Below are 103,963 nucleotides of genomic sequence, written 5' to 3' on the forward strand. Positions count from 1 at the left end.
ACAGTTCTTAGGGAAGTAAGTAAGCAGTCATTAGGTAATACGTTCGTTAAATAATTTACCCTTTCTTTTAGGTCTGTGTAATCGCTAATTTAATCTAATACGCATCTCTACCCTTCAATAAATCCTCGAAGCCTAATTTTTGATTAGGTTGTTCGTTTCTAGCTTTTTATCCACTTTTTTTCACGCCTCTGGAATCACTTGCATTTCATGAGTTATTAATGACCCATACATCCAGTGCAATTCCTTTATTGTTGGAAAAATATAGTTATTTTAACTTTTAGATCCTTTCGGTTTTTCCACTTCCTTTTCCTCCTTTTTCAACTTATTTTCTTGGGCAAGAATGTGACAAGTACAACGTGTTTTCGTTCTTAGCACATTCTGCTGACATTTGACCTCGTGATTTTCAGTGTCATATCTGCACTTTCCCTTGCTTAGCGCGAGTATAACAAGTAGATATTCATCACGAGTGGACACAGCAAATGCAGACTGTCATCTGGAAAATAAATATAACAAAGAAATTGTCGTCATTCAAAGTTAACGACGACGGGTAGTTACCGTCTCACTTCCTACACTCAATCTCGTAAAACATTGCTTGTTTAATGAGGAAAATACTAAGCATTTTGCGATTTTACCATGTTCACTCGATCTTCTACTTTATCCTGCTACGTTAAATACGTCGTATATTCTGTTGATCAAAATGTGCGTTGGCTTTCTGCATTTGAATAGTCGCAACATTACACTGCACAAGTACTCATCATAATTGTCTCCAATTACCTGTACAGTGTCTCTACAGTGAACTACCTTTGCTTTCCACACTTACATTCGAAACTTACATAAATAAGAGCAACAAAACGGAAATCACGAAAGAATGTGTTCATAAACGTTTCCTTGAAATTCAGTTTGTGTCACCGAGTTTACGACATGTCCACCGCCTGCTGCAATATAAGTTTTCAGTCGCTGGTGCAGGGACGTCTCCACAGATTGATGATACTTCTTCGATATCTTTGCACATGCTGCAGCAATATAGTGATCTGGACATCGAATAGACATTGAATTATCTTTCCTTTGCTATTCTTTTCCCAAGTCACGTACAAGACATAGATACATTCTTGACAAGTTATTCAGTGTTAACGTATGTTACACGTAAGTCCATGAAATAGGTCACGAGATTCATATTAGAAGACACAATAAGCTAGTACTGGTAAAAGCAAGGACAGCCGCTACTGTCGTCTACACGATACAATTACGGAGTCTTCTGTTCTCCGGTATAGGCGAACATTCCAGATCTATGTGACAGACACCGCATTTACGTAAGAATCACACTATGACATCTACCATTAAACACCAGCTGTTTACATTCGCGTTCCTAGGAAGATATTTTCCGTTACGTCGTTGTCCCGTAGCTGCTGTGTCATCAGAAGCAAAGCGAACGAGAGTTGCGTGTGGTGGCTGAACGTGGTTGCCCCATTTCCAACACCTGTTCGCTCTCTCTTGAGCGTCACGCTATAGTACGGCGTAATGTTGTCCCGAACACCATTTACCATTCTGAGACGAAGTACAAGGTCCGAGACAATATAGCAAAAACTTTTATCGATCATCTTGCAAGCCGTAATCCTACTTTATTCATCACAAACAAGTGAACCTGTTTGCGTCATTCTGAGATGAAGGACAAATACAAAATTTGAAGAACAAGTGGTCTGTGACACTAGAGGGAAGACTATTGTTGATCTTCCTGCAAGCCATAGTCCTAGTCTTTCTACTTACTCCATTTTCTTTCATAACACAAAAAACTTAACCCGGTTGCATCATATCGGCACTGTTGTATTTAGGCTAAACTGTCGTACACCAATGACAAACAATCTGGCGCGCAGAACAAAAAGTGAAGTCCTGGAAGCAACACTGAAGTAAAATTAAGACAGTGTTTGGGTGCTACATAGTCGGACCAGAGGCATGAGCAACACGTAACGTGACAGAAATGATGAAGAAACGCCGTTAGACAAAAAAGAGGTGATCATTGAGACAGGAGCTGCAGGAGAGAAAGAGAGAAGTTTCGTGGTGAGGGACACACTGCGTCATGCTAAGCCAGTGAAGGACTTAGGACATATTTTGAGACCATATACGGACGAGCTGCCTACCCTCTCCATTTAGTCACTAAAGAGTACCTGAGAAACAACGCACCAGGACAATCGATAAGGCTATGAGGACCTCTTCGGCATTACGTCATGTCAGGGGCAAGAGGTGTCGAAGAGGGAACGCAGACAAAACTCTAGGACTGACAGTCCAGAGTCTGCTAGTTACAAGAGAAGAAGTCCTTCAGACGTTGGGGTCAGTGAGAAGAAGTCACGGACGGACGCGGCCAGAATTACAGACTAGAGTCGCCGGGAAGAAGTCAGTCAGCTGAAGGGTTCTGCTGGTCTTACATTTCATTAAACAGACAGAACGTAGACATGTCTCTGTGAAACGACTTGTCTATAGTGTGTATACCTCTTTTAGAGAAGTCACTTCTGTAACTGAGATTCGGAAAAAAGTCAGAAATTAACTGTATCTTCTGAGATGATTACCCTTATCGTCATACTAAGGTCCTCTTCATCTGCCTCAGGGAATTTCATTCTGACAAGCAAGTCTCCCTCTCACTTTTCGGTCAACCGGCTGAATTCCCTTTAGCCCAAACCTCTGTCGGTCTTGTAAAACCCATCCTCACGAAGCGACACCCTTTCCTCTCCTCTTCTTCCGTCTTTTACTGTTTTCCTGTCACTCTTCATTGGTCTTCACCGCTATTCATTCTGAGCCAGTTTTACATAATTCACTGCTTTTTTCCTTTCTGTTTTTATCTTGCACTGTTTTGTTATTTATATTTCTTTGGAGAACGGTTGCAATTGGTGTCCATAACAAGTAGGTTATTTTTATTTCTGTCAAGTTATCAAAGCTTCGTAGGAAGGAAAGGGATGGCAAGGAGAAAATTTGTATGTAGCTATACATAACCCACAGTAAGATTCTTGAGTGATCAGGAATAGCAGAATTCCTGCTAATCCATATACAGAGTGTCCAATATGTGAACCTGACATTGTAACTTGTTGTCATACAAAGGGCGTTCAAAAAGTTTTTCGCAGCCGATTCTAATTTTTTTAATTGTTTGCAGGAGGAGAATGAAATTGTTTGTGAACATACTTGGAACATTTAGCTATAAGTTGGTATATAAACGTATTTTCTTTTATTTACAGTTGAGCCATAATGGATCGTGAGGTAGACGTCAGGTTGCGACAACGGTCGATGATGGAGTTCCTCTTCAAGACCGGCGATGACTCTGCCACATCGATTCACAGGAAGTTGCTCCTTGTTTGTGGGGAGGACACAGTGGATCGCAGCAGTATCCAGTGGTGGTTGCACGGGTTTAAAGAAGATGATTTCTCTCTACTGCACAATCCGCGATGCGGTAGACCATCGATAGCACTGAGTGATGTGAATAAGGAGATCATTGATAAAATCATCCAAAATGACAGATGTGTGACGACACGACAGCTTGCTGAAATGGCTAGTTTGTCATTGGGTGGCGTGGTATCGCCGGTACAGTCACTAGGGTGCAGAAAAATCTGTGCACATTGGGTGTCTAGTTTGCTGACAACAGAAATGAAAACGATGAGGAAGAATGTGAGTGAGGGTCTCATGAAGACCTTTACTGAAGACTGGAAACACTATTTTGACGGCATCATAACCAAGGTGAAACATGGTTGTTTTTGTCCGAACCTGAGAACAAAACCCAATCCATGGAGTAGCGTCATCCGGGCTCCCCTCGGAATAAGAAACCAAGACTTTCACGAACAGCAAGCCGAAAGGTGATGGCCTCCTTCTTCTGGGATCAGCGTGGTGTCATTTTCATTGAGTGTTTGGAACCTGGCTCCACAATTAACCGGGACCATTACTGTTTGTCACTGTACAAGCTGCGACGTGCCATCAAGACCCACAAACCACAACTTCAGGGTCAGTTCATCAGACTACACCACGACAATGCCAAAGCCCATACAGCCCTTATGACGCAGGAGAACTTCAGGAAAATGGTTTGGGAAATTGTTCCTAATCTTCCCTACAGTGCGGACTTAGCTCAGTCTGATTTTTACCTCTTAGGTGTCTGAAGGCCCACCTGTTCGGTAAAACATTTGATAGTGAGAAATACCTTATTTCCTGTGTCAAGCGATGGTGTAAAAGTCAATCCCTAGAATTTAACCAAAGTGCATTTACATCATGAAAAGTACGTTGGGCCAGATACGTCACAGCTGATGGAGGCTAAATTGAGTAGGCTCAATGTATAGCTAAATGTTCCAAGTATGTTCACAAAAAATGTCATTCTCCTCCAGCAAAAATTAAAAAAAAAGAGAGACCACTGTGCAACAGTTTTTGAACGCCCTTTGTGTAAAAAGCGGCAAAACAAGGTGGTGATCGTAACTAAAAGAGTAGTGTGTCATCATATCAGCATCAAAGATAAATTTAATACTGCTCGACCACATACCCAGATACCAAACCAAAATGATAAAGATTGCATTGCCCAACGTACTGAGACAGTTGAACTTAGAAACGGCATAGAACGAGACTTACAAGCGTTATAGCCAACTTACAGCTATTGGAAAATTTCATAATAATTTACGCAGTGAACATAATATCAGTGCTGTGTACCTTAATTGAAGACACAATGCTGTCATGTGCATCAGCTGCAGTTACACTAAGGTACAAAAGTTAACCATAATGAAATGGGACAATATTTCCAATACAATGCGTGAAGTTTAACCACAATGCTTATATCATTGAAACACATATAAAATACGTAACTGGAACACTTCATACAGCAAGGAAACATTTCTGATGCTAAGTAATAAAATTTGCACAACAACAAAACAGTTAACAGCAAAGATTGATTATTTCTCCGCAAAACCAGTATAGCAAACTACACAGGAGAGCTTCTATGTAGTTATTTTAGAAACTAGGAGAGACCTACTAACAACATTGTTAGATGAAAGTTTGGCTCTTGAATCGTCCGTAGATGTCCCAGTTGGTAACAGCTTTGGCTGCCAAAGGCAAGGTCCCGAGTTCTATTCCTGAGACAGGTTTGTTCATCTATCAAGAAGTTTAAAACAAGCTCACAAGATTCGTCCTGGAGTAGTGTCTGTAATGTCTGGTGGTGACTGGTTGGCTGTGTTTGATCTCTCCAGTACATACCAGACGTGCCTACAAGTTTGAGGTTCGGAGGCATCGCTAGACAGACCATTCGGTGGGTATCGTCTCGTATGGGAAACTCGGCAGTTATTATGCCGACGGATGCTTTTGTCCTTGAACAAGAAGTTTGGTCTTGAAAAATCCTTTGAAAAATCGAACACGTGTTTGCAGAACCCGAAAGCTGTCCCTCCTGCTGTTAACAGTGTTCATTCAGTCACCAACATAATGCTCCTCCCCAATGCTGTCTCCTTCGAATGTATGTGATTATGTTGGTTATTACTTTCTTTCAGACAAATGTGCGACGAGAATCATTGTTCATACTGAGATGGGATTCATTGGTAAAGAGCTTAGCTCTCTATTAATTCACGATACAGTCTTTGAGCTGTCACTCCGTAATAATAAATCACTCTCTCCGTAGCCGGAAGCGATATACACAACGTCAGGCATCCGACTGAAACACTAACTGCTCTGATAGACCGTTTATTGGGAAAGGGCAGTTTCTGAAACAGGTGCGAACGCTAAGACAGTTCTGTTGCAACTAAAACGGTGGGTGACTTAACTACTTGTGATACAACAAAGGAAACCGTAATCAAATCTTAGATAGCACATCACAGTATTAGTCTTCTTCTCACTATGACACTAGAAACTAAAATCAAACTATCTTTATGCAAAACGGCGAGTTCCGCAAAACCGTGCCCCAGTTAAGGCCAACGAATCATTAAACACTGTTATGTTGGAAGACAAAGGGAAGAGCAAAGCCGTGGCAACTTTCTAACTTTATTAAAGCCAGGATTTGTGAACGGCCGGCCGGGGTGGGCGAGCGGTTAAAGGCGGTACAGTCTGGAACCGCGCGACCGCTACGGTCGCAGGTTCGAATCCTGCCTCGGGCATGGATGTTAGTGATGTCCTTAGGTTAGTTAGGTTTAAGTAGTTCTAAGTTCTAGGGGACTTATGACCACAGCAGTTGAGTCCCATAGTGCTCAGAGCCATTTGAACCATTTGTGAACGAGTTACGCCACATACGAAGTTGCGAGCCAAATTATCCATAGACGAAAACCAAGATTACTGTGAAGAAAATGCTGATATCGAAATTCCAAAACCAAGCAAAGATTTCAGCACAAAATATCAATGGCAGGAGACGGGTTGTTTTGCAACTGCTGTTGGACGAGCTATTTGTTCTTAAAGTGGTAGAAGCTCCACAGGGCATTATGACAACCTGTCTCCGGACAGTACTATAAATATTTATAACTTATGAAATGTGTTGTGATGGCAGTCATAGAGTGCTGTATTACACTTAGAAAAATTGTTTCCCTGAGGTGGTTACCGCAGCTACAAATAACGTTATTAGTAAAAGTCATCAAGCCACCAAGGCACAATGTGTACAGTTCGAGTCGTATGAGGAGACTGGACAAGGCACACACTTACAAGCCGAGTCTAAACTGGATAATTAATACATTCCTCAGTCAAAGATCTACGTAGGCTATCCGGCCCGTTAGGCATAGTGCAGTGTGTAAATACACATAAACAAGAATAGAAATCTGTCAGTGCGCTCGAAGCTTAGTTAACGACCACTGTCAGGCAAACCGTGGACAATCGCTTCTAGAACTTGGAGGTAGCTGCTGATAACTTCACTTCACTGGACTCGGAGTGCAGCTGGAACCGCAACCGGAATTTGCTGGCCTGGAGTCGTGTGGCCCCTCTAAATACAAGCCGAGCTGTATGTTTCTTGTCCTCGTTGTCTTTTCATACAAGTGGCCGGCGGCAGGGAAGTAATGCGACGACTCTGGCGATGCCTGTGGTACCGATGGCACAACCTGTCCGAGTAGCACTTCTCACAAGCCTGACACTAAACAAGTTGTTACTATCCTGTTGACAACTGCCAAAGAGGAAACCTGGCAGGTCGGGCTGTACTGCAGGAGAGCATAAGCCCCAGGATACAGAAAAATGTGTGTTACTGAACATACAAGCGTTGGAAAAGTATGGAAACACCACGACAAATGCGTACTTGAACACAAATGCAGGTGCTAGCCAGACATGCAGTTATTGACCACTAGCAGCGCCTTGCAGTGTCCTCAATAAGTTGCATCTGTCAGACGTGGTCAGATCAGTTTTCTGAGCAGCTGGCAGTGCCATATATCGGAGCTAATTGGATTCTAATGTGGAAAAATGGTTCAAATGGCTCTGAGCACTATGGGACTTAACATCTGAGGTCATCAGTCCCCTAGAACTTAGGACTACCTAAACCTAACTAATCTAAGGACATCACACACACCCATGCCCGATGCAGGATTCGAGCCTGCGACCGCAGCGGTCGCGCGGTTCCAGACTGAAGGGCCTAGAACCGCTCGGTCAGACTGGCCGACTAATGTGGACAAATTATTGCTGTTCGTATGGTGGGTGGGTCTGTAACCTCTTAGCAACTAATAATGCTGAGCTAATAACAAGCATAAAAATGGATACATGGATTAGTCAACATAGGGTTTTCAAAGCCAGAACGAATATTATGATTTCCAAACCCACCAAAAATAAAAGAAAAAAAAATGTGTACAAAAAAAAGATAAGAAGTCGCTTGATGCCTTCCAGAGAGACAATCTCCACTCGTTACAGATTGACAATGTAAGTGTTTTCCAGATGTGGCTTGAATACAGAGAAATAGTATCGACAGCAATTGGGAGATTTATACCAAATAAATTAACAAACGACGGAACTTATCCCCCATGGCGCACAAAACAGGCCAGAACACTGTTGCAGAAACAACGGAAAAGCATGCTAAACTCAAGTGAACACAAAATCCCCAAGACTGGCGATCTTTTACAGCAGCTGGAAATTTAGCGTGGACTCCAGTGTGGGATGCTTATAATAATTTTCACCACGGAGCTTTTTCTTGAAACCGGAAAAAATCCAAAGACATTCTGGTCGTATGTAAAGCATGCTAGGGGCAGGACGCAATCAATGCCTTCTCTGCGCAATAGCAATGGAAATATTATCGACGGCAGTGCTACTAAATAAGAGCACAGTTACTAAAGACATCTTTCCCAAAGTTCTTCACTAAAGAAGACGAAGTAAATATTTCAAAATTCGGAACAAGAACAACTGGCGACATGAGTAACTTTGAAGTAGATAACCTCGGAGAAGGGAAGCAACTTAAATCCTTAATAAAAGCAAGTCTCCCGGTACAGACTGCATACCAATTAGGTTCCTTTCACAGTATGCTGATGCAATGGCTCCATACTTAACAATCACGTACAACCGTTCGCTCGACGAAAGACGCGCACCAAAAGACCGGAATGCTGAACATGTCACACCAATATTCAAGAAAGGTAATAGTAATAATCCACTAAGTTACGGGCCCTTATCATTAACGTCGGTGTGCAGCAGGGTTTTGGAAGATATATTTCGTTCGAATATTATGAATTACCGCGAAGAGGACGTTTGTTGACCCACAGTCAAAAAAGATTTAGTAAACATCGTTCTTGTGAAAGACAACCAGCTCTTTCCTCACACGAAGTGTTAGGTGTTATGTGCTATTGACAACAGATTTAAAATCGATTCTGTATTTCCAGATTTCCAGAAGGCTTTTGACACTGTACCTCACAAGCGGCTTATAATCAAATTGCATGTTTATGCAATATCGTCTCACTTATGCGACTGGATTCGTGATTTCCCGTCAAAGAGAACACAGTTCGTAGTGATTGCTGCAGAGTGAAAATCTCATTCTGTAACCGACGGAAAGCCATCGAGTAAAACAGAAGTGATTCCTGGCGTTCCCAAAGGTGGTGTTAGAGGCACTTTGCTGTTGCTTATCTATATAAGCGATTTAGGAGACAATCTGAGTATCCGTCTTAATTTGTTTGCATATGATATCGTTTATCATCTGGTAAAGTCATCAGACGATCAAAAACAACTGCAAAACGATTTAGATAAGATACCTGTATGGTGCGAAAATCGTCAATTGGCTCTAAATAATGAAACGTGTGACGCCATCCAAACGGATGCTATAACGAATCCGTTAAACTTACGTTATACAATAAATTAAGCAAATCTAAAGGGCGTAAATTCAACTAAATACCTAGGAATTACAATTACGAGCAAATTAAACTGGAAAGAAGACACAAAATGTTGTGGAGAGCGCGAACCAAAGACTGCGTTCTATTGGCAGAAAACCTACAAGATGCAACGGACCCACTAAAGAGACTGCTTACACAAGCCTTGTCCACACTCTTCTGGAATATAAGACTAACGGAGGACAACTTTTGGAGTACTGCTGCGTTCAGACAAGGGCATCATGTTATGTGTTATCGAGAAATAGGAGAAAGAGTGTCGCGGACATGATACAGGATTCGGGATGGACATCATAAAAACAAAGACGTTTCTCGTTGCGACGGGATCTTTTCACGAAATTTCAGTCACCAGCTTTCTCCTCCGAATGCGAAAATACGCATATCAAAAAAGTATTGCATCACCTCGGTTCCGAGAGTTCCGGAAACTGTACAAATGGTTAATATGGCTCTGAGCACTATGGGACTTAACTTCTGAGGTCATCAGTCCTCAGCCGGCCGCGGTGGTCTAGCGGTTCTAGGCGCGCAGTCCGGAACCGCGCGACCGCTACGGTCGCAGGTTCGAATCCTGCCTCGGGCATGGATGTGTGTGATGTCCTTAGGTTAATTAGGTTTAAGTAGTTCTAAGTTCTAGGGGACTGATGACCATAGATGTTAAGTCCCATAGTGCTCAGAGCCATTTGAACCATTTTTTTTTTCATCAGTCTTCTAGAACTTAGAACTACTTAAATCTAACTAACCTAAGGACATCACGCACATCCATGACCGAGGTAGGATTCGAACCTACGACCGTAGCGGTCGCGCGGTTCCAGACTGTAGCGCCTAGAACCGCTCGGCCACTCCGGCTGGCAAAGGGACTGTGTCTGTGATACAATATCCACAGTCAACGTCTATCTTTAGGAGTTCTGGAAACCAGGGTGATGAAAAACCTTTTTTGATGTGTGTATTTTACTTATGCCGACCTATATAATGAGAAACAATCATTATAATAAAACAAGGGAAGTCGGAGCTCGCACTGAAATATGTAGGTGGTCAGTTTTTCGGCACGCCGTTCGACCGTGTGAAGGTGGTTCCATGAAACCTTTGCCAGGCATGTAAGTGTGATTTGCAGACCAGCCACATAGATGTAGATGTAGATGTAGAATGTAGCTGAAGTGTTTGATGGTTCCAGAGGCACCGTATCTAAGATTTATAACGCTTATTGGGAAAGCGGAAAAACATAATCGGCCAAGTCACAACGCGGACGAAGGAGCGTGTTGAGCGACCGTTACAGACGGTCACTCAAGAAAGTTGTAACGACATAATAAGAAAACGACAGTCGCAAAAGTCGCTGCGGCACTGAGTGTCGCCCTCGTGAACCGTATCAGCAACAAAACAACGCCAAGTGAGACCCACAAGCAGTAAATTGCAGATAGAGCTGGAATTCCAAAACCATTCACCATTTATGCATATGTACTTAACAGGGAAACGTGTTGCCGAAATCATAAAATCTGGACTGTGGAGTAATTGGAGAAAGTCATTTGGTGGGATGATTCTTGTGGCAGATTTTTCTCAACTTCTGGCCGAGTTTAAGTCCTAAGAGTGAAACAAGACGAACGTTCGTTGATGATTTGGTCAACCATATCGTGGTATTCCTTGTGCCTCACACTGTGAGGTCACATTACTGCCGTGGATTATGCGACAATTTTGGTTAATTACGTCCATTCAGTTGTAGGATGTTTGTTCCCCAATGGTGATCTGTTTGACGACGACCAGGCACCTCTTCGCACTGCTCACATCGTTCAGGGTTGGTTTTCGGAGCGCTAGTATCAATTTTCGCATCTCCCATGACCATGACAGGCAACAGCTCACATTATTTAGATTTTGTGGTTTACCTTGGATAAAAGGGTGTTTGATCGTTGTCCATCTCCATTATCGTTACTTGTGTTTGCACTGTTCTGCAGGAAAAATGGTATACGATTCCCTTGAAAACCATACAGGACCTTATTTTTCAATTCCAAGGCGACTGGAAGCCGTTTTTGAATTCCAATAGGTTTCTTACATAGTATTGGGCACAGTAATGTGCTTTTGGTGTTTCCATATTTTTTTCCAGTGCCTGTATTTGTATATCGTTACATATGCATTTGTCCTTGTAGTGTTGCGTTTGCCTCACGTTGCATCTTTTATGAAGAGAATTTCAGGATTTTGTCCTAATGAATGTATGCGACTGTAACGAAAATTTGTTTTGACGTAAAATGTAATAGGTTTTTGGTGAACGTTGTGGTACTTGCCTTGAGTGCTTCCTTAAATGTGTTCTGATAGAATGGCGAGGAGCGTTGGTGAGAACTCGAAATAGTTTTTTATAGAGGAGTGTGGACACGTTTTCAATTACAGTCAGACTCCACTGACCACACTTCCAAATCATAAAGGACGATCGGGCGTATCATCATACTCGACGGTCATTTCTAAGCCTACCGAGGGTCTATCACTTTTCAAGAGCGGCTCCAGTTCATAAAATATGCCCTAGTCCTTGTGACCTGACTGATTATGTGCAACCTCCACGTCAATGTGTCATTTAGGTTGACAAATGTATGCATTTGACTGAGTCGCACCAACTCCAGTTCAAATATGGCTCTGAGCACTATGGGACTTAACAGCTGAGGTCATCAGTCCCCTAGATCTTAGAACTACTTAAACCTAACTAACCTAAGGACATCACACACATCCATTCCCGAGGCAGGATTCTAACCTGCGACCGTAGCGGTCGCGCGGTTCCAGACGGAAGCGCCTCGAACCTCTCGGCCACACCGGCCAGCAACTCCAGTTCGTGTTGCCAGTTGTGAATTCGCCGTTTGGGTGCTTCAGCTTAAAAGTGAACAGAATTTCTTGGCTTACTTTAGCATTTATTTTCACATTCCAAATTTATTTTCAGATTCTGATTTTGTCCAAACGTCTCAGGCCTTACAATAACGTTTTCATATACGGCTATTTCCCCTTCCACCTACTTCGGCTTGGCGTTGGTGTATGTCGAATATAGCACAGGTCCCATAACCGAAACCTACGATAGTTCAGTCGGAACTGATTTTATGCTGCCGCAATGTTTGTCATTCCTATCAAAGAATCGCCTGAATGAATGCATTATTTTGAACGTGTGTCCTGTAAGTTCCATTGTATCCAATTCAAATACCAAGCTATCATGGGAGACGCTATCTAAATTGTCTTTGTATGAAGAGGCATAGTGGCAGCGCCCTCTCCTTGTTTCTTTGCTGCGTAAAAGTGCTCTGCCAAACTCAAGGGTGCTATACCGTGGAACGCTCGACGCGGAATGGAAACTGTTCTGGGACTAGTGTTGTCCACAGCACTGTCGACTTAACATACACTCGTCCATCAGAGGAACTCCTCACGACGGCTACACTATGTAATGAAAAGTATCCAAGCACCTGGCTGAAAATGACTAACTGGTTCGTGTCTCCCTCCATAGGTAATGCTGGAATTCAATATGGTGTTGGCCCACCCTTAGCCTTGATAACAGCTTCCACTCTCGGATGCATACGTTCAATCAGGTGCTGGAAGATTTCTTGGAGAACGGCAGCGCATTCTTCACGGAGTGCTGCAGTGAGGAATGGTATCGATTTCGGCCGGTGAGGCCTGGCACGAAGTCGGCGTTCCAAAACATCCCAAAGGTGTTCTATGGGATTCAGTTCAGGCCAGTCCATAACAGGGATATTACTGTCCTGTAACCACTCCGCATTATGAAGAGGTGCTCCATCGTATTGAAAGATCCAGTCGCCATCCCCGAATTGCTCTTCAACAGGGGGAAGCAAGAAGGTGCTTAAAATGTCAGTGTAGGCTTATGCTGTGATAGTGGCACGCAAAACAACAAGAGATGCAAGCCCTCTCTATGAAAAACACGACCACACCATAACACCACAGCCTCCGAATTTTACTGCTGCTACTACACACGCTGGCGGATGACGTTCACCAGAATTCGCCATACCCACACCTTGCCATCGGATCGCCACACTGGGTACCGTGATTCGTCACTCCATACAACGTTTTCCTACTTTTAAATGGTCCAATGTTAACGATCCTTGCACCAAGCGAGGCGTCGTTTGGCATTTACCGGCGCGATGTGTGGCTTATGAGCAGCCGTTCGACCATGAAATCCAAGTTTTCTCACCTCCCGCCTAACTGTCGTAGTACTTGCAGCGGATACTGATGCAGTGTGGAATCCCTGTGTGATGGTCTGGATAGTTGTACCTACTGAACATTACAACCCTCTTCAACTGTCGGCGGTCTCTGTCAGTCAACAGAAAAGGTCGACCTGTGCGCTTTGTGCTGTACGTGCACCTTCACTTTTCCACTTCACTATAACATCGGAAACAGTGGAGCTAGGCACGTTTAGGAGAGTAGAAGTCTCGCGTGCAGACGTATGACACAAGTGACGCCCAATCACCTGACCACGTTCGAAGTCCGTGTGTTGCGCGGAGCGCCCCATTCTGCTCTCTGATGATGTCTAATGTCTCATTAGGTTGCTGATAAGGAGTACCTGGCAGTAGGTGTTAGCACAAGGCACGTAATATGAAAAACGTATGTTTTTGGGGATGTCCGGATACTTTTGACCAAATAGTGTAGTTATAGTGGCGACCTCTGCTGACGTGGAACCCTTTAAAACAACGTAGTCTACAGGCTATTTCCATATCACTGTCCGACAGGCGTTGGAGGTCACTGACGAGCAGCGATGCGTAAGCGGTCATTCGAAGACCCCTTACTCTACTACTGAGAGTACTGGAGGACTACAAACAACTGCTATAGCGCATAGTTTTTAAACACCCAATGTAAACGTACTGTACATATGCGGGTGTGCTGAAAAGTAATGCCTCCGAATTTTTTATGTGAAACTGCTAAGGCTTTTTAAGTAAAACAAATGTTGTTAACATTCTACATCTTTGTTCTTCATGTCTACATATTTATTTCTCAACATATTCATCCTGACCACGAATACATTTCTCCCAACAAGAGACCAGTTTGTTGATACCGTCGTCGTAGAATTTTTTACTTTGATGACGGAGTCATAACCTCATCTCTGCTTGAACCAGTTCAATACCGCCAAAGTAAAGTCTTCGGAGGTGTTCCTTAAGTTTTGGAAACAGACGCTCTCCTGTTTTCGAGGTGAAAATGGTGAACCCGGCTCATCACTTGACACAATTCTGTTGAGAATCCCATCACCCTCACGCTCAAAACGCAAAAGAAATGGTTGACAGATATCCAGTCTCCTCTGTTTCATGTCAGGAGTGAGCATTCGAGGTACACACAGCATTCGAGGCATTTCTGTATCGCAGTTCTGTAACGATAACATGTACACCTTATCGTGATATGCCATACTTACCTGAGAGTTGTGTCTGTGTTATCCAACGATTTTCTCTGATGAGTTCAACAACTCGATTCTTATGAGTCTTGTTGGTTGCCGTACATGGACGTTCCCTTCGTTACGAACACGAACTACCCAGCAACAACGCCCATTACTGATGTCGATGCAATCATTATCGTGCACTGATTTGATTTTTCGATGGATTTCAATTAGAGGCACGTTTTCTGCGGCTATAAACTCGATTACAGGAAGCTGTTTTCTCAAGCTCCGATATAGTTATGTTACGCATAGCCATGTAACACACAACAATTCGAAGCCCTCTTGCGACAGATTGTTGAAACTTGGCGTCAACGAAGAGGGAAAGCCGATCGCGTAATGTTGATGACATTTTAATACCTCAACCAACACTGAGACCAGAATAAAAAATTCGGACGCATTACTTTTCAGCACGCACTCGTATTTGTAAAGAGAACACATCAAATATAAATGTAAATAAACTGGTAACTTTTTGAGTTTGTGTTTAACATACAAGAACAGAGCCACTTGCAATTTGTCTGGACCTAACGTGTGAGTCATGAGCAACAAATGGAGAAAAACATTTTGCCTCGTCGCTTTGCTCCGTAATGTTTCAGCGCCCTTAGACTAACAATATTTTGCACATTCGCTGCACTGTCATTCTTGTTGGACATCATCTGTAGGGATATCTTTGTGCGTACAACGCTACTATCCTCTTCGTAATCCTTCTGCGTTCCCCGTAAGAAAGGAAAATATCTAGTTTCCATTGCAAGGAAACATCACTAATCTGAGTTCATATTTTGAGGAGAAAAAAAGCGCACTTGCAAGATATCAGCCCCAGTAATAAACCCCAGGCGATAATTTGGAGCTTAATTGTGGAAGTATGTTGTTATGACTTTCTCAATGCACAGGTTATAAATTTCACGGGCTGCTACCTAATGCTTGTGCGCCAATTACTGCACAGCGGAATGACAACCAGAGCCCTGCTATTCGCGAGATGTTGAAGGCGAGGGAAGAGGGGGAGGGGTCACATCTGCCCAACGTTTCTGGCAATCTTGTTAGAGAACTTACGTTATTCTACAGGAATAGCGTTCGTAATATGTCAGCTTCATGAGGACTTATATTCAGTATTATTTTAACAGTATTCTCGTATTGGTATTCTACAGTCGCCTCATATATATATGCAGGAGTTGAGGTAGTCTTCAGCTTGATCGACATTTTTAAATAGTAAATATAAAATCATTCATTTGATAATAATTCTTCATCTGGATTTATAACCATTGTGAAATGAAGCTAATGATTTTCGATTTACAAATTAACCATCGTTCAACAGCGTCAGCTTTACACTCCAATGAAAATAACTCACAACGGTGTTTTAATTAATAATTAAATAGTGCTATGGTATTTCTCTAATGACATACTCATTCATTTATGATGCATTTGTGAATAGCTATATGTAAAAAAGTTCAAAGCAAACAGGTCTCTGCCACCAACTTCACATTAGAAACCTCTCACTGTGACACAATTAACAAAGCACGTTACTAATATCATTAAAATATTTCACTGGATATTCTTTGGTATGACAGATTTCCCTCCTTCCACTTCCCGAAAGGTGATAGTTTGTGTCATATACCCCTCTGTTACAGTGGAAAACTGGTATCCGATTATATTACGTCTTCACAGCAGGCATCATTATAACTTACTTCCCCGTGTCTACATCCCTGCCCCGTTGTATCAAAGAAGCTGTTCAATGAACGTGACTGTGGTGAAACGGCAGCCACATTATCTATATCGTCATCGTCATCGTCACGTGAAGAAGCGTCGAATCTCAATCCACTATTTTGCTTTATATCTAACACTTCGTGATTAGTCTGATTCGTGCAGTTGCCTATGATTGCTGCAACGAAACTGAAAGAAATAAATAACAGACCAAAGAAAGCCCCGAACACTTTCGTTTGCCATGTACAAAATTTAGTCAAATAGCCGCGTATAATAATGCCTAACAGTGACAGTGCTCAGGATCTCTCTTTCTTTGAGATTTAAACGATGCAGTGTGACCTTCATTCTGTACCCTCCTGCATGTGCCGCACCCTGGCTTGTTGGTTCACCGACATCATGAAAGAAAGGCTCTTACACACGCCAGTGCACAGTACTTCGGTCTGGTGCATTAAGCGCCTATACTGGGACGGAGCGACTGACAAACAACCGGTGAGCGCGAAGTTTGCAAGCTGTACATTCAGGTCACAGCTGCGTGCTATCACACTTATGGAACAAATTATCACATGAGATCGATTGCTGGGGCTGATATCTTGCAAGTGTACTGTTTTCACCTTAAAATATGATGTTACGTTGGTGATGTTACCCTGTTAGTTTGTAAAGGACATTCATTTTTTACAACTTACCAGCACTCGATACATGTGAAAGATACAGGCAAAATGAAAGCTATGTTTCCTCTGTGCCACGTTGTACCAGTATCGCGGCGGTGGAACACAGTGTTTCCTCATTACCTGGCGTGACGTATTTTTTAGTTGGGTATGAAATCATGGAACTCACTACAAGACAACAATAGGTTTCATTCTCAAATCACATGATTCCTATGTTCTAAATACTGTAATTTCTCCGAAACTACGGGTTAGATTCTGAAACACGATACTGGCAACAGAAATTACTACAGGTCTATTTCAAAAATCTAAGCTGATACCGAAATCTCTGTGGCTGATATAGCTATGGAAAAGACTATAAGTCATTTAGTGACGACTTTCCCACAACTCGTGTAAGTGAAAACCGAATTACGACATCTCAAATAGTTCAGTAAATGTTTGAGATGAACAGCGTAGCTGAATTACCGTGTATGTGGATCGGATGCAGTTTCATTTAGCACAGAATTTTCTGGAACAGTGCAATGAAAATCCTAACGGATCCAAAATATCCATGCTGTCCACAGTAAAGGGAGATGGAAAAATAAACCAAAGCGTGCTTTGAAAATACTGTTAAGCCGTGGGCTATTCACATCTGATTTACGTTGTTTCGCCCACGTGTCACCACCGACGCTCTTTCTGGTGCCTCGGCTGCTTCGTTTCCTGTTAGACGATCAGCACTGTAGAAGTTTCTTATTCGATTTCATAACTATCATTGCGTTTATTGAAAGTCATGCTTGACTGTAATACATCTTCACACAACATTATTACATTCAGAACCTAGGTTAGCTTTGTTTCATGACGTGGTATGTGAGAGTATAGAAACACGGAATTAGCCACGATTTTTCTTACCCATAAATGCAGCCAAAGTCAGAAAATCGTGATGATGTGGTGAGGCTGTATCAACAGGTAAACTAGTACAGTACTCGCCCATGGAAGGAACTGTGAGCGGCATCTTTTTGGGTTACTTGGGACAAGATATGGTGGGGACAGTTCCTGATTGCCATATTTTACAACAATGTCTTCGCTCCTGAATTTCTGCGTAGTCTAATCGAATGACAACTGAGGAGGCTGCTTCCGATTCTCTGTACGTCAAACAGGAGACCTATGGTCTGGAGCCTTCTGACAGGGGTAAACGAAGTGCTGCAAGCTAATTTCATCCTCGCCATCCTTTTCTTTCCGTACCCATCCACATAAACGCAAGGAAAATAATGCTATGTCCAATAACACGTAAATTTGATCCACATCCTAGCAACATCCATAGGTTGTAGTAAGACGTCAGCACCAACTGTTTATCAGGAATCCAAAGAAATTTCCAGTTTGTCGCTGATCTCGTGAATGAACCTGGTACTTCCCACATTTGCTTAATAATTTGACAGTGATCTGGTTCAGAAATATAGCAAGTACTGTCATACAAACGGCCCTTTACTGAGAATGACGATCTTCCATCGCCACTAGGTGCTGTTCCCACATCTCTCTCTCCTATTTCTGTAACTGCTAAACCATTGCCCACTGTAGCATCACTCAGCCTTCCCTTCCCTCAAATGATACCATGGCGAACCCTGGATCAAAGGAAACGGGCAGACTCCATATTCCTAGATTTCTGGAATGCATTTAATACGGTGCCCGCCTGCAAACTGTTAACGATGGTACAGGTATACGGAATAGATTCCTGGATATGTGAGTGGCTCGAAGACCTCTTAAATAATAGAAGCCAGTACGTTATCCACGACGCGAGTACTCATCAGAGACAAGTGTATCTTCAGGAGTGCCACAAACGTTTATAACCAAAATGATCTGATGGAGAGGGTGAGCAGCGATCAGCGGCTGTTTGCTGATGATGCTGTAGTGTACGAAAGGGTCGCCGTTATATAACTGTACGAGGATAGAAGATGACTTAGGCAAAATTTCTAGTTGCTGTGATAGTTGGCAGTTAGCTCTAAATGAGAAAAAGTGTAAGTTAATGCAGAAGAGCAACAGAAACAGTCCCGTTAATGTTAGAATACAGCATTTGTAGGGTTACACTATACTGCAGCGCCTGTATTTTTACTAAGTACTGTGCAACGTCCTTCAGACATGAATGCATGTCTGAAAGAACAGACACTTCTGCGGTCGACAGCTGAATGAATTACAAGAAATGTATTTGCAATTGCGGATTGTGGCAAACTCCAGCGGCACGATGTATTGGTGACAACGAAAATTTGTATGTCACTGGGACTAGAACCGGATTTTCCACTTTAGGTGAGCGATTGGGGAATATATTTCTTTCATTTGTAGTGTACTGCATAACACAGTCTAATCAATTAAATATCTAGATGTAACTTTATATGGCGGTGTGAAATGGAAGGGGAATAGTCGACTTCGTGTTATTGCGAGAATTTTAGGAATGTGTGGTTCGTCTGTGAAAGAGATCACGTATAGAGCACTTGTTTCGCGTTCGCACCAGATCGAATTAAAGGAGGATATGGAATTCAAAGACGGGCTGCTAAACTCGTTACCAGTAGCTTAGAGCAACACGCGAGTATTACGGAGATGTTCCGTGTACACAAGTGGGAATTCCTGGAGAAGACAATGTTCTTTCATCGAAAAGTATTGAGAAAATTTAGAAAACAAGCATTTGCAGCTGACTGCACAAATATTCTGCTGCCGCCAACGTACATTTCTTGTAAGGACCACGAATATAAGAGAAATTAGGGCGCCTACGAAGGCTATAGGGAGAGAAGTGTCATATACAATATGTACAACAGCAAAGAGGAAATAATAAGAGTGGGCGACCAAGAACGAAGTGCTCGTATTAAAAAGAGTGTAAGACAAGGATATCCTTTCGCCCCTACTGTTCAATCTGTACATCGGGGAAGCAATGATGGAAATATAATAAAGGTTCAGCACTGGAATTAAAATTCAAGGTGAAACGACATCAGTGATACGTTTTGCTATCCTGAGTGAAAGTGAAGGAGAATTACATGATCTGCTGAACGGAATGAACAGTCTAATGAGTACCGTGTATAGATAGAGAGCAAATCGAAGAAAGATCAATTTAATGAGAAGTAGTAGAAACGAGAACAGCGAGAAACTTTAGATCAGGATTGATGGTCACGAAGTAGGAAATTTTGAAGTAGTAGAAACGAGAACAGCGAGAAACTTTAGATCAGGATTGATGGTCACGAAGTAGGAATTCTGCTACCTAGGTAGTAAAATAACCAATGACTGACGGAGCAAGGAGGACATCAAAACCAGACTAGCAATGGCAAAAAGGGCGTTCCTGGCCAAGAGAAGTCTACTAATGTCAAATATCGGCCTTAATTTAAGGAAAAAATTTCTGAGAATTTACGTCTGGAGTACAGCATTGTATGGTAGTGAAACGTGGACTGTGGGAAAACCGAAACAGAAGAGAATCGAAGCATTTGAGATGTGGTGCTACAGACGAATGTTGAAAATTAGTTGGGCTGATAAGGTAAAGAATGAGGATGTTCTGCGCAGAGTCGGAGAGGAAAGGAATATGTGCAGAACACTGACCAGGAAAGGGGACATGATGATAGGACATCTGTTAAGACAAGAGGGAATGACTTCCATGGTACTAGACGGAGCTGTAGAGCTCAAAAACTGTAGAGAAAGACAGAGATTGGAATACATCCAGCAAATGATTGGATGGCGTAGGTTGTAAGTGCTACACCACGTTCTATAAAGCGATTTACGGAGCATGTATCTACATGCAGATACAATACGGACAGTTATGTCGGAAATTTATTCCATTGAATTAACTCTCGTGCTTATGGACTTCCTGGCAGATTAAAATTATGTTCGGGACCGGAGCTCGAAGCCGGTAGCTTGCCGTTAACAGGCGGAGCTCTCATCAACTGAGCTACCAGACAAGACTAATAAGGCGCCCTCACATCTCTACGTATTCCAGTACATCGCAACTATTTTTCTAACTTCATAGACGCTCTCCTGCTTTTACTGATGTTGCTACTATCTTCCCTTAAAACATCAAAGTAGGAAACACGTAATGAGCTACAATATTTACGATGGTAAAATCACGGTGTTCGAACAACTAGCTTTGTCTAGTTTCAAAAAAACAATAGTGCACCTCAAAAAAGAAGGAGAAACATGGTGAACAGTATGAAAAAGTTCGGAATACTAAATTGTGCTGATGCTTCCCAAATAAAGGGTTAGTGCGACCTTCAGACCAGATGAGAGACAACGCAAATGACAGCAAACTATCCCACTGAAGATGCCTTAGAGCAGGAAAAAGGCGAAAAGTGTCTGGGAAAAATAAATTAAATCGCAGCAAGAAAGGGCGATTTTGTTTACAAAACTAGTGTATCTTCCCTTATTTTCTGCCAGTTCCTGTTTTTTACCACAATGGACATCCATATGCTACGTATAAGAGTCTGATTTGTCTCTTACGGTACGGCAACTAACGCTAGTACTACTACATTTTCACTTCGATTCTGACGTACTTAAACATTTCTCGTTACTGGACACTGTCATGTCTTCAGAAGGCATTCTGTGTTTTTATCGAGTCTACGCATTATCAGGACTCTATATGTCAGTGGGAACACCGTTGTATAATTCTCTCGCTACGTATTTGCTGTTTCTTGTGTAAATAATATCAAGAGAACGTACTAGTAGTTTTTAAAAACAATATCAACTCAGGTTTCCACTGCAGTGCCAACTATTCGGCGGGAAATTTATAGGTCTGTAATTACTTCAGACCCAAGGTGACCTTAAGAACTTTTTTCCTTTTTGTGGGACGGCAATTGTCTAACATGTCACTGTTAAGCACTGAGATATCTTGTGAATTTATTTATTTATTTTTTTATTTACACATCAAGTTCCGTAGGCTCAAATTGAGGAGCAAATCTCCAAGGCCATGGAACGTGTCAGTACATGAAATTACAACATAAAAGTAATAACAGCTAAAAATAAATGTTCATAAACTCGAAAAAAGTCAGCCCATAAGTGTAAGTAAACGCAGTCATACAACAAGAATCAGCTTAATTTTTCAAGGAACTCCTCGACAGAATAGAAGAAGTGACCCATGAGGAAACTCTTCAGTTTCGATTTGAAAGCGCGTGTATTACTGCTAAGATTTTTGAATTCGAGTGATAGCTTATTGAAAATGGATGTAGCAGTATACTGCACACCTTTCTGCACAAGACTTAAGGAAGTTCGATCCAAATGCAGGTTTGATTTCTGCGGAGTATTAATTGAGTGAAAGCTGCTTGTTTTAAGGAATAAGATAATATTGTTAACAAGAAAAGTAACAAATATATGTATTGAGAGGCCAACGACAAAATACCCAGACTCGTGAACAGGGGTCGACAACAGGTTCGTGAACTTCCACTATTTATTGCCCGAACCACACGTTTCTGAGCCAAAAATATCTTTTTAGAATAGGAAGTGTTACCCCAAAATATAATACCATACGACATAAGCGAACGAAAATAAGCAAAGTGGACTAATTTTCGTGTCGAACGATCACTCACTTCAGGTACCGTTCGAATAGTAAAGATGGCAGCATTAACTCTTTGAACAAGATACTGAACGTGGGCTTTCCACGACAGCTTACTACCTATCTGAACACCTACAATATTGAACTGCTCAGTTTCACTAATCGTATGCCCACTGCGTGAAATTAAAACGTCAGATTTTGTTGAATTGTGTGTTAGAAACTGTAAAAACTGAGTCTTGCTGTGATTTAGCGTTAGTTTATTTTCTTCAAGCCATAAAATGAGGTCATGAACTGCACTATTTGAAACCGAGCCAATGTTGTACACAACATCCTCTATTACCAAGCTAGTGCCATCAGCAAACAGAAATATTTTAGAGTTACCCGTAATACTAGGGGGCACATCATTTATATAAATAAGGAACAGGAGTGGCCCTGGGGCACCCCCCACTTGACCGTACCCCACTCAGACTCCACATCACAGCCATTCTCAACGTGAATAAACACCTTTTGCTGTCTGTTGCTAAAGTAAGAGGTGAACCAATTGTGAACTACTCCCCGTATTCCATAATGGTCCACCTTCTGGAGCAATGTTTTGCGATCAACACAATAAAATGCCTTGGTTAAACCAAAAAATACGCTTAGCGTTGGAAATATTTTGCTTAAACCATCCAGTACCTCACAGAGAAAAGAAAATATAGCCTTTTCAGTTGTTAAACTACTTCTCAAGCCGACCTGTACATTTGATAGCAAATCGTGTGATATAAAATTATCCTTACATATAAAGTCTTTTCAATAACTTTAGCAAATACTGATGGCATGGAAATAGGTCTGAAATCATCTACATTATCCCTTTATCCCTTTTCATAAAGCGTCTTTACTACTGAGTACTTAAATCGTTCAGGAAACTGACCATTCAAAAAGGAAAAATTACAAATATGGCTAAATACGGGGCTAACATGTGCAGCACAGTACTTAAATACTCTGCTAGGCACTCCATCACAACCAAGAGAGTCCTTAGTCTTCAGTGATTTAATTATTGACTCAATCTCCCTGTTGTCTGTATCACAGTGGAGTATTTCAGACATCAATCTCGGAAAAGCATTTGCTAAGAAAGCTATATGATTCCCTGCAGAAACTAAATTTTTATTTAATTCACCAGAACTGCTCAGAAAATGATTGATAAATACTGTACATGTATCTGATTTATCAGTAACAGAAGTATTTTTACTGCGAACTGACTTTATATCGTCGACCATGTGCTGGTGACAAAACAGTTCCTTCACAACTGACCATATGGTTTTAATTTTGCCCTGTGAATTAGCTATTCTATTTGCATACCACATACGCTTTGCTTTTCTAATAATATTTCTAAGCACCTTACAATACTGTTTGTAATGTTCTACTGTAGCTTGATTGTGACCTTCTAATTCCCGCTTTGTTCCACATGATATCCTTATCCCACTAGTCACCGACCCGGGCTGCCTATTACTGCTAGTACCCTTTCAGAACGTTCTACTGGAAAGCAACTCGCAAAGACAATGTCTTAAGGAAAGCATTATATTTATCATATATATTATCGGCACAATAAACATCCTGCCATTCTTGTTCCTTGACAAGGTTTAAAAAACTCTCTATTGCTGTTGGATTAACTCTTCTACACAGTTTGTAATTAAATGCGGCATTTGTTTGAGTACTAAACCCTTTTAGTGTTAAAACTTGAGCATCATGGTCTGAAAGGCCATTCACCCTCTTACTAACAGAATGCCCGTCTAGTAATGAAGAATGAATAAAATATTATCTATGGCTGTGCTACTGTGCCTCTGAAAACACTGGTTATAAAAAAACAGTCTGCATCAGATCAAATGAATTTCTGAGCTCTACCAACATCCTTCTTCTTGCACCATCATATACAAAATTTGTATTGATGTCACCACATATAACTAATTTCTGGTACTTCCTACAAAGTGGATCAAGAACCCTCTCTAGCTTTATCAGAAATGCTCTGAAGTCAGAGTTAGGGCACCTATAAACAACGACAATTAGAAGTTTAGTTTCACTAATTTCAACTGCCCCTACACAACATTCAAATATCTGTTCAGTGCACTGCCGTGATACGTCTATGGACTCAAATGGAATACTGTTTTTACTGTTTCCACTCCGCAAGGAACTCTTTGAAAAACAGCCAGCTAATCTGTATTCTGGTAAAGGAAGCCTCTTAATTGTCAAATTATTTAAGTGATGCTCCAATATACCAATGATTTCAGAATCAACATCTACAAACAGTTCACTAACTTTATCTCTAATACCTCTTATATTCTGATGAAATATGGTAATTCCTTCTCTACTTGGAAGCATTGCATCCTGTGAAGGTGAGCCCTTAGTTTCAGGAACTTCATTTAAGCACGTATACCTATAAGCTGATTTCAATCTAAAAAAGGTGCTGCTCTAACACCAACTACTACAGTTGCAGTTATTGCAACTACTCCACTTCATACGAAAATTTGAGAGGAATTTCGCCTTATGGAAGACAGCTTTATAGTTTTGTTTTCACACACACACACACACACACACACACACACACACACACATTAAGTAAGCATCACAAACGTCAGCAACACATCAAATCCGTGCGCCACATCCCAAGCATACATGTCACGAAACAAATGAACATTAAACAACGACAATAACACGAAATGGCGCCGCAACTTTGTGGTTGACGAATGAAACGTAGAAAATGCATGTGTGACGACGAAAGCGAAATAAATAAGTCTGTTATTTCGACAAAAATAAAAAAAACACTCAACATAAGAAACAGTAACTAAGACGTTAAACAGCACGATACCTAGTGATTCTCAGTTGAATATGCATAACAAAAAACAAAATAAAACTTTGCTGTTTGCAGACGACAAGCTGCAGATTGTGTATTAAGCCTAAAGCAACTGGCATAAAATCCAAAACCTTTATTTGAAGTACGCAAACAAATGCACATATCCACTTTATTTCCAAAGTAGGCCTACTAACAAACTAGAAGCTTTAGACATAACGTAAATAAACAGCACAGGATGCCTCAAGTCAGCGATACATGTCTCAAGTCTGTACAATATGCAAATCAATGTAAAATAGTTGACAATAATCGCTCATATTACAAGTGTAAGTATTTTGTAAAACAAGTACCTGTAAAGACTTGCCTGTAACAGTAAGGACAATAAACAAACAAACCCACCGAAGATTGCAAGAAAAGTGCTGAAACATGTCTGGGTGAAAACTGCAAACGTGTCTTGCATAAGGCGGAAATCCTCTACAAACCTAATATATACAAATTGACAAGTTATTTGTTTCTTTTTAAAACATGACAGTGACGTTACATTTGATGATACGATAATGTTGTACGATTGCTTTATGACGTATGTGGGAAAGGATGTGTGGGTTTCTGATAACTATAGGACAGGAATTTTGATGCAGAGACAATAAGATCCAGCGGAAAATATATGTTCTCTCTATTCACAGTTGCTTAGTTGGAGAGAAACAGCAAGCAGCCAGTTACAAAACAATTTTCGTGTACCAAGGTTTATCCTGCATCCTTTGTGTGAAGAGGTGTCTATTGTCAGACGCACTCGCTCGGCAGAATTCATAGACATGCAACAGCTGTGCATGGTAGTTCGACACTGCCAGACGACATCATTTCCGGAGAGTAATGCTGTCTCGCGGTTCCCACGGCCATGCGCCCACGCCGCTACAACAGACTGACTAATAGCAGGAATTCCGGAGTTGCGTTTACGTATTATTTACATTCTAGGTGCTGCATCACGTTGACAATGTACTTTATACAAGCAAAATGCGGAGTTAACATTACGAGAGTTGAAACGGGCAAGTTGTTTCGTAATGTTTATCAGTTAATCTCTTTCCGTACTTCGGTTTTTTCGCTTGTACAAGATCTGTTCACTCAGGTGCCCAATAACCTTGATACCGACGAATAGCTTCTAGTTCAAGCCACGTGCGTTGCCAAGTATCCCTTTCACATATCAAGATGCTACATGGTGAAGATTTTACATTATAACACACTGCCGTATATTTTAGACTATTTCTTGGTAATCACAATATCTTCATCCCAATATGTATTTTCTTGGCAACTCACCTATTTATTTGCAAACATAAAGCTACGTTATATTTTACACATATTAGGATATCCGCGATCAGTTTTTTTACTTTCATTGCTCTATTGTCTATGACGTATATGATCTCTTCGTAAGACGATTACAAATATTTCAAAGCTGTTTCACCTTCGTGCTGCTTTCCATTTTTCGAGAAGAAATACGAAGATAACGATAACTCTAAATGTTATTTATCGTTTAATTTTTTACAACACTTGGTTGTAATAGCCAAGTAACTAGCTAATATGTGAATGATGGATTTAATGAAAGCAGATGTAAGTATTAAACCTGTAAATATTAGAAGTTTAATTTTAATTCATGTACATAATTTTACTGTTTATTGACTGAGGATCATTAAAATTAATGAAACTCAAGTTTTTCGAATTACATTTTTGTAATGTGTTTATCTGATATTTTGCACACCCAGGAGGATCCCCACTTTTGTGGGTCTATGGAATGAATAATTAATCTAATCTAATCTAACCAGATGGAAGAGTTTTGTGATGGCTGGCTCTCCGAAGGCTATCAGTAGTTCCAACAGAATGATGTCTACCCCCGGGGCCTTGTTTTGACTTAAGTCCTTCAGTGATTTATCGAATTCTTCAAGCAGTATTATATGTCCCTTCTCAACTTCGTCTACATTCGCTTCCATTTCCATAATGTTGCCCTGAAGTACTTCTCCCTTGTAAAGACTCTCTGTATGATACTTCCGCCTTCCAGCTTTCCCTTCTTTGTTTAGGACTGGTTTTCCATCTGAGCTCTTGATATTTATACAGGTGGTTCTCTTTTCGCCAAAGATCTCTTTAATTTTCCCGTAGGCAGCATCTATCTTACCCCTAGTGATATATGCTTCTACATCCTTATATTTGTCCGTTAGCCATTCGCGATTCGCGCTTAGCCATTTTACACTTCCTGTCGATCTCATGTTTTAGACGTTTCTATTCCCTTTCGGCTGCTTCATTTATTGTACTTTTATATATTATCGTTTCAACCGTTAAATTCAATATCTCTTGTGTTCCCAATTATTTCCACTAGCCCTCGTCTTTTTAAGTACTTGGTCTAATGCTGCCTACACTATTTCATCTCTCAAAGATACCTATTCTTCTTCTGCCGTATTCCTTTCCTCTGTTCTTGTCAGTCGTTCCCTAATGCTCCCTCTAAAAGTCTCTAGAACCTCTGATTCTTTCATTTCATCCAAGGCCCATCTTCTTAAATTCCTACCTTTTTGCAGTTTTTTCAGTTTTAATCTGCAGGGCATAACCATAAATTATGGTCAGAGTCCGCATGTGCCCCTAAATATCATACAATTTAAAACCTTGTTCCGAAATCTCTATCTTACAATAATATAATCAGACTGAAACCTTCCGGTGTCTCCAAGTCTCTTCCAAGAATACAACCTTCGTTCATGATTCGTAAACCAAGTGTTAGCTATAATTAAATTATGCTCTGTGCAAAATTCTACCAGGAAGCTTCCTATTTCTTTCCTTTCTCCTAGTCCATATTCACCTACTACTTTTCCTTATCTTCCTTTTTCTACTATCGAATTCCAGTCCCACATGACTACACATTTTCGGCTCCCTTAACTATTTCAATAATTTATTTTATCTCATCGTACATTTCCTGTATCTCATCCTCATCTGCAGCGCTAGTTGGCATTTAAGCGTGTACTGCTGTGGTGAGTGTGGCCTTAGTGTCTATCTCGGCTACAATAGTGCGTTCACTACGCTGTTCATAGCAGCTTATCCGCGTTCCTACTTTTTTATTCAGTATTAAACCTACTCCTGCATTACTCCTATTTCATTTTGCATTGATGACACTATTCACCTTACCAGAAGTACAATTCCTCCTGCCACCGAACTTCACTAAGTCCCACAATATCTAGCTTTAATGTACGCATTATCTTTTTTAAATTTTCTAACCTACCAACCATATTAAGAATTCTGACAATCTACGCTAGGATCCGTAAGACGCCAGTTTCGCTTCTCCTGATAACGACGTCCTCTTGAATAATCCCCGCCTGGAGATCCAAATGGGGGATTATTTTACCCAAGAGGATGTCATCATCCTTTAACCATACAGTAGAGCTGCATGCACTTGGGAAAAATTAAAATTACGGCTATAGTTTCCCCTTGCTTTCAGCCCCTCGTAGTACCAGCACAGCAGGACCGTTTTGGTTGACGTTACAAGGCCAGATCATTCAATAATCCAGTCTGTTGCCCCTGCAACTACTGAAAATTCTGCTGCCCCTCTTCAGGAACGACACGTTTGTCTGGCCTCTCAACAAATAGCCCTCCATTCTGGTTGCACCTGTGGTACGATTATGTGTATCGCTGAGGCATGCGAGCCTCCTGCACCGACGGCAAGGTCCATGGTTCATGGGGGGCCAGAGTCGATGTACACTTAGTAATTACCTGTGATATAAATTATCCTACAATAGAAAATCAGCATTCCTCGAATACACATTCATATACACATTAAAATTACAGGCAAGCAATCAGAATGTGATGTTCAAATAATCCAGTTTCTGTGGTATATATTTAAGAAAATTATATGTGAGTATGTACACAATATCTTCTTATACAGTATAAGTGACTTGAGCTCCAGTCAGTGTAAGTTAGTAAAGAATGTCGTTTCTTATGACCGCATATTCAGTTTAGTTCTCATGACTTACTACACATTCGATAATTGAGTAATGGGTCTGTGATTATCGCAATTACTTACTTATTATTACAACATAATCATTTCATTTTTTTAAAATATAGTAATGTTTACATGATGTTCCTCGAATAGAAAATATTGAGTAGTATCACAACGTCAATATCGCCAGATATTAGATGTCAATTTGTCTGTGTGTGGAGTAAGAAATACAATGGGTCAAAATCGAATGGAGTCTTAATTTGAAGGACTCAAAATCGTATGGCCCAAACACAGATCATCACACAACAGCAAAATAAATACAATGTATCTTATAAAGCAACTAATAATGACATAACTTACTCTAAGACGCAACACAATAAGATTCATCCTCGAACTGTTCAGTAGTAGCTGAAAGATGAAGCATATAACTTCTCTTGAGCTCAGTATTATTTAATGACAAGAGAAAAAAATCATCATCTCACAATCATTAACTTAAGGTGATAGAATCGGCACTGCATCACTGCTGTAGCAGAATCATAAGAGAAAGTCTGAAATAAAATTGTTTAAACAGAAAGACGCTTAAGTACTGAAGTTGAAAGTATCTAACCAAAATTGTTTCCTTTTTAATTAGTGAAACCATCAATGATAAGATTGTTCCAAATAAATTATTCAACAAACCTGCATCTGACTGCGTCTGCGAACTTGTTTCTTGCACTCCTCCATTTTGCCAGTAATGAAACATGTATTTGACTCAGCAATCAAGTTTAAGAGAATAATACCGTTTGTGCAATTGCATTAAGATGGTACTGAAATATTAACTTTTGGCCCTGGTGTTTACTTAATGAAATCTTGCCTTGAATAATGCCAGTTGTGCAATGGCATAAAATTTGCTTTGATCACACACCCTGTTAAGAACCATGCCCCCGCCTTTTCGTATGTCCAGGAGACAATCATAAACCGTAGTGATTTCAGTTTAATTATTGTATTTGAGTAGAAGTGTCATTTCCTTTCTTCTCATTGCGTATTTCTTTCTGTTATCTTCTTAACTATCTTGTGGCATATCTATCTGAGTATGGCTCTAGTTTCGTCAAGCTATTCTACTTGGGAATGACGCATCATACGGAAGTTCCTTTTTTTTAAGTTCTGCACACTAGTCTATAAGGAAACCTTATGTATGGGACTGAAACATCAAATGTAAAAGATTTAAAGGGTACAGAAAACGGAAGACAATAAAGAAAACTTTTTAGGGCCAATGGAAAAAATTTCGTACAAAGTTATCTCTCTTTTGATCAGTTTCTGTTTTTCCCTCCATAGACATATTTGACGCGATCCAACTTTTATTTCTATCGTGTTTTCTATTTTCCATAACTGCATATTAAAACCACTTTTGCCCTACTTCTATGTCTTCATTCGTTCACACATACATCGTGTTCTGCGCAACCCACGAGGAACGAATACTTCTAAAGATGTAGAACAAGTCCGTACAGACTGTAGGAAAGTGCAAAGATGGTTATAAACTGAATGCGAGTACGGGCGAAATTTCTGCGTATAATATTATCTTATACTTGTCCTGACACATACCGTGTATCTCGCCCGATTTTCTTCCATATGAACTCGACAGGACAAAGGTCATGCGACATGGGGAACTGCAGAAGGATGCTCACATCTCTGGAGTAGTTTTGAAACCATTCTGATGAGTTTAATACGATGTTGTGGAGAACCTACCTGCTCACGGTACATGTGATGCCTTACACTGATGAGGCACAACATTGTGACCACCGCCTACAGAAAGAATAAATGCTGCCTGATAACGTTAGGCCACGTGACGCGGTAAGGAATGCATACACTGAAGAGCCGAAGAAACTGGTGCACCTGCCTAATATCGAGTAGGGCCCCCGCGAGCACGCAGAAGTGCCCCAACACGACGTGGCGCGGTCTCGACTAATGTCTCACGTAGTTCTGGAGGGAACTGACGCCACTAATCCTGCAGGACTGTCCATAAATCCGTAAAAGTTCAAGCGGGTAGATATTTCTTCTGAACAGCACGTTGAAAGGCACTCCACATATACTCAATAATGTTCATGTCTTCGAAGTTGACTGGCGAGCGGAAGTGTTTAAACTCATAAGAGTGATCCTGGAGCCACTCTGTAGCAGTTCTGAACGTGTCGCATTGTCCTCTTGGAATCGCTAACGTCCGTCGGAACGCACAATGGACATGAATGGATGCAGGTGATCAAACAGGATCCTTTCATACTTGTCACCTGGCAGAGTCGTATCCACACATATCGGAGGTCCCACATCACTCCAACTACATACGCATCACACCATTAAAGAGCCTCCACCACCAAGAACAGTCCCCTGCTGACGCGCAGGATCCATGGATTCATGTGGCTGTCTCCATACCCGTACGTGTCCATCCGCTCGAAAAAATTTGAAACGAGACTCGTTCGACTAGGAAACATGTTTCCAGTTATCAACAGTCTAATATCGGTGTTGACGGACCCAGGCAACGCGTAAAGCTTTGGGTTGTGAAGTCATCAAGGTTACACGAATATCGATGATGTTACGATGAATATTTCGCATGCTGACATTTGTTGATGACCCAGCACTGAAATATGCAGCAATTTTCGAAAGGGTTGCACTTTTGTCACGTTGAACGATTTTCTTCAGTCGTCGTTGATCCTATTCTTGCAAGATTTTTCTCCCCACCGTAGCAGTGTCGGAGATTTGATGTTTTTCCGGATTCCTAATATTCACCGTGCACTTGTGAATTTGTCGTAAGTGAAAATCCCCACTTTATCGAAACCTCGGAGACGCTGTGTCCCATCGCTTGTGGCCGGCCTCTGTGGCCGAGCGTTTCTAGGCGCTTCAGTCTGGAACCGCGCGACCGCTACGGTCGCAGGTTCGACTCCTGCCTCGGGCGTGGATGTGTGTGACGTCCTTAGGTTAGTTAGGTTTAAGTAGTTATAAGTTCTAGGGGACAGATGAGCTCACATATTAAGTCTCATAGTGCACAGAGCCATTTGAACCATCTTATATAGGGGCTGCCGACCGCAGCGCCGTATTCCAAATGTTTGCATATATCTGTATTTGAATGCGCATGCCTATACCAGTGTCTTTGGCGCTTCGGTGTACAAGCGGAGTAGAGACGAGTGGGGAATTATTCTAGCCACGATGTGGGTCACAAATGGCAAATTCACTGATATTAACGACTTTGACAAAGGATAGATGATACGGCGCAGCGCCTGGCATTGGGTATTTCGGAACCGGGAAAGCTGGTCAGTTGTTCACGAGCTACTGTCGTGAGCATCTATGGAAAGTGTTTGAAGGCTGGTGAAACCACGTATAGGCGACAACGTATGGCACGTCAACGTCTCGCTACAGAACATCGATGTCGGAGGCTAGCCCACTCTGTGGCAGACTTGACGACAGGATATAATGCTGGCGCAGGAGCAAGTGTTTCGGAGCACACCGTACAGCGCACGTTATTGATCCTATTGAACTCTGTCATGAGATCCGCTACAGATAGCTGCTTAGCCTGCGTTACAGTGCAGGCAAGCCTCCAACCTGGACGTTCTGTGTTGAGTGACGGGGCTTGAACGTCCAGTACCTTGACGCCTGCCGTCCTTTGCCCACTTTCCATAGTCACTCAGGACAGTAGCACGCTGGAACTACCGATCAGCTACGTCATCTCCGAGACGCTCGTTGCTCGGCGTCTGGCCATGTTAATCTGTCTCTTGTCAGCGTCTCATTTGTCACTGGATTTCCTCATTTGCGGCCCGTATCGTCGCTAGAATGTCTCCATTTCCGTCTTGGACCCACATATATAGTTCTTTTATTCAGTCTCGCAGTGTACAACAGTCATAATATTTGACCTCATTGGTGTAGTCTCAGCTGGTGTTTTTGGAACGATATTTTATATTCGTTGATTGCTCCATATTCACACTCACGACATTTATTTGGCTACAGGAGACAAATCTGTTACAGTTTTGTGTGTCCGATACTTTACGCCTCTCCTCGATCTTTGTCTCGGCACACGTTTCTAGCGCTCGTTGCCACTCAGGTAACGATCAATTTAACGAACTGTTTATCGGTACCTTGTAGAATAAGAACTGAAGGACAGAATATCTCTATTGGGAAGACTGTAAAGTGAGTCAACCAGCAGAGCGCCCGTTTAGGCGATGCGACGGGTCCATTTTGGTTGAGGCGGCCCCCGCACGTGGTGAGTGTAGCCGTAATCACCTGTGGCGAGCTGCGGCTGGGCGGCGTCGGCGGAAGCGGCGGGGATCCGCGTGCGTCACACACGCCCTCGCCTCCCCACATAAAAGCCGCCGCCGCCTAGCACGGCACCCACTGCCTCGCTGACATCTGACAGCACGCGGGTCAGCTGCCGCGCGGGTGGTAAGCGCTCTCCACTCTTAGTCTCTACTCGAATCAACAGCATTTCCACTTCTAACGTTCCACCTGTCCCCTTCCCCCCTCCGTTCTTGCCAACTAGGGACAGTGTTACCATTTCAGCTACTTCTCCTTCGATATTTTTAGTTTTTTCTCAAACATTGTTTCATCTTCTCACCATGTCACTTCTTTTCTCTGCTCCGACCACTTCACACCTTTTCTCTTAATGCTCCTCTCTCGGAACCCTTCTAAAAGTAGCATCTTTCTTCTGAAAATAGCTCCTTCTGTTATTTCTTTTGCTTTTGTATTCTGTATTTCTAAACCTTACTTATCTTCTCGCTTCCTTCTTGTAGTTTATCTTGCCACAGACACTTGAAGATTTGTTTTGTAGCCTGTACAAATGACCAAGAACTATAAACCTTCTAATTCTTATTGTTTATCTGATTTTCCTGAAGAGTTTTATGTTTTGCAACGTTCCTTCATATTTTCCAGGCCTCTCCCCTTCTTATTGGAACTAAATTTTTCTATAATTTTTCTTCTCTTAAATAATTCTAGTTACTGTAATTTATAATTATCCGTTAAGTGTTTACTTGTATAGAGGAATTCTGGTTTCACTATGATGTAATTTTTTATTTGTGTATTTCGTGATACTTAATTTTATTTTCCTCTGACCGGAACAAATATCTCACGAAATAAGCGTCAAACGAAAAAACTACAAAGAACGAAACTTGTCCAGCTTGAAGGGGGAAACCAGATGGTGCTTTGGTTGGCCCGCTAGATGGCGCTGCCATAGGTCAAACAGATATCAACTGAGTTTTTTTAAAAATAGGAACCCCCATTTTTTATTAATGTTCATGTAGTACGAAAAGAAATATGAATGTTTTAGTTGGACCACTTTTTTCACTTCATGATAGATGGCGCTGTAATAGTCACAAAAATATGGCCCACAATTTTAGACAAACAGTTGGTAACAGGTAGTTTTTCTTAAATTAAAGTACGGAAGGTAGGTAAGTTTGAACATTTTATTTCGGTTGTTCCAATGTGATACATGTACCTTAGTGAACTTATCATTTCTGAGAACGCCTGCTGTTACACCGTGATTACCTGTAAATACCACATTAATGCAATAAATACTCAAAATGATATTCGTCAACCTCAATGCATTTGGCAATACGTGTAACGACATTCCTCTCAACAGCGAGTAGTTCGCATTCCATAATGTTCGCACATGCATTGACAATGCGCTGACGTATGTCGTCAGGCTTTGTCATTGGATCATGATAGCAAATGTCCTTCAACTTTCCCCACAGAAAGAAATCCGGGGACGTTAGATCTGGTGAACGTGCGGTCCATGGTATGGTGCTTCGACGACCAATCCACCTGTCATGAAATATGCTATTCAATACCGGTTCAACCGTATGTGAGCTATGTGCCGGACATCCATCAAGTTGGAAGTACATCGCCATTCTGTCATGCAGTGAAACATCTTGTAGTAATATCAGTAGAACATTACGTAGGAAATCAGCTTACATTGTACCATTTAGATCACCATCGATAAAATGTGTAAGATGGCAAGAACTGTGCCCCTTACATGAAGTCATTAAAGATCACCGAACTCACGTTGAGCGAACAGTAGGGCTGAACAAAAATGATTGACAAGGCACAATGCATCCTGTAGAGGGTATAGTATGGACGTATTGGAATAATTAATGTTGGGTGATGGTTTTAAAGTAATTCACGCGACATGAAAACTTTGTGGAAACGCGTCGATTTACTGGAGGCTAGTTCATCCCAGGGAAGTATTCACAGTTGACATTGGCGCGCACGTGGGGCGCATGAAGGGAAGCGACAATAGGTGGCTTAGGGCGGCTCAAACTCTGAGGAAGCGGTAACGGGGCGCGGCCTCCACTGCCTGTTAGGAGAGTCATGAAGGTTGGGAGTTAAATAAATTTGTGCTAGTCGACTGCATCTGTTTTCAATCAAGTAGTTCAAATTTCAAGTCACTTTCTTAATTAATTTTATGTTCAACATTTGCATCTGGTGTTCAATAGCTGAATATGAAATCAATGTGCACCCCTTTTTAATTAAAAGTGATCAATTCTGAATCAATTAATGTCAACACTGCCACCGCATTTCAATCAGGAGTCACAGGGCCTTATTACTTTCTTTGCGAAATCCGATATTGCAGCAGTTTTGCACTCTTTGTTGATATGTTAGTCAATTAGCTGGCCGGCCGGAGTGGCCGAGCGGTTAAAGGCGCTACAGTCTGGAACCGCACGACCGCTACGGTCGCAGGTTCGAATCCTGCCTCGGGCATGGATGTGTGTGATGTCCTTAGGTTAGTTAGGTTTAAGTAGTTCTAAGTTCTAGGGGACTAATGACCTCAGCAGTTGAGTCCCATAGTGCTCAGAGCCATTTCAATTAGCTGGGGTGAACACACGCCAAATCCAGATAAGTGACGGGTGGGGTGTTACAGATGGGGGCTAATTATCCTTCCTCCCATAATACCGCACTACACATTAACCCACCAAGGTCGCTGATGTTCCACTTGTCGCAACCATCGTGGATTTTCCGTTGCCCACTAGTGAATATTACGCCGGTTTACGTTACCGCTGTTGGCGAATGACGCTTCGTCGCTAAATAGAACGCGTGCAAAAAATCTGTCATGGTCCCGTAATTTCTCTTGTACCCAGTGGCAGAACTGTGCACGACGTTCAAAATCGTCGCCATGCAATTCCTGGTGCATAGAAATATGGTACGGGTGCAATCTATGTTGATGTAGCATTCTCAAGACCGACGTTTTTGAGATTCCCGATTCTCGAGCAGTTTGTCTGCTACTGATGTGCGGATTAGCCACGACAGCATCTAAAACACCTACTTGGGCATCATCACTTGTTGCAGGTCATGGTTGGCGTTTCACATGTGGCTGAACACTTCCTTAAATAACATAACTATCCGGCGAACGGTCCGGACATTTGGATGATGTCGTCCAGGATACCGAGCAGCATACATAGCACACGCCCGTTGGGCATTTTGATCACAATAGCCATACATCAACACGATATCGACCTTTTCCGCAATGTAAATTTTAAGACGCGTAATGTATCACGAAGCAAATATCGTCGGCACTGGCGGAATGTTACGTGATACCACGTAACTATACGTTTGTGACTATTACAGCGCCATCTGTCACAAAGCAAAAAAAGTGGTCCAACTAAATCATTCATATTTATTTACGTACTACAGAATATATGTAATAAAAAATGGGGGTTCTTATTTTAAAAAACGCAATTGATATCCGTTTGACCTAGGGCAGTGCCATCTAGCGGGCCAACCTTAGCGCCATCTGGTTTCCCCCTTCAAGCTAGACGAGTTTTGTTCTTTGTAGTTTTTTCGTGTGATGCTTATTTCGTGAGATATTTGGCCTGGTCACTATCAATGGACCACCCTGTATATATTTCAATTATATTCAATTGAAAGAAGATACTGAATAGGCCATAAAATATCAACAAATTTTTAGAAGAAAAAAATAACTTAGTGATGTAAGGTTGAAATTGGATATTCTGGAATAAAAGTACCAATACTACTACTGATAATAATAATTTACTTCATGCATATCTTAAAATACACAAGAACTGGGAGAGTGTCAGCCACTGCTTACTACTATAAATATCGTGACATTTACTTGGAATGATTTAGGGAACAACGGAGAATGCAAATCAGGATGGCTTGATTTCGCAAGCACGTCTGTGTTCCCCATACATGACCAAATGCTATACTCTTCATTTTGCCGATCATCTAAGACCGGAACACTCACTTTACTTTTATGAAATTTGGCGACGATGTTAATCCTTCTCTGCATGTTCATCGGTTAATGCTACACATTTTTGACAACAGTGGATGACTGGTGGAGATCTTGGTTGTAGGCTGGGTCAATTTTGGCTATTCCGCAAAATGTTCCTCATCGAAAATCCATTCGTCGTCATTCTAAACACGTGTTCCACCAACAATTTCTCCTTCTGAGGAAAGAGGAACAAGTCAATGGGTGCCATATCACGAGAACGCGGAGAGTTGTGGGGAGAAAGGGGGGGGGGGGGGGGGTAGAAAGCATGAATGAGGAATTCGTTCTCGTGGAGATAAACCCCTGCCGAAAGCTTTGTCTTTACAGCCTCCCGCATCGGCCTCAGGAGATTCCGACAGTATGGTCCTGTGACGGGTGCCCCTTATGACCGGAATCTGTTGGCACGGCAATGAGACAATCACAAAAACTACTCTAAACCAACTTTTCAAATCATAGTTGGGTCTTCACCCTATTCGAGTGTGATGGATTTACAAGTTTCCACTGTTTGATTTGCTACTTTGTCTCTGGGTCATAGTAATACGTGTAATACTCGTTCATAGTGACTGGGTAGCTAAAAAATATCATCTAGATGGGCCTGACACAGCTGCCACGTTTCCACTGCTACCTAGGTTCGAAGGGCGTTTTTCAGTAGGTGTGAGCAGTGGAGAGTTCAGCAGGTGGTGAGTTTTGTCATCCTCTAAAAGTCGTGCAAGGTAACTGTTTTCTCTTTTTCCATTGTCGTCTGGAATGTGATACGCCCCCCTTCGAGCACCAGGGCCTCACTTCCGTTGCTAATCACGGCTCTTCACAGAGAGGTGCTCCGCTATTCGGATCTTCGTCATTCACATTTTTTACTTGACTACACTGGTTGCTCCAAGTAACAGTGAGTCATATGGTAACGCATTGTTGCCGCACACATCTACCGACTCATCATTGAGTGTTATGTCGTCGTTTCTGTTCAAATGCAGAAAACTAATTACCTAGAACTCAGTGCTCAAATTTACCAATGAGGGTGCACCGTTCCGTATTGACCTCTCTAGTGACACGCTTCGGTACTGTGGCACGTGGATTTCATTGCTAAACAGGCCTGCGCATATAGACACGAAAGTAAATAAATAATAATAATATCGTAACTTATTCGAGGTGACAATTAAAACCATACGTGTGCTGCTAGTCCTTGTATTTACAAATTTCGGAAGAGTTTCGCAGACTTATTTCGTCTCTTACTAATAACTAAAATTAAGCTTTTGCTTACCCTGAGGTGACATAAATCATGGGATGCCTCCTAATATTGTATCGGACCACCTTTCACCCGGCAGCAGTTCGACGTGCCATAGACTCAGCAAGTCGTTGGAAGTCACCTGCAGAAATACTGAGCCATGCTGGCTCCGCAGCCGTCCAAAAATTGCGAAAGTGTTGCCGGTGCAGGATGTTGTGCACGAACTGTTCTCTGGACGTCCAATAAGAGTTCAGCGATTCGAGTGGATCGCTCGAACTGTCCAGAATGTTCTTGAAACCGATTGCGAACACCTGTGCCCACTGACGCGGCATCGTTGTTCGGGAGCATGAAGTCAACGAATGGCTGCAAAAGATCTCCATATGCACGAACATAACCATTTCCCGTCAATGGTCGGCTCAATTGGGTAAGAGGACCCAGTGCATTTCATGTAAACACAACCCACGTCATCATGGAGCCAGCACCAGCTTGCACAATGCCTTATTGACAAGTTGGGATCTGCGCCACGCCCGCACCGTCTACTCTTACGAAATGAAATCGGAACTCATCTGACCAGGACACGGTTTTCCAGTCGACTAGGGACCAATCGAGATTGTCACGAGCCTAGGAGAGGCGCTCCATTCGATTTAGTGCTGCTAGCAAAGGCACCCGCGTCGGTCGTCTGCTGCCACAGCACATTAATATGACAAATTTAACCTCACTGTCCTACCGGGTAAGTCCTTCGTATGTCTGGATATTTCACGCAGCGTTGTTATCTGTTAGCACTGACAACTGTACACAAACACGGCTGCTCTCGGTCGTTAAGTGAAGGCCGTCGGTCACTGTGTTGTCCGTGGTGAGAGGTAATGCCTGAAATTTCGCACTCTCGGCACACTCTTGTCACTGTGCATATCGGAAAATCAAATATCCTAACGATTTCCGAAGTGGAATATCCCATGCGTCTAGCTCCAACAACCATTCCCAACAACCGTTGTGCGGCCGTAATCGCGCCTGAAACCTTTTCACATGAATCACATGAGTATAAATGACAGCTCCGCCAATGCACTGCCCTTTCATACCTTGTGAATGCGATACTACCGAGATCTATATACGTGCATATCGTTATCCCATGACTTGCGTCACCTCTGTGTGCGTTGATACTTCATGGCAGATTAAGACTGTGGGTTGGATCGGACATCGAAGCCGGGACCTTGTGGAAGTAATGTTGCGAGGACGTGTCGTCAGTCTTGTTTGGCTGGTTCACTTCGTAATACATTTGCCAGGGAAATATGAAAGTCACAGGTTCGAGTCCTGGTCTGGTACACAGTTTTAATCTGTCAGCAAGCTTCATATCAGTACACAGTCGGCAGCAGAGCGAAAAGTCCATCCTGAGTTTGCTAATGATACTCCTCTTAGACGTACATGCTTGGCTACTCTGACTGAATGCCCTTCATTTACCTGCTGATTCATTTGCGAACTTTAAAATTCCAGCCGAGAGTGATATACGAGACACTTCGCTTCGCTTCGAACGGGAAGAAATGGCTGCAGCTGCGATGTACCACGTAGCCGTCCTGGCTCTGGCTTTGCTGGCGGCACCTTCGCTGTCTCAGAGAGCTGGCCTGGGCCCTTGTCCGGAGGTCGACGTCATGCCCAATTTCAACGTGTCTGCCGTGAGTATCCCAGCTGTGTCAAATAGTACCGCAGAGCTAGCGCCGCAAGCTCTAGTACATTTCGCCCGATTTCAGTATACACTTAATCACTCGGTCGTTTCAACTACAGATGCAGAAAATATGTAAAATACTTCACTAATTTCGCTCGTTCCATTGCAGATTAAGTATTTCATAGAATTTTTAATGTACGTCTCGCTTCACGAAACTACATGCATTGCCACATTCTTTGAGGTTTCTGGTCTAGTTAGCATCGTATGTATGTATTGAGATCTGGTGCATATGATTGTTTAATAATTCTTTTGATCGACTCACAACCAACAATGAAAGGTGTATGTTCCTGACCTCGAGTTCTGACGAGAGTTAAGAACAAGTACTCACCAGTCTAAAGAATAACTCGAGACTCGTTTCCACTGCAGGATAGCTCAAAATGTGTTTCTAGACTCGTTAGCATAGCGTTAGAACGGAATATCGATATGACGCAGAAAAAAATTCGAGATTACTGAAGCAATATTTTTCCCTTACTGTTCAATACGTGTATCGAAGAAGCAACAAAGGAAAGAAATACAGGTTTCGGAGTGGGATTAAAATTCAAGATGAAACAATATCAATGATAAGATTCGCTGATGACGTTGCTAGTGTCTGTGAAAGTGGGGAAGAAGTACTGGACATATTATATGAAATGAATACAGTACTGAAAACGGGGTATGAAATGAGAGTAAATCGAAGAAAGACGAGGATTATCAAAAGTGATATTAGTAATAAATTTAACATCAAAAGTGGGGACAACAATATGGACAAAGTGATGAAGTTCTACTACGTTGGGAGCAGAGTAATATATGACGGAAGTAGCAGGGAGGATGTAAAAAAAAGACTAGCACAGTCAAGGAAAGCATTCTGATCAAAATAAAATCAGTTTTAACATGAAGAAGAAATTTCTGATAATGTACGTTTGGAGCGCAACATTTTAAAGTAGTGAATCATGGAGTCTGAGTTACCGGAAAACAATCAGAGCGTTTTAGATGTGGTGTTCTTGAGGGATGTTGAAAGTTAGATGAACTGATAAGATAAGAAATGATCAGGTTCTCCACAGACTCGGCGGGGAAAGAAAAATATGGAAAACACTGACAAGGAGAATATTCGGAGTGATACGGCATATAATGAGACATCAGGAAATATCTTCCATAGCACTGGAGGGAGCTGCAGCGGTTAGAAAGTGCAGGAGGAGACTGAGACTGAATAATATCCAAGAAATTATTGAGGATGAAGAGGTTGGTACAGGAGAGAAAGTTATGTTGGGCATTATGGAACCAATGATAAGACAAACAAAAAATAGATAATAAAATAATAATTCGTTCCCTCTAGTTGTAACATGTGGGAATTTTTTCGTGTGCTAATCAAAGAAGCGACCGTTTACAGTGCTAGAGGAACTGAAAATACTTCCTTTCCACCAAACAGTTTCGCTAAGATCATCATCGCTCTCCTACCACGTATTTAACATTACTTAAGAAAACTACAAGAGGCGGTCAAGATTATCCGATAATAACATTTACATTAGTTTTGGATACAGCAGATAAAGAAAGTTTGCCTCAGTCCACTCAAAGATCTGTATTCTAATTAAGATTTCAGTTAACACAAAGTTTAAGTCTGAAAATTTTGCGTTAGGCAAATCACTCGGGATGCTTTTCCTCCATCAGTACCTTAGAAACATTTCTTAAACCACCCATAACATGCAGAAGCCGTAGTGCAAACTACATTTTAGTACAGTTACGAATTGTAATATGCAGGTGCACTCTTGGCTCATAAATCGTTTGTCATTTACTTGTCAGTTTAACACAATCTGTCTATAAATTTCAACTTTTTTTTGTTTTACGAACTCTGTAGTAGGTTCCTCAATAGGGCGACGTGGCGTAACGCTTCAGAGCATCCAACCATCCTGATCCAAGTTGCCCGTGGCCTGCCTTTCTCTCCGCACTGATTTCTTGAATAATTCCTAAAGCAAACACATAGGCGACTACAATGCCCATCTCCTATATATTGCTGCGTCGCTTCACTCAGCCATCTACGAGGCGTTAATTTCTAATCTTCCTAGATATCAATGTGGCTAAGATTACGTGAAACAAGTAAGTAAATGTTATAAAGAACTTCTCGAAATTTGTGTTTCAACAGTCTTGGATGGACGTCAATGGACAATTCCTAAATGCTATCAAAGAAAAATCATTACACTAGAGCATAATAATAATTACGTCTTGAAAGTCTGTAGATGAGCCACCTATTTAATAAGTCGTGGTTCCAAGATACTGAAACGAATTATTTACAGAATTTATAGCGAACATCTGTATGGGCTCCGGGGAAAAATAGGAACACACGAGGCAGTACTGACCTTACGACTTATCATGCAGAATATACTGAAAGAAGGTGAAACTACATTTATGGCATTTCTAAATTTAGAGACAGTTTTCCACAGTGTTGAGTGGAATACACTCTACGAATTTCTCAAGGTATCACATATAAAATGCGAAGATCTATGGATTATTTCCACAACTCGTACAGTAAGTACACAGCGAGGTGCAGGACTTTAAAGGTGGGCAGTGGCGGCAGACAGGTCTGCAGTCTAGTCCCGATGTTATTCAGATTGTTCCTTGAGCAAGCTATGAAGTAAACCAAGGAGAACGTTGTAAAAGAAATAAAATTTCAGGCAGGAGAAATAAAAATCATTGTTTTCCCGACGACATTGTCGGAAAAATCAAAAACCTATGAAGATCAGTTGAACAGAATGGACGGCGTCTTGAAAATAGAGTAAAAGATGAACATCATCAAAAGTAAATTATTTATTGAAATAATCAGTAACCAGGTGCGCAAAAGAAATTTACTTTTCTTAACCGGCTTCAGGCAGTACCCTTCTTCAGAAGATTATAATTATTGCATTGATAGTGGAAAATAATGTGATATTTAAAATCTTCTGGAAAAGTGCTTGAAAGAAATTTCACTTTCTTAACCGGCTTTAGGCATTTAGTGCCCTTCTTCAGAAGGTTATAACTATCGCACTGACACTCGCAAATCATGCGATAATTAAAACCTTCTGGAGACAAGCCCGAAACCGGTTAAGAAAATAAAATTCTTTTGTGCAACTGGTTGTTGATTATTTCAATAAATACAAAAACAGTTGCTGAAGATGGATAAAACACTAATAAGTAAATTAAGCGTAATGCCATGCAAACAAATTAAATAAGGCGATGGTGTTAGGAAATGAGACAATAAAAGTGTTAGATGAGTTTTGCTATTTGGGTAGTAAAACGGTTGTCGAAATAGACAGAGAGACGAAAGGATATTAGCCAAGACTTTGTTGAAGGAATTAATCCAACATTTCCCTGAAACGATTTACGGTCCCAGTGGAAAAAAGAAATCAGCATCATCAGAGGAGAGTTCTAATCAGTTTCCTAGAAACCACTGAAATGTCTCAGACCCAGCACGATTCTCACGTAAAAGTCAAGAATTTTCCACGAAGTCTGCGTTTTAAAATTTATTTTTTAGCAACACAAATGGAATCTTTCTTAAGGCATATGTCTACAGATACCTAATGAAATGGTCTGTTAAGATAAGAAATGAAGAGTTTATCCCCAAAAGCGGCAATGAAAGGAAGGTGTGGAAAACTGTAGCTGGAGTACTGGACAGGATGATATGGCGGGTTAAAACATCAAGGAATGGGTTCCATGTTTCTGGATGAAGTTGTACAGTACAGAATTATAGCATACAGAGACTAGAAAATGTATAGCAAGTTAACGAGGACGCTGTTTGAACGTGCTACTGTGGGAAAGTGAGATTATATGCTTGATTCCAGTTGTAGATGGTTAATCCCATAATCAAAAATAATGGTAGTATTTGTGTTTGCTGAAAAGCATTATCTGAAAAGAAAGATAATAATTTTTTCACCATCTCTAAAGGAAAAAGATCTCATTTCAGGAAGGATGGGGAACAAAATCGGTAACAGCTTGTTCGAAGTGACAATACCAGCCGAGTACAAACCTGAAGAGACTTCAGGATGTTTATGAAGGCTTAATCTGGATCACTTATGGCCTAGCATACATCTATCTCCCCGGACATGATTCCATGTTATCTTAATCTCTACACCATCTCACTCAGTACCAACGTTTCCGCCCATCTGCCAGATTTACACCAGTCTCCTTTTTCGGTACTTGTGTAGCCTATACAGAGTAACATAATTGTAGCAATCACACATTACATCGCTGCACAACAGACACCAGGCGTTCCGTGATAACTCTAGAAATCTATGTACTACAAAATTCGGAAATAAGACCGTTGTGTTTGCCTGCTACGAAGTAGCCTCAGATGCAAATGGGGTACTTCGGTAAAAACCAAGGGGAAGGCGGAAAAACTTACTTCCTACAAAAACTACAAATGATACAAATATCATGACCTTCACTGAAGCGCCAAAGAAACTGGTATACGCATGCGTATCCAAACACAGAGACATGTAAACACGCAAAATACGGCGCTCCGGACGGCAACGTCTATATATGACAACGAGTGCCTGGCGCAGTGTCGGTTACTGCTGCTACAATGGCAGGTTATCAAGATTTAAGTGAGTCTGAACGTGGTGTTATAGTCGGCGCACGTGCGTTGAGACACGGCATCTCCGAGGTGGCGATAAAATGGGGATTTTCCCATACGACCATTTCACGAGTGTATCGTGAATATAAGGAATCCGATAAAACATCAAATCTCGGACATTGCTGGCGGCCGGAAAAAGATCTTGCAAGAACGGGACCAACGACGACTGAAGAGAATCGCTCAACGTGATAGAAGTGCAGCGTTTCCGAAAATCAGTGTAGATTTCAGTGCTGCACCATCAACAAGGGTCAGCGTGCGAACCATTCAACGAAAAATCATCGATGTGGGCTTTCGGAGCGGAACGCCCACTCGTGTACCCTTGATGACTTCACGACACAGAGCTTTACGCCTCCGCTGGGCCCGTCAGCACCGACACCGATGACTGGAAACATGTTGCCTGGTCGGACGAGTCTAGTTTCAAATTGTATCGAGTGGATGGACGTATACGGGTATGGAGACAACCTCATGTCCGTGGACCCTGCACGTCAGCAGAGGACACTTCAAGTTGCTGTAGGCTCTGTTGTGGCGTGGGGCGTGTGCAGTTGGAGTGCTATGGGACCCCTGATACGTCGAGATACGACTGTGTGAGATGTCAAGTACGCACGCATCCTGTCTGATCACATGCGTCCATTCATGTCCATTGTGCATTCCCCCGGACTCCAGCAGGACAATGCGACCAACCACACGTCCAGAGTGGCTGCAGGAACACTCTTCTGAGTTTAAACACTTCCGCTGGCCACCAGACTTCCCAACATGAACATCATTGAGCATATATGGCATGCTTTGCAACGTGCTGTCCAGAAGAGATGTTCTCCGCTGCGTACTCTTACGGATTTATGGACAGCCCCGCAGGATTCATGATGGCAGTTCCCTACAGCGCTACATCAGACATTAGTCGAGTACGTGCCACGTCGTGCTGCGTCCCTTCTGCGTGCTCGCGGGGGGTCCTGTAGATATCAGGCAGGTGTACCAGTTTCTTTGGCTCTTCTGTGTAGAAGCTCTGGCGAGAGTAGCAGCGTGATCATAGAGACACACGTACGTAATATCTGTGTGGCATTTATATCGCTGCTTAAGTTCTCTCAAGGTCGAATTAGCTTTTAAAGAACGAACTTCCTGTTTCACGTATGATGAGTGCGTGTTACGTGACCTACAGCCACAATCTGCCTGTCATTAACAGACAGAGTCACGAAGGAACCGTCGACATGGAACGCATTATACCTAAGTCATAACATGCACTGCCATCAGAGTAACAGAATGCGGCTCGTGTTACTGAAACTGAAAATTTATTGTTTTTCTATGGCGACCGTAACTTACTCAAATGTAACTATATACTCTGAGCCCTATGCGTAGCACCTGAAGTTTTGAAACAAATAGGCTTTATATGCCAAAATCATGAATTTGATGATGATGGTTTTTAAATATACTAGGTAATTAATGGTCATAATTGTACTATTAATGTGTTTTAGTCGAAAGTTAAGCATAGTATGGATTTAGTTTCCAAACGAAATTACGAACATTGTATTATAGCAACATGCAACATGAAAAACTTAGTGAAAGTGGAATGAAAAACTCTATGTGCCACAGTTTAGTACTCGGCAAAAAGGTAGTAAAAGTTCATTCTACAGCATGGAACAAAGCAAAAGGTGCAAATTTCAATTTTAAATATTTGATGAATAGTTTCGAGTCGGTATCCATCTTCAAATCATCCTACAGGACAGAAAATAAAAATTACAATCAAGGACAATACAGGTGTTACCAAATGATTAACCGCACGTCAAAAATGCAGAACTTATCGTTTCAAGATATACGGACCTGGCAGTCAACATGGCATTTCCTAAAATATAAGAAACATATGAAGATAAACATATGCGAGTAACAAAGTGCAAATATACAGTTGCAGAGCATACAGACAACTGGCAATTTACTCCTCCAGCTGCGTAAGGAAACCTCGGGAAGGGAGTGCCATAACAGGATTTAGGAAATACCTTTCGTATTTATTACAGTTTTGTCCAGTCGCCAAATCACGACATAATAACAGTACAAGTCAACAATAAAATTAACATTTTTAAAGTCTGTTCCAAAAACAGTAAAATACTTAAATTCAGCGCAAAGCAAAGCACAGCAGCGGTACATACGGCACATAAGACAAAGATGTAATCCAGCATGGTACGTAAAAATCATTAAATGTATGTGGTCATTATTTGTCACGTCATGCATCATTTCAAGCAAATATTGCTTCTTTTTTTCATAGATGTGGCTTGTAATTTTCGTGGCAGGTAGTAGCATTTTCTTGTTGTCCTCTTCTCCTGCTCTTAACTACATTACGGCTATTTCTGTCTAACCACAACGACTGTGCTTTTGATGTGTTTATATTTGCTGTGTTTATATTACAAACTGCTGCTTTCTCGAAATCTAAGAAGTCAGATGCATTCATATTACTGACGATAAACAGCTTAAATTGCCTTGATTCCCGTATCAGGTCCTTTACATCTTGTGGAACAACATATTTGGTAACTCAAGAACAACCATTTTGCCCAGATTTGGTGTAGTTTAGTGATCAGTAATGAGACTTATCTCCTGTGCTGGACGAGCTTTTGCGGGAGTAAATTTATTACTTGAACTTAATGCATTCATTCCCTCCATTTTTCAACTTTTTCCTTCCTGCTGCTACGGTACCTTCTCTTTTAATATAACGTTTTTACCGCTCAAACTGTTACAAACATTTGCAGCCTTCGCCATTTTGTCTAACACTGAGGAGTAAGCGCACGGAACGTACACTGAAGGGCTAAAGAAGCTGGTACACTTGTCTAATGTCGTGTAGGGCCCCGCGAGCACGCAGAAGTGCCGCAACACGTTGTGGAATGGACTCGACTAATGTCTGAAGTAGTGCTGGAGCGAACTAACACCATGAATCCTGCAGGGCTATACATAAATCCGTAAGAGTGCGAAGGGTTGGAGATGTCTTATGAACAGCACGGTGCAAGGCATCCCAGATATGCTCAATAACGTTCATGTCTGGGGAGTTTGGAGACGAGAGGAAGTCATATACTATGATAAAAGCCTGTTCGATTTTATATAATTGGTAATGCCTGTTTCTGGTTTAGCGACGGTTAGGGGAGTAGCTCTGAAAAAAAGAAACTATTTCTTTATTTTTAACCTAGAGCTGCTAGTCTGAATTTGGTGAACCCTAATGCAATGAGCAGTTTTAAGAAAAGTTGACTATACCTGGTGATGCAGAAGTATACAGCATGATTCAGGTTATCTGTTCACCTGAAATACTACGTGAAGCCTCACATTTCTAAATTCTGTTTTCACCCGGATTAACTGCGTAAAGTCCTCACTAAATGACGTGTAGTCCCTTTTCATATTACATAGATATCGCTATCAGCTTCACTTTTTCAGATAGAACTTTAGTAATTTCTGCTGCTAGTATTGTAGTTCCAAAACAGACGAATTCAACGGCTTTCACTCTTCCAAATCCGATTAGTAGTTTCGAAGAAATTACAATATCTAGAACTTTGTATTAACATGTTTCCAACATGAATGCGATTGCTGTCTTATGCGAAAATTTCTTATTCTTCAGTAGGACTGTCGTGCCAGATTGATGGGTTGCTCCCGACTGACGCACTAACAGAATCTATTTACAGAAGCGGAATAGTGGAGAAAAGTTTAATTTAAAGCCGACATTAATCACACCTGGCTGTATGTGGTTGGACCTACACTCTATATGGAAGACAAAGGATTGATGTCTAATGACGATTCGCAAGTTAACTGCAAATTTCTGTTCTAGTATCTGCCGCAAACTTGAATGAAATGTGATCTGTACACTAAAATTCGAATAGGTTTGCAAAACAGGAACTGAGGTGCAAACATTGTTAAAGAGTAACATAGCGGATGAGTTTAATGTCAAAGATACACAATTAGATTTGAAAATGAAATCAGCAGTACCGGCAACGGAAAGGAAATCGTAAAAGAATGTCATGAACTCTTGCTTGAAACGTTCAAGACTGCTCTCTCTCGATTGTATGGATGTCTTGGGGATCATCTAAGAAATTTAGAGAATTACAAAATAGCCAAGCATCTTAGAGCCACACATCTAGCATCATTTTAAAATCCCATACCTTATAGATTGGAAAATATGCTTGTTTATGTGGTGTCACCGCCAGACACCACACTTGCTAGGTGGTAGCTTAAATCGGCCGCGGTCCGTTTAGTACATGTCGGACCCGCGTGTCGCCACTGTGTAATCGCAGACCGAGCGCCACCACAAGGCAGGTCTCGAGATACGGACTAGCACTCGCCCCAGTTGTACGACGACTTTGCTAGCGACTACACTTACGAAGCCTTTCTCTCAATTGCCGAGAGACTGTTAGAATAGCCTTCAGCTAAGTCCATGGCTACGACCTAGCAAGGCGCCATTAGCCTTACATAGTTTGATAGCTATCGTATGAAATGTCTCATCAAGAATGCTGTATTCACATCAAAGAATAAAAAATAAGTATTCGAGGAGCTGTATACTTTTCTTATTAGAATTCACTACTTATCATGTTCCAGAATTCACGCCCGTCTGCGTTAGATAGCGTGCCTTTCGGCCTCCTTTATCTACAAGGTGTTGGCACATTTACCAACACATCAGTTTACGTATTTGTATATTGACAGTATTTGTGTATTAGTTCGTGCTGGGTCATTTCAGGGTGCTCGCGGGGGCCCTTCACAATATTAGCCAAGTGTACCATTTGTTTGACTCTGTAGTGTGTATTTGCTTGGTGAAATCCTTGTCCAAGATAAAACCATAAACAGTGGACATTAGGAAAACGTGGAAGCATAGTTTTCTTGGTCAGTTCACTGTTCTGCTTGCGAATGGATAGTAGCTTTGAAGCTCATTGACGTGGTTGCACCAGCCCTGTTCATTTTATAATTTATGATAATGTTTCGCTTTATCTTTGTCATAATACCACCTTACCAGCGTACAGAAACCTCCTAATATTTTGTGGAGAGGCAATCCGCAACACGTTTATTTTTCCATTTGAGCGCTAGAACCGATGCCTCCCTAAAGAAAATATCATGCTGCTTGAGCGTCCTTGTTTAGAAAATTGTAAATTGATTCCTGCTGCATCTTGAGGTCAAAATATCAACTTCTACGGCTATCCTTCAGCCGGCAGCCGTGTAGCACAGGGAAAAATGATTCGGGCAATGGAAAACCAGCGCCCGTACGGTACGCGGCCGCTGTCCATACGGCCGATCCATGTGCGCCCATATGGCATACTAGCATAGTGCTGTATGTGTTAAAATTTCATTTATGACACCTAGTTTTGGAAATGTGCTCCGTGTAGTTCAATACACGTTTGCAATCGCAAGTGTTACGGACCTCTGGTCAAACTGAGGAGAATCCTATGTTATCATTGCCGCTACTGCAACAGTGTGATGTTTTAAATACCCTCGGATCGTTGGTACCTGTGGATAAATTTCATATTAAGTTTACCCCATATAGCAGTGTCTAGGAGTCTCAAATCAGACGAACTTGCAGGCCAACTGATAACGCCTTTACGTCCTATCCAAAAATCAGAAGAAAACTAAGTGAGCGCATTTTGCTGGCCACAAGTAAATAGTGAGCCGGGCACCCATCATGTTGCTACCAAATACATATTTAAAGTGATGGCGAACTGGTTAGACCATTGGACTCGCATTCTCAAGGATGACGTTTTCAGTCTGGGTACAATCATCCAGATTTGGGTTTTCAGTGTGCCCCCTAAATCGCTCCAGGCAAATTCCTGGATGGTTGCTTTGAAAGGGCACAACCGATAGCCTTCCCCTTTCTGAAGCTTCCAGAGCTTGTCCTCTATTTTCAATGAACTCGATGTCGACAGGATGTTAAACCCTAATCCTCCTTTCTTTTAGGAGAGCCAGTAGCATTTCGGTAAGAGATTGTGCGCATATTTTACCTGTTAAGATTCCTTCAATGAAGTAAGAAGCAACAACTTAGTCGGCAATAATGCTGTACCAAATATTCACATTCCACTGCCTCTGATATTCCACCTGTGTCAGCCAGTACGTGTTATCAGCGTCCAACAGTGGACATTTCGTACATTCAGCTTTCCATGATTTACAGTGTTCCCTTCCTCAAAGTCAACTGCTTCCGGCAGCTTTCAAAACCAACTCTCCCAACGCCGATAACTTTCGTTATTTTGGGTCGCCAGCCTCACTATGAAAGGTTCACCGTCTGAGACTAGGTGAATTATTCTAAACAGAAATCAGTGGCCCATCTGACAATCACGAAGACCCCGCGTCTGTTCTAAGGATTGTCAAAACGTATGGAAACCAATGCTGAAATACAGACAAAATACAAAAACCTAGTCTATCGTCATACAAAGACTATGGTGGACGCTGAAGATGAAATAACAGCACATAGGCCATTTAGCACTTACGAGTGAAGAGACTAACTGTTTAAAGGATATGGCAGTATAAATTAAACGCGAAAGTTTTTCTAATCACATCCTTTAATATCCGTTTCCATCATTTTACCCTTTCACAAGTAATATTTCCTCTAGTCTCTGTATTTATACGACGCAATAAACGCTCCTTCTTTACACTATGACAAATAAGATATAATATAGCATTTGTTACACCCATAGATACTTCCAATCCTTGCTGACAGCAAGTAGAATCCACAAATTACCCGTCCTCCAATCTTGACCGATCAGAGTAACCTGTTCCCACTCGTAATTAAGACTACAGTAAGTTTACTTGGCGCTTTACCTTCGGCAGTGAGTGCTGCGCCTCTCTGATCTCCACCGGTCCTTGCTGAAGTGTCCTCACGTCCTCTGGGTTGCCTCCAGTTCTTCACGCCGCTGTCACCACTTCACAATTACACTGCCGGCCCGAACTCCAGACCAAAACTCACTGCCTTCACTACTCTTTCCCCACTTGTACTCCACTACATCACTCTTGGCATCCGCCCTCTTATGATTGGCTATCTCATAAACAACCTCAATGACGAGCTGCCACTGGTCACTCTGTTCCATGTTATCCCACTGCCTCTCTTGCTTCTTCCACATGAATTTCCCTGTATAAAGGTGGACTGGCAACAACAGCTATTAGTGTTCAAGGGAAAGCAACATTTGGTATCCGCCACAAAAATTCCATTCCGGTTTACAAAACAGCCTCAGTGTCCTCACAGCCGCCATGGTTCTACAGCGACTCCAGGGGTTGGAAGGTATCGTGACAAACACTTCCGAGAACGGCCAAACCTGGCCATGTCCAGCATTTGGCAGCTTCCGAAAGAACTCAGTTCTACGTTTGCAAACCAGCCCCGGAGTTCCCAGAGCCGACATGGTTCCACAGCAACTCTAGGGGTTGCAAGGCGTCTCGATAAGCATTTCCGAGAACGGGACGAATTGTCTGTGTCCGGTGTTCTCAGGATTCTCGTCACTGAATGTGAGTGGGCGGACGGTCATCCTCTCCGTCGCCAGAAACTACCATCCAGCCAGCCACTCTCCTCGAAAGCAGCAGGCTTTCCATCCGCTCCCTTTGATTAAGGCGTGAGCAATAGCGAGATTAATCTTATCTCCAGACTGTAGTCCCAGTAAATGAGCGAAATTCTCCTGATGCTGCATCAGAACCGAGCGATAGAATCCCATGTATCTCCTTCAATACCACTGGTTAATCTGCTGGTGAAGTGACAATGGTTGGATGGAAGCTGATTGAGAATAACACTGGGCTTACTTATTCCAGAGGCACTCCTACGTGCTGTGCAGCAAACTTCAGGATTAACAGCAACATCTCCAGACCATCCATTTCGTTCGCTCCCCACGCTGCAGGTTTGTTCCTTAGCTCCAGTGTCGTATTCCACTGCCCTTCCAATAACCTTTTTGCATATTCGCTGAATTGTCATACAATTCATGTGTTTTCTTCATGCCGCTTCTGCGCCTTCCCGAAGGGAGATGTTATACCTAAGTAGACAAGAAGCATCAATTCCAGGTTGAGATGAGGGTAGAGGCTGCAGAGGCGTCCCAGGACGTTTTTCCTGATGTGATGATATGGGGTGGCTGGGTCCAGATGTCTTTCCAAGTTGTTTATTCAACAGGACCATGGGTTGGGACCACACAAGATGGTGGTCGGTGGAAAGTCAGGAAGCAGCTTCCTCGTGCTAACACAAATACTTGACTTTTAACGGCATTAAATGGGTGGTGGCATTTAATGGGCAGCTAACTCATACTGTTGAAATTACACTACTGGCCATTAAAATTGCTACACAACGAAGTTGACGTGCTACAGACGCGAAATTTAACCGACAGGAAAAAGATGCTGTGATACGTAAATGATTAGCTTTTCAGAGCATTCACACAAGGTTGGCGCCGGTGGCGACACCTACAACGTGCTGACATGAGGAAAGTTTCCAACCGACTTCTCATACACAAACAGCAGTTGACCGGCGTTGCCTCGTGAAACGTTGTTGTGATGCCTCGTGTAAGGAGGAGAAATGCGTACCGTCACGTTTCCGACTTTGATAAAGGTCGGATTGTAGCCTATCGTGATTGTGGTTTATCGCGACATTGCTGCTCGCGTTGGTCGACATCCAATGTCTGTTAGCAGAATATGGAATCGGTGGGTTCAGGAGGGTAATACGGAACGCCGTGCTGGATCCCAACGGCCTCGTATCAATAGCAGTCAAGATGACAGGCATCTTATCCGCATGGCTGTACGGATCGGGCAGCCACGTCTCGATCCCTGAGTCAACAGATGGGGACGTTTGCAAGACAACCATCTGCACGAACAGTTCGACGACGTTTGCAGCAGCATGGACTATCAGCTCGGAGTCCATGGCTGCGGTTACCCTTCCATCACAGGCAGGAGTGCCTGCGGTGGTGTACTCAACGACGAACCTGGGTGCACGAATGGCAAAACGTCATTTTTTCGGGTGAATCCAGTTCTGTTTACAGCATCATCATGGCCGCATCCGTGTTTGGCGACATCGTGGTGAACGCACATTGGAAGCGTGTATTCGTCATCGCCATACTGGCGTATCACCCGGCGTGATGATATGGAGAGCCATTGGTTACACATCTCGGTCACCTCTTGTTCGCATTGACGGCACTTTGAACAGTGGACGTTACATTTCAGATGTGTTACGACCCGTGGCCCTACCCTTCATTCGATCCCTGCGAAACCCTACATTTCAGCAGGATAATGTACAACCGCATGTTACGGGTCCTGTACGGGCCTTTCTGGATACAGAAAATGTTCGACTGCTGCCCTGGCGGGCACATTCTCCAGATCTCTCACCAATTGAAAACGTCTGGCCAATGGTGGCCGAGCAACCGGCTCGTCACAATACGCCAGTCACTACTATTGATGAACTGTGGTATCGTGTTGAATCTGCATGGGCAGCTGTACCTGTACACGCCATCCAAGCTCTGTTTGACTTGTAAGGTGTCAGACAAATCCTACACCTTCCATGAAAACCCTGACATGATAAGCAAATCCGGCAGTATGTCACATAGCTCCGAATAAATCCAGACATTAAATTAACCAAAGTAATACGATCAACGAGTGAGCAAATGGAATACCACAGACTAACACAAGAACGCCTAAATGCATGTCATACGTTCCCACCGTTAAACAGACGCAGTTCCGAGGGAAGAAATGAGAACAGAAGCCGAGAGCAGAACCGTGTTAAGCTAGAAGGCCCTACGATAAGGGACGGACACGCACATATGTAGCTGACCGCCAGGACCACCCTCCCCCCCCCTTCCAGCCCATGTTAAAAGATAGAGCCCTCCAGAAGAACAGTATAGATCTTCCATTAACACTAAAAGAGCCACACCAGCTGCAAGTTTTAGCGTGAGACTTTTTCGCGTCTCTGTTACGTTGCAAACCTTAAAAACATTGCCCCACCACGAAAATTATAATGTTTCTCATTGGATAGACAGAATTTTGGAGGTGGAGCTTAAGGTTAACATTGAGACCCTGATTGGTCAGTTGAAAACAAAGCCAGATACCCTTTTTAAACCAACTTCAGTAAATTGTAGTAAGGAGAAGTTAGGAGAGAGTTGCTTCCAAGAAGGCGAGGTGTGTGGAGCTGTGCCGCTCGCCGCGCCCTGATGCTGCCTAAACACCGACAAGGTAATGAACGCACGCGATGCTGCATTTTTGAGCGCATAAGGCTTGACTCAGAACTGCAGAAGTCTCATCTGTTACATCCCCTTTTTACGCAATACTAGTGTCTATCGTCAATTAAATCTCATGGTGTTCACATTTGCTACGTGAAGTTAAAATCTGAAACGCGATGATTTTTCTGTTATATAATTATTGAGAAGCCACAACAGCCACTGTAATTTACGACAAGTTAGATAAGTAATTAAAGACAATTGAGGGTCACTGTAGACCATTTTGATAGAAACTTAACTTAAATCTAGATTATAGATGTGATATGGCATAGGTCATCCTTCGATCCATTGTAGAACTTGGAAACCCATTCAGGGAGTGTTCGTTCACATTTTTGTTGAATGCAGTTGGTTTTTATCATCCTGTATTAAAATATTTCCTTTTATCAATAGTGCAATTTATAAACAATGTTTTCTGAGTAGAATAAAATTTCCAATGGCAAACTTAATTGCTTTTTCGACGTTATTTTACCAGCTAACTAAAAATAGGAAAGCCTTGAACCCCTTCCACAAAATTTTGTTAGTATTAAGATTCTTTTACAGGGAGCGCAGTAAAGCTGACACTGAAATCATTAAGTACTTGATTATATCATCGCTAGTCTCACTGAACTCTTCTGAATTCTACATGTCATGTGTGGTCTGGCGTCTTCTTACCAGCAACAGGTCCCAGGTTCAAACTAGTCAATTCCCTAAAAAACACGCTCATAGCGTCGTTGCGCGAAAGTGGTATGGAGACACGACTTAGAACAAACAGACACCACGCAGAATGTTAGAGACTCAATGCCCAGGCGTAACAAGGCCGTTATTACGGCCAGAGGTGGTTGTTCGGGGTACTGATTACCCAGGATCTATGCACCCAAATTGCGTGAAAATGTAAGCACATTTCAGTTCTAGTATAATATATTTGTCCAATGATTGCCCGTTTATCATCTGCATTTCTTCTTGGTGTAGCAATTTTAATGGCCAGTAGTGTATGAGCCTTCATTCCAGTGTTGGTAATCGTGGTATGTCGGTTTTCAAGGTGTTGAAGTCCAAATTATTGGGGTGCAGGACCTTCGAAAATACGGTTCAAACGACACCTTTGCTCGAAAGGCTTACCCAAAGTACGCATACTGTTTGATTTAACTGTAAAGTGGGGTCACGCTTCTGAGTACTAAACAAATTGTGTTTGTTTAGAATGTCAGAGAAATTGAAGATTATTCCCTCTGATGATATACTCATGTCTGCGAAAACAGCAAACTGTTTTTTCCCCATTCTTCATTTTCCCCATTCTTCATTTTCCCCATTCTTTATTTAACATTAACTCTTACAATTACAACGATGATTAGCATAAATTATTATTTTTGTAATAATTTTCCGAACTAAAAGTTGTATCAAAAAGTCCACAAATGTCCAATTTATTAGACATTTTCCTGTCTGATTTTTTCGAATTTATAAAACACCACTGCGTTCCTAAACGAGTTATTTCAGAAACTTGTGTCGCCTTACTGGTCGTTGTGTGTTATGCATTGCATGTGAAGCAGCCTCCATTAAAATAATTATATAATCTGTGAAAAGGCTAGGCTCGTTAGTACAGATGTGATAAATTATTCAGTCCAATTATTGAAATCAATTTCGCAATGCTACCTTTTTCAATACTCTTCTAAAATTTAAATGTCTGGCTTGCAAATTGGAAAATGATATCACCTTAAAAGAAAAAGTTACTGAATCATAAATCACTTGTTGTACAATAATAAATGTGTATCTCATTGATGATACACTCATATCTACGAAAATAATAAAACCAAAACAGACAGATGTGAGTGAAATGAGCTGTACACCATTAATTGCGACATAACTACATACGCAATGAAGGAACTTTAGATTAACGTTCAATGGGAAAGGGGCCATTTGACGGAGGTAGAAAGTTTGGATTGAGCAGGGAAAGTAAAGGAAATCGGCAGTGGCCTTACCAAAAGAGATCATTATCCTTACGCTAGGTAGAGAAAGGGAACTACAGAGAACCTACCTCTGAATGGCCGGACGGCGTTTCAGTCGCGATCCTCCTAGACGCAAATCTAATTTACTAACTGCGGTACAACATCGCCCGCTAAACCTCAGATGTACAGACTTACAGTACAGCGCATTATTTCTAGCTAAGGACCCAGTATGGTGTATAGTTCCCCCTGCTGCAGTCAGGGCCTTGAAACGTCATGGCACAGAGTTAAAGAGGATCAGTATATGATTCTTAGAAATCTCTCTCCACGAAGTCTGTATACGACTCCACATATCAACAAAAACGGTTGCTGCGACACCGTGAAGAATCATTTTTTAGTTGATTAATGACGCAACCAGCTACAAACACTATTTCAATGTTTTATTGTACTGCAATAACCGGTTTCTGACTACGATGCCCATCTTCAGATGGCTAATATTTTTCGATGTTTTGGTCAACAGCATGTCGTCTGCTCCACACTGCCCAAGAATATTTGAGTATTTAGTTCCACAACAAAACGAACCACCATCCACTGGAAACTAAACACTCAAATATTCTTGTGCCGTATGGAGCAGATGACACACTGTTGACCAAAACATCCATGTAACGAAAAATATTAGCTATCTGAAGATGGACATGGAAGCCCGAAACCCGTTATGGCAGTAAAAGGAAACATTCAAAAAGTATGTGGCTGGTTGCGTCAATCAACAACTACCATTAACCACCGAGGAGATCACAAGCTCCATCATGGATAAAATAACATTGAATCATTTATTTATTTATTATGTAACCTTTCATTTGTTCCCAGTACATCAAATTATTGTCTTTATACACTGTATGTTTGTCATTAATATAGCTTGAATATTATCTATTGCATGTTTTCACTTTCAGTACCTGGGAAAATGGTACGAGCAGTACCGTTACTTCGCCATCTTCGAAGGACAAGGCGACTGTGTCACGGCTACGTACTCTGACAACGGGGACGGTGTTGTCACCGTCGAGAATTCCGCGAATAATCCAAAGTGAGTAACCATTAAATGACAACCGATTGCTACATGTATGCAGCGAGCATTACATTGAGAATAAATTTTCCAGTTTTGCTACGAGTTTTCTCATTTTTTTTCTTTGGATTAGAAAGATGAGGTAAGTCCCAAAAAAATCAAACTCTTGGAAAACTGTAAGACTGTGAAATGCATGGGATCATGGGTTTGTTGGAGATGTGAGCGCTGGAAGTGATGTGGTAGTAGCCATTAAAGGTAGAAGTTCAGGGTCATATGCCTCGTTCCGAATAATATTTCTTCAGAAATGCGGCTAATTTTCGTTCATGCATGTATTCTCAAGCACTCTCTGATTGTACCAGAAACTTCTATGGATCTTTTTAACATTATTATTGCTTTCTTGTAGCTCAAATCACATCTATGAGGTACGTCCTACTGTTTAGAATTCCTTTATTATTTTGCCTGCAACATAGGTCATTTTTAGGCGGTAATTGCGTTACAACGCATGACTTTGTAGTAAGTGAGTTACAGCCCTTATTCATACGTTCACTTACTATCTGAAGTTATATAACTAATAGCTTAGAGTCCGCTGCTTCGCTGGCGTATGACTGTAAGGCATGGAGAGATTTTTGTTTTCTGTTTTTATTTAATTGAATATTTATGTTGTTCACAAACTGCAACATGTTTTAAGCGTTTCACACCAATTAAGGACATATAAGCATGGTCTTTTCCGAATGTACTTCTGACCAAAAACCGATTCTGGTAGCTGGAGTCCAAAGTGTTTGTTAATCATGACTTTTGCATTCCTATGGAGATATTTCAATAGCAACTTTCATTCTCTAACAAATATTTCCTTATATCTAACCGAGAAGTGAAATATCAATTTTCATAAATTTAGCTTTACATTCTTTTAATGTAGCGAAATATATTCTTAAATATTTTTATCCCCTATTGCACTTGCTTAGGGGGTGAATTTTCAGAAATACTGAAACACATCTCTTTTTCTTATTTTTTACTCGTAACCTAGAAGACAAATTCCTATTGCCATAGATGTAACCTTAAAAGTCTTTAAGTAGTTTTTTAGTAACTATCCCCTTAGTGATTGAATTTCCAAAAACTGCTGTGACACGATTTTTTTATTTTCTGACTGAGAAACCAAACATCACTTTTCGTAGTTACATCTCCGAAATTGCACCCGTGGTAACTGGGTTGGTTGGTAATCAGAATGTCTTTGGTCCCGCGTTCGAAACCTGTCACCGCTTAAATTTGTATTAATAATCAGAATTGGCAGCTGAATACTTCCTTCATACGAAGTCACCCTCATTCTGACAACAGCCTTGTCAAAGAGAGCGGAGGAGCAGAGATTCAGGAGGCTCTCTTGTCCTTGGGGTGGGAAACTGCCCAGAAAGGTGAAAGAATGAGCAATAGCCAACGGCGTAAGGATGCAGACGGCAATGGAAATCACTGCGTTAAAGATACATAATATGTATTCACAGGACATGTTGATCTCTCCGTTGGCAAAAGATTTAGTAATAGTCACCCATTCTGATTCTAGAAGTGGACTGCCAAGGGAAGAGAAAAAGATTGAATAACGAACAAAAGGATAACGTTTTACCAGTCGGGACATGAAATGTCAGGAGCTTGAACGCGGTAGAGAAGCTAGAAAATCTGAAAAGTGAAATGCAAAGGCTTAATCTAGATATTAATCTAGATATATATCTGGTCAGATGAGTATAGGGTAATATGAACAGCAGCAGAGAATGATATAACGGGAGTATTTTTCGTTATGAGTAGGAAAGTGGGGCAGAGAGTGTGTTACTGTGAACAGTTCTGTGATAGGGTTGTTCTTGTCGGAATCGACAGTAAACTAACTTCGTCAACGATGGTTCAGATGTACATACAGACGTCTCAAGCTGAAGATGAAGAGATAGAGAATTTATATGAGGATATTGAATGGGTAATACAGTACGTAAGGGGTGATGAAAATATAATAGCCGTGGGGGACTGGGATGCAGTTGTAGGGGAAGGAGTAGAAGAAAATGTTACAGGAGAATGTGGACTAGGTACAAGGAATGAGAGCAGAGAAAGACTAATTGAGTTCTGTAACAAATTTCAGCTAGTGACAGTGAATACTTTGTTCAAGAATCATAAGAGGAGGCGGTATACGTGGAAAATGCCAGGTGATATGGGAAGATTTCAGTTACTTTACAGACATAGATTCCGAAATCAGATATTAGACTGTAAGCTGTACCGCGGGGCAGATATACTCAGATCACAATGTAGTAGTGACGAAGAGTAGACTGAAACAATCAATACGAATAGAAGTGGGATGCTGAAGTACTAAGGAACGACGAGATATGCTTGAAGTTCTCTTAGGATATAGATTCAACAATAAGGAGAAACGTCAGTAGGCACTACAGTTAGAGAGGAATGTACATCTCCAAAAAGGGCAAACACAGAAATTGGAATAAAAACGTAGGTACAAAGAAGATAACTGCGAAGACACCATGGGAAACAGAAGAAATACTTCAGTTGATCGGTGAATGATGGAAGTACAAAAATGTTCAAGGAAATTCAGCAATACAGAAATACAAGTCGCTGAAGAATGAAGTAAATAGGAAGTACAGGGAAGTTGAGACGGAGTGGCTGCATAATAAATGTGAAGAAATCGAAAAAGAAATGATTGTCGGAAGGAGTGACTCAGCGTGTACGAAAGTCAAAACAATCTTCGGTGAAATTAAAAGCAAGGTTGGTAATATTAGGAGTGCAACGGGAATCCCACTGTTAAATGCAGAGGAGAGAGTGGATAGATGGAAAGAGTATATCGAAGGCCTTATTGCGGGAGGAAGGGGGGCGGGTGGAAAGGGGGGGGGAGGATTTGTCTGATGCGATAGAAGAGACAAGAGTCGGTTTAGGGGAGATAGGTACTTCAGTACTAGAATCAGAATTTAAGACATCTTTGTAGGGCTTAAGATCAAATAAGGCTGAAGGGATACATAACATTCCATCAGAATTTCTAAAATCATAGGGGGTAGTGGCAACATAATGACTATTCACGTTCCTGTGGAGTTTCGGAAAAATACCAATCACACAACTCCGAAGACTTTAAAGGCTGACAAGTGCGAGAATTGTCACACAGTCAGCTTAACAGCTCATGCGTCAAAGTTACGTAGAAGGATAATATACAGAAGAATGGAAAATAAAATTGAAAATGTATTAGATGACGATCAGTTTGGCCTTATGAAAGACAAAGGCACCAGAGAGTCAATGCTGACGTTGCGGTTGATAATGGAAGCAAGACTAAAGAAAAATCAAGACACGTTCATAGGATTTGTACACCTGGAAAAAGTGTTCGACAATGTAAAATGGTGCAAGATGTTCGATATTCTGAGAAAAGTAGGGTAAGCTATAGAGAGAGACGGGTGATGTACGACATATACAAGAGCCAAGAGGGAATAACAACGGTGGACGACGAAGAACAAAGAGCTCGGAGTGAAAAGGGTCTAAGACAGGGATGTAGCCTTTCGCCTCTACTGTTCAATCTGTACATCGAAGAAGTAATGATGGAAATAAAAAGAAAGGTTCTAGAGTGGAATTAAAATTCAAGGTGAAAGGATATCAATGATACAGGTCGTCGATGACATTACTATCCTGAGTGAAAGTGAAGAACAAATACATGATCTCCTGAATGGAATGAACCGTCTAATGAGTACAGAATATGGACTGAGAGTATAAATAAGAAAGATAAAACTAATGAGAAACAGCAGAAACAGCAGAAATGAGAACAGCGAGAAGCTTAACATCAGGACAGATGGTCAGGAAGTAAATGAAGTGTCTAGTGTAATAAAACTGGTTATGATGAGATAAATGTAATAACCGACCTTGTATCATATGAAGTGAACGAAACCGCACCGCAGACATAAGACCCAAAAACCCACTAACACACAGTTATGCAAAAATATTTCGATGTCAATGTTTATAAATACTTAATGTAATTACAACGATGATTATGGACTTCTCAAGAAAGAGAGATAATTAATTGCAATTTATTTATGAAATTTATGTTTCAAAGCTTGTTTTGCATAAAATAATGGATATATGACTCATTTATTTGATACGTGTTCTTAGAAGTAAATCTTTGTACTTTAGTGCAGTTGGTTGTACGTGTTTGAAGTGCAAGGATAGAGAACGAGTTATGTGTATTTTATTGATTTGTATTATGAAGTGAAATGACTGAAAGTATATGTGTAATTCTGCAGAAAGTCCATCAGGTTTAACATTATTATTGGAACAGCAACCCGACCATCCTCTAGATGATAACAGAAAGAAAAACCTCAGAAAGGAAATGCATAATGAGTCATCAAAGAACTACAAAGAAGAGCAACAAGAAAGATGAGTAGTTTCATTACTAACAGATCTGTTTATTTATATTCGACTGCCCCTGTCTCTTGTTGCAGAGTGTCACTGTTTCAGCGTGACAAGCACTGTAAAAATGTGACGAGCCGCCCAAGTTACTAATTGAGTCCCAACATTAATACATCAACATACGCAACAAGATTGTGGGGACGGTCAAAGTAGGCAGCAAAATAACCAATGACGGAGGGAGCAAGAGGACATTAAAAGCCGACTAGCACTGGCAAAAAGGGAATTCGTAGCCCAGAGAATTTTACTAGTACCAAACATAGGACTTAATTTGAGGAAGACATTCCTGAGAATATATGTTTGTTTAGCACAGCACTGTATGGTAGTGAAAAATGGACTGTGGGAAAATCAGAACAGAATAGAATCGAAGCATTTGATATGTGGTGCTACAGACGAATGTTGAAAATTAGGTGGACTGATAAGGTAAGTAATGAGGAGTTTCTGCGCAGAATCTGAGAGGAAAGTATTATGTGGAAAACACTGACAAGGAGCAGGGACAGAATGATAGGACGTCTATTAAAACATCAGGGAATGACTTCCATGGTACTGGAGGGAGCTGCAGAGGGCAAAAACTGTAGAGGAACACAGAATTGGAATACATCCAGCAAATAATTGAAGACGTATGTTGCAAGTGCTTCTCTGAGACGAAGAGTATGGCACAGGAGAGGAATTTATGGCGGGCTGCATCAATCCAGTCAGAAGACTAATGTTTGAAAAAAATATTCAGAATTTCGTTAATAGCGACATACTTGTAAAAAGCCTGTTTCACCCGCTTACGAGAGTAATTTCGGACAATCCTTTCTTAATCGATGCCCTCTCCAAACTTCCTGTTTCTATCCTTAGTGGTTTGGGCTGGACGGTGACGAGTCAGGCAATGAGTCTGACACTGTTTCACCCCGTTAGGAGCTGAATTTCGAAAAACAGTGAAACACCAATTTTCAATGATTTAATTTTAAAAAATCTTTCGCAATGAAATATTTTCATAAAACGTTTCACCCCATATATCACCCCCTTAGGGATTGAATTTCCAAAAACAGTGCCATGCATATATTTTATTTATGACAGAGAAGCCAAATACAAATTTCCATAAATTTAGCTTCAAAAATGCTTGTGCAAGGAAATTTTCCATAAAAACTTAAATCCCCCATTTCACCCCCATAGGGGTTGAATTCCCAAAAAACAGTGAAACATGTATTTTTCATTTCTAGCTGAAAAACCAAATTTAAATTTTCATTGACTTAGGTTTAAAAACACTTTCAGAATAGAACATTTTCGTAAAAAATTTGATTTCCTATGATTTCCTATTTCACCTGCAAAGGAGTTCAATTCGTATGTCTTTATTTGTAACCGAGAAGTCAAATACCACTGTTCATAGATGTACCTTTAAAAACACTTCAGTAGTTCTTTAATGATAATAAAATGCATTAACCACCCATAAGGTCAAATATCCAAAAATACTGAAACGCATATTTCTTTATTTTCGTAGGTGTAGCTTCAAAATTGCCTTACTAGCGCCACTTAAAAAAAAAAAAAAAAAAAAAAAAAAGCGCTTCATCCCCTTGTTTACCTCCTTAGGGATTACGCTGAGTCATGCAATTTCGCCAGGTCGTCATTTTCAAGGGTATAAGCAATACATAACTGATAAGGATATTTGTTTCGTGTCGAGGCTGGAAATACTGTAGTGAAAACTGCCAGAGGTTTTCCTTTTTTTTAAAATTGACGTTGATTTGACTATCATAAAACCATCTCAGGTGTTTCAAAATTACTCCTTTTGTTTAGAACGTATATTCACAAAACTGTCATATCGTGACCACATGAACATTTTCCCTCTCTTTCTCTCTCTCTCTCTGTCTCTCTCTCTCTCTCTCTCTCTCTCTCTCTCTCTCTCTCTCTCACAAACACACACACATACACACACACACACACACACACACACACACACACATACACACACACACCACACTTTATTTGTACAGATAATCTCGGAGACTACTTAGGCTTCACTGAGCCACCCACTGTAACGTCGTAACACGCTCACAACCCAAGCAACTGACGAGGTTAGTTATTTCACATTCGCGATAAATGTTATGATGTAGCAGAATAAAACACTGCGGATAAAAGTAGAAATATGTTGACCCTTTACAGGTTTCTAACTGAATGACGATTTCAGTCCGGGAATTCCTTCTTTGACTCAGAATGTACTGTTCTGGAAAAACATTTTTATTCTACATTTGAAAATTTCTCTGCTCTCTATGAGACATTTTACACTGCCGGAAAAAGAATTAGTACATCCTTTTAGAGTTTTCCCATTCACTGAATATTTCTTGCAACAGTGCGTATGGAGTACATTATTACATTCACAGATCCGTAGCACAAGCTTTTCTAAGGTTCCAGATATCGATCAAAAATGGTTCAAATGGCTCTGAGCACTATGGGATCTAACTTCCGAGGTCATCAGTCCCCCAGAACTTAGAACTACTTAAACCTAACTAACCTGACGACATCACACACATCCATGCCCGAGGCAGGATTCAAACCTGCGACCGTAGTGGTTGCGCGGTTCCAGAGTGTAGCGCCTAGAACCGCTCGGCCACCCCGGCCGGCAGATATCGATCCATGTTGAAACATCCATATGAGTGTGTGGAGTAGCCTCCACAGATGGCAATGCAGGTGCTGACTCGGGCATCCAGTCGATCGTACAGAAGGAGAATGGGATACATTATGCCACGCCTGCTCGACATGATCACATAGTTCTCTAAGAGTCGTTGGCTGACGTGTTGTACAAGTCACTTCTAGTCCCATCGTATCGCAGCGTCAGCACTGGCTGTATAGCAGGTCGGCTCCAGCTTTCCTGCCGTGGCCCGGGCGAAAGGAACGGAAGATACCTAGACTATTATTATTTTGCTATAACTCACCATATAGCCGAGATGCTGAGTTGCGTTAGGCACAATAAAAAGATTCACACAATCATAGCTTTCGGCCATTAAGGCGTTTGTCAACAGTAGACACACATACACACACACACACACACACACACACACACTCACGCAAACACAACTTGCACACACGTCTGCAGTCTCAGAGAGCTGAAACTACAGTGCAAGCAGCAGCACCAGTGCATGATGGTAGTGGCGACTGGGTGGGGGTAAGGAGGAGGCTGGGGTGGGGAGGGGGAGGGATAGTATGATGGGAGTGGCGGACAGTGAAGTTCAAAAATGGCTCTGAGCACAATGGGGCTTAACATCTGTGGTCATCAGTCCCCTAGAACTTAGAACTACTTAAACCTAACTAACCTAAGGACATCACACACATCCATGCCCGAGGCAGGATTCGAACCTGCGACCGTAGCAGTCGCGCGGTTCCGGACTGAGCGCCTTAACCGCGAGGCCACCGCGGCCGTCGGAGAGTGAAGTGCTGCAGTTTAGACGGAGGGCAAGACAGAAAGTGAGGAGGGGGGAGGGGGTAAGTAGTGGAAAGGAGAGAAATAAAAATAAAACTAAATTAAAAGACTGGATGTGGCGGCGAAATGACGGCTGTGTAGTGCTGGAATGGGAACAGGGAGGGGGCTGGATGGGTGAGGTCAGTGACTAACGAAGGTTGAGGCCAGGAGGGTTACAGGAACGTAGGATGTATTGCAGGGAAAGTTCCAACCTGGGCAATTGAGAAAAGCTGGTGTTGGTGGGAAGGCTCCATATGGCACAGGCTGCGGAGCAGTCATTGAGATGAGGGATTTGTTTGGCAGCATGTTCAGCAACAGGGTTGTCCACTTGATTTTTGGCCACAGTTTGTCGGTGGCCGTTCATGCAGACAGACAGCTTGCTGGGTGTCATGCCTACATAGAATGCAGTACATTGGTTGCAGCTTAGCTTGTAAATCACATGACTGGCTTCACAGGTAGCCCTGCCTTTGATGGGATAGGTGATGTTAGTGACCAGACTGGAGTAGGTGGTGGTAGGAGGATGTATGGGACATGTCTTGCATCTAGGCCTATTACAGGGATATGAGCCATGAGGTAAGGGATTGGGAGCAGGGGTTGTGTAAGGATGGACGAGTATATTGTGTAGGTTCAGTGGATGGTGAAATACCACAGTAGGAGGAGTGGGAAGGATAGTGTGTAGGACATTTCTCATTTCAGTGTACGACGAGAGGTATTTGAAACCCTGGCAGAGAATGTAATTCAGTTGCTCCAGTCCCGGATGGTACTGAGTTACGAGGGAAATTCTCCTCTGTGGCCGGACTGTGGGACTTGGAGGCTGTGAAAGGCTGGAAAGATAAGGCACGAGAGATTTGTTTTTGTACAAGGATGGGAGAATAATTACAGTCCTTGTAGGCGTCACTGAGACCCTTGGTATATTTAGAGAGGGACTCCTCGTCACTGCAGATGCGACGACAATGGGTGGCTATGCTGTACGGAAGGGACTTCTTGGTATGGAATGGGTGGCAGCTGTCGAAGTGGAGGTATTGCTGGTGGTTAGTAGGTATGATATGGACAGAGGTACTGATGTAGCCATTCTGAGGTGGAGGTCAACAAAATTGTTTCAAATGGCTCTGAGCACTATAGGACTTAACATCTGTGGTCATCAGTCCCTAGAACTTAGAACTACTCAAACCTAACTAACCTAAGGACATCACACACATCCATGCCCGAGGCAGGATTCGAGCGTGCGACCGTAGTGATCGCGCGGTTCCAGACTGAAGCGCCTAAAACTGCACGGCCACACCGGCCGGCCGGAAGTGGCTTGTTGGGTTGAGTAGGACCAGGTGGAGCAAATGGGGGATAAATTGTTGAGGTATTGTGAATAAGATGTCCTCACCTTCAATCCAGATAGCAAAGATGTCATCAATGAATCTGAACCAGATGAGGGGTTTAGAATTCTGGGTTTTTAGGAAGGATTCCTCTAGATGGCCCTTGAATAGGATGATGCCATGCAGGTGCCCATATTCGTACTGCGTATTTGTTTGTAGGTAATGCCTTGAGAGGAGAAGTAGTTGTGGGGGAGGATGTAGTTGGTCATGGAGACTAGGAAGGAGGTTGTTGGTTTGGAATCCATAGGGTGTCTGGAAAGGTAGTATTTGATAGCAGTAAGGCCATGGGCATTAGGAATGTTAGTGTATGGGGAGGCGGCATCAGTAGTGACTAGGAGGGCACTGTGTAGTGAAGGAAAAGGAACTGTGGAGAGTTGGTCGAGGAAATGGTTGCTATCTTTTTATTGTGCCTATCGCGACTCAGCATCTCCGCTATATGGTGAGTTGCAACTTTCCTTCTCTGTTATTGTTACATTCCATCCTGGAATTCCCATTGTTTGAATATTTTCTATGGTAGATACAAATTGCGCAATATACAGAAGATTTATAACATCACTTTCATTGCATGTGAGTATATTTGTGGCACGTAACAGATTTTTGTCGAGAAACCGTGATTTTTACAGCACTGGCATCACGGAAACAATCAAGGGAACGGCGAACCTGGCGAGTGACGGGAGCGACGGCCGGCTGCTCGTGTCTTTTCCTCTCACAGGTGAGTGGGCCCTCACATAGACAACACACACTGTACTCGTGCACACTTCAAACACTGCGCCACATTCGCCAGCAACCTCTGATTCTCTCATATATTAAAATAGCATTGCAGTATTTTGGGTATTCACAAGTACTTAACGCTGGCTCACTTATTCCCAAAACTGCAAGAGCTGTTCGTGTATCACTGTGAATTTCGCACTAACGTGGAACGGCAATTAAGGGGGTCGAAAGTAATTGGCACCCGCCAAAAGAATACGACCACCGCGTTAGTGACATTCTTAGCAGTCAAGCAGCTGGGGAACTTGGATGTAGGCCTTATATATTGTTTCGTCTTCTACGATGAATCTTCTCCAATCTCTTCTCTTTTCCAAATCTTATTTTCTCTGCTTCTTCCTCTTCTTACGATGTTCTCCTCTTGCGAATTCGTCTTCCTCTCTGCATTATTGGTTATTGCAGGCCTCAGAATAGATATACCAGGAATACAGATGTCGCCTTATATCTCAATATTACTTTCCTCGTCTCATGTCTTCAACAAATCACAATGATGAGAAATTTTCCTTTGATCTCTCGCTAAAATTTGTCAGCTTTTTCGATTATACAATCTCGTCTTGTAATTCGTTCTTCGCGGAAACCCCACACTGCCCTACAACTGTCTCTCTCTCTCTCACCACCATGCACCGATATTAATTCTCCTTTCGGGCTGAGGTCTAGAATTATAACGAAATTACTTATACACGTAAAATAAACAGATATCCACTGCTCAAAATTATCCAAAATTATGAGAATACAAAAATATACATAATGTAAAGAAAAGCACTACAGAAATGATGAAAATAAAAAATAAATAAAAGAAGCAGTATGGAGGCACACATAGGGCCTTGGCCAAAGTGGCCTGTCAAAAACCTACTTCGACCCTTGGAAATCTTAGCATACAGTGCCCAGATAGAAGAAAGAGCTCCACTGTTGAACGTGCTCGAGCTGTGCAGGCAGCAGGCAGCACCAGCCTTAACCCAGCGCACTGCCGTTGCGTAAATCATGTAGGTGGTGTAAAAAATTGGAAAATTGTGGTTAGACCTTATGGGACCAAAGTGCTGAGGTCGTCGGTCACTAAGTTTACACACTACTCAATGTAACTTTAACTTACGCTAAGAGAAATACACAGACCCATGCCCGAGGGAGGATTGGAACCTCCGCCGGGGGGGGGGGGGGGGGAGGGGGGGGGAGGGGGGAGCCGATTGAAATGTGACAAGGCGCCTCAGACCACTCGGCTTTTCCGCGCGGCAGCGATAGATGTCTCATCACTAGCAGCCGTTTCTTTGTGAAGCTCTTGGACGAAATGACACTCTAGAAATGACACTGTGACAATAGCGTGCGGTTACGGGTCGAGAGATAGGCTTCTTTTCATAGGCAGAAGATGGGAACACGACGATTTGGACAACACATGTACCTATCCCAGTACGTTCTTAAACTATCTTTCTTTCTTTCTTTTCGCTCAGTTTTTCGCTCCCTCTGTGACTGCACTCTTGGGGGAGAAATACATCGGTATCCCCTCTATACAGTTCTGGTTAATAGCATTAAAACATAATACATTTGGATCGGAATTTTGAAACAGCCTGTAGTGCTGCACTACTGACTTGCATAAAGCGTTACTTCGCTCTAATGACGGTTCTCCTTTTTGAAGAGATAACGTTACAGAAGTAGGTTCTGCTGTGAAGTACACTAATAAATCTTCGGTTGTTTCAGCGATTGTGAGGCAGATTTAAACTAATTTGTCGTTTTGTGTATATTACAGTTTATGCGCGTGAATGTGTGTGTGTGTGTGTGTGTGTGTGTGTGTGTGTGTGTGTGTGTGTGTGTGTGTGTGTGTGCGAATTTATTTATTACAATCCACATTTTGGATACATTAGATCACCATCAAACAAAAGTTTTTCTTACATTCTCATAACTACAAAACTGCAACTATTAAGTTACTAACTTCTTCGTAAACTCGGATGCTAAATGTGTTTCACTTACAGGTTCTCTCAAGGCGCCCTACTGGATTCTGGACACAGACTACGACAGCTACTCCGTAGTATGGTCGTGTAGCAGCCTCGCAAACATCGCTAACGCACGTAAGTTTCGCCTCTGACAGCCCATGCAATTTCAGCACAGCTACAATTTAAGACAATTATGTTTTGGTTTCATTGGAAGAAAAAATATCTACAGCTTACCATCATAAATGAGTAGACACACTCCTTCTTTATAACTGAGCCGCTTAAAATTTAAATAGTTTGTCATCATTATCATTTAATCTCCTACCTGCCTGTTCCTGAACATACGTGTTGAACAGGGACATTATTATACAGACAGACCATTGAACGATTTCATGAAGCGACATATTCACCAATATAATGCAGTAAATTTAATAAAGCCACATATTCACCAGTCGTCTTCTTCTTCGTGAAACGTTCCTGCCTATGCAGCTCGTTCAGAGCCTCTTTCAAGTTTTCTTTTCCTCCTGTAACCTCCCCCTCACTTATCGACCTTAATGACAGTGAATAATGAAACCGCGTGTACCTAATGGAAATTTTGGAAAAGCAATCGTCACCGAAGTTAACCTGTCGGTAAAGAGGGAGGAAAGGGTTACATCTAAATGAAAGGAAAAATGCAAGTGAAACTGGTGAAAATTAATTTTGAAATAGGGATAAAGTTAATAAAGAAAGTAAATGTGCGGCTGTTACGTTAACAATCAACTAGCGGTAATTAGATATTTGAGATTTGGGGGAAATTACGGTCGCCAGTCCTATGGACAATTACTATAATAACTGAAAAAGAAAGGTTATTACACATATAATTAGCACTAGAAGCGTGGCAACTGAAGGTTGACACGTGTAGTGTGAAAACTGAAAGTTTGTCAGAAGTAATAAATTTCGCTACACTTAATTTAGCAAAAGAATTAATGAAACCGGAAAATCGAAAGTTAATTTAGTGAGTGAAGTTAATAGTGAGCTTTCTTTCTGAAGCACATCGAAATACAGTTAGTCTTGGACTACCTCAACAATCATTTCTAAAGCTACTTGAATCTATGCAATTTAGAAAGAAGAGATTTAACTTTGAACTTGAATTAAACGATTCTGAACAATTAACAATAGTAAAATTTAGTACGTACCAAGCTGAGCTGCAGTCACAGGTAAGCTAAAATACGGTAACAAAACTCGCACTCTTAATTTGTGCTTGTGTAATCTAACTATTGTTACTTAAATTGAACTTTGAAATTAAAGCAGTGAAATGGAATTATGCTGGCGTTTGAATTTCAACGACACTCGGGTTCATTTCGGAAAAGGAAGGGACCCTGCTTGGCAATGCAATTGGGACAATGAGCAACAAAGGTTCATGCTAAGTTGCTGTAATTTTGCGAGGCAAATGGAACAATTTGAAAAGCTGAGGTCTGCCATACAGTTCTGAAACTTTACGTGCTTTTAGTCTTCCTTGTTGGTTGATTGAAGGTTTGAAGCCGTCGATCGAGGAGGTGGCGACAGTCACTCATTGTCGGCCGTCGCTGTTGCAGAAGCTGGATGTTGGCGCGCCTTCTTCTCGACACGGTCAGCAGGCGAAACGGGCTATTGATGTGCGCCAGCTAATGCTTCCCGTCCGCGACACCATGTCAGAAACTATCATCGCGAGTCGAGCGCAATTACATGCTGCCAAACCCCGAAAGCGCGGCAACTCGCGGGAGCGTCACACAACACACCTGCTCAACCGCACAACTCCAGCCACACTCCTACCGCTCTGCCCGCGCTCCACGCGGCAGAGTTAACACTACCAAAGATCCTACACACTTTGAGTCTTCACACGACCTATCGATGTAATCGTTCGATAGCAGTTTTCCCTAGGCAAGACCCAGCGTAAAAATACAAATAATCTTTACACAACAAACCAATTATACATCGACATAAATGCATAAATATATATATACAAATAGTAAAACAATTACAATATGTAAAGACACAGAAATGTCATATATTCAGGTAACAAAAATAAGGAAAACAAATTATAGTACAATAGATGGAAATAGGAGGATATGCATTTCCGGCGTTACACGTGCCCCACATTTTCTGAGGATGTTCGTGTAACGTAAACAGACTCAGAAAATGTCCAAAAAATAAGAAACAGCGAAAATGCATACGCTCAAAACATCAACAAAATTTAGCATTCGCCTAATTAACCATAAACCAATTTTTAGACGATAATAATTGAGTGGAGACACTCCTAATCTTATTCCACTCTGTCATCTTGATCAAAATAAAACAGGTAGACAACATATTAAAATTTATAGAAAACATAGAAAATGGTTTAGCTATTCTAAAAATCTAAATTCCTAGCAGTATCAAGAAATGGAATACTATTTACAAAATTAATCAGATTACATGGTCATAGAAAACAGGTATATGAAAATACGCAAATTAATAATTACATAGAATACACATTTTATATAACCTTTTCGTAATTAATACTCTTGCCATGAGAGTCCACTTAATGATAAACAAGAAAATAATATTCAGCAGATCGAACAAAAACATAAATATTAACAACAGAATTCTTTCATATCAGCTGTCCGGGAAGAAAAACAACTCCGCCTTCCGTACTCGCAAGTACAAAGAATGCCGACAGCGGCACAAGAGCCGACAGCGGCACAAGAGCCGACAGCGGTTCCGCCCTGCCAGTATTGTTGCGCCCGCCTGTGCGGCACGCTTGATCTCTCTCGCCCTTGTAACGGCATTTCCAGAACGTCCGTTTCACTGAATTCTTTCGGTAAAACTCACTCCCGAGTAATCTCAAGGAGTCCATAAACACTATCACAGTGGATAACTCAACACTGTCCATCATCACACGCGTGTACTAGCCTGAAACTTAAAACAGCGTCTAAGTACATCGGCAATGACTAGTAAATCACATATTTATGGAATCTTACAGCTATTTACAAAATCATATTTACATTCCTTAATCTACTGTGACTCAGCTGAAAACTTAAACTAGCAGCTTGGATTTTTCAGCTGATTAGATCATGATTAAATTGATTAAAATTAAATTGTTTAATCAAAATTAATTACTTATTAATTACAACTTCTTTAATGACCTTGGTCAGTCAAAAGCATGGCAATCTAGCAAATCGTTAAAACTTACACTCTATTTTACATACTGTATAAATTACCCATTGTGTGGTATTCATCGATCCTAGGTCGGTACAATTTCAAGTCTACAATGTTCCGTATACCTAATAGTTTTCCAGAGCTTGGATACTCTAAGCAATAAGCATTTGTGTGAGGTATACCAATGACTTTATATGGTCCATTATAAACAAACTTAAATTTAGAGATTTCATGGTCTAACTCGCTCGATTTCTCATGAGCTTTTACAAGTACTAAGTCTCCGATTGCAAACTTAGCAAAACGCGCTTTAGCGTCATGACGACGTATGCGAGCATCGGCTTTTAGCTTCATTACTTCTCGCAAACGATCTTTTTTCACACCAATACTAATGTCAATCCGTGGAGGGAATTTGATTATCTTTTCCACTAAACTTTTACTTCTGTCATCCAACAGGATTTCCTCTGGAGAAAATCCCGTAGATTCATGTCTCAAGGTGTTCATAATTCTCTTAAATTCTGCTTCATATTTGCCCCATGCCCTATGGTTGTGATGGCAATAGGTACGGGAAAGTCGGCCTCGTCTTTGTTCGTGTGTTACGTTTGACACACCGTCTACAATACTTTCCAATTCACTTTCTACATTATTGTCAATGCCGAGATTCTTCACATTACAGTAGTTCAGATTCATACCTACGTCAATACCACCCGGCCAGTTAACAATGTGTATAGGCTGGTATTGCCTATGCACACCGTCTCCTGCCTCGTCAAAACTAACTACTATTGTTTTACCTAGTGACGTACATGTCAAAGTTTTGCTTTCGCAGTTAATCACTGCACGGTACTTTAATAGCCAATCTAACCCGATAATTACTTCCGCAGTTAAGTGTGGCACGACGACAAACTCTTGTTCAAATCGTGCCCCACATATCTCGAAGTTGACAAAAATCTGTTTTGTGACCGGTTTACTGGCCTTCCCAGTAGCACCGATAATTTTCACTCCTGTTACTGGCATAACTACGATGCCAGGTCTGTCTTTCAGTAACTCAAATGTTTTCCCAGATACAGCACTCAATTCTGCACCGGTGTCAATCAACACGTTTAGTTGTAGGTCGTGCATATTAACAGACACTACTATCTGTCTACACTTGTCCTCGACTGTTTCTTTATTTTCCCACAAAAAATCCTCGTCTATATCCAGGTCATTCCAGAAACAACCATCCGGCTTTGATCCTAAATTCGGCTTATCTGGCGGCTTTTTCAGCCTCTGTTCACATACAGTTTTAATTTCAACACGTTTGTCCTGAGGCTTAGTCTGTAGCTTCGCCTCCAATAGCGAAACCTTTTCCTGTAACTCGTCAACTAGTGAGTGTTGCTTTGCTATCAATTCACTAATTGTCACCTTCGTTGATTCCACTTTGGTCAGATTGATCTCATCTGCCAATCTACCTGGAAGAATGTGCCCAGTAGCATCTGAAATTACTTCCTCTGGATCTGCGCAACCCACACTGCTACCGTCTGACCGTATAACGTCAGCTCTAACCTCATACACGCTGTAATCTACGTGCTTTTCTACCAATCGTTTCCGGCTATCACTAAAATTTTCGTAATCTTTCTCCTTAATACTCTCGCAATGTCTAAACTGGATGTTCGCGTCGGATGGGTCGGCTACTTCTACCACTACAACTTTCGGTAAAGTCTGCCGGTTAGAGCCAGAGCTTTCCGTTACTACTTCAACATCTAACTCCTGCGGGACGAAACACGACGAATCTTGCTCGTGCTCCCAATTAACATCAACTATTTCTGGTAAAGTCTGCCGGTTAGGGCCAGAACTTTCCATCACTTCACAAATACTGTCTTCCTGTGGGACGAGACGCGGCAAATTCTGCCCGCGCTCTCCATAAATGCTTCTTCCGTACAGGCCCCTATAATCTCTTAGTTCGTCGTATAAGCGACCGAACTGCCTTAACCAGACCTCATCCCTCTCTGCATCCCCTCGCTCAATGACGGACGTGTTATCCGACATCTGATCTTCTCTCAACAATCACGAATCATTCTTAAACTCAATCTCCAGTTCCGCTGTGGGTATTACAGCTGCCACTTTATAATCGATTTCCGGAACACTACTTAAATTGTTCTCACTGACTGTGAATGTACTTCCTACTGCCGTGTATACAGCTGATCTACTACTTGTGGGCGCACTCCTTTCTCCTAACACTGGCACACTCTCCCGCCGTTGATTATTCCACACGGAATTTTCATATCGACGACACCTGGGTTTTCTCCTGCTACTGGGCCGCCAAAATTTCTCCACGCCCGGTCGGCCCCTCACCGGCGCGGCTAATGGTTTCCCTGTCTCGTCCCAGCAGATACGGTCCTCGGATGCTGCTGAGGCGGCTGATCACACCCTCTGGCGTTATTACTATTCTGTGAAGCCCGTATCACGTTAGTATGATACTGGTTTCCGTCATTCCTGTTATTATTTGCATTGTACCGATTGTTATTACGATCCGAACCATTATTGTTATTGCTGCCATGGTTGCGGTATGCATTATTCCCATGGTTATTGTTAATGTGGTTGCTGTGGTACCCGTTGTTGTTACCACGGCCTCTACCACTGTCGCGCTTATTGCGCCAATTGTCCTCGTCCTCCACTCTTTCCAGGAAATCATTTATTGTTCTGTAATTGCTTCCTACGTAGCGTTTTGTATCATCTGGAAGCTTTTTGTAGAGTTCCCAGACTATTTCGGATTCCGTGCGGTGATCACGCAAGTATTCCAACTTGCGGATCCAGCCCTCACAAAACTCCTTCATCGAACCGCGCGAATTCGCATCGAAAGGCCTCGATACGAGAAATTCACGCCAGACACTTTGCTGTTTTTGCTCTGACCAGTATTCAGCCAGAAACAAATTTTTAAATTCGTCAAAAGTCAGGTCCGTGATGTTGAGGTTTAAGCCCCAACGCTTGGCATCACCAGCCAACACATCAATAATCGCATTAATTTTTCTCTCATTAGTCCATGATCTGGGTAAAACTCTTTCACAATTCTTAATGAAATCCGTCGCATGTATACCGCCATTTTTCAAGGGGTCGAACCGCTCCTCTTTCGTCAACAATTCCGAGCTATGTGCATAGATTGGCACATAGCTCTGTTTTTCGTCAAGTTTCTTTTCTAATTCCGACACTCTCGTAATTACTTGGCAAATGGTTGTCGCAAGCGTTTCTACTTCCCTTTTTTTCTCTTCGCAGGTATTAGCCTGCTTCGTCACTTTGGTATCTACTTCGGATACTAAAGCCTTTAAAGTTTCCACCTTCTTTTGATCCTCTTTTTTCACTAATTGAATTTGTTCCGTCACCTTATTCTCGATGATCGGAGCAACTGATTCTCCTACACTTTTCTCGATTCTGCTAATTTCGGAATAAAAACGAGTATTTATGTTCGCAATTTCCGCCTGAACGCCTATCATTTCCTGTTTAAGATTACCGATTTCGCTATTAATCACAACAATATCTTCTTTGATTTTATCAACTTTTGTGTTAACAACTCCAGCATTGTTGTTGACAACATTAATAGCTTTGTTGTGACTGTCTAGCTTTCGTTCAATTTTTTCAGACTGAGCTTCTTGCTTGGCCGATTGACTCTTGATTTCGTTAATCAAAACATTCAATAAATCAGTTAAATTCCCGGAAACTACCGGTTTTACTTCCGTAGCGGCTTCCTCTTTAATTGTCCCCCCGTATTCGTCATCAAGGGATTCGCATTTGATTTTCACTTCCGACTCCGAAACATTTTCTAAAGTGTGGAATTCCATTTCTGCTCTTTGTTGCGTTTCGGCGGTCGCGTCTTTCATGCTAGCCGCCTGCCCCTGAACAATGGGTACCGCGGTGCGCGTTTCCCACTGTTCGACCGATTGTTCCGTATCCAAGTCAACCAAATTTTGGCAATTGTTGCCTTCACTCATTTTAATATTTTTCAATATAAATGCCAAATCTCAAATCTAATTAGGATTCCTCACACTAATATTCTCGCTGACGTATCGACCATTTCGTAACCAGTACTTTGTTACGAGATTTGCACAATGCAAAATTCGTGTCCAGAACAACCTCAAATCTGAAGATTGTCCTGTCACCAGGTCGCCACGTGTAACCTCCCCCTCACTTATCGACCTTAATGACAGTGAAAAATGAAACCGCGTGTACCTAATGGAAATTTTGGAAAAGCAATCGTCACCGAAGTTAACCTGTCGGTAAAGAGGGAGGAAAGAGTTACATCTAAATGAAAGGAAAAATGCAAGTGAAACTGGTGAAAATTAATTTTGAAATAGGGATAAAGTTAATAAAGAAAGTAAATGTGCGGCTGTTACGTTAACAATCAACTAGCGGTAATTAGATATTTGAGATTTGGGGGAAATTACGGTCGCCAGTCCTATGGACAATTACTATAATAACTGAAAAAGAAAGGTTATTACACATACAATTAGCACTAGAAGCGTGGCAACTGAAGGTTGACACGTGTAGTGTGAAAACTGAAAGTTTGTCAGAAGTAATAAATTTCGCTACACTTAATTTAGCAAAAGAATTAATGAAACCGGAAAATCGAAAGTTAATTTAGTGAGTGAAGTTAATAGTGAGCTTTCTTTCTGAAGCACATCGAAATACAGTTAGTCTTGGACTACCTCAACAATCATTTCTAAAGCTACTTGAATCTACGCAATTTAGAAAGAAGAGATTTAACTTTGAACTTGAATTAAACGATTCTGAACAATTAACAATAGTAAAATTTAGTACGTACCAAGCTGAGCTGCAGTCACAGGTAAGCTAAAATACGGTAACAAAACTCGCACTCTTAATTTGTGCTTGTGTAATCTAACTATTGTTACTTAAATTGAACTTTGAAATTAAAGCAGTGAAATGGAATTATGCTGGCGTTTGAATTTCAACGACACTCGGGTTCATTTCGGAAAAGGAAGGGACCCTGCTTGGCAATGCAATTGGGACAATGAGCAACAAAGGTTCATGCTAAGTTGCTGTAATTTTGCGAGGCAAATGGAACAATTTGAAAAGCTGAGGTCTGCCATACAGTTCTGAAACTTTACGTGCTTTTAGTCTTCTTTGTTGGTTGATTGAAGGTTTGAAGCCGTCGATCGAGGAGGTGGCGAAAGTCACTCATTGTCGGCCGCCGCTGTTGCAGAAGCTGGATGTTGGCGCGCCTTCTTCTCGACACGGTCAGCAGGCGAAACGGGCTCTTGATGTGTGCCAGCTAATGCTTCCCGTCCGCGACACCATGTCAGAAACTATCATCGCGAGTCGAGCGCAATTACATGCTGCCAAACCCCGAAAGCGCGGCAACTCGCGGGAGCGTCACACAACACACCTGCTCAACCGCACAACTCCAGCCACACTCCTACCGCTCTGCCCGCGCTCCACGCGGCAGAGTTAACACTACCAAAGATCCTACACACTTTGAGTCTTCACACGACCTATCGATGTAATCGTTCGATAGCAGTTTTCCCTAGGCAAGACCCAGCGTAAAAATACAAATAATCTTTACACAACAAACCAATTATACATCGACATAAATGCATAAATATATATATACAAATAGTAAAACAATTACAATATGTAAAGACACAGAAATGTCATATATTCAGGTAACAAAAATAAGGAAAACAAATTATAGTACAATAGATGGAAATAGGAGGATATGCATTTCCGGCGTTACACTCCCTCAGTCTATCTTTAAGCATATTCTCCCATTGCAGTCCCCTTCGGTTCACACCATCCTTCACCTGCTATCTCCATCTTGTTTATGGTCTTCAAATTGGTCTTCGCCCATGGTTTGTCCATTCGAGTTCTCTCATTGGAAGTCTCTCTGGTTCCACTCTTTTAATGTGGTCAAACCATTTAACCCTATTTTTCTGCCTACTTTCTTTTTGGGGCTTGATCTGCAGGGTGTTGCATATTGTTTCATTCCCTATCTTGACCCGTCTCGTCTTACCTGGGATTCCTCGTAGAAAGCGGATCTCTTTTGCTTGTATTCTACTCAGATCTTTCTTTGTCCAGGTCCAACATTTTCGCCACATGTCAAAATTGGCAGATACTACGACTTGTATGTCATGATCGTTGCTTTCTCAAGTGTTTTCTAATTTCTAATTATTTCAGATATAAAATAATAAAATTTCGTCCTTTATGTTTCCTTCCTTGGTTAATTTACTTCCTACATATTTGAAAGCGTTAACTACTTTAATAAGTTTTCCATTGCAACTTACACCTCTCATTTTTTTCATTTTTCATGCTGCTTTTCATTATTTCTTTATTCATCGTGCTCATGGTCGCTTCTTCAAATACTCGTATTTACTTGTTCTTTCAATTTTTGCTCATTTTCTTCCCAAATCTTGACAGTGACTGCATACGCTACGATTTTCACGTCATCTGCTGTTGACTCTTGGCCATCTTCCCTTATGATGTTGACCATGTCTACATTAAAAAGCGCTTGTTATAGCACACCTTCCTCACGTAATATTTCTGTCCGTTATAAACGAATCTTATGTTTTGCCGTCTATTGTAACACACAATTCTGGCATTTATTGTACAAGTTTCTGATTCTCAGTTGCATTCATTTGATAATTCCAATCTGTTCAGGCTAGTGCTAGGCGTAAATACAATATCTTAGCGACTTGTGCATCGAAGGAATTTGGAACTTTTTAGATCTTCTGTACACTCGATTTTTTTTCCATTTCACATACTCCCGCATGTTTGCATGCGTACTCCGTGAGGCTCTTGTAGTTGCAAAAAGACACCATGGCACTCCGTTTGCAATGACGTACGGTATTACCAAATACATCCAGGGTCAATCATTCTGTGGCGAACCTCTCAGCGAACGGAAATGGACCAAGAAATGGACTGTATAGTAACTGAGAGAAATAAAATTGCTTTCTAAAGCAATCCCCTTAGCGGAAGATTGTGCGATCGACTTCTCCAGATTAATGAGACTTTATTCAAAATGCGTAGTGATTTTAATTCAGACTAAAAGTCCTTGTAGAGGCTTGCAACCATTAGGAGTGTTATTATTGGAAAGAATTCAGTAAGGCTGTGTATTTTCTTAAAAACAGCTGCTGCTTTTTTTCTGAACTTGTTTATTAACTATCATGACACGTTTTGGATTTAACCCTTCATGGTTGATCTATTATAAGCAGACAAAAGTAACAGATAATTTTCAGAAACGCACATTTCTTGTAAAAGTCAGTTCCAAACAATATTCAAAAACCTAGAATCTTCCATCGAATTAAAATAAAATAACATAGTACCCCGTTTCTGTCCGCCGCTCGTGGTCTCGCAGTAGCGTTCTCGCTTCCCGAGCACGTGGTCCCGGGTTCGATTCCCAGCGGGCTCATCATCATTCATCCGTTTTAAGGTCGGAGGAAGGCAACGGCAAACCACTTCCATTAGGACCTTACCTAATACGGCTGTGCGGGTCTCGCGCATCCTTCCCCTACGCTCTGTCAAGGAGCATGGGACTTCATTTCCATTCCATCTTGTTTTTACTTATCCCATTATCTGCTATATTGACAACATTTCACTCTTGGAATTTTAAAGTCGCCTAATGTTACACCTATTTTGCGCTGGATCAGGTAAATGATGACGCACGAGTCTTTGTTCTGTTGTACAAATGAAGTTGCAAATTCATTTGTGAAGTTTTAACTGTATCCAATGTTGTACCGTTTTGCACTTCGTTCTATGAATAACGACCCAAGGACTTTTGCTTTGCAATAAAAATGAAAATGTATTATGTTAAGTTACATGGCCAGTCTGCACTGTAACAGATTTCAGCTGACAATAACTTGATAATTTTACATACGCATACAAATAAAAAAAGCCTTATAAAGATTTTTATACGCTGGTTTTACGTAATATATCACTTGCACTTTTATAAGTAAGATAGGATTTCTGCCCAAATAGGGCAAGCAGCATTTTAAATGTTCTTTATATTGACACGCATCTTTTGCAATTCTTCCTTAACAATTTAAATGTAATGCTATGGATACGAAGTTGTATGGCGCTCTTGAAACATGCACCGACTTGGTTACGCCACCTAGCATGACAGAGCCTTCCTTCCAGCTCACGCGGCGGCGCTGGGCGTTGCTTGTATGGTACTTGCAACAGTCGAGGTCGAACTGTGCCTGCCAGTATCTCGTCTCCTACCTTCCAAACTTTACAGAAGCTCTTCTGCGAACCTTGCAGAACTAGCACTCCTGAAAGAAAGGATACTTCGGAGACATGGCTTAGCCACAGCCTGGGGGATGTTTCCAGACTGTCAGAAACCAGACTGTCCCGTGTTTTTTAATTGTCTATCTATTGTTTTTCTGCTTCCTGTGTATTTTATTAGCACCATCAACTCTTTGTTTTATGTTTTAAGTTCCACAATTTTCCGCCATTTTACCATTTAAGTCACCGATTTTATCGCCAGCTTTTATTATTTATTGTCTTTATCTTTTTAATACAAATTCTGTAGGCTGAAGAGCGGCGTATTAAGCTGCTGCCATCCCGCCCCCTTTTGGGGGAATTTAAACTCAATAAAGAAAAAAAAAGAAATCTGTGAAACCTGTTACATAACATGCGCTACTTTTGTCTATTTGTAACAGATTAACAGATTTTGAATTAAAGGGAGTAGGATGTCAAACGGGCCAACTTGGAGCAGGAGAGCCACCACGGACATTTTAATTTCCACTGTATATACTTTTACAAATGAGTTATAAAACTTTGTCAGCATGACCAGGAAGGTTTCAGGATCCACACTCATAGCAGTGGAGGTTCAAAAACATAGCAAAATATTTTATTTTACATGTGAAATTTCATCATTTTTTCACTTACTATTGCTGCATTTGTTGCTATAGGTACACTTTTCTTCATAAGTAAGAGAGCTAGAATTTTCCAAATCTATTAAAAACTGTTGTAAAAATTCAGACAATTAACTGTAAAATTTGAGTTTTTTCTAAACATGAAGTTTAAAATGTAGCAGCTCACCCATTTTTTTCGTAAAGTAAATGAATTTTTGAGTTTCATACATCTGGAAGTATGTAGAATGAAATTTTCATTCTACAGCGGAGCGTGCGCTGATATGAAACTTCCTCGCAGATTAAAACTGTGTGTCGGACCGAGACTCGAACTCGGGACCTTTGTCTTCCGCGGGCAAGTGCTCCACCAACCTTTTTTTTTTTTTTTTTAATTCTCATTTTGTTCGTTTTCGTTCGTTGTATGTGCACGTGGCGGACGTCGTAAGACATCCGTTTAAGTTCGTCTTTGATCGGTTATCTCAGTTTATTTATTACGGAGGGCTGCTAACCCTCTGACCGAACACGCTGAGCTACCGTGCCGGCGACTGAGCTACTCTAGCACGACTCACGCCCCGTCCTCACAGCTTTAATTCCGCCTGCACCTCGTCTCCTACCTTCCAAACTTCACAGAAGCTCTCCTGCGAAATTCGAGTCTCGGTCCGGCAAACAGTTTTAATCTGCCAGGAAGTTTTACCTGTACGTATGGTTTGTATGCTGTGCAAAATTCATCGAAGAATCTCTGTTACTTATGATGAAAAGTGTACCTATAGCAACAAATGCGGCCAATAGTAAGTGAAAAAATTATGAAATTTCACATGTAAAAATTTTTTTGTTATGTTTTTGAACTTCCACTGCTATGAATGTGAATCCTGAATCCTTCCTGGTCATGCTGACAAAGTTTTACGAATTTATTTGTAAAAATATAGATAGTGGAAATTAAAATGTCCTGTGGTGTCTGTCCTGCTCCAATTCGGCCCGTTTGACAATCTACCACCCTTAAACGCTGAGCATGTAATGAGAGTTCAGAAAAAAATTGTCTGTTTTTAAGCAACCGCACTGCATTTTTAAATTCTTTCCAGTAGTTGTATATGTAATTATTTGTTCTAGCAACAGTAATCTGATTTTTTAGCTTGCATGAATTTCTTATTAAACATATGCCCCTCTTAGGCATTGTTGTGCTTCTGTTACGTACCATTTGACGTTTCATGGGATCCTCAGCATTCGTGTCTTTAGGATGTTCACCATGTTTTATGGTGGTAACTATAGCAGATCGTTTTTAGTAAAAGTTTTGTCCCATGAGATGTGTCATAGGCATCGGAACTGAATGGAACAAGAAGTTTAAAAATGATTTAATATCATATGATGCCGGCCAACATCCAGATTTCAAAATTCCTTGACTTACATAGCAGTAAAATCATGTTTCTCTGTTCAGTCTTCTTTTGCTTTTGCCTTAATTTCGTATCTACACGGTGTCGGCACGTTAATTGTCAGAACTGAGATTTTTAATGTAGACGCCGGCCAGATGCCCTCCCCATCCCTTTACCTGCAGGACGGAATATGTGTACCCAACCAACTGCATCCAATGTTATCCATGTGAATGTCTGCGAACATTGGGAATGTTTGCGTATTGTGCAATTGGTGCGTTATGTGGTACCAGCGCGGTATCCACCTAGTAGGATGCGGGAAACTGCCAAAAAGCCACATCCAGGCTGGCCGACATGCCTGGCCTCGGGATCGCCGCTCCTTCTAGAAAATCGAAAGCGGCGTGCGAACGCGTGTGGCTATCCGAGTGGGTAGAATGTCTCACTTCCATACTGGAAAATATAATGCCATGAGAAAATCGCACGATGAGTACTAATTAATTTTCATTTTTTCTTAATTTCACTCTTAATATTTCTAAAACAGTACTGGCAACACCCATGACTACATAACATTCCCCAATGTTTCTTTATTGTTCCATTAGGATTCGGAAACAGAATTATTCTTACATTTTTCATAATATTCTTCTCAATTCTTCCCTAGTTTTTTTTAATTCAGCGCCTGCATCTCACTGAAATATGTAATTGTCAGTTTGTCAAAAACTCTTATGAACCACCTATCGTGTTTTTTTTAATCCACAATGTAGGCGTGTTTACATCATCATATTTTGCATTATCATGCTCATTTCATTTTTAGTAAGGTATAGAGATGTCACAGTAAGATTCTGGTTATCAAGATCACATAGAAACCGAATACAGTTGTAAATCGCAATTTAAAATACTTAGCATAATACATGTTAAGGTAGTTGTTAATTTTTTTTGTCATCAGTCTACTGACTGGTTTGATGCGGCCCGCCACGAATTCCTTTCCTGTGCTAACCTCTTCATCTCAGAGTAGCACTTGCAACCTACGTCCTCAATTATTTGCTTGACGTATTCCAATCTCTGTCTTCCTCTACAGTTTTTGCCCTCTACAGCTTCCTCCAGTACCATGGAAGTCATTCCCTCATGTCTTAGCAGATGTCCTATCATCCTGTCCCTTCTCCTTATCAGTGTTTTCCACATATTCCTTTCCTCTCCGATTTTGCGTAGAACCTCCTCATTCCTTACCTTATCAGTCCACCTAATTTTCAACATTCGTCTATAGCACCACATCTCAAATGCTTCGATTCTCTTCTGTTCCGGTTTTCCCACAGTCCATGTTTCACTACCATACAATGCTGTACTCCAGACGTACATCCTCAGAAATTTCTTCCTCAAATTAAGGCCGGTATTTGATATTAGTACTTCTCTTGGCCAGAAATGCCTTTTTTGCTATAGCGAGTCTGCTTTTGATGTCCTCCTTGCTCCGTCCGTCATTGGTTATTTTACTGCCTAGGTAACAGAATTCCTTAACTTCATTGTCTTCGTGACCATCAACCCTGATAGTAAGATTCTCGCTGTTCTCATTTCTACTATTTCTCATTACCTTCGTCTTTCTCCGATTTACTCTCAAATCATACTGTGTACTCATTAGACTGTTCATTCCGTTCAGCAGATCATTTAATTCTTCTTCACTTTCACTCAGGATAGCAATGTCATCAGCGAATCGTATCATTGATGTCCTTTCACCTCATATTTTAATTCCACTCCTGAACCTTTCTTTTATTTCCATCATTGCTTCCTCGATGTACAGATTGAAGAGTAGGGGCGAAAGGCTACAGCCTTGTCTTACGCCCTTCTTAATACGAGCACTTCGTTCTTGATCGTCCACTCTTATTATTCCCTCTTGGTTGTTGTACATATTGTATATGACCCGTCTCTCCCTATAGCTTACCCCTACTTTTTTCAGAATATCGAACAGCTTGCACCATTTTATACTGTCGAACGCTTTTTCCAGATCGACAAATCCTATGAAAATGTCTTGAATTTTCTTTAGCCTAGCTTCCATTACTAGCCGTAACGTCAGAATTGCCTCTCTCGTCCCTTTACTTTTCCTAAAGCCAAACTGATCGTCACCTAGCGCATTCTCAATTTTCTTTTCCATTCTTCTGTATAATATTCTTGTAAGCAGCTTCGATGCATGAGCTGTTAAGCTGATTGTGCGATAATTCTCGCACTTGTCAGCCCTTGCCGTCTTCGGAATTTTGTGGATGATGCTTTTCCGAAAGTCAGATGGTATATCGCCAGACTCATGTACTCTACACACCAACGTGAATAGTCGTTTTGTTTCCACTTCCCCCAATGATTTTAGAAATTCTGATGGAATGTTATCTATCCCTTCTGCCTTATTTGACCGTAAGTCCTCCAAAGCTCTTTTAAATTCCGATTCTAATACTGGATCCCCTATCTCTTCTCAATCGACTCCTGTTTCTTCTTCTATCACATCAGACAACTCTTCACCCTCATAGAGGCTTTCAATGTATTCTTTCCACCTATCTGCTCTCTCCTCTGCATTTAACAGTGGAATTCCCGTTGCACTCTTAATGTTACCACCGTTGCTTTTAATGTCACCAAAGGTTGTTTTGACTTTCCTGTATGCTGAGTCTGTTCTTCCGACAATCATATCTTTTTCGATGTCTTCCCATTTTTCCTGCAGCCATTTCGTCTTAGCTTCCCTGCGCTTCCTATTTATTTCATTCCTCAGCGACTTGTATTTCTGTATTCCTGATTTTCCTGGAACATGTTTGTACTTCCTCCTTTCATCAATCAACTGAAGTATTTCTTCTGTTACCCATGGTTTCTTCGCAGCTACCTTCTTTGCACCTATGTTTTCCTTCGCAACTTCTCTGATAGCCCTTTTTAGAGATGTCCATTCGTCTTCAACTGTACTGCCTACTGCACTATTCCTTATTGCTGTATCTATAGCGTTAGAGAACTTCAAACGTACCTCGTCATTGCTTAGTACTTCCGTATCCCACTTCTTTGCGTATTGATACTTCCTGACTAATGTCTTGAACTTTAGCCTACTCTTCATCGCTACTATATTGTGATCTGAATCTATATCTGCTCCTGGGTACGCCTTACAATCCAGTATCTGATTTCGGAATCTCTGTCTGACCATGATGTAATCTAATTGAAATCTTCCCGTATCTCCCGGCCTTTTCCAAGTATACCTCCTCTTGCGATTCTTGAACAGGGTATTCGCTATTACTAGCTGAAACTTGTTACAGAACTCAATTAGTCTTTCTCCTCTTTCACTCCTTGTCCCAAGCCCATATTCTCCTGTAATCTTTTCTTCTACTCCTTCCCCTACAACTGCATTCCAGTCGCCCATGACTATTAGATTTTCGTCCCCCTTTACATACTGCATTACCCTTCCAATATCCTCATACACTTTCTCTATCTGTTCATCTTCAGCTTGCGACGTCGGCATGTATACCTGAACTATCGTTGTCGGTGTTGGTCTGCTGTCGATTCTGATTAGAATAACCCAGTCACTGAACTGTTCACAGTAACACACCCTCTGCCCTACCTTCCTATTCAAAACGAATCCTACACCATTTTCTGCTGATGTTGATATTACCCGATACTCATCTGACCAGAAATCCTTGTCTTCCTTCCATTTCACTTCACTGACCGCTACTATATCTAGACTGAGCCTTTGCATTTCCCTTTTCAGATTTTCTAGTTTCCCTACCACGTTCAAGCTTCTGACATTCCACGCCCCGACTCGTGGAACGTTATCCTTTCGTTGATTATTCAATATTTTTCTCATGGTAACCTCCCCCTTGGCAGTCCCCTCCCGGAGATCCGAATGGGAGACTATTCCGGAATCTTTTGACAATGGAGAGATCATCATGACACTTCTTCAATTACAGGCCACATGTCCTGTGGATACACGTTACGTGTCTTTAATGCAGTGGTTTCCATTGCCTTCTGCATCCTCATGTCGTTGATCATTGTTAATAAGGATGATTAATTCCGTATCAATCTTTATCAGAGCCATTTCCCACACTGGTTTCTTGCCACAGTATGATTATTCCCATGATTCTAGTATTGGTACCTGAACTGTTGTGAAATATGTTGTTATGAAAGGCAGGAGCATTCCCTTACATAATATTTAATATTACTCACATTGTTCATAAAATTTGTGCAAATTTTGAAGTTTCCTGGTTTTGTACCTCAATTAATCTCCACAACGTCTTTTCCAGAATTCTCATGGCTGCTCACAAGAGACAAGAATCCCAGCAGTGAAACAATCCAACGGATGTTCTCAGTTTTAGACAAAAACAACCTGGAAACAAAGTCATACATCAAAACAAACCAAAACTGTAACAATTAACTGTCGACCAACCAACTCTAGATCGACCGTTTGAAACCATCTTAATAGCCACTGCAATCATATTTTTATGTCTCTTACAAAATATTGCTACAATAACACTTTTCGATGTAAAATAAGTATTCATAAGAGATGTGTTCCTTGAAACAAATCAAATTAATGTCTTCGTTTGTTATATAGAATTGTAGTTGACACTGATTTAGTTTTAGCAGAAATTTTCAAAGCATCCAATATATTTCTACTTTCTATGTTCAGAGTGGTCGTGAGCAAGTAAACTAAGTACAAGACCGCTTTATGGCCTCGCACCGAGTGAATATTTGTATTTTGAAAAGTGAAAAATCGAAAAATTGTGGACAATGTTAAAGTTATACATAGTAAGCGAGTCATGAATTGGTGATTGTTTTTATCTGGACTGATTGTTTTAACAACTGTATCTCATCACCTCCGGCAACTACGTTTCATCTGTAGCTAAAGAAAATAAAAGAAACTCATAGATCGTAATTCTAGTTTCTAGGAGTATTAAAAGTTCTTTTTGATTATCTGCGTGCGTGTATATCATGAAATAGCTCTTCCAGGCACTACAATTAGCTAAGAAAATTGAATTACCTGTATCACTTTTCTGTCTCTGAGACACCCAAATGTATTTTTTTTCTTTTTTTGTAAACTGTCACCATTTTATTTCAATGTGGAGTGAAAAGTGTTTACATCACAAATCCTTGCCAAGGTACTGTGTAATGAAATATATTCAAATACAATTATTACACTAAATTAGCTACGTTTATTTCTTGATAGTAGCCTCTGGAAAATAAGTGTGAGTACAATGAAGTTTTGGTTGTAATGTTCGCTTACAAGACGAGATGGGTTACAATGAGAAAGCGATCCTCCGAATTTTGAACGGAATTACTTTGGCCGTTAAAGTAGGATCAGCATTTAAACGTGGACTCCAAACCATTGCAACTTGATATCTTTCGTACGTACCAATTAGCGGTGAAGGAAGCGGTATGTGACAGAGGAAAGTCGTTGGACAGATAGAGTACAAAACCTCAGATCACTCGATTTGACACTTAGCCGTTACGTCACCTCTCAATACCAACTTCTGAAAAAGAAACCGTAATTTCATCGTTATTACATCAAAGAAATATGCAGTCGTTCTGGGTTACTGGGTACCTATATCTTAGGTTTTTCGAAGACCCACCTCGTGATGGTACAGTGATACACAAATGAGGCAGCTGCTATTTACAATATTTTATTACAAACTGTATTTAAGACAGCGAACATATCTAAGAACTTGCCATTTCACAATTTTTTTTCTCCACCAGCCCTCTGATTTGACATGACCCACCACGAATTCCTCTCCTGCGCTAATCTTTTCATTTCAAGATAGCACTTAGCACAACGTCCTCAATTATTTGTTTGATATATTCCAGCCTCTGTTGTCTCCAACTGTTTTTACCTTCTACAGCTCAAGTCGTACCAACATGTTCGTCTTGTTGTCTTGTTCTCCGGCGTTGCTGTGGAGAACCTCATTCTTTACCTTATCAGTTGACCAGGTTTTTAACATCCTTCTGTAGCACCACATATAAAAGGCTTCTATTCTCTTGTTTTCGTGATGGCTGGGTGTTGTGTGCTGTCCTTAGGTTAATTAGGTTTAAGTAGTTGTAAGTTCTAGGGGACTGATGACCATAGCTGTTAAGTCCCATAGTGCTCAGAGCCATTTGAACCATTTTTCTCTTGTTTTCTGGTTTTCCTTCTGCGCATGATTCACTATCCATGATTCACTTACATACACTCATAGAAGCAACAGAACACCTTCAACGACTAGAGGTAAGACATTCATATCCAAAGGACATGTACATTAGTATGTTCTGCAGAAATGATTAGCATTTTCGTCACATCGGTTCAGCATGTGCCCCTTTGCCTAGTAGGCACAGGGTCCACCATGGGCCCAGATAACTTGTTCCATGCGTGATGGCATCGACGCGTATAAGGCGCGAATGGCGTCCTGTGGTATAGTCATTCATGCCGTATTCACCTGGTTAAAATGTTTATCTTTGGTGGTCGGCTCTGTGTCACAGCGCTTCACCCGTCGATCACCATACCCCACACACACATTTCCAATTGGCCACATGTGTGGTGATGTGGCGGGCCGTGGCAAAAGGCTGACATCCCGTAACATCAAGAAGGCACGTCTTCGTGCATCAACACGTGCTCGTGCAGTGGCTTGCTGGAAAATGGCGTCTGAAGTGTTGTGCAGGACCGATATGGCTACGGGTCGCAGGACATTCACATAGGTCACACTGGCCACAGCGCCCTGGACACGCACCAGCTGTGACCTGTGGTTGTGCCCAATAGCACCCCACACCATAAGGCCTCGAGCTGGCGCTTTATGTCTTGTGCGAAAGCAGTCACTGTGCTGCCGCTCAGCCTGTCTGTGGCGAACCAAACTGCGGCCATCATTTTCAAACAAACAGATCCTGGATTCGTCCGAAAACGCTATCTGATGCCGTTCCTGTCCCCAGTGATGTTGTTCCATACGCCAGTGCCGAACAGCACTTTTCTGCACATTCGTCAAATGTAGGTGTAGGAGTGGATGACGCGCACGTAAGCCGTGCCACATAATAAACGTCGACGGACTGTCTCCCCTGATAGTGTACGACGGGTTACACTGTTCCACTTTGCGCCAGAGTCGAGGAGGACGCAGATCTGTCCTGCAACGCCATTCGAATGAGATCTGGGTGGTGCGGCCACACCCATCTCGTCGTCTTCTACGTCGACGGTAGTTACTAGACGTGTGTAACTTTTTCCTGTCAGGGGCGTGAAATAGAGCCTAACATGGTAATTGTGTCGAAACTGTCTGTGCCCATATTCATTGGAGCCGATTTCATGTGTCAAAATCGTGTTACACTTAATATGGACGAAGGGTATATGATGCTCTGGAAGGTACGTCTTACTTTTGAGGAAAAATTCAGACATGAAAAATGCCAGGCGTTTACAAACAATGGACTTAGCAAATGGGTCTGTATCAATCGGATGAGGGACACCCCCGGTAAAGGTGAACAGAAGAAATAATACCCGCAGATGACGAAGTAATGGTGGAAATTCATCGAGAAATATACAGTAAATTGCTACAAGTAAGGCATATTTCAGAAACAGACAAAGCCGAGTTAGAGGTAGTATTACGGTAAAATGCCTAGATATCTATATCAAAATTAGGTGGCTTAAAAATTTTCAGTACGAATTTAAGATTAGAAATTACAAGCCATTTAGAGTACCGCCTTATACTATTCCGTTGAGTTACCGAAGACAAACATTTTTAGAATTACACTAGATGCTAGATGATGATATTATTGAAACTTCAACTTGGACATACAACAGTCCACTGTAGATTGTGGATAAGAAGGATGGAAGTATTAGGTTGGCCACTGATGCACAACAGATAAATTCCGTTATGATTCTTGAAACCGATCGTCCAGAAAACCTGGTAGAGCTTTGACAAAAGTTCTTTGGGATCAAGATTTCCTCTTTCTTAGATCTGAGTACTAGTTTGCGGCAAATAGAACTAACACCTGAATGTAGAAATTATAAGGCTTTTATCGCGTTTGGACGATGCTATCAGTTCAAAAGGCTCCCTTTCGGATTGAACATATCCTCTGCTGCCTTTATAAGAGGTTTAGGAACTATATTGGATAAAGAGCTCCAACAGCGTCTCATCTGTTATGCCGTCCGCCCCCGGTAGCTGAGTGGTCAGCGCGACAGAATGTCAATCCAAACGGCCTGGGTTCGGTTCCCGGCTGGGTCGGAGATTTTCTCCGCTCAGGGACTGGGTGTTGTGTTGTCCTAATCATCATCATTTCATCCCCATCGACGCGCAAGTCGCCGAAGTGGCGTCAAATCGAAAGACTTGCACCAGGCGAACGGTCTACCCGACGGGAGGCCCTCGTCACACGACATTTCATTTCATTTCATCTGTTATGCCGATGACATATTAGTAGCAGAACCATCATAGAAACTTCATAATGAGGTGCTCAATAAATTGATAAGGACATTAAAAGGATATGGAGTAACTGTGAACATACTGAAGTCCAATTCTGGGAATAAAAAGGTTGAGTTTTTAGACCATATTATTACTGAACAGGGAATTGAACCAAACCCTAGCGAACTGAAAGCAATACTAAATTTAGGCACTCCGTCCAGCACAAAGATTTACGTGGATTCTTGGGGCTCATTAACTTCTACAATAAGTTCATTCGGATAGAAACTCTTGCTACCCAACGTTTACGCGCGTTAACTAGTAAAAAGATGCCCTGGATGTGGGATGCTCAAGCAGAATAGGAGTTCCAACAACTAAAAAAGTCATTGTAAAGGCTCCAATTTTAGTGCATCCCGATATGACGAATGAACTCTGTGTGGCAACAGACAGTGCTAAAACAGGCTTAGGTGTGATGCTCTTTCAACAATACGAAGAAGACGGAAAATGGATAAGAAAAAATTGGAAATTTGTGGTAAGGACTTAAGGGACCGAACTGCTGAGGTCATCAGTCCCTAAGCTTACACACTACTTCATCCAACTTAAACTAACTTGCGCTAAGGACGACACACACACCCATGCCCGAGGCAGGACTCGAACCTCCGACGGGGTGAGCCGCGAGGACCGTGACAAGACGCCTCAGACCACGTGGGTACCTCGCGCGGCAAAGTGAATAAGAAAAACGATAGCTTTTGCTAATTGAGTACTTACCAAATGTGAGAAAAATTACTCAGTCATAGACTTGGAAGCCTTGGCAGTAGTTTGTGGGTTTCGTAGGTTCAGCTACTTCCTGTTTTGTCGAAAAACGAATGTATTTACTGACCACAAGGACATAGGATCTATGTTAAGTGCAAAGCTATTGCCAGGACGATAAGGTCGGTAGATGTTAACTTTACAGGAATATGAATTTTGGATCACCTACATGAGTGGTCCATTAAACATAGCTCATACCCCATCCAGATTGCCGGAACAAGTTAACGAAAGCAGAGTGAAAAATGTGCCATTTGAAAATTACGTCACCAATACATTAAAACAGTTAGGCAGGGAACCAGATAAAGCCCCATATCTCGCCACAGTTAAAACTAAGTGGGAAAACTGTGGATCAAGGGCCATTAGACAATTCTGTGTCATAAAGGACAATGTCTTGTGCTACAGACGTAATACAGGTACAAGTTTATGGTTGCGCGCATACCACAGGATCTCATAAATAAGGATTATTGGTATACTCATTTGAGTAACAGTTATTATGGTCCTAAGAATGTTTTTTTAAATTAAAGATGTCTTGTCACTTCACAAATATGGGGCGAATAATCAGACAGTTTCTGGCCAAACGTAAGAAATGCCAAAGAGAAAAACATTTAACTTTTAAAACGAGACAACCAATGTTCCCTATCACTCCGGAGAAACTGAGACACATAGCAGCAACAGAGCTCATGGGCCCATTATCTCACACACAGAGAAGTTATGTATTCATTTTTGTTGTCCTAGAATTAATGTCGAAATATAACACATTTACCGCCTTGAAGAAAGCGACTTGGAACATTTTCAGCCAAACTCTGACACAAGGATTTCCTTCGACAGGTTGGTCATGTGGATAAAATGCTGTAGGACAATGGGCCACAATATCGTTCAGCACAATGGCAAAACAGTCTCCGAAGGCATGAGATTAAACCCATTTGTACACTATGTGATCAAAAGTATCCAGGCATCCGGCTAAAAGTGGCTTACAAGTTCGTGGCGCCCTCCATCGGTAATACTGGAATTCAATACGGTGTTGACCCACCCATAGCCCTGATGACAGCTTCTACTCTCGCAAGTATAAGTTCAGTCAGGTGCTGGAAGGTTTCTTGGGGAATGGCAGCCCATTGTTCACGGAGTGCTGGGCTCAGGAGAGGTATCGATGTCGGTCGGTGAGGCCTGGCACGAAATCGGCGTTCTATCAGGACTCTGTGCAGGCCAGTCCATTACAGGGATGTTATTGTCGTATAAAAACTCCGCCACAGGCGGTACATTACGAAGAAGTGCTCGATCGTGTTGAAGGATGCAATTGCCATCACTTAATTGCTCTTCAGCAGTGGGAAACAAGAAGGTGCTTAAAACATCAATGTAGGCCTTTGCCGTGATAGTGCCACACAAAACAACAACCGGTACAAGCCATCTCCATGAAAAACACAACCACACCATAACACCACCTCCTCCGTATTTTACTGTTGACACTACACACGCTGGCAGATGACGTTCACCGGGCATTCGCCATACCCACACCCTGCCATCGGACCACCAAATTGTGTACCGTGAATGGTCACTCCACATAACGTTTTTCCACTGTTTAACTGTCCAATGTTTACGCTCCTTACACCAAGCAAGGCGTCGTTTGGTATTTACCAGCGTGATGTGTCGCTTATGAGCAGCCGCTCGACCATGAAATTTAAGTTTTCTCACCTCCCGCTTGACTTGCAGTGGATACTGATGCAGTCTGGAATTCCTGTGTGTGCCTATCACGCTTTATGACCCTCTTCAACTCTAGGCGGTCTCTGTCAGTCAACAGACAAGCTCGGCCTGTATGCTTTTGTGCTGTACGTTTCACCTCACGTATCCATTTCACTATCAAATTGGAAATAATGGACGTAGGAATGTTTAGGAGTGTGGATATCTCGTGTACAGACGTATGACACAAGTGCCATCCAATCACCTGACCACATTCGAAGTCCGTGAGTTCCGCGGAGAGCCCCATTCTGCTCTCTGACGACGTCTGTGGTCGCTGAAATGGGGTACCTGGCAGTAGGTGCCAGCAAAATGCACCTAATATCAAAAGCAAATGTTTTTGGGGGCGTCCGGATACTTTTGATCACATAGTGTACTTCCAAATACAGCCAACCCGGCTGTACAAAGGATAAAGGATTTCGGGATCGTCCGTCGTTTGTATTGTAGCAAGCAGCGTAATACACGGGACAGACATTCGTCTGAGTTCCACGATGTGCAAAATGAAATGCCACACAGAAATACTTTATTACATCCAATAACTGTTCTGAAAAATAAAACGGCACTGGAAAAAATCCGGGAAATAATTAAATTCCCACCAATAACCAGAGTGAAACATCAGCATCTAGTAAAATTGCCCCTGAACAATTTGAAGGCTATGACGTTGAACCAGGCGGACAAAACGGCAACCTCACTAGTATTTTCACTAGGACAAAAAGCACTTGTGAAATCCCACCATCTCCCTAGCAAAAAAAAAAAGCATCAAATCCATAAATTCTTTTCGGTATATAAAGGCCCTTTGGAAGTAAGTAAAGAGGTTCATGATAATGCAGTCAAATTGATTGACCTAAGAAGAGGAAAATCATTGGGCTTGTACCATGTGATTCAGTTGAAAGTGTATAACGGGTAAAACACTAAATTTTAGCACCCCAAGGAAAATTATATGTATCAGATATCATGCACAACTGGCCATTAAAATTGATACACCAAAAAGAAATTGAGATGATAAACGGGTATTCTTTGGACAAATATATTATAATAGAACTGACACGTGATTACATTTTCACGCAATTTGGGTGCATAGATGTTGAGAAATCAGTACCCAGAACAACCACCTCTGGCCTTAATAACGGTCTTGATACGCCTGGGCATTGAGTCAAACAGAGCTTGGATCGCGTGTACAGGTACAACTGCCCATGCAGCTTCAACACGATACCACAGTTCATCAAGAGTAGTGACTGGCGTATTGCGACGAGCCAGTTGCTCGGCCATCATTGACCAAAGGTTTTCAATTGGTGAGAGATCTGGAGAATGTGCTGGCCAGGGCAGCAGTCGAACATTTTCTGTATCCAGAAAGGCCCGTACAGGACCGGCAACATGCGGTAGTGCATTATCCTGCTGAAATGTAGGGTTTCGCAGGAATCGAATGAATGGTAGAGACACGGGTCGTAACACATCTGACATGTAACGTCCTCTGCTCAAAGTGCTATCAATGTGAACAAGAGGTGACCGAAACGTGTAGCCAATGGCACCCCATACCATCACGCCGGGGTGATACGCCAGTATGGAGATGACGAATACATGCTTCCAATGTGCGTTCACCACACAATGTCTCCAAACACTGACGCGACCATCATGATGCTGTAAACAGAATCTGGATTCATACGTAAAAATGACGTTTTGCCATTCGTGCACCCAGTTTCGTCATTGAGTACACCATCACAGGCGCTCATGTCTGTGATGCAGCTTCAAAGGTAACCGCAGCCATGGTCTCCGAGCTGATAGTCCACGCTGCTGCAAACGTCGTTGAATTGTTCGTGCAGGTGGTTGTTGTCTTGCAAACGTCCCCATCTGTTGACTCAGGGATCGAGAAGTGGCTGCACGATCCGTTATAGCCATGCGGATAAGATGCCTGTCATCTCGACTGCTAGTGATACGAGGACGTTGGGATTCAGCACGGCGTTCCGTATCACCCTCCTGAACCCACCGATTCCATATTCTGCTAACAGTCATTGGATCTCGACCAACGCGAGCGGCAATGTCGCGATACGATAAACCGCAATCTCGATAGGCTACGATCCGACCTTTATCAAACTCTGAAACGTGATGGTACGCATTTCTGCTCCTTACACGAGGCATCACAACAACGTTTCATCAGACAATGCCGGTCAACTGCTGTTTGTGTATGAGACATCGGTTGGAAACTCTCCTCTTGTCAGCACGTTGTAGGTGTCGCGACCTTCGTCAACCTTGTGTGAATGCTCTGAAAATCTAATCATTTGCATCTCACAGCATCTTCTTCCTGTCGGTTAAATTTCACGTCTGTAGCACGTCATCTTTGTGGTGTAGCAATTTTAATGGCCAGTAGTGTAATTCCTGTGAGAGTAAAATGTAAACTAGGAAAGCTAATAAAAAAAATAATTTTTTAATTATACTTATTAAAACAAATTGGTTAACTTTCTCAGTGTATCATAAAGATAGCTGTGAAGGAAGAACAGTAAAGTAAGAACAAAGGTAATCATCCGAAGAAAAAAAGAGCTATGGGGCCGGCCACGGTGGCCGAGCGGTTCTAGGCGCTTCAGTCTGGAACCGCGCGACTGCTACGGTCGCAGGTTCGAATCCTGTCTCGGGCATGGATGTGTGTGATGTCCTTAGTTAGGTTTAAGTAGTTCTAAGTTCTAGGGTACTTATGACCTCAGCTGTTGAGTCCCATAGTGCTCAGAGCCATTTGAACCATTTTTGAGCTATGGGAAATGAGTGAAAAGGTAGGAGAAAGGTAGAGACTAGTATGTGGATAGTCTGACGAAATAGTAGTCGATTCTCTCTTAAAACTTAGCATAAAATAGAAAGAAATTGATTTTGTGGAAGAGAGGAAGCCACAAAATTATATGTACGAAGTACTGGGCAAGAGGGAAGTATTTATTTGTGGTTTGTGAACAGTTTGTTGAGGAGATATTTATGGGAGTATGAGAAGTATTTATGATTTGTTGAAGTTACCACAAGTTGATGTTAAAAGGAGATGTTAGGGAAATGGTTGGAAGAGATTGTCAGGAGATAAGAATTCAGAGAGAAAATTGAAATATTAAAAGAAACCAGAAACATGTCATTTCTTTGAAATATGTAGATAAAGGGACGTGAGTTTAACACAGGGATGATTTTAGCAAGGGAGAGTAAGGTGGAGGCAGGAAAAAAGTTATGAGAGGGAGATAAAGATAATTACAACTGATAAAAGTACAAACTCTACAACAAAGGAACTGGACAGTGGAGAAAGTTTTTAAAAGTGAAACAAGAAGTAGACATACGTATATTGTATTTTGAAGTTCTGTTACAGCTTATGCCGAAAAGAAGAGATTGCAGAGAAAAAGACGCTGCAGTAGAGTCAAGGTGCGGAGTTTTTATAGTATGATGTACCTGTAGTTAGAAAAAAAAGGACATAATATTACACTAACGTTCATCACCGTCAATTTTCCTCTTACTAATCATCATGATGAAGATGAGGAAACTACTACATTTATACTAATAGTGAAAAGAAAAAATAAAGTGTACATATAGAATGGGGGTAAAAGATGTTGATCTGTAATAGTAGATGTACAGTTATGAAGAGATTTAATGAAGAGAAGCTTATGTACAGTTTTTAATACAGAATTTCTGTAAAGTCTCTTAGTAGTTTAGTATTTGTAAAGTGAGTAATGCAGCTTAAGGGAGAAGGTGCTTTTGAAAATCATTTTGGATTTGATAAAGATTAGTAGAGCAACCCAAAAACTAAGATAGGTGGTAATAATATGTAAATTAGAGAAATTTAGGGATGTAAGATGCATCGTCGTCATGGTCAGATCAACGGCAGAACTGAGTAGAGCGGTTAGGCATGAGAGGAAGGAACAATGATTGTGGGTGCCCAGTACATCAGCTTTCGAGATGATCGACAGTACAGGGATCTGCAATGAAACCTGGATAGAGTTGACATGTGACATGAGGTAATCTTTATTCAAGCGGAAGTCACATGCAGTCTTCACAACAACAGTTTTGCTAAAGTGATAGATACTTACAACTTCTGTTGAAAACTGATTACAGTAGCATAAGGAATTATGATGGATCTCCATCAAGCTGGAATGGAGGTGGACTTGTTGCATTAAAGACAAACAAATGTTTGAAATCACTGGAAGAATAAGAGGAGCGTGTCTGTAACCCAAGATACGGAACACCTGAAATTATCACCATATCGTATGGAAACCAGCAATTGCGGAACATACCCTGAACACTCACGGGAGTAAGCAAGAGTACGATCGAAGGATGTCCAATGTAACCTGAAGAACAACCTAATACAGTAAAGGATAACGAGGTTAAGAAGGTCTTAAATCCTAATTCCCAGTTCAGAAAAGAACGAAGATAGAAGTTAGATGATAGCAAGACGCAACAATAAAAGAAGATTCAATCGAGAAGATTAGGAAGAAAGAAGACCTGGACCAGAAGAAAAAAAGAAACCTTACTAAATCCTTTCCTATACAAGACCATTAATGCGTCTACCTACCAACAAAAAGTCCATTTTTAACTGTTCTAGCAAAACAAACGTCCAATATAGTCCTTACGGCAAATTGCAATACTTTCAAATCTAACACAGAGAGATGAGAGACCACTACTCATACAGGAAACTGGAGACGAATTAATCAACAAAGGACTGGCTTAAAGATTCGAGTATTGATGAAGAATATAAGTTTTTATGCTGCTAATGATAGATCTCCAATATAATTTCGTCATGGGTACATGGAATGTAATGAAGGAAACCAAGCATTCACAATACACACAAAACTTCTGCTATCTTTCTCTCTGCCGACTGTAATTCCATTCTCAGACAAGACACACTGAGGCACATGAAGATGAGGATGATGACTTTAATGAACCACATTGAAGATATAAGAGAGAAGACTGTCTGTGACAGAATAACGTGTATCTGGTTAAATTGAAAACATTGTGGACACAAAGAGTTTGTTATTGTGTAAATATATTTTTTATTTTTGAAAAATTTTGTGTTCAAAGCAGATTTTTTGCTAACACTACTTTTAAGTTTTTGTTTATCTTGACAGATAAATGACATTTTTTGTATGTCATGTTCTGACAACATAGCTAGATTAAGAAAATCAATGTGTTGATATTTTCTTTTGATGCTAAGATTCCTGTATGTAACATGTTTGTTGTATATATGTCGTGTACAAAAAAAAAGGATTTTGCATTTTGGTGATGATGATTTGATGTTTGCAGGGTAATTAGTAGGGTTAGAAATTTAATATTTTTCTAAAAGTCAATGGATAATTTATTTCTTCTGTCAGTTATAATGCATGAGTTTAAGATTTTTGGGGGATATAAATATGTTTGTGATGTTGAATGTAAATATTAATTGGATCACGCTTGTAAAGTTATGGGAATTGATTTGATAAATTATTTGATAAATTATGTGATAAATTATTTGATAAATTATGGTAAGCAATGAAACTTTCTTGAATTATAATAGCAATATAAGCTACTAATAAACATGGAAATTAAGGTTGAGAATAAGACATAAGTGTTGAAAAAGGGGAGGATAATCATAAATGAAGGCTTCCTCAACTTCAATATATCTACATCATCATTTAATGTAAGTCTTGATGTCAAATAAAAATCAGCCTCAAATTTAAAAATTATGAGTGGGACAAATTAGTACATAAATTGAAATAGAATATCTATTTTGTTTCAATTTAAAAATTGAAGCATAGGCAATCATAGATTAGAAAGAAAAGGCTTCATACTACTTAAAAAATTTATTAAGTCAGAAAACTAAAACACATTAAATTTTGGAAAAACATTTCAATTACGGTGGAAAAACAAAAGAGACTGAAAGAACATCTGTTTCAACTATGACAAATTAAAACAGAGAGTTGGTCAGTATAAATATATTTCAACTCAGCATTTGAGAACAATTTTGAGCTTACTTCAATCAATTTCTCATCCGTTGATTGTCCCAGCACAAAATTGAACACTGAATGAGGCATATATGTAAGGTGACAGCTTGAATGAATGATAGTTTTGCACCTTACACAAGATTCCCTACATCATAACAAGTAGATTGAAATGTAACAGCCGGCCGGAGTGGCCGAGCGGTTCTAGGCGCTACATTCTGGAACCGAGCGACCGCTACGGTCGCAGGTTCGAATCCTGCCTCGGGTATGGATGTGTGTGATGTCCTTAGGTTCGTTAGGTTTAAGTAGGTTTAAGTTCTAGGGGGCTGATGACCTCAGAAGTTAAGTCCCATAGTGCTCAGAGCCATTTGATCCATTTTTGAAATGTAACATGACATACTCAGGTCATAATCAGCATATTTGCCTATCGAAATGTACTATATGTAATGCGAAAAGGTGTGAACTTGATTCGACGGTATTAACACACCAAACCAAAACCTGCACGTCAATGAGCAAAAGATGAAAAAAAAAGACTTTTAGCAGGTTGAGAACTGTGTCGAAGGAGACGGTGAGCAAATCAGATGGTCCAACAAAGGGAGCAGGTGACAGCCAGAAAATTGCGTTGGGGAATTTCCAGATTTATGCAAACAGGCCTGAGATACAGATAAATACGGTCGCATTTTCTGATTACATGAAAGGCCTGTGGTGCTCTCGTGATATACGCGTGTATTTTTAGTCGTCAGGAGTGGGCAAAAAAGGTCCGATTGGCTGAAATAAACTCGGGAGGAATAGAAGTGGCGAGATTACGGCACAGTTTGAAGGTATGCCCTTTGCGATTGGCAGTGTAGTTTGCTTGCACGAGATGAAAGAAACGCTTCCATTGGTCTAAAAAGTCATGCCATGAAGCACGAAAGGACACAGGTGGGGTACAGTTTGCTACGAAAGACAGATTACTGAAAACTTTGGGGACTGTCCTCTGAACCAGCGTCAAGTGTAGAACAAAGTGCATCACGCTCTGCACGACGCGAAAAGAGGAATTTTTTGTGAACACTGCGTTAACTTCGGCTGACATTCAGCTAGAAATTAGCTAAAGAGTCGTTGAGCTCTGATATCAGAGAAATGAAACAGCCACGTATTTAACTGTTCTTACGAGAACTGAGAGGGCATTGGCATTAAATTATACACGCTGCTCCATCTGTGAGCGTGTATATCGCCATATTTTCCAGACTAAGAATGAGTGCATGTTTTCTCGCCTGACGAGAATCATAGGGCAGTTTCAATTGATAAAATCAGCAAGGATTTTGCTTAGCTTTCTATAGGATTTTCAGATGGCGAGGGCAGCCATACAGCCAACAACACGTTACAGCTAAAGGTAAATGCTGCAGGCAGAGATGTAAAAATACTGGATCACCAGCTGGCGTCCATTGTGAACAGAAGTAACCTTTAGTAATCTTTTGCTTATCCTGCCACAAAAGCTAAACATCCTCCATAGACTTGATTGTCATTCTAAATAGTACCGAACTTACAAACTGGAATCGATTGATTTCATGTAATATTAGCTAACTCATACAGTATTTTACTGTCTAGATGTAAGAAAAACTATTCAAATTTTGTTCTGTTGTGTTCGGTGTTATTTCTGCTAATCAAGACGTAATATGTTATCTTGACAATTGTTCTGAAATTGTTATGTCACACTCAATGTAAAACAGTGTGCTTCATTGACAATAATACAGTAAATAAACTAATTTTGTACAGCTAAACGTCGATGTGCTCTGTCGTAGAATAAGAGTCCACTCCTCCACCATTCATTTATTCTAGTGATATTAACGAACTTACAGGGTGTTTTTGCTGATGTCTGACTAATGCAAAAAGGAGTGGCGTGTCAGAACCTTATAAGCATGAATGAGATCGTACTCGGGATACCTGTAATTTTCAGCTCTCCTGTTTTCTAAGGAGAGAGTTGTCACATTACGAAAACAATGCCAAGCATGCAGCGGATCAGGCGTTAGAGTGTACGCAAAGTGTGTATTCCCCAACAGCTGGTGTATCTGTGGACCAATGAATATCCCCCTTTATAACCTCTGTGCTGAGTCATGGATACTTCTTACACAAATACTGATATGCTGCTTATTCCTGTGCACAGCCTTAACAAATTCTGTCATGGGTCGGGAATTTATACGCTTGGAAGGAGAACAATTTTGTTTGGATTCACGAGAGATTCTGTGGAAATAGCTTTTGAACCAGGCACCAGAATTCTTCGATGCATTGGTGAGGAGATTCCACTACTGCAGTCATGAAACCAAGAGTTCGGCTTTAGGCTTTGAAAGATCTGAATCCCTGATCAGATTACTGAGTTGGCACTGTGTGATTTTATATGGTTCTTCAGATGGTGATGTTGGTGTGAATGTGGGGTCTGTGTCACTGGCAGGTGATTGCACTTTTCTGGATGTATGTGTCGTTTCAGGACCATCGCTATCACTGCTTCATGGTGGCACATATGGGGGAACAGAAAATAGCAGTCCTTCTCCATGAGCCGTATGGCGTATGCCAGGAAGGATGTGAGGATACTGAATATTCCTCTTGGTCTTAATGTTGACTCCTTTCCTCTAGGAATGCGTCATACAAAAATAGCAGTTCGACGCACGATTTGTGCGTTCACGCCAAATAACAGGAACACCGAACTTCATGGAGACGTTTTTTACATCCATCCATGCATTCAGAGTGGAAGAAAAGCTGCAAAACATGCAGGATCCACGATTTGTCTTGGTCTACAAACTGACACTGAAAATACACGGTGTACGCCTGATTGAATTTCTTAGTCAATGGACGGCTTTTTTTAGCGCCAAATAACATCTGCTCAAACGTAACAAAATTTATCAAGTGGACATTTTTATGAAAGCATACAGGCGCGCAGTAAAACAATTCTTCAATTTCTACGCTTCATCTCATGCATTCGCTGCCTATCGCCACGACACGCCTTCCAGTGACAAGAGAACTAAGACAGCACAATAGCAAGCAGCTGTGACAAACGATAGTTAAAACTGCGTCACGTATCTACATTCTACAATGCTCTCGTGACTGTATGGCGCACACACGAGCCATGATATACAGGAGTGTTGCCAAATTGTACTGGAAGCATCCACCTCGGTCACTCATGGGAGAGGATCTCTTGTCTTTGCATGTAGCTCTTATAATGTCCTACAAGTGCGAATGTGAAATGTAACCTTGATATTCGTGTTCATTGCATCTACATCAGTAGCGCACTCTTACTTTCATTTCGAAAAAAAAATAAAAAGGTATAATTTATTTACCATTGTTGGGTAAAGAAATCCACGCTGAAATTTCCAGTTTCAGCGAGCTCATTGTGACTAAATCAGTGTTTGTAAGACACATACACTGGATTTCCATTGAAAATTAACAACCTATCTGTCATTTTATGTACTGTTTCTTGCTTCAGAAGTTGAAATGTCAGGAAAAAGAATGAGTAGTGTTGCAGGGAATAAAACGTGGCGATGAATAATATATTAATATTGCGCAATTAAGCACGATATTAGACATACACTGAAGCACCAAAGAAACTGGTATAGGCGTGCGTATTCAAATACAGAGATATGTAAACAGGCAGAATACGGAGCTTCGGTTGGGAACGTCTATATAAGACAACAAGTGTCTGGCGCAGTTGTTAGATCGGTTGTTGCTGCTATAATGGCAG

The 103,963-nt window shown here is 41.4% G+C and overlaps 1 protein-coding gene across 1 annotated transcript; it reads left to right on the forward strand.

The window, feature by feature from the left end:
* The first annotated feature begins 33,633 nt into the window (after nt 1-33,633).
* Nucleotides 33,634-88,581, forward strand: LOC124599103 (lazarillo protein-like). The gene is made up of 6 exons (XM_047136048.1): nt 33,634-33,689; nt 40,232-40,410; nt 58,069-58,199; nt 68,027-68,115; nt 70,130-70,225; nt 87,686-88,581. Exons 2-6 carry the CDS (start codon nt 40,279-40,281, stop codon nt 87,814-87,816), a joined length of 579 nt encoding a protein of 192 aa, XP_046992004.1. The 5' UTR covers nt 33,634-33,689; nt 40,232-40,278; the 3' UTR covers nt 87,817-88,581.
* The last annotated feature ends 15,382 nt before the right edge of the window (nt 88,582-103,963 follow it).

The sequence above is a fragment of the Schistocerca americana genome, chromosome 1 (assembly GCF_021461395.2).
Source record: "Schistocerca americana isolate TAMUIC-IGC-003095 chromosome 1, iqSchAmer2.1, whole genome shotgun sequence".
Classification (NCBI taxonomy): domain Eukaryota; kingdom Metazoa; phylum Arthropoda; class Insecta; order Orthoptera; family Acrididae; genus Schistocerca; species Schistocerca americana.

What these genes read in the sequence shown, in the direction of transcription:
- LOC124599103 (XM_047136048.1), top strand. Translation starts at nt 40,279, where the DNA reads ATGGCTGCAGCTGCGATGTACCACGTAGCCGTCCTGGCTCTGGCTTTG. An exon ending in CCAATTTCAACGTGTCTGCC is followed by an intron (nt 40,411 to 58,068) that starts GTGAGTATCCCA and finishes TTTCACTTTCAG; the next exon opens with TACCTGGGAAAATGGTACGA. An exon ending in CGTGTCTTTTCCTCTCACAG is followed by an intron (nt 68,116 to 70,129) that starts GTGAGTGGGCCC and finishes TTTCACTTACAG; the next exon opens with GTTCTCTCAAGGCGCCCTAC.